Source organism: Dendropsophus ebraccatus, chromosome 5 (genome assembly GCF_027789765.1).
Source record: "Dendropsophus ebraccatus isolate aDenEbr1 chromosome 5, aDenEbr1.pat, whole genome shotgun sequence".
Classification (NCBI taxonomy): Eukaryota; Metazoa; Chordata; class Amphibia; order Anura; family Hylidae; genus Dendropsophus; species Dendropsophus ebraccatus.
Genome location: NC_091458.1, coordinates 48642679 through 48764574, shown reverse-complemented (window position 1 = coordinate 48764574; position 121896 = coordinate 48642679). Strand labels below are relative to the sequence as shown.

The 121896-nt window shown below is 43.4% G+C and overlaps 3 protein-coding genes and 1 long non-coding RNA gene across 6 annotated transcripts; 1 reads left to right on the top strand and 3 right to left on the bottom strand.

The window, feature by feature from the left end:
• Positions 1 to 6560: 6560 nt before the first annotated feature.
• RND1 (Rho family GTPase 1) lies at positions 6561 to 15503 on the bottom strand. Its single transcript, XM_069972147.1, has 5 exons — positions 15346 to 15503; positions 14032 to 14119; positions 8542 to 8651; positions 7796 to 7930; positions 6561 to 7410 (listed from the first exon to the last, which is right to left on the bottom strand). Exons 1-5 carry the CDS (start codon positions 15463 to 15465, stop codon positions 7165 to 7167), a joined length of 699 nt encoding a protein of 232 aa, XP_069828248.1. The 5' UTR covers positions 15466 to 15503; the 3' UTR covers positions 6561 to 7164.
• Positions 15504 to 22125: 6622 nt separating this feature from the next.
• LOC138793535 (uncharacterized) lies at positions 22126 to 61971 on the bottom strand. Its single transcript, XR_011363292.1, has 3 exons — positions 61909 to 61971; positions 47032 to 47107; positions 22126 to 22712 (listed from the first exon to the last, which is right to left on the bottom strand). It is a non-coding gene; the product is annotated as an uncharacterized lncRNA (long non-coding RNA).
• On the top strand, positions 22646 to 80379 carry CCDC65 (coiled-coil domain containing 65). 3 transcript variants are annotated; one of them, XM_069972144.1, is made up of 9 exons: positions 22646 to 22720; positions 63252 to 63417; positions 64321 to 64488; positions 66443 to 66612; positions 73979 to 74117; positions 75569 to 75766; positions 78155 to 78373; positions 79061 to 79213; positions 79918 to 80379. In XM_069972144.1, exons 2-9 carry the CDS (start codon positions 63277 to 63279, stop codon positions 80233 to 80235), a joined length of 1506 nt encoding a protein of 501 aa, XP_069828245.1. In that variant the 5' UTR covers positions 22646 to 22720; positions 63252 to 63276; the 3' UTR covers positions 80236 to 80379. The 3 variants fall into 3 exon arrangements, with proteins under 3 accessions (XP_069828245.1, XP_069828244.1, XP_069828246.1); XM_069972143.1 differs by lacking the exon at positions 22646 to 22720 and adding an exon at positions 61961 to 62130; XM_069972145.1 differs by lacking the exon at positions 22646 to 22720 and adding an exon at positions 62448 to 62520.
• Positions 80380 to 87172: 6793 nt separating this feature from the next.
• FKBP11 (FKBP prolyl isomerase 11) lies at positions 87173 to 104782 on the bottom strand. The gene is made up of 6 exons (XM_069970100.1): positions 104590 to 104782; positions 104203 to 104265; positions 95661 to 95748; positions 93235 to 93268; positions 89492 to 89562; positions 87173 to 87410 (listed from the first exon to the last, which is right to left on the bottom strand). Exons 1-6 carry the CDS (start codon positions 104701 to 104703, stop codon positions 87193 to 87195), a joined length of 588 nt encoding a protein of 195 aa, XP_069826201.1. The 5' UTR covers positions 104704 to 104782; the 3' UTR covers positions 87173 to 87192.
• Positions 104783 to 121896: the final 17114 nt, after the last annotated feature.

Here is a 121896-nt window from a genome sequence, read left to right as displayed (position 1 = left end):
GATCCATATTACAAATCCTTGTCGATACACATGGACTTGTATCTTTTCCTGCTGGCATGAGAAATATCAGTAGATTACAAGCGGCATTCACCTGATAAATTGCCTGTTTTGTTCTGCATTCCAGACGAAGATTTATTAAATCCATCTGCAGAGCTCCTCTACCTTCTGATATAAAGATGGGCTTTGTTAGAGCCTTATGAATTACTGGGCAGACTTCTACAGCCAAATAAACTCTGTCTAATGTTACAATTGTAACACAATGTGAGCTGTGCTTTGACATCAGGCAGGAATCCATTCATTGTTTTATGTCTTTTGATACATTGCTGTCTGCCTCTAGTATCAAAAAAGGAGTCCGCTTTTTTTCTTTATTCCAGCCCTGGCAACAAGCTTGTGCGTATACTATGCTTATTTCATTGATCTCCCTGAGCTCAGTGATTGATGTGTCTTGTGCGTATACTGACCTGTGTTCCTGCAGAACGGCCTTATTCCTGTGCTCCGACGCCGTTCAGGTCTCACTGGTGTCCATGTGACTTCTCCTCTGACTGTCCGGACTCTACAGCACTTCTGAAGAGCTGGAAGTCACTGTCTTCTAGGCATCTCTATGAGAGTACTTATTTATTTCTGGCCTCTATAAACTTGGATCACCCAGTGGAGGGTGTCAGCGGGACCTGAACGGCGTCAGAGCGCAAAAAAAAGGCCACACTATAGCCTGGGTGAGAATACACACCAGCTTGGCACCAAGCCTGGCCTGGCAAATAACGACCGTTATTTTAAAATAACAGCAATGATTCACCATTAAACAACGACCATCCACTAAATTTCAACAGTGTGTGAACATAGCCTTTCTGTGTTTTCAATCCACTTCTGGTTTTGGTTGAAAAATACTGACCAAACACTAAGCAAAAATACTGTGTGGGAACATAGCCTTAGGGCGCGTTCACACACAGCAGATTTGATGCTGTATTCAATAATTTAGATCAAATCTGCTGCTGATCTGCACCATGAAATCTGTTGCAATACAGTACGTGTGAAGCTACCCTTAGGTTAGAAACCCACTTGCCGGATCTGCAGCGAGTCTCCTTGCTGCGTTTTTGCAGCGAGACTCGCTGCAGATCCCGGCCCTATACTTTCAATAGCAGAGAAACTCGCAGCAGGGATGTACATCCCTGCTGCGATTTTGTCTGCAGCCCGCCCCATTAACCCCCTGGCCGCCAGACATTATACATTACCCGGTCCCCATTCCTGCTTGCTTCGGGGCTCCCGGTGTCTTCACGGCCCGCCCGGGCCAATCAGTGCGCTGCGGCGGGGCAGCGCACTGATTGGCCGGGCGGAACGTGGCGGGAGCCGACGAAGCAAGCAGGAGCCGGGATCAGGTAATGTATATCCTGCCCGCCCCCCTGCAGCCCCGATCGCCCCCAGCCCCCGGCCGCATGATCGCCCCCAGCCCCCGGCCGCACGATCGCCCCCAGCCCCGCAGCCCCCGGCCGCATGATCGCCCGCAGCCCCCAGCCCCGCAGCCCCCGGCCGCACGATCGCCTCCAGCCCCGCAGCCCCCGGCCGCATGATCGCCCGCAGCCCCGCAGCCCCCGGCTGCACGATCGCCCCCTGGGGGCGATCGTGCGGCCGGGGGCTACGATGCTGGGGGCGATCGTGCAGCCCGGGGGCTGCGATGCTGGGGGCGATCGTGCGGCCGGGGGCGATATACATTACCTGATCCCGGCTCCTGCTTGCTTCAGCGGCTCCCGGCACGTTCCGCCCGGCCAATCAGTGCGCTGCCCCGCCGCAGCGCACTGATTGGCCGGGCGGGCCGTGAAGACACCAGGAGCCCCGAAGCAAGCAGGAACGGGGACCCGGTAATGTATAATGTCCGGCGGCCGGGGGGTTAATGGGGCGGGCTGCAGACAAAATCGCAGCAGGGATGTACATCCCTGCTGTGAGTTTCTCTGCTATTGAAAGTATAGGGCCGGGATCTGCAGCGAGTCTCCCTGCAAAAACGCAGCAAGGAGACTCGCTGCAGTTCCGGCAAGTGGGTTTGTAACCTTAACATGTATTGGCCTAACTGAGGCTAGAGAGTGTCCTGTCCAAAGTGAGAGACTGCGAATTAAAGAGGGGCCAAGCCTGTTTCTGCTGTAAACGTTAAACATAGAAGAATAATGTGACATTTGTATATGCATTGTGGAAAAGTCTAAAGTACATGTTGTAAATCTTCACTGTAACACAGGTCTGAAGTTATTACATTATTAAAAAAAAAGTTGTGAAATTTCAAGGTTGCTATGGCAACAAAATTCCTAAGATTCTTTTCCCGAAGACATAATGGCCTAATTTTAAGAATAACTTGTTGGAAACAAGGTCACAAGTCATAGAAAATCCTTTGACTTCGAGGCCGGATCTTACAGCTAGGAAAAAAACTTTCATACAAATCTAATGTATTTTGAAGCAAGTTCTTTGCCATGATAGAACTTTTTAAAATTTACAATAGGAATAAATAACATTATATATTCTATGTCATGTATGAGAATGCACTCAGCAGAACATTAGGTGAAGCATAGGGAGGTAGAGTTGGTGGGTAAAAAACACAAGTTATTCTGTAAACACAATTATCTCAATGCTTAGGGCCCTATTACACGGGACGATTATCGAGCGAAAAATCGTTATAGTGTTTCGAATTTAAACTATCGTTCTGTGTAATTGCAGGCTACGATTGAAAAACTGTTCGTGTGCCGTTGATTTAGATCTGAACCTAAAATCATTGTTAATCGTTTGTAATTCCACATTCGTTCGCTCAAATTCCGCATTAGTTCACTAATCGTTCAGTGTAATTGCACATTGTTCATTGTTTTGCTGGGAACAGATGGAGTAAACGATCATAGTAACGATCGCAATAACGACAATAGTAACGATCGTAACTAAGGACTATCGTTCTGTGTAATATGATGAACGATTTCAGGTTAACGATAAACAATCTCGTTTGCAATCGTTTGTCCTTAATTGTTAAAAATCGCTTCGTCTAATAGGACCCTTAGACTGTTGGTAATGTAGCAAAAGGTCCCAAAGTTTGGCCTGTAAATAAACAGAGCAGCGGTGTGGCACCAGGGGCACAATATAAAAACAAAAGGAACTTGGGCGAATAGTTATTATGGCAGACATCTACTCATGCACATTTTTATCTTTGATTGGGTCTTGAATAACCGCAAGAGATGGAGGCTGCGGAGGAAAAGACTAGAGGAACCTGCCACACACGTTATATAATGGTCGGTAATGTTGCTACTCCTCAGATACACACAGCAGCTGATCCTTAAGAGTCACCTGGAAGAGTAGATCCGCTTTAAGCAAACATAAAGCCGCAGGGATTAGCTATTTTTCCTTTTCAGGAGACTATTGTGTCGACGTTTGACTCGAAGCCAAAGAAATTTCAATCCTTAGTGTTATGATGTGTTACAGTATAATGTTATAAATACAGAGGCAAGATTTTCATCATACTGAAGTTGTGAATCATAGATTCTGGGACATGGCTGCCCAACGTCTGTCCATGATGTTACATACTGGGGGTGAAGGTCAAAATTTCCGACAGGGCACAGGAGTACGTATGCAGTATAGCTAGCCTTGGGGTATAACCAATCAAACTATCACACATGGAGTTCAATGATTCTAACTGCTTGGCACATAAATGAATAGGAGCCTTCTTTTATTACAAGTGTGTGAGGAGGTGGGATACAGGTAGTCTGTAATCTTACATATGCTATGCTTTCTTCCACAACCAACAATATAAGCATGGCCTCTCATCAATGCTCACAGCTTTCCCTCTTCCTGTGCTGGAGACTGGTCTGGCAGAGATGACTTGTAAATCCTGCAGCACAGTATATAGTCACTTTGATATATATACAGTACACCATGTGTTAAACACTGCCCTATGTGTATTGTATGAAAGTTAAAAGCAGAGGAGACACAAACACTATGATTACCTTAATTGACTTTGCATCTCCTTTCCGCCATAGCTGCGGGTGTTATTGCACTACGTAAAGGATATGCAATAAATACCAACCAGATTATTACAAGCTTAGTGTATTTATTGCCATCAATCAAGCACTAATGGAGGCTTCTCACTATCCAGCCTGTCTTCACGGAAGTCTATTAGGATGTGTTCTCATCCACAGGTTTCTAGATCCAAAACCAAGACTTGATTTAAAGAGACCGCTCAGTCTGTTCTTTTTATATGTCCTTCATTTATGATCCCTTCTGGCTTAACCTTCAAAAACTGAATTAAAAACCTGAACGTGAGAAACAAGCCTTAGAGAAACAGACACAGACTTTGGTTATTGCCTGCGGGCACAGAGGGTCAGACCGAGTGGCAGACAACCCCTAAAAGTTGCTACTGGTCATGTCTGCAAAGAATACACAAAGGCAAGGATTAAATTAAGGTCCCCTTCTGTTACTGGTTAACACACCATGGGGGACATTTACTATGGAGTCTAAAATGCGTGATTTTTCTACAGAGTTTTTTTTTTTGCCCAGTCAAATAGGACTGATTTAACAAATATTCATGAACTCGCTGAATAATCACCTGCTACTTACCAGATGTAGGCCTGCACTTGTCTGTGCAATTTTTTTGGAATTTGTGCAAATGAATTGGGTGCCATATTCCTCCTAAGGGCCCTTTTACACAGAAAGATTATCTGACAGATTATCAGCCAAAGATTTGAAGCCAAGGCCAGGACTGGATTTGAAAAGAGGAGAAATCTCAGGCTTTGCTGTATGACCTGATCTCTGTTTATAGTCTGTTCCTGGTTTTGGCTTCAAATCTTTGGCAAATAATCTTTCTGTGTAAAAGGGCCCTTACCCCTAACCATCTGGGACTATTCTAGAACATGTTCTTACCAACCATGAAGATAAAAGATGAGACTCCACCATGCTCGAGTCCCATTGTTCGGCATTTGTAGTTTGATGCAGCCCGAGAAAACCTGGATACAGCTTCACGGACTCCCTAAGGCTGCATCCAACTTCAGCCACCAGTAATCAAATGCCAAACGATCAGACTCTAGCATGCTCGAGTTGCACTCATCTCTATAAAAGATCTCTCGACTGTACAACTGATGTTGGTGGTGGCTATGGTGTATTGGCTGCTCTACCATTACACCAGACCTATACATTTATAGAACCTCACATGCAGGAACTGAGCCAACTTATTTGGATGGAGAAAAGGATTTACTTGAAATGAGGTGAAGTTGAGGGACAAAATGCCTTATTGTGGACAGCAAGACTTCATGTCTCTGATGTAATAGGATGATGTTGCATATCTATACTTTTGGGGGGGCATTTATTAAGTCCAGCGTTTTTTGCGCCGGGCTGGCGTAGGTTTCCTTATCATTTTTCAGTAAGAAAAATGATAAAATGAGTGGACCCATTCCGCCCCCTCCAAAAGGGAGGCAGGGGGCGGAAAATGTATTCGCAAAACAGACGTTTGCAAATCGCCCCAAAAAAATTTTGGATAATAAATCCCCCCCTTAATGTTTACATGTGTTAGTTCTATGGCGTCCCACCATATACCTGGAGTCCTATTGGTGCTCTTTACTGTATTAAACCTTTGACTTGACGGATGTATTTGACAGTATTATTGGTGTATAATACCGTACAGGATACATTGCTGTGTTTGAAAGTATACTGTACCAGAGGATCGTTCATCGGATGGTTAACCATTAACCGTTTTCTAGCCAATATTTATGGTCACCTTTAATCAGGTCAACATAAGCTTATCTTGCTTCCAGACACCCAACTAAGTTCTTAATCATTTGACATGGAAAGGTAAGGTTTTACATAAGACCATTTTGTTTCATTACTACCGAACTTCGTGGAACAGCCTAACTCCACCTAAAATGGAGATGCTCTTTTTTTAGTCTCTGTGTTACTACACTAGGGCCAAAGCAGAAGACCTCTGCCCCCTCCAACCCTATATGTTCTAATGTTCTTCTAAGAGTGCGTTTGCACCTTGTGGCTGCTTTAAGCAGTGGCTAATGGCTGCCCAATTTATGAGAAACTTCATTGCTGGTGATGCTGCTCTTTAATTTCTGCTCACATTGCATCTCGCAAAACAAGTGCAACAATAACCTCTTCTCCACCCATTCCATTTATAGTAGTATACTGTAAGTAATACCTGAGTGCAGTGCCAGCCTGTTCAGTCCAGTGCACTTTCATCAGTACTATGCTACGGCATAGCAGTAACAGTAGGTGCTGTAACTGGCGAGACAACTATTGAAAAGGAACTGTACTACTGGCAAATGGCCCAGGACCCATGTGCACCATACTGGGGTCTCACAGAAGCTCTTTAAACACACAGATAATGTGACAAGTCTGAGAAAACTATCCCTTTGATTGTAAAGTGGCCTCCATGGAATACAATGAAAAGACGTTGCTTTTCTTAACCACAGCCCTTGATGTTTCACACATTTTCAGTGGAAAAAAATAAATAAAATTGAGCACATGCATAGTACTGTATGTACTGTACAGTATGCACGTGTACAGGGAGTGATGTAATCTTGCAAATCCAACATGAGATTGCAGCAATATTTCCATAAAAAAGGGTTTTATTATGCCACGCCAAGGTGTTCTGAAATGAACAAGTCCAGATTTGTTTCTCCCATATATTTTCAATAAATAAATTTAGTGTCACAGATCAAGCACATACAGATTTACAGTTGATTAAAATAAAAAATAATTTATACAGTCCTCACAGCGAAGAAAACCACTTTAGCCAGCAGTTTCGCCAACAGCTGCTACCTATACAATAATGTACAGGCACAAGTACCACAGGGTTAACACTGTAATGAGAATTTTCTGGCAAGTCCAGGGAGTTGGCCAAGGTATGGGAAGGGGTAATTCTATTGAGAGTAGTTTCTCTTTTATTTTTAAATTTTATTTTAGGGGTCTCCAGACATCTCCACCACACAGCTCCGGTTTCAACTCCACCTTTCATGTGCAATCAGTCTTTGTGCAAATTTTCTCAGCCCTTCTTCTCCAAGCCTCTGTGCCAGCTCAATCCCTGGGGGTGAGGCTACTGCTCTCAGGATCTTCACCCCCGGGCCCGGCGTTCTCCGTCAGTGATGATAAAGAACGCTGGGGAATGTCCAAAATCTAATAAAAGAGTCCATGTTTCATGCCTGTCATGCAGCCCTACATCAGGCAACAGCTCTTGGCCTTCTCTTTCTTGAAGGTGGAAGAAATTAATTCAGAACGGCTGGGCAGATTTAAGAGTCTCTTTGATAGGCTCCGGACAGGGCTCCTACGGTTGGGGGGTACAGGTTTGGACAGACACAGTGAAGACGCAGAACGAAATATGCTGTGCACACTTTTTTCTGATGTGAAGGCTGAACACTCTAGATAGCTCTCGGCTCCTAGTTGCTTGGCTGCAGCACAACCCTGGAATTAAAGAGAAAGAAGAAATATGACATTATTATAGGTACATAAATGGTATGAACGCTGCACCAACTTCGCATATCCAGTCCAAGTGCACACAGTCATGAACAATAAAACATTGTTTCCACGAAACATGGGAATCCGGCCACAACACAAAATGCCTTTAATTGAGATTTATAACAAAGGACGCGTTGTCATCTTGGCACTAATCCCAGCTGGCAGCAGATCAGGTACAGTCTGTGCATCATTTACATATATAGAGATGAACAATGTTATTGCAGTTTATTTAATAGTTCATAAGGTTTTCTGGCCAGCCCAGATCAGCACTTTGTGGCGGATACTACCGTATGTACGGATCATGTATTTCTTATTAAAAATTGATACCAACCTGTTCGTATGACACTGGAGTCTGTTTCTGGTTGGACAGCTCCATTATTGTGCTAAGGTCAGTTCTTAAGTCTGTTTTGCAGCCTATCAGAAGTATTCTTGTGTTGGGGCAGTAGTCCATAATTTCAGTCTTCCACTGAAAGTGAAAAAGATTACGAGTCAATACAAATACCTCATTGCCGTCAGTTCATACCATCCGCAATGTGTCGCTATAGTATCAGAACAAGCTGTTGTGTGTGGAATGACAATGTTTATGACCCCACACACTCTTGTAATATCAGTTTTTCCTGGAATTTTACTCCACAATAGGTAGAGACTAGCTGCTCTGAGGTCTTCCATATACTGCACACAAGATGGTAACCCAGTCCCCCCCCCCCCCCCCCCCCCCCGAATTATATAGCAATGCTAAACACTCTTGATGTGAATTCTGAAACCAGCAGAGACAGAACACTTCCTAAAAGCAGATCCCTGTGCAGCAGCTCCCTCCTCCCACTCTCCTTTCCATATACTTCTATGGGGAGAAGCTGCTGTAAACCGATCTGTCAGTGACATCAATAATCGGTCAATTTCCTGGTAAGGTGACCCTTTAGAAATTATTACAGCAGTAATGGGGGGGGGGGGGTCTATTAAGTGGAGAGAAGGTTTTTTCAGTAAAATACATCACAAAGATTTTAGTACTATGGATTTATAGGGTGTGGGTATGCGCCAAATGTATTTGCTGAAAATCTCTGCAGATAGTGCACACACCTTCTTTAACGCACTATCAAGGCTTTCTGGTCGGCTTATATCAAAGCAGAGCAGCACAGCATCGGAGTCACTGTAGCAGAGGGGACGTACGTTATCGTAATACGGAGAACCTGTCAGAGGAAGAGATAAATTGTCATCAGATGTAAAGGTCAGATACACATGCACATTTCTGATAGTCACACTGAATACAGAAAGATATCACTAAAGAAATGACTGGGTTTTCTCTTTTAAAGCATCTGAATTTCATCTAAACAATTTAAAAAAAACAAACAAACACTATAGCAAAAAGAAAGCCCCTGCTACATGGGTCTTAGAGGAATCTGGGTTATTTGGTTTAGGGTCTTTTTATAGCCAAGCATGTAACGTGCACCCTCTTCATGTACTGGAAAGATATGCAAGTTATGCACCAGAATACACTACAAAAGACAGTTTTGTTTAACAGATAGATTACACAAAGAAAGTTTCCTGCCATCTCCATTTATGGTTGCATCCATTTTGCTGAGGTTACTACCTCCAGGCTCTATTCGCCACATCCAAAAGCTGATCCTTGTAGAAGCGATCAACATGTTATAGCAAATGTGTTGGGTCGTTGTAATAAATAAAAGCAAAAAATGAAATCTATACATTTTAATTTTAATTTTTAAATTTTTAATTTGTACAAGAAAAGCTGGTGTGGTCAGCGCCCAGTCTTAGGAGTTCATGCTTTCTCAAATAGATTGCGTTTGTTTTGGGCACAAAAAGGTTAAAGCCCCTGGATTCCAGGGTATCCATAACAAAGAACAGGATTCCTTCAGCTCAGGTAAAAACATTCAACATTTATTGTGGAAATTCAAAACACCAGGCACGTTTCGAGCCAACTCTGCTCTTAATCATGGCATCAAGAGCAGAGTTGTCTCGAAACGCGTCGGATGTTTCTTTTAAGAATTTCTACAATAAATCTTAAATGTTTTACCTGAGCTGAAGGAATCCTGTTCTCTCAATTAATTTGTAGCCAACAAATGAAAGCACCTAAATAGTATAATGACTGAAAAGGTTTTGGTGGTCGTACATTGCCGATTTACAAAACTGCCCATGGAACCAAATGGTGGAGATACGCTTTCTAACCTGGAGTCTAGTTACGATCACATGGGCGGCAAGGTAATCAAATGGTTAACAACGTTTCCTTGCAGAGTTTAGGGTTTAAAGGGGTTATCCAGCACTACAAAAAAAAAACATGGCCACTTTCTTCCAGAAACAGCCCTACTCTTGTCTCCAGCTTGGGTGGGGTTTTTCTGCTCAGTTCCATTGAAGTGAATAGAGATTAATTGCAAACTGCACCTGAACTGGAGACCTGAAGAGTCGTGTTGTCTCTGATAGAAAGTGGCCATGTTTTTGTAGCACTGGATAACCCCTTTAAACCCATTGAGAGCAACATCTACAAAGAGCTTGTATGTTCTGCCTATGTTTGCATGGGTTTCCTTCTAATATTCCCCCACAATCCTAAACATACTATTTATTATATGGGTCCTACCCTGAAGCTTAGTAATGTTATAACATCCTGCAGACGACAATACCTAAAAAGCCAAGCAGATCAAAGCCAATTCCCTTTCTTTATGCAGTGCTCGAGAATATAAAATATGGTGCATATGGATCTATTCCATTATCTTTCCATCACACTGGGTGAATAAATATACCATACCACACTGGAATGGCGTGTATACAGAGTTGGCGGATCACTCCCTTTGGTCTTGAGCAGGGCCTTAACCTTTTAATGTGAACTTCCATACATACAGACTGATCCAGAGGGTGCTGGAGAAAGAAGAACTTGGGAACAAGTTGGCCACACTGAAGAAACCTTTCCCCGGGGAGGTTATTATCGGCTACACCCTCATAAGTAACAATGGCCTCTCTGTGCTACAAGAGGTTAGGGACACCACATTGGATTAATGACTGAGAAGTCCGGACTGCTCCTTGGCCGAGCATGCCAACAGTCATCCGCCATGCACAAGTGCCCGAGACGGCAGGTAGCTTAGGAATAAAAGTAATAGAGTTTATTTGTGGGTACGAGGCTCGGGCAGCACCCCTCAGGCATGCATAGGGCAAGAGAGCTGCAAGCCATAAGCTTTCCCCACTTCACCCTCCCTTTCAGGTTTCAGCTCAGCAGCTTCGTGCTTAGAATAGCAAATACCCCCTCCCTGACTAGGAGAACAGTTTCCATAGCAACAAGCCCAGACCAATCCTGTTAGGGGACAGGAGGCTGCAGACTATCAAGACATTCAATATAAAAATATGTACGATAAGGACATAACTATTATAGGTGCTCCGATTCAGCGCCGCACTCCACCCGTAGTGTGAGAACGGAGCTGCACGTCTAGTAATAGAATTAGTGCCAAGCACCTCCAAATTACTCCGAACGCTGCAAATCCCAATTGTATCCGGAAACTGTCCCGGATGCACAGGATAAGAGCTCCGGACACACGTATATAAGGTTCTATATACTAGGGAGAGTGCAATACTATAGCCATATTATTAGGTATAGAGGTAACTTCCTAATTAGTTGCACCAAGTGGTACCATCCCATGCCCTGGCTGGCGACCTGGCATCGCCTGTGTGCTGTACGAGGACTGGCTGGTGCCTGCTGCATCCCTTCCCCTGGGGCTCTTAGGAAACTGCGTAGCTGAATGTACAATTCTGAGCCATACACTGGCTAGAAGAATCCTGCCACTGATCTGCAGCATTGACTAGACTGGCTGTGCATAGCAAATAGCCAGCAAATCACCAGCACCACATCCCCGGAAAGGTAACCCAAAACCAGTGGCGCCCAGTCCTGTATTAAAGGAAACACTCAGGAAAGCCATTAGGCTGGTTAGTTTTTTCCAGTTCAGTGTAAGAAAGTATAACTCTAATTGTCAAGGAGAACAAACATACCACTATATGCGAGACCCCAATCCTGATATTCCCATAATTGTAAATACGATCAAGACTTACAAATATACATAGGAACATCTATAGAGTACACATGCTATGAACACAATACAATGGCCTGAGAGGACAAAGAAAAGGAGCATGTGACATTAGACAAGGCTTCTTTGGCTCTGCTACAATTATAATTCCTTACTGTTCCTATAGGGGGCACTGAAGGGTAAGTGGGCAGCAGCATGGTGCAGCTTGTATGGATAGTTTATCCAAGATTGGGCTCAAAATTATGGCTTCAAATATTTACACACAGTTCACTCTCCTGCAATACCACATACAAACTCATGCCAAGAGTGGCGCTGTTTTTGAATGTAGCAATGTTATTCAAACACTGGATAACCCCCTTATAAGCTGTTAAAAAAAGTGTAGATTTAGTATTGCAAATACACATGAATTCTGGTTTAAGCTACCCCTTCAAAAAGTGGCTTATGAGACTTTTGCCACATTTATCATGGGTTTAACACTTTGGGGGAGATTTATCAAACATGGTGTAAAGTAAAACTGGCTCAGTTGCCCCTAGCAACCAGATTCCACCTTTCATTCCTCACAGACTTTGGAAAATGAAAGGTGGAATCTGATTGGTTGCTAGGGGCAACTGAGCCAGTGTTACTTTACATCATGTTTGATAAATCTCCCCCATTGTCTTTCCTAATAAAAGGGGCATGGATTAGCAGAAAGGGGACGTGGCCAAAAATAGTGGAGTAAAGGAAGCCAACTAATAGTTTAAAGATGTGCCAAAGAGCCTGATCCACTGTGATAAGGCTAGTACCCTTCTAGACTGTCTAGTCTAGGTTTGCACAGTCTAAGTACAAAATAGTATTAGTAAGCCAGGGCCTATGCTGAAAGACAAAGGAAAGTGGGAACGATTTTATTGCAGATTACAGAGTGTGTGTACAATAATCTCACAATGTGTATTGTAAACTAAAGTGATAATAATGGAAACAATAACATCCCAATGCCCTAACAGGAAATAGCCGCAGAACCAGACTGGTGTTTTGGGAGCAACGTTCATGAGGCAATGAGCTATTCCACCTCATTAACAGTTACAAGCATGGAGATACCCATAGGTGTGGGCCACTGGTGGATTCCATTCAGGGTTGCCCTGGGGGCACTTTCAGGCTTGAAAGACCAGCTAAGCAGCCCCCAGCAGGAAGCGCCATAAACCTTTCATTACAGCCTTTTTGTTAGTACAATTGAAAAGGAATGTTAAATACCCTACAGTCCATTCCCACCTACAATTGTTCCTTCTCTAACAATATGGAAAGTTTTTCACATGAACAGGGAATGGGATATGGTAACGTAGAAACATGTCTGGGCCTAACCCCTATGAAGCTTGACCAGGACACTGGATCACTGCTTGTCATACAAGGGACTGAATCTGAACATGGCTTTCTAGGAAAAGAGTTATAAAGAGCGGATATTGATGCTTTGCCCATAATAACTACATTCTGGGGACGCTAACAGCTTCTCTTTAGGGTGGTTTCTGATATTGTAATATGGCCACAAGTCCTGGTCTGACCAAGTGTCTAGAGACCTGACCTTAAAGTGAATTTATACTGCTTTCTCATATGTATTATGGAAACAAAAATGCAATTATATTACAATAAAGGGGTTATCCAATGCTACAAAAACATGGCCGCTTTCCTCCAGAGACAGCTCCACTCTTGTCTCCAGTTCAGGTGTAGTTTGCAATTCACTTCAATAGAACCAAGTTACAAAACCTAAACTGGAGACAAGAGTGGTGCTGTCTCTAGAAGAAAGTGGCCATGTTTTTGTAGCACTGGATAACCCCCTTGAACTAGTCATCACTTGCATCCAATAAGCCCAAACAGAGAACCTATTGTCCAACTGACCTATGGATAGACACTACCAGCACCTGTCCTGAAGACCATTTGGCCACCCATTCTATAATACGCCATCAGTAACACCTGGATCTGTTGGTCAACAGCAGGATACAAAACATTTACACCTGGTACCGCACTGGTGTTAATCTAAACAGAGATGGCACCTACACCGCTTCCTTCCTGTAAATTCAAGCAGGCGAACATTTGCTGTTGCAGCATCAGGATGGGTCACAACAGGAAGATGGAGATTCTTCACAGCAAGAACAATCTCTGTGATTGAGATCTCTAAATAGCCTAAGTTCACAATTTTCAGGTTGATATTCATTACCTACAGTAACAAACCAAATCTTCTAAGACCAATGTAATCTAAATTAAAAAAAAAAAAAAAAAAAAATTTATATATATATATATATATATATATATATATATATATATATATATATATATATATATATATATATATATATATATATATATATATATATATATATATATATATATATATATATATATATACCCCCCCCCCCCCAATACGCAGAACGCCCCATGACACTGGAGGATCGGGCAAGGGTCAATTTTTTGTCTCATTTTAGACAGACGGGGCAAAACACATAATATAAACCGTCACAATAAAAACATTTGACTTGTGATCTATAGTGTATGTACTATAGGATCCTTGCTGTATACATACCTGATGTGTCCCATAAGCTGAGCTCCACGCGATTCTCCTCCGTCTCCAAGCTAGCTGTGTAGTTTTCAAACACTGTGGGTACATAGGTCTAGAAACAAGAGACACACATATAGCTTACTGACAACACTGCAGCAAACAGATATACTTCAGTGCAACAGAGCAGTGCTAGGACATTATCGTAGCCAACACAAGCACAGGGAGTTGACACCTACGCAACACAATGGAACTGCGGGCAATAGAGCTCACTGACACCACTGCAGCCAACGCAAGCACACGTGTCTCGATGGCACCACTGCAAAATACAGATATTGATACGCAAGGCAAGTGCACCACACAATGAGACAATCCAGACAAGCAAGACAAAGGAGAAAAACCAGGAGTCAGACTTCAGAACTCAGGAGCGAAGATCTCAGCAAACATTGCGGATTCTGCAAATTCCTGCCAATTGAAACACATATTCCAGCAATTGTTTTGCCCAATTTAGATAAGAAAATTATTGCCCATTGTTTAAGTGAAGGGCAGGCAGACAATGCACTGTTATGTATCACAGGTAAATTATACAATGCACTGCAATTTATTATAGATAACATATAATGACAAATAATTGACCTTTATCACCCCCTTCTCCATTATTAATACTTGCTGCCTACATTTGGCATCTAGATATGTCACAATTCTCAATATGAGATATAGATCATAGGGGGATCACAAAATATTCCATAGGTCTGGAGTAGATGAAGACACCCAGATATTCCACCACGCATCCTTTGTTACAATGAACATAACTTCACACAAGTACCCGTCCTGGGTAACAAACCAACCCTGCGCTGCCCACAATTGGCATAAACCTTATCACAAGCAATAAAGGGTATAACCAAGGGGCACATTAGAACTTGCACTGTGTGCCACCCCAATACCATTACCACTGTGTGCCACCCCAATACCATTACCACCATGTGCCACCCCAATACCATTACCACCCCAATACCATTACCACTGTGTGCCACCCCAATACCATACCCATAAGCACTTGTGCCACCCCAATAAACCATCACCAGTGACCGGGGACTGAAAGTCACAAATAATTCTATTTAACCAAATGTGAACTCCCCATCAGATTGGTAATTACTGGTCACATGATGTACCTGTCTGGGCACCCACATTAGAGGGCTGATTGTGCCCCATGTGCCAGGTGGCTGCCATCCTGCAGTCACAGTCCAGTGCCCCGGCTCCCCAGCACTGTCCCGGGGATACATGGCAGCCTGGACACAGGAGGATCGCGCGCGGCCATAGTGCCCCCATAATGTCACTCACCTCCGGGTAACAGTCCTTGGCCAGCACCTGCAGCATGGCCGTCTTGCCACAGTGCACGTCCCCCACCAGCACCAGCTTGCACCGGACCACTGCGGGCTGAGGATTCCTTCTCTCCTTCATTGTATTGCGATAAGATGACACTTTACGTTTCCCAGGTAACAGGAGAGACACACACGAGAAGCCAGCGGAGCGACTGAACCTTCCAGGCACAACCTGCTTTATATATAGGCAACTCCGGGCCAATCATAAGGCGAGGACTCAGCCACCCCGGGCCAATCGGCGGCCCGCTCTGCAGGACGCCCCGCCCCCTTTGGTGTGATAACCCGCAGTCCGGTTTCCTAATGAAAGCCACGTGGTATAATTTGCATTGTCATGGAATGTCTGCTGTAGCCGGCCAGTGAGGTGCACGCACCGGGACATGGACGCTCACGGCTGTCACTGACACCCAGGACGGGGCAGCATCCACACTGCTGGGGAGTGGGTTATGTCACAGGAAGGATATGGGGCTGGGAAAGGCAAACACAGCTGTGACAGGTAATAGAGGCGACATGGCAGCCTCAGGAATGCTTCTTATCCAGCTTTCCTAGACTCCTGAATGGCTACTGTGCCCATTCAGGGTGACAACCCCCAGGGTATGAATATCCCTCTGATACCATAGTGGTGAGGGAAAGCCGCTTGTATGGAAGTGTTGGGAGCCCAAACCCTGATAGCAATGGGATTTAGCAGTTTTTACTATGTGATATTGCAATAAAAAGGGTAAGGGTCAGTTCACACTGCGTTTTCTCTGTTACAGGTATGCATCCATAATACAGAATGCTGACATATACTGTGGTGGACTGCAGTGAGTCCCATTTATGTCAATGGCTGTATACAATAAGGGCCCTATTACACGGGCCGATTATCGTGCGAAAAATCGTTATATCGTTCAAATTTAAACGATAATCGTTCTGTGTAATTGCAGGCAACAATCAAAAAATCGTTTGTATATCGTTGATTTAGATCTGAACCTAAAATATCGCTAATCGTGCGCTGTAATTCCACGTTCGTTCGCTCAAGTTCTGCATTTGGTCACTAATCGTTCAGTGTAATTGCACATTGCTCATTGTTTTGCTGGGATCAGAAGGAATAAATGATCATAGTAACAATCGCAATAACGATCATAGTAACAATCGTATCTAACGATTATCGTTCTGTGTAATAAGGTAAACGATTTCAAGTTAACGCTAAACAATCTTGTTTGCAACCGTTTATCGTTAGTCGTTAAAAATCTCAGTCTCAATAGCACAGCACTCCGCGCCAGCGAGTCCCATTAAACTAGTGTATGCGGCTCAAATGGCGTCAGTATGTGAATCAGTTTGGGTCATTGAACTGTATAGGGCCCTCCACTGCATCCTCGTCTGAGGGGGACACGGGGTGAAGATACAGAGAAAACGCAGAAGCTACCCTAAGCTGCTGCATGCCCTGTTTACATTCGAAACATAAAGCACCCTGGAACATTTCCAGGGATTTCCACATAGACTTGGACTGGTCCACAGAGAATCAGGGGAATCCCCCAGTGGGCCCCCTCTGGCTATGCAAGGGGCAAGATGTCAAATCGTCTTTCCATTTGTCCTGTGTCAGGCACTGGCTTACTATTTAAAGTGTATGGGGGCCTCCCGACTCCCCACCAACAGAAGATGTTGATTGAGAGAAGGATCGGACATGTTGGATTTCAATTTCCCAATCCTTTTGTTTTCATGGAGATAAGCCGCCTCCAGGAGTCTGGCAGCAGCTCTCTGTGCCTTAAGCTGAGCCGAGCATTCATGTAAACAGGAGAGAGAGAGCTGTTGGCCAAATGAATGTTCAACCAAGAGCTATTAAATGTGTATATAGATGTACAAAGAAACACACAGCGCCTAAAGATCCATAATACAAAGCCCTAGGCACATGTATGTATGTTCCCTTAAAGGGATGTTCCCTCATAAAAGCATTTCTACCTTCATAATATGAGATCTAACGGGGCATGCCGCAAAAGAAACATCCACACGAGCAGATGTATATGAGCAGGGTTATAGTATATACCAGCTGTGTCCTATGTGTCCATCACATGGCCAGGCCAGATTTCTATCCACTAGAAGGAAAACAACAAAGGTTCCTATTGAGTGACTGCAACAAGCGATCTTATAATATGAGGAATTGATACAGAATGCACAAAGTAGGATATATAACTTTTCATTGTATAATAAATAACTATTATTTTCTCAAACCATAAGCGTTTCCCTCTATAGTGATGGTATATAGCTAGGACCCATCCTCTCTTACTGATCAGTGAGGGTCTGAGGGCCAAGAACTGCACAAATTCTTAAAGGAGTTAAACTATTCTAAATTTATTGGAAGCATGTCTTATGCACAAACAAATATAAACCATTATTGTTTTGTAGCTTTTTTGTGGCACCTAAAGATGTAACAAGTAAGTATGGAGCCCCATAACCAGCACCATTATCACCTTCAGCAATATGAGAGTTTATAAGTACATTATAGGGAGCATGATATCATAGCACAGGCATAAATACATCACACATAAAGTTGTCATGTACGCTATGACATCACAGCACAAAAAAGAAAAGTGACGTCACCATGCATCTATAGTGAACAAGTGATGTCATAGTACAGGGATAAGGAAGTGACATCATAGCACAAGAAACAAATGATGTCACCATGCAACTATAGTAAACATGTGATGTTACAGTAGAGGGATAAGGAAGTGATATCACAGCGTACGAATAATGAGGGACACACTTTTACATTGTCCACAATAATGTCTGAGGGAAGATGGGCCCCATAAGTTGTCAGGCCACATAGCAGCTGCCATGTCTGCTACGCTGGTAGTTATGCCCATGCACCCAAAGCTTTAGGTGATTGTTGTAGTCTTTGAATTATGGCATTGGGGCATGAGAGATGGCGCTCTGATACATTATGTTATGTCCGACTGCATCTTGACTTGTGTACATGACGTCAGTGACAACATGCACACTGGCCGGCAAAGATGGCATGCAAGAGGTTTGGCACATAATCTACAGTGTGAATGGAAGAGGGGAGATGGTGCCACATGATCAGAGTTTGTAAGTCCAGTAATACCTCTGTTCTCGAACACAATCAATTCTAGAAGGGTCTTCTCTGGACTTGCAATAAGTAGTGATGCATCTTGCACAACAACTTACCATAAAGGAGTGGGGATTCCCATCATAATGATGGGAATCCCCGCTCTAAATGAATAATAATATTTATTTGTATAGCGCCAACAGATTCAGAAGAGTTTTTCTGCCTCTGCAGAATATTAACAGCGGCCAGTATGCTGCAGGCAATGCATAACGGTCGCCGGCGGCCTAGAGAAGAGTGCCCGGAGCCGGGGCAGGCCGGCTAGGGTGTTCCTTTCTGCAGGGTGAAGCAGTGGCAGTAGGTGAATGTTTGGGCCGGCGGCTGCCTGGTGACCAGTGGGGAGCTGCACCAGCTGCAGCCACCCATCTCTGACCACAGAATTCACCCGCTGCCGGGAATACCTCTGCCGCCCTGCCCCAGCTGCAGGCCTCCCTCTCCAGGCCGCCAGCGCTGAAGCATGAAGCCTGTGGTATAACATGAAGCACTTGTTGACCATCAGGGTTCATTCTATACAGCAGTATCAGTGAGAATGTGGCACACAGATCAGATCGCTGCCAAGAGCAAAACGATTTCTGCAGATGACTCAGTAGTGCCGGGGGCACAACACGGCGGAACATTGGGCACCAGGTTTCGCACTCAGGAATCAGTTACAGCGGGGGAGAGTCGGTTCTCCTGCTCCTTACACAATTGAATCCTTCACAGCAGAAAAGAACCATCCTAATGTTTATTAGAATGTTCTTACTCTACCATGATGGCAGAGGGAGAAAGGAGGACTAGGCATGTTTGTTCACCCCTCTCCCCAATGAGAGCACATGCTTGGGACATGTATACGATGAAGTTGGGAGGAATAGCTGCCAGCAGAATGAACTTTTGGCCAACAGCTATAAGGTTTATGGCCACCTTTAGAGCTAGTTATGCACTGTGGATCTGTCACTGATTATCCCTTTGTTCTTCAGATCAGTGGAGTCCCAGAGGCCAGACCCATCCTATTAGATTAGAAAATGGGGTGGGTCACTCCTAAAGGAATGAAGTCTTTCTAATCAATGACTATTGAAAAGCTTGTTCTTTCCACAACCTCATGATTGCTACGTCCCAAACTGATGGCGCCAAATATGGGAAAAGGGCGGCAAAACTGCACTGTGTGAACATAGCCTAAAGGTTCCCATGTATATTAGATCAAAGTGAATAAAAATGGATGACTTTAACCAAAACAATTGCTCATCAGGTGAAATTTAAGCTTACCGATACTTATCTCATCTGAAATGAAGGTCAGCTGTGTTTTCAGCCAATAGTCGGACAAAAGATCTTCCATTCGGGAAAAATTTTTTTTGTCCTCAATTGATCTTCCAAGAAAGAATGTTTTCAAAATGTTCCCAGAATATTCTCAGAAGATTGTTTGTTCTTCACCCTGCGTCACTGATCATGTATGACCAATGTGATCAACTGTGACGGCCAGTATGGACTCAAACTTGTACGGCTTCGTCTGTGAAATGATTGTTTATCAGAGATCATTAACCCACTTTTTCCAATATATATGGCCACCTTATGTAATATCTAAGCTTCCAGCCTTCACTTAGTTTGTTTAGTCCCCCAAATCCTGGACAACGCTGTGTCAGTACAGCAGCGGGAAGATTTAAGCTGTTTCTGCGCTCTCGCCATCATAATGAATTATGATGCCGATAGTTCCACATTGCAGTCCGTAGGACATCTTCCTTGCCTGGACCATAATCACGGAACATGTGATTGCCCCCTAAGGCCATGATTTTTGGTCATTTTACCGCTGTCATTTTGGATGGCCGTCATTTGGGCGCATTATGCAAATTATGGCTATAATTTGCATAATATGTCCATATATCGGCGCAGAAGTGACGTCCGTCCAAAAAGGTGGCCGTAAAATGGCCAAAACAAAGAAAGCTGCAGTGTGAACATAGCCTCAAAGTGTTTCTAAGCTGCAGATTTACAACACCGCTTGTTTGTTTTCCCTATTCCATTGACCCTGTTGTAATGGCTTTTATTGGGCATCAGTGACCGGCCTTGATGCCATTGTTGCCTGCGCCCTGCAGAGTTCGAGGTCATTAATCTGAGAAGTAAAAGTGTCTTCTATCAATTGTGCCATTTAAGGACAAGTTTACTGCATCGATCAGCGACTTTACGATGATGGCGTTGTAACTGCTGTACACCCACTGTTAATAGATCACTAACACAGACCTTTTTTCTTACTTTGTATGTATGAGCCCTAAGGCCCAGAAAAAGATGTTTCCCCCATACAATTACATATCTGCATTACAAATAGTATAATGTGGCTCAATTATAATACTGAAACCTAGATTACACCACATCACAAGACACAAAGTAACGTTCTGCAGAGTGGAGGGTTTATGTAGATGGACAATGTTGTCAGTACAACCCAGCAGCCATCTGCAAACAATGTGTCTCTCTTCTATGGCCTTGTTGTCAAACAATGTCCACTAGAACAATGCAATGAATAACTAGAGCAAGTACTTCTAAACTGAGCACTACAGGTACAAGACATAACGTGAGATTATATAACATAATAATAAGGGGAAACCTGAGGTTTCAGCTGCAACAAAATATAAAGGGGTTTTCTTAGGCTCTAATAGCCTATAACAATCCTTGCAGCTATGTATTTTTTAATCCTGGACAGCCCCTTTAGGGTAGTCTAGTGGAGACCAGAGTGGTCATATTGAGATATGTTCATATATGGCAGGGTTCACACTGTGTTTTGCGTTTACATTTCACTGGTATCCATTTCATTATAGGTTGTTTTTCTTAAGCCTGCGCTATTGTGTCCTGGAAATACTAAACAAAACATAAACATTACAATGGATTTATTTTAAAAAATGTAAGTCAATGGGAAACAGGTTGTGCTGTATGGCATATAACAGAATCTGGTTTAGCATCTTTAAGAGTATAAAACGTATACAATAAAAGTTAATACAAACAGTGTGAAGCCAGAATACCACAAATATGTCAGATTTACACAGCAGGTAAAGTACAAACTGGTAACTAACAGTTTATTTCCCTGTAGCAATCTGCTGTGAGTAAGGGTGGTATTACACGAAGCGATTTTTTTCAATTAACGATAAACGATCTCCAACGATCGCAATAGCGGTTGCCTAATAATCGTTCGTTTTACTACACGGAAAGATTATCGGTTGAATTGGAGCAACAAAGTTCAAGAACACTCCCCTTTCAATTTGCGAATGAACAGGGAACGGCTAACGACATCTTATTCAAACGAACGATGTGCGAACGATGTGTAAAAGACAAACGATAAAAATAGATCCAAAACCTATTAAACGACCAACGACCAATCGCTCGTCGTTTAATCGTTGTCTACTATTACACTTAAAGATAATCGTTCAAATACGACCGATTGAACGATTATTCGAACGATAATCGCTTCGTGTAATACCACCCTAAGGCATAAGAAGATAGAGGTTTTGCTGTATATCTAATTTTTCCCCCCAAAAGAGATGATACTGAAAAAAATAAATAAATAAATATATATTACAGTACAGTATATATACACAACGGTGGACATTTATTAATGAGCGCATCAGTGTACAACAAGGAAAAAAAGGCAGGACTGATAAGGTGTTCTTTATTTATTTTGGGTCTTGGAACAAATCATTTGCATTTCAATTATTTCTAATGGAAAAATTTGCTTTGATAAACGAGTGATTTGGATAACAAGCACGTTCCCGGAACAAATTATGTTGGCAATCCAAGGTGTCACTGTGTACACAGCACTGCTAGAGCAAGCGACGAGCTGTCAACAATGGGAGGGAAAGAGCAGAATATCAGAAGAAGAATACAGGTTCGCTAAATGAATGTATTTTGAAAAAAATGTAACTTGATGAGTCGTACAAATATAACTATATATGTTGAGATGGGAATACCCCTTTAAAAACAATGAACTGTTAAGATTGTGCTAAATGACAACCTCAGTTCCTTCATAGCTATATATAGAAATAGATAGATATATATATAGATATACACACACAAGACAATAGTAGAAGTGCATAAATTCTTCCCGACATCAGGCAGCATTCCAGCTTATGTTAACAGTCACAACTTTCCTGTATAACTTGGCACCGAGTCCTTGATGTTGCTTCTGGAACATTCTGGGCATTTGGGACTTTCACAAGGATGGAAATTAAGAGTGGATTGAAAACAGCTCCTCTGAGAGTTTCCCTTTCCAGTTCCTGTAAAGGTGAGAGACGGCGGTGTAATTCTTGTATATATTCCAGGAACACATCTTAGCGATTAACGCATTTTGTCTTTGATTCATCACGTTTGCTAGAAGAGATCTAACAAGTGTGGAGACGACGCACTTATCTCCACTACATTGTTTGTCTGTCATTGGAGATCCAGCCACAAAGTCTGGAACTAGCAGCAGATTTAGTTTTGGTCACTGTTCCACCATAATACTTGGCTTGTTAATGTTTTGTTCTTAAAACGACATATAATACAGTATATAATTAAATATAATGTATACATTATGATATCTAGTTATAAAATGCAAATATTATTCCCCCTTGAGGGTCAAAGAGAAACTCAAGAGAAATTTTTTTTAACGTTGTATCAAAGTTATACAGAATTTTTAATTACTCCTATGAAAAAATCCTTTTTAAAATCCTTCAAATACTTAGCTGCTGTATGTCCTGCTGGAAGTGGATATACTTTCCAGTCTGACACAGTGCTCTCTGCTGCCACCTCTGTTCATGTCAGGAACTGTCCTGAACAGCAGAGGTTTTCTATGGGGGTTTGCTACTGCTCTGGACTGTTCCTGACATGGACAGAGGTGGCAGCAGAGAGTACTGTGAGAAAAATACGCCACTTCCTGCAGGGCATACAGCAGCTGATAAGTACGTGAAGGCTTGAGTGATTAAAAAAATTCTGTATAACTTTCTGAAACCAGTTGATTCAATGTTTTTCTCTAGAGTACCCCTTTAAACTTCTCATCTTCTTTATAAAGTGACAGGACGGGAGGATGAATAAGCACTAGACCATACATGGTACTGTAATACAGCAGTGTCCTGGTACTGGTATTCCAGTCTAATGTTGTTGTGTGGCTGAGAAATGACTTACTGAATAAATTGTGTTTGGGTATATTTGTTATATTAGCTATATTGTACGCATTAGATATGTTGTACTGTCACTTTCCTTGTCACACTCCTGAACACTGCCTAACAGCAGTCATTGTACTCATGTGTATTGATCACTCCCTGTGGTCACATGTCAGACTAATTATTCAGCTATTAAGCTGAAGAGGAATCTTATTGCACCAGCATACTAAGACATTTTTTTCAGTTGTAGGCTTCCTCCCTTTTCTGTCTAAAGCATGACTGTGTCCCAGTGCTCAAAGCAAGGTCCAAAAAAGCAAAATTGGAGGAGTCTGGTGTAGAAGAACTCGACAGGCTGTGCAAAGCCTTGACCTAAACCTCATCTAATATCTTTAGGATAGACTAGAGATTACAAGTACGGCCCTCTGATCCAGCATGAGTGTCTGATATCACAAATGCCCCTTCTGGATAATTAGGCCAAAATTCCCACAGACACCTCCAAAGGAGGCCATACTGTTCATCCATATACTTAGGACTCATCATTGTTTACATCTACTAATATGACCCTGTAAAAAAACATTACTATAGCTGACTATAGCTGGATGGCGGCGCGGCTGTGGATATCGTGTACCTGGATTTTGCAAAAGCGTTTGACACAGTTCCTCATGGACGTCTGATGGGTAAGTTAAAGTCTATCGGTTTGGAAAATTTAATGTGTAACTGGATTGAAAACTGGCTTAATAATCGTACCCAGAGAGTGGTGGTCAATGATTCCTACTCCGAATGGTCCCCGGTAATAAGTGGTGTACCCCAAGGGTCAGTACTGGGCCCTCTTCTGTTTAACTTGTTTATTAATGATATTGAGAATGGAATTAACAGCAATGTTTCTATTTTGCAGATGACACCAAGCTTTGTAGTACAGTACAGTCTATGGAGGATGTGCAGATGTTACAGGATGACTTAGACACACTGAGTGTTTGGGCGTCCACTTGGCAAATGAGGTTCAATGTGGATAAATGTAAAGTTATGCACCTGGGTACTAATAACCCACATGCATCATATGTCCTGGGGGGAGTTATTCTGGGAGAGTCACTGATAGAGAAGGATCTGGGTGTACTTGTAGATAATAGACTACAGAACAGCACACAATGTCAGTCAGCTGCTTCTAAAGCCAGCAGGATATTGTCATGCATTAAAACAGGCATGGACTCACGGGACAGGGATATAATATTACCGCTTTATAAAGCTTTGGTGCGGCCTCATCTGGAGTATGCCGTCCAGTTTTGGAACCCGATTCATAAAAAGGATGTTCTAGAGCTGGAGAGGGTACAAAGACGGGCAACTAAACTAATAAGGGGAATGGAGCATCTTAGTTATGAGGAGAGATTAAAAGAATTACGTTTGTTTAGTCTGGAGAAGAGACGTTTAAGGGGAGATATGATTAACTTATTTAAATATATAAATGGCCCCTACAAGAAATATGGGGAAAAGATGTTCCAGGTAAAACCCCCTCAAAGGACAAGAGGGCACTGCCTCCGCCTGGAGAAAAAAAGGTTCAAACTCCGGAGGCGACAAGTCTTCTTTACCATGAGAACTGTGAATCTGTGGAACAGTCTACCACAGGATCTGGTCACAGCAAAAACAGTAGAGGGCTTCAAAACAGGGCTAGACAAGTTCTTAGAGCAAAATAATATAGATGCATATGTATAGAACCTATCACCCCTCCCCCTTCCCTGTATCCATCCCCTCCTTGGTTGAACTTGATGGACATGTGTCTTTTTTCAACCGTATTAACTATGTAACTATGTAACTATGACCAAGCTGTAACAAACAATACATATGTATTACAGTGAATGATCAAACTCTCAATTTCTTATTACGGCCTGTCTATGGCAGTCTCAAATAGGGACAAGACAGAATCAACATCTACCATCTAAACTTCTAGATACTGCAATTGCTACTGACTATGCCATCTAATTCCTACCCCAGCCATCGTTCTCTAGCTATGGCCTCTGAAAAACACAAAGCTGAGCTCTTCTCTCTTCCACTTGCTGCACAGGTTGAGCTGCACCGACTGATCAAAACTTTTAGGGTACGTTCACACTTATCGGATCCGCAGCTGATTTTCTGCTGCAGATCAGCAGCAGATTTTATTCAAATAACTGAACACAGCATCAAATCTGCTGCAGATCTGCTGCGGATCCTGTAGGTGTGAACGCACCCTTACGCCCCATCGTTCCCACTGAGCAAAGGTAGCGGAATTCCGCGACGGAATTGTCCGGCGCGGAATGCCGTTAGCCTCCCGCTCATATTGGGAGTCTATGGGAGGCACGCGCGCTCCTGCTCTGTACGCGCTGAAGAATGAACATGTTCATTCTTCAGCGCGTACAGAGCAGGAGCGCGCGCCTCCCATAGACTCCCATTATGAGCGCGAGGCTAACGGCATTCCGCGGCGGACAATTCCTTCGCGGAATTCCGCTACCTTTGCTCAGTGGGAACGGGGCCTTAGGGTAGCTTCACACGTACCGTATCGCAGTGTATTTTCTGTTGAAGATCCGCAGCAGACTTGACTAAATGAATGAACAAAACTTTAAAGTGTCACTGTCGTGAAATTTATTTTTGCAGAAATCAATAGTACAGGCGATTTTAAGAAACTTTGTAATTGGGTTTATTAGCCGAAAAATGCATTTTTATCATGAAAAAGCAGTTTGAAGCTCTCCCCCCTGTCTTCATTGTTCTCCTATGGAGAGAGCTAAATAAAAGACCAAAACAGGACAACAAAGAGTTCATCTAAAAATACCTCACCCTTTATCTCCTCTGACAGTCACCACTGACCTCTCTGAACTCTGATTACAGCTGTCACCCAGCTCAGTGCCTGTAATCCTCTGTTATCTGCTTTCTGCTGTTGGCTAACTCCCTCCTCCCCTCTCTATAGACCAGACTGGGTTGTGTCTGATACAACAAGTCACAATTTCCTGATTTTTTGCAGTGGATGGAAAAGAGGAGGGAGGGGGGGGGACCTGGGAAAATGATTTTTAAATGCAGATAATGGCATATTTGGCTAATAAACCCAATTACAAAGTTTCTTAAAATTGCCTGGACTATTGATTTCTGCAAAAAAAAAACAAAAAAAAATACGACAGTGACACTTTAAATCCGCACTGTAAAATTCGCAGCGGATTTTAAAATGTGGATTTAATGCTGTGTTCATTCATTTAGACAAATCTGCTGCGGATCCGCAACAGAAAATCAGCTGCAATACGATACGTGTGAAGCTACTAGAGATGAGCGAACCAGACGGATTTCTGGTTTGTATGAATCAGAAATCTTGGCGGCTGACTCCCGCTGTCTGCCGGCTCCGTGCAGCGGGTGGATACATTGTAAGGGACGCCTAGAAAACTGGCAATGGCTGTATCCCAGTTTTCCAGGCGTTCCTTACGATGTATCCACCCGCTGCACGGAGGGAACAGACAGCGGGATTCAGCCGCCGAGATTTCTGATTCATAAGAACCAGAAATCCTGGTCCTGGTTTCTCCTGGTCCCCATATACACATGTATGTTTGGCTTAACCAAGCAAGGTATTCTGAATGGGGAGATGGATGGCTTATCTCTAGAGATGAGTGAATTTTGAACATGCTGGAGTTTGCCCAAACAGCTGAAGAAGTTGGATGCGGTCCTAAAGAGTCCTGGAAAACATGGATAATCCTATGGCTGTATGCATTTTTTTAGGCAGCCTTAGCACTGCCTGGAGTCGGGAGGACCCCATACACACTAGTCACCTGACCCAACTCTAAAGACTAACAAGCTTTAGGGTACAAACACACACACCGTATACGCAGTGTATTTACTGCTGCGATACGCAGCAGATTAGATCTAAATAACTGAACACAGCATCAAATCTGCACCATCAAATCTGCTGCAGATCTGCTGTGTATACGGTGTGTGTGTTTGTACCCTAAGGGTACAAACACACACAGCAGATACGCAGCAGATTTGATGCTGTGTTCAGTTATATAGATCTAATCTGCTGCGTATTGCAGCAGTAAATATGCAGCGTATATGCCGTGTGTGTTTGTACCCTAAAGCTTCTTAGTCCTTAGAGTTGGGTCAGGTGTATTTTAAAGTATGTTTTGTTAAACAATGTAAGGTTTGGTTTCTAAGTAACATAAATGTTATCAATTAAATTTTTAACAAATCATAAAGGTAATAATGGCTGGTAGTTACCACACCCCATTTCATTTTCTGTAAGGAGGGGGGTGTAGGTGGCACTGGCAACTCTATTGACGCTCATTTAAAAAAAAAAAATCCCAAAAATTCCAACATGAGCAATTCTCTCTCCAAAGCAAACATCTGTGTTGTGGTATGTGGGTTCTCACGTGAATTTGAGTATTTGCTGATCCCACTAAGATGAACAGGATCAGCTCACAAAAAGTAAAGGCTTCAGAAGATTACAGAGAGACTCCGACGTCACTGCACTGGTCAAAAATGGAAGTGCACTGTGCCCAGGCAGCAGTCTCCACTTGTGTTTGCTGGCAGGGTCAGTGACACTTCTGCGGATCAGACACAGGCTCACACAGCTGTTTAGAAGCTTATTCACTACAGGCCATTATAGCTGAAACCGTCCATCTGACTGTAGGTTCCCACATGTAGGAAGGTGTTAGAAAGGGGACGGGTTTCTCACTGAGCACCTGTCTCCCACAGAGACTTGTCTGGCTCACACATTAGCTCACCCATCAGGCTGTTGACACAGGCTGTTTAGGCCTCACTATCTCTGCTGGACTCAATACCCCCTCTGGCTTTAGCAAACAGTATAATGAGTCCTGTGTTTCTACTGCCTGAGACCACATGGGGGTCTGGCTGGGGAGGTGGAGAGAAACAGGGGGCAATGGTAAGATATATAATGCTGGCTTTTTAAATGATTTGCTGATATTCAGGTTATCCGCATATACAGGTGCTGCCACCGCTGTTCTCAGCCGCAGGCTGCCATCAAAGAAGTGTTTTTGGAGTATGTAGAAGGTGATACTCACTAATGAAGATAAGTGACTGCAGAGACTGTAGTCTGTGCTTGATGGATGATAGTAAGCGTCTACAGAGACGACGGGCAGACAGCCAGGATGATGACAACAGTGAGAGCAACTCTTATGTATAAGAGCATAAACCAAAATCTTATACCCCCGTTTAAAAGCAAAATAGCCACACAAAAGTTTTAGCTTCACTTAAAGATAAAGCGAATGTACCATCAGGTACATCGCTTAGGTTTTTTTTACCTGAATAGTCTGGCGCTGGTGCGGGCACGCTGGTGGCGTGGTCCTTTTTGACCCACCGCCTGGTTCCCGTGCACAGTGCCAGTCTATTCCTGAGCACCGTCCCAGCATGAAGCACTGTAGCCAGGCATGCCAGCCACCAGTGTGACGATCTCCCCTTCCTCTTTGTGACGCCGCCCCATGGAGCGGCGTCACAGAGGGAAAGGGGTTTCGTCACACTGGGGGCTGGCATGCCCGGCCACAGTGCTTCATGCTGGGACGGTGCTCAGGTCAATTCTTTGAGCGGAGGAGAGCAAAGGCGCACAAGCCCTCCCATAGAGACACCGACTGCCACTGGAGCAGGCGGGATTCCACAGCGGAATTCCCCCCCCATTTGCTCAGTGTGAACATACTCTTAGCAATGTACCTGATGGTACATTTGTTTTAAAGACTTCAGTCTCTTCTAACTAGGTGGTGAGGGGACTTTACATGCTACAGTTTTCTCAGTAGAGATGCATACTACTCATTGTCTAGAGCAGTGATTTTCAACCAGTGTGCCGCGACACATGGTCGGGTGTGCCACGGGGAAAGTTCCCCAAACTATGGTGCCCCAGTGTTTTGTTCCCTGGCAATGCGCAGCGACCAGTGGCGGATTATAATGTGGGCTGCTGTCCGCCTCACCTACTGGCCGCCTGTAGCGCCCGGATGTGCTCCTCCTATCCAATCAGCGGAGATCGGGAGCGTGGTGCGCTGCGGCAGGCCGTGATGCACGCATCCAATGAACGTGTGCGCTCTGGCCCGCCGCAGCGCACCACGCTCCTGGTCTCCGCTGATTGGAGGAGCACGGCCAGTAGGTGAGGCGGACAGCAGCGGCGACCATCTCGGAGGAGGTGAGGAGGAAGGGGGGAGAGAAACAGGAGAAAACAATGGGGGAGAGAAACATGGGGGAGAAACAGGAGAAAACAATGGGGGAGAGAAACCTGGGGATGGGGGAGAGAAACATGGGGATGGGGGAGAGACAGGGAGAGAAGCATGGGGGAGAGAAACCTGGGGATGGGGGAGAGAAACATGGGAGAGACAAACAGGGGAGAGAAGCAGGGGGAGAGAAACATGGGGATGGGGGAGAGAAACCTGGGGATGGGGGAGAGACAGGGAGAGAAGCATGGGGGAGAGAAACCTGGGGATGGGGGAGAGAAACATGGGAGAGAGAAACAGGGGAGAGAAGCAGGGGGAGAGAAACATGGGGATGGGGGAGAGAAACAGCGGAGAAGCAGGGGGAGAGAAGTTTGGTGGAGAGAAGCAGGGGGGCGAGAAGTATGGTGGAGAGAAGCACAGGAGAAAAGCATGGGGGAGAGAAGCACAGGAGAGAAGCAGGGTGGAGAAGTATGGTGGAGAGAAGCACAGGAGAGAAGTAGGGGGGAGAAGTATGGTGGAAAGAAACACAGGAGAGAAGCACAGGGAGGAGAAGAAAACAGGCTCAGGATTCAGGAGTATAAATACATTTAAAATCTATATTATTAAGTATATGTATAATATGTATTGTTTTAGTGTCATTTTGTGCCATTTTGGTTGGTGGTGTTCCCCGGGGATTTTTTAAGTATAAAAAGTGTGCCGCGGCTCAAAAAAAGGTTAAAAATCACTGTTCTAGGTTATCTACCACTGCTCTGCTCTAAAAGCAGTGGCCTGGCTGGCTGGTGTATATAAGGAGGCAAGTTTTCTTGCACTTTAAGAGCCCTACAGGTATAACTACAGTATATTAGTTCAGATCAGAGGGGTACTCCGGCAATTTTTTTTCCTTTTAAATCAACTGGTGTCAGAAAGGTATTAGTTATATCGATGTTATTTGCTTCCAGTACTTCTTTTTATTTATATTAGATCACATAAGTAACCTGCAATAGCATATAGAGGCCTCCAATAATTCTCACTGCTCTAGTAGCATGTGAGTATCCAGTAATACTCACTATAAGTAGTAATTTATTGTTCAGAACTTTCCGGGTTAAAGTAATTGCAGCCTCCAAAAAATTCCAGAATCTACAAACGTGTAATTAGGTCTACATATTCTTACATAATCCTAATGGAAATCTGTATTGTGTCCAGATATTTCACAACCCACATAGGTGCAATAAATGTGAGAAGTTGTGAAACGCCCTGCATGGCATCAGCACATAGCAATACTCCTGTAACAATGCTAACCACTTTCACTGAATAATGCCCTATGTAATCCACCGCAGAGCATACACAATGGATCCAGGGCACAAAACTTTTGAAAGTTTTGATATAGGTGAGTGACCTCATCCGCATAATATCTGAATTTGTGAGGTTACTTCTATATATATAACATCACTTCATTAGTTCCTGAAAGGGATTCTATGGAGAACTACAAATAGGATATAGACTTACAAATCATAAATGTAACCCCTGGTGTAAATATAATAAACACACAATTGTTTATTAGTATTAAAAGTATTATGCCAAATCCACCTGAAAATGGCCTCCAGCTTTGTTCACATGGGAAAAGTCTCCTCTAATTTTAAAGCAGAATCTGCATCAACAACCACCTCCCATTGTCTTCAGTGGGAAATTCCACTTTATGATGAAAAACACATGACACTGTTTTTTTGGCATGTAAAAAAATTCACACAGAAGCTTCTTTAGAAATCAGTGGGAGTTTTATACATCCCCCTGAAAAGCCCGGCTAAGAATCTGCATGGTGGATTTGGAGGTGGAATTTTCAGGGCAGATTTTATCAGTGTGAACACTGCCTTAAGACTTTGAATCACCTTAGGGGTCAGATTGGAAACAATACAAAATATGTAAGAGAGCCCCTACCTTATATGTGCCATACTAATGTTTTTCAGCATCTTCCATCACAGCTGTTAAAGGGGTACTTTGGAGGAATAAAATTTCCTCAAATAAACCGGTGTCAGAAAGTTATATAGATTCGTAAATTACCTTTATTAAAAAAAAAAAAAAAAGTCTTCCTGCACTTAGCTGCTGTATGCCCTCCAGAAAGTGGTATATTCTTTTTTTCTGGCACACTGCTCTCTGCTGACACTTGTGTTCATGTCAGGAACTGTTCAAAGCAATAGCAAATCCCCATAGAAAACCACTACCCCTTATAAAAGGCATTTTATATACTTTCAGCCTTCAACTGTTAGGAACCGGACAGCAGGACAAGACAAGACAGTGAGCCCTAAGCTCAGCCCCGCCCACTGTCCTCTACCTATTTGCCACAATCCGCCCTAAGATGGCGGCGAGCAACTGGGCGGCAGTCCCTGCACTGGCTAGGTGGGACACAAAGACAAGACAGACAGTCAAAACACAATAAAGAATGGTCAGCAATCCGGGTCACAACAGTCTGGCAGCAAAGGTACAAAATCAGGATCCAAAAGAGTAGTCAAATAACAGGCATTATGGTCAGGGGCAGGCAGCAAGCAAGCGGGGTCAAAAGATACAAAGCAGGAATCAGGAGAAGCAAAGAAACAGAACCACAAGCAGGCAGAGACTAAGTCAATAACCAGCAATGATATCAAAGACTGAGGTAGTTATATAGGAGGGCAGAGTTCTGATCCAGAACATAATTGGACCATCCCCTGATCTCCAAGCACAGACACCTGAGAACAAAACAGATCCACTGGCAGGAAGACCTGTCAGTCACAGCAGAACCAAAACACAGATTAACCATGACATGGCCAGACAGAACTCAGCAGGTGAAGTCGGGTGTGTCTCCCAACCCAGGTGAGCAATAAACCAGAGTTCACACACAGCAAAACAAAACACAGAAACAGGATACAAGAAAATCAGTGCCTTCTCGGCCGAACAGCACGAGCAGAGGGACGCATAATGCTCTCCAGAGATACCATCCTGACATCAACAACTACAATAAAGTTATGGATAGTCTCTCACTCCATATAGATTTGGATATCTCTTCCAGCTGTCATTTTCCCTTTAAGATGCCTATAGTTGTCAGGATTTAATGATTTTCTGTACATTCAAACTAAAGCTGAAACCATGAAATGGACAGAAAAACGCATTGTGAACCCAGCCTCCTCATTCACACGTCCATAGGGCTGTCTGCAGCCATGGACCCGTAGCTACAGACAGCACTACGAATCTGCATCCGTAGTCTTCCACAGTCTTTCATTGGTGAATGGCGGTCCATAATGTCAGTTATTTTGCAGCATGAATCACAGCCCCATAATACTTACGGACATGTGAATGAATGTGTTCCTGTAGTTGTCTGTAATTGCTGATCCGCCATTATGGACATGTGAATGCGGCCTTACTGTCCCTTATAGCACTTTATCCATCATGGCAGGAGGAATGTGTAACCTTACACATCAGTGTAATAGTGCTTTCTCCTTGTGTACCAGGTAAACAAAGCAAAGAAGACATAGGAGCAGCTTATGGGGAATACAAGCACCAGACTGAAGGACATAGAATAGAGAAGCGTGGGAAGAAGCCTCCAAAATAGTAATGTTTTTTAACTGGTTTTTTAAAGGTTTTTTTTCAAGTTTGTGGAGGCTTGGTAAGGACAAAACAGTGCATTATGCTCTATTACGCTATTTTGTCCAGAAGAATGCTGGGCACCATGGCGAAAACCTGATGAACCACATTAAAGCCAATTGGGTCTTTCAGAAACAGTAAGAGTCTAGCACGTAATGGATCCACGAACGCCACCCTTTCAGTTGTACAATGTATGAAACGGCAGATGTGAACCCAACCTCCACTCTTAGGGCGCATGCACACTACGAAATTCTCGGGGATAACATGCCATGCATTCTGCCACGTGCTCGAGAATTCCGTAGTGTGAATGCACCCTTATTTATGAATATTAAGAGTATTTTTCAATGTTTTTTAAAAACATCCCCTCCAGGGTCCTGAAGTGAGTGTCTGTGTTGCCCTTGGGTGAAATCAAACCCAGGACCACAAAGCAACAGAACTGTAATATTAATTTAATACAGGAGGCAGCTAATAAGTAGAAGATCCAGTATTTGTTATTCCTGCTCATCACGTGAATTCTGCCTTCCAAATCTCTTAATATAGGAGGTGCTGACTATATGCAAAGGAATGGGCAGAGGCACGGGAAAGTCCAGAATGAGCACATGTGTAGCCTGCTATTTGTTAACCAAAGTGTCTCAGGCAACACTGGATTTGCTGAGCAACAGAAAATAGTTAAAAAATTAGGAACTGTACCTCAAAGCCAGCTATGCAAAATGACATGAACCATGTTTACAGATCGGGAGGTGAACTTTGAGCAGACAGATTAACAAACGCAAACAGAACTTAAAAAAAAATCAAGCAAACATGCATCCCGTTCTGCATAGAGAGGATATACTTATCATCAAATCAAATCAATCAAACTAACCTAACATAAAAGGGGGAATACAAGGCACAACCTGTGTGTATGACAGAGGCCTGGCATCTAAAGTCTATCAGGCTTGGGGCACTATAGGACACCATAATGCGACTAAAGGCCCTATTCCACCAACAGATCTGACGACAGATTATCTGCCAAAGATTTAAAGCCAAAACCAGGAGTGGATTTGAAAAGAGGAGAAATCCAGTCTTTCCTTTATGACCTGTTCTCAGATTATAGTCTGTTCCTGGGTTTGGCTTCAAATCTTTGGCAGATAATCTGTCGTCAGATCTGTTGGTGGAATAGGGCCTTAAGGCTGCATTCCCACGTTCCGTGATCCTGACGGATCACGGACGTGGAATGCATGTACCAGAGTCCCCCCGCGCCCGGACAGCATCTGCTATTAGATGCTGGGAGCGGGGGAGACTGTATTCATAAGTGCCACGCTGTAATGAATCAGCCGCGCGGTGCTGTTAGTACAGCGCGGCGCTTATGTATACAGTCTCCCCCGCTCCCAGCATCTAATAGCAGATGCTGTCCGGGCGCGGGGGGACTCCGGTACATGCATTCCGCGTCCGTGATCCGTCAGGATCACGGAACGTGGGAAAGCAGCCTAAACCCTGTATTTTAGAACTTCTCTTTCTAGTTGATAGGATAGAAAAAAATCTTCATTGTTAGTGGCTGATCAGAACATTATTCACGAAGGGTCTATTCACACGTCAGTATATTTTCCAATCCGCAAATTTGAGTCTGCTATTTTTCATTAGCAATCTGCAAATTTCCATCTGTATTGCATCTGTATTTTTTGCTGATCGGCAAAAATGAAAAATTATGGTTAATAATAATCTAGTCACTATTTGTGGATCGCATCCGCAAAAATAGGGATCCCATAGGGTTCTATTGGTGTGTCCGTGGAGGAATTCCAGTCCGCACTAGGGCCTGTTCTTTTTTTTTTTGCGGTACGGATCACACACAACTATAGAAGTGTGAATGGGGCCATTGAAGTACATTGATTCTATTTTCTATCCGCAATCGCGGACGTGTGAATAGGGCCTAAGTGGCCTTTAGCTCTATGGACAAGAAACCACTAAGGGCCAGTATTACACGGCCCGAATAATACAGTAAGTGAGCACTGATCTGCTAGATCGCTCACTTACAGAGCCTATTATACTCAGGGCCGTTTTAATACATTGGTGGGCCCAGTGCACAGGCCTCAAGAGTGCCCCCCCCCCCAACCCAGCGTTATCAGAATCGGAGCTCTACACACAGTATAATCCCCTGAAAATGCCCCACACTGTATTAAGAGCTCCAATACATGCGGTAGTTACCTCATAACGATATCACCATTGATACCATTATACCCTATAACAGTTACATCCATTTACTCATAGGGGGTGTCTTCTCTCATCAGAGTCTTTCACCTTTTCTTTTTCTCTCCATCCAGCCTGGGCCACCTTGAAGTCTTCCCCGGCTGTGAATCTCCTCTCAAGAATCTGCCAGAGAAATATTTTAGGCTCCAACACATTCAGCAGTAAGGTCCCCTGTACCCCTATACAGTAGTTACCCCCCTCTTTCCCCCTATATAGTAGTTACACCCCTATGTGCTCCCCCACAGCTGTGTGCTGCCCTCAGTAGTATATAGACACCTGTGTGCTGCCCCCAGTACTATAGACCACTAGGTGCTGCTCCCAGTAGTATACAGCCTCCTCTGTGCTCCCCCAGTTATATATACCCCCCCATGTGCACCCCCCAGTAGTATATAGACCCCCTGTGTGCTGCTCCCAGTACTATAGACCACTAGGTGCTGCCCCTAGTAGTATATAGCCTCCTCTGTGCTCCCCCAGTTATATATACCCCCCCCCGTGCATCCCCCAGTAGTATATATATCCCCCGTGCAGCCCCCAGTAGTATATATATCCCCTGTGCTCCCACAGTAGTATATACTCCCCCTGTGCACCCACAGTAGTATGTATATCCACTGTGCTCCCCCAGTAGTATATAGTCCCCCTGTGCATTCTCCAGTAGTATACATACCCCCCTGTGCACCATACAGTAGTATATATATACCCTGTCTTCCCCCTAGTAGTATATAGTCCCCCTGTGCACCCTCCAGTAGTATATATATCCCCTGTCTTCCCCCCAGTAGTATATATATTCCCTGTGCTCCCCCCAGTACGCTTTCCCAGTTATATATAACCCCTGTGCACCCCCCTATTTATATATATATATACCCTGTGCATCCCCGTTATATATATATATATATATATCCCCTGTGCGCCCCCGAGTAGTATATAGCCCCCATGTGCGCTCCCTGTTATATATACCCCCCTGGGCACTCCCCCAGTTATATATACCCCCCGTGCGCTCCCCCAGTTGTATATATACCCCCTGTGCACTCCCCCAGTTATATATATCCCCCTGTGCACTCCCCCAGTTATATATACCCCACTGTGCACCCCCGAGTAGTATATAGCCCCCCTGTGAACTCCCCAAGTTATATATACCCCCTGTGCACCCTCAGTAGTATATAGCCCCCCTGTGCCCTCCCCGAGTTATATATACCCCCTGTGCGCTCCTCCAGTTATATATACCCCCTGCATGCCCCCCCGTAGACCCCCGCTGTTTGCTCCCCCCTCCCATATAGCAAATTTAAAAAAAAAAAATACTCACCTGGGTCCGCGCGTTTCTCTTCACTACGATACCACTACGGAAGAGCGGCCTCTTGTGACCGCAGGCAAAGCACTGCCTGCGGCCACAAGGATGACCGACAGGGAGGGAGCCAATGGCTCCCGACTTGTCAGTGCCGCTGCTGCTGCCTGTACCTATGAGCGCTCGTTACGAGCGCTCATAGCTAGAGTACAGAGCGCAACAGCAGGCGGGGGCCCTGCAGGGGGCGCAATGGATGGGTAACTTACCCCCTGGCAGGCTGGTGGCCGGAGCCCTGTGCGACCGCAATGGTCGCACAGAGCAAAGGCCGGCCCTGCGCAGGGTGGGCCCCTTTAACCAGTGAGCCCGGTGCACGTGCACCATGTGCCCTCTGGTTAAAGCAGCCCTGATTATACTGCTCGATTATGGTGCAGCAAGGGCTGTATAGATATCATTAGTGATGTCCATGCAGCCCTTGTTTTACATAGAAAGTAATAAAAATGTAATTTACCTTTCCTGAACCAATCTTCAAAGTGACCTAAATGATTTAGTTCACTTTCCTGGCAAAGAATAGTTCAAAATGAACCAAAGCCAGGGGGCGACAGAGAGTCCAGCCCTATTACTGTCACACTGCCATCTGCTTTTCATTCCTCCATCCTGGAAAATGAAAGTAATAAAACACAGCACATGCCAGAATATACTAATCTGATAAAGAAAATAAAAACTATGAAACAGCACTGCCTATACACAGCCCATGTGTGAGAGTCTGTGAGTGAGTGAGTGTGTGTGTGAGAGAATGTTCCTCCAGCTCACCTGTAGTGTAGCCATCTTGTTAGCCCACAGCTCCAGCCTTGTTGCCAGCACTGGCTCCTGTATCCTCACTCTGTGCAGCTTCACTGCTTTTCTGCTGCCTCACACATTCACCATAGTCAATGCCTCTAACTTCCATAGGTGTCAGTGCGGAGCACAGTCATATACCTGCAATTGAACTAGACTCCTGATCGGTTCTCCTGGTTCATATAGTTCGTAGCTCACTGAGTACCTGTAACCACCACAGGTGTCACTGGTGGGCACAGTCATATACATGCGATTGAACTACACTCTTCTCATTGGTTCTCCTGGTTCATAGCTCACTGAGTGAACTAGACTTCTCCCAATTCGTTCTCATAAAGCTTAGTACTAGTTCACAGGTCCCATGACGATACCTTTGAGGGGCCTCAGAACACAGAGCTGTAAGCTGCAACCATGTTGGAGCCTGTACTGTTCTTCTCCATACTCCGCCATGTATCTCCATCACTTATGAGCCTCCTCAGGCCTAGAGTTGTAAGCTGCAGCCATGATGAAGCCTATACTGTACTTCTCTATACTCTACCAGGTATCTTGATCTTATTACAATTTTTTAGCAATGTTTTTTCTGGCATTTTGCCACCTATAGAGGATCTTGAAAAAAAAATGTCATAGCCAGAGCAGGGAATTATTCTGGAAAAACTATTACTGAGCTGAAAGACGCCAAAAATAAAAATGCCTTGCGGGTATGAATGTGGGTATGACAGCTCATATTACTCTACTGACTCCCAGAGAATGTATAGCTGCAGGGTTATTGGATAAAAAAAAAATGCAGTAAAGTTTTAAAAGTAGAAAAAAACATTGAAGTCATTTGTATATTACATAGTACATAAAATGATAATTTTGACAGTATGAGGTTGTTATATAGGTGATTGCATTGAAGAGGACCTGTCACCCCCCATTACAGCCCCCTATACTCACCTGATCCCGCCGGGTCCCGCTTCCTGATCCGGTCGGGTCACGGAGATATGAGTGCCCGAAGCCCGGCGAGCACTCACAGGAGAGTCCGATGCCGATAGAGAATGACGGAGCATCGGACTCCCCATTCATTCTCTATGAGCATCGGACTCCGTTGTAAGCGCGTGCGTCGGGCGCTCATACTGTATCTCTGTATTGAAATATTGGCAGTTACTTACTGTTATATGACGGCCATCCACTCAATTTCAACATTGTGTGAACAGATCCTTTCTGTGTTTTCAATCCACTCCTGGTTTTGGTTGCTATGAGGACCACAATACTGCCTGAAATATACTGTGTGTGAACCCAGCCTTAAAATGAACTAGATCATAGTGAACTATTCCCCAAAATGAACTAGATTTCCCATCACTACTTCTTCCGTCTCTGAAGTGACAGGTGACTTAGCCAATCACTGACCGAAAAGGGACAGCGCTGCAGCCAGTAATTGGCTGAGGACATCGGGGAGTGGACAGGTAAGTATACATGTTTATTATTTTCTTTAGACTGTCTCCAGCCGTCGGCTGTGCATCACTATTACATATAGTGACGTTCAGTCGGAGGCCGATAATTTTTAAACTTTTTTACTACCTTTCCATGCAGTCTCCTCCCAGATGTGGCTGACACTGAGAGCCTTATAGTTCCCACAATGTCTTTTTAGGTGAAATAACGGCCATTGTTTTTAAAATAACGACTGTTATTTTATAATGTAGGCGATAAATAATGATTATGATTATTTATGGCCGTCATGGTAAAAAAAAAAACAACAGTTTTTTGGTCTAAAAAATATGTTGCAGAAACAAAGCCTTAACTTGTACAACTGTGAGTAATACAATAAATATACAGTAGAGAAACCTCTTTTCTTTGGCTAAGATGTTATGAAATTTTAAAATTTCTTCCTGAAGGAAAGCTGAATCACAATATCTCTTCCTTTCTGGAAAAATGCATAGAACATTGTTGAGGCAGTTTCAGAGAGGGAAACTTTCTTGTGAAATCTAAGTATCATGTCTATTAGGTTGTAGATGTAAAGGTGTAAAGAGTGTAATGTAATGCAATATTTTATGTGAAAAATTTTTGTTTTATCATTAAAGGGGTTGTTCATTCAAGTTTTATTTTCTTTCAAATCAACTGGTGCCAGAAATGTGTAATTTACTTTCATCAGCTGCTGTATGTCCTGCAGGAAGTGGTGTATTCTCTCCAGTCTGACACAGTGCTCTCTGCTGCCACCTCTGTCCATGTCAGGAACTGTCCAGAACAGTAGCAAATCCCTGTAGAAAACCTCTCCTGCTCTCCAGACTGGAAAGAATCCCATTTCCTGCAGGACATACAGCAGATTATAAGTACTGGAAGAGACTTGAGATTTTTTAACAGAAGTAAATTAGAAATCTCCGGCACTTTCTGGCACCAGTTGATTTGAAAGAGCAAGAACCTTTTTTTTTTTTTTTTTTTTTTTTTTTGTGAACTACCCTTTAACTAAAGTGGACAAATCCATGAACAGGAGTGCTTTCCTGCGGCTTCCCTTTAGCCACTGGTCAAATCCACATCGGGCATTAATGGAATATTACATAAATATGCAATGTCATTAGCAAGACAACTTATTTAACCCTTTCCTAGACTATGCTGTAAATTAGGGATGGTCCGAACCTGGTTCAGGTCGGGTTCATATGAACCCGAACCCTCGAAAATGATTCCCTCTGTCTGCCCTCTCCGTGGAGAGGGTGAATACAGCGGGAGGACCGCCTGGAAAACTCGGATACAGCCATAACCATAGGCTGTATCCCAGTTTTCCAGACGGTCCTCCCGATGTATCCACCCGCTGCACGGAGCGGGCAGACAGTGGGAATCTGATGGCGAGCGTTCGGGTTCGTACGAACCCGAACCTCGGCAGATTCGGACCATCCCTACTGTAAATGTATGTCAAAGTGGAGTGTAACATATTGCATCAATAAGCATTTCAGCCCCAGGCTGTAACACTGCAACCAATTGTATGAACTAGAAATTACCATGTTACCAAACAATACCAGCTGCTCTTTGTTCTGAAACTACACCTCCCAGCAACAACTAGACCATTGAAACATGAATTAATAATACTGATAGACAACTGCTATTATTATTATTTTTATAGCCCCCTTGATTCCAGAGTAGACAACCCTGGCAGCCGCTACGGCTGTGTTCACACTGCATTTTTGAAATCCATTTAACATATGTGTTTTATAAATAAAAAAAAAAAACAGATGCAACTGCGTGTCATCAGTTTGGATCCGTTTTTCCCATTGATTTCCATTATAAAAAAAACGGTCAAAACGGATGCATTTTTTTTTTTTTAACAGAAGCAAAAGTAGTGTTGACTATGTTTTTCTGTCTGTTAAAAGTAACCAATTAAAAACGTTCTTTTGTTGGAATCTGATGTCAGGGAACAATCAGGAGGTCCACGTATACACTTGATAGTCAACTGATGCCTAATTTGTATGGGTACTATAATAGAGATACAGTACACAGAAAGTGATGGCAAATTGTTAGGCTATGCCGTCATTTTCCAATCAGTAGGGGTCCAGCTACCAGGACCCCCACTGATCCTGAGAATGAAAGGACAGCAGCACTCCTTTAGCATAGCGTCCCCTTCAAAGTCCATCACACTGATATGCCAGCAGTCTGTTACAATTTACATATTAAATAAGGCAACAGAAGAAGGATAACTCACAAGGGGGTAGGTTTCACTCAGTTGTAAGGCGTGGTAGAGACGGGAAGATGGGACTCTTCAGGAGTGTTAATTAAATAAGAATGTGTGGAGCCATTGTTTGCACATGGAACTTTTTTTTGTTAACAAACATATTTCTAATGACTGCATAAAATATGCAGAAGTTGGATGCAGCCCTAGGAAGTCCTAGAAAACATGGATACATCCTTTGAAGAACGTTGTAGAACATGAACAGTTCAACCTCTCTGTTCAACACTATGGGGGAGATTTATGAAAGGGTGTAAATATACACCTGGTGTAAACTGCCCACAGCAACCAATCACAGCTCCTCTTATATTTTACCAGAGCTGAAAGCTGAGCTGTGATTGGCTGCTGTGGGCAGTTTACACCAGATGTATATTTACACCCTTTCATAAATCTCTCCCCTATATGTAAATAATATATCATGGTAATAATACTAACAACCACTATATACACACACTGTGTTACAGGTAGGGAAAACAAATGTACTGCTAATTTTTATGGGCTGCCTTGACGATCTAGCGATTACCTGCGCCCCCCCCTCCCCCTGGGCTCTCACCCGCTCGCTGCCGACGTGTGTAATAGCACCGTCAGCGAGCAGGGAACAAACGCTGACAGCGCTCGTTTGCTCCTCAATATCGCCCCGTGTAACAGGGCTTAAAGAGGATGTACCACCTGGTACATCCTCTTTAACCTGAACCCACTGATCAAACAAGGAGTTTTTACATGCCTACAATCCTTCCCCATACAAAGAGCAAGGTCTGGAAAAGATCATTGATGTCAATGCAATAGTTTAGACAGGATGGCTGCCCCTATAATAATGCATTAAAAAAATACAATTGGGAAATAGAAACAGATTATAAAAATTAACCATGTCTCAGTTTCTCTCTGTAAAAGATGAATGTTAAAGAAAAAGACATAAAAAAATGACTGGATATGTGAGATAAATGGCTATTTAGACACAACTATTATGGCTATGAGCGGATATTCCTGGGTGAATCACAGAGATAATTGTACTGGCAATCAAGCCCAGACAACATTCTACTGTTGGATTGTCAAATTCTAGGGATTTTCTGTATACTATTGTATAGTACAGAGTTATACAACCTTACAATAATTGTAATTTATTTCCTCCTCTACTGACTTTAGATGCCAACAGAATTTGGGTATTACAGAGCTATGAGGGCCTGGGATTTTATGACCATTGGATCCCCACATCATTATGTGTTGCTTAGCAAGCTATAGGGCGCACACATGGAGCCTCCAATACGATTGAACAGTGTACAGTGGTACCTTGGTTTAAGAGTAACTTGGTTTAAGAGCTCACAGTTTTTCAAAATTGTGACTTGGTGTAAGAGCATTGCTTTGGTGTAAGAGCTCCCTGTACTGGGTGGGAGGGGAAGGGACATGGTCTGCATAGCGTGGTCTACAGTCCTGTACTCTGACCCAGGAAGTCTCCCTTACCCTCCAAATCATAGCAGATCCACTTCAGGCTGGGGCTTGCATCAGGGGACAGGACTGTGGAGGTAATCTCTCCATAGCTGTAACCCCTCTCTCCCCGGACAGAGAGCACTGCACTATGTTCCCACATCTGCTCTGCTCATTCCTTCATGCTCCCTGCAGTCTCTGTCCGCCCTTGTGTTTCCCATACTCATCATTACTGTACAGTAACTTATAATATCACATTCTGCTGTTTCTGGATGTTTGTTTCATTAGTTTTAAATGTTATTCAGAATAATAAATCATTTTTTGGGGGGGTGTGGAGCCAATTGTCTGCATATCAGTGATTTCTTATGGGAAAATTTGCTTTGGTTTAAAAATTGGATTTGGATTACAAGCGCGGTCTCGGAATGAATTATGCTCATAATCCAAGGCACCACTGTAAATTCAAGGCAGGTTATTTGCTACAATTACTACAATTAATAAGAGAAAAATACTGAAAATAATAAAGTACCATTTTTTTACGCTTTATAAGACACTTTGGGGGACATGTATAAAAAATGGCGAAAATGCCCTTTTTAGGCGCAGATGGGGCTGATTGGCGTGAAAATATTTGCAAAGGGTAATTTTGTGAATATTTTTTTCTCATCGGCACCATCTGCGCCACCTTCGCAGTGGGGCGGAGAGGGGACGTTACAGCAGAGGGGGCGCAGCCTCTGCGTGCACTGCATTTATCATTTTCCCAGCAGAAAAATGACACTGAAACCTACGCCAGCTCTGAGCATCTGCAGGCAACGTGATCACCGACCACGCATCTGCAGGCAACGTGCGCCAGCCAGGGGTGATGGGTAACCAGCACAGTCCTCACTAAATGACAGGAGCTCCCATGCCAGGAGCCAGCAGGAGGCAAGGGCCACGCAAAGCAGGATGGCTACAGCTGGCGGCATGTGCTGAAGACACCAGTCTGTGCCCACACACCACGAGGCCTAGTGTCCATAACGCTACCCTGTACATTGGGTGTCTAGCGGATGTGGTCACGTGTGTAAATGTGCATGTTAGGGACTTGTTTAGTGGCAGCTGTGCACGCTTGCTTCATCTAGGCAGAGTCAACATGAAGCCGGGTGAGTGAGCTGTAAGGCTTCATGGTATGTGAGAACGGACTGGTGTCTTCAGAACACGCTGCCAGCTGTAGCTATCCTGCCATGTGTGGCCCTTGCCTCCCGCTGGCTGTATGAGGGAAAAGGAGTGTTATCACCCTCATTGCACAGGAGCTCCTGTCATAGAGTGAGGACAGTGCTGGTTACCCGTCGCCCTTGGCTGGCGCATGTTGCGTGGTTGCTGGTAGGACAATCTCCCAAACCCTGACACTGATCTGACGAAGAGGCCACGCCTCGAAACGCGTTCTCTGTAATAAAAGTTAAATTATTATCTTCACTACGACTCCCATCAGTGCAGTAGGGACTAAAAATATACTCATCACCTTGTTACTACTTTGCTGTTCAGCGCCAGAAATTCTGGGATCTTCGAGACAGCTGTGCCTCAAGCCTGCTTCCTTGTTTGGATCTCCCCAACTCTAAACTACACAGCCTGTACATGACATGTAAAATAGGTGAACTCTGCAGTGTGAACAGAGGCCAGGGCTAGACAGTGGCTGTACACGTGAATTATAGAGATGGTACAGTTGGTAAAACTGCCCAGTACAGAGCATTGGTAGTCCCCATCTTTTCTGGCTTTGGCTATTTCCTTAATGTCTGATAAATCTGGCAGACTCACATATCAAGAGATCAAAGACCCTGTGCCACCACTAGAACATCCAAAGCCTTCAAGAAGTTGTCGTCTACAAGGAAATGCCGGCCTTGCCAATCACTGCTTGAGGTGGGGGTCAGGGTTGGCACCCTCTCTTACAGTTCTGCAAGCTCCTGTAACCCTGTCATCAGTGGACAATTTTCCAGTGTATTAATATAAAGCAGGACAACCAACTCTCAGTTGCAAAAAACATGATACCCTGTATTTAGAAAATAATTCACACGAATATAGCAAAAACAATATATATAAAGCAAGTCACCACAGTGAAGAGGACGTCAGGAATCCAATCTTCGCACCAAAGTTGGCGTCTTGGTTTCAGGACTCAGTCACACAGTGTGTATAGGCACTATTGGAGACATGTTTTTTTGTGAATCAATTATCCAGTGTAAAATAAAGTTTCCAGGAGCAACCAGCAGAATTCTATAACAACTGTTGTACCTCAAGATCAGCAGAAGATGGACACTGGACAGATAATAGTAATGGGGTTGTCTAACAGCTATAAGTGATTAGTGTACCTAATTGCAGTCCCTGTTACCGTACATCAAATTTAAAAAAATTGCTGCCCACTTTCTGGTTAAAATCCCCCCCTCTATTTTCCCCTCTAAAACCTGGGTGTGTCTTATCATCAGGTGCATCTTATAATGAGAAAAGTACAGTATATTAGCTTGTTTCATAACATTTCATTATAAAATCAGCTGTGTGAAAAGAGGGATTATGAGGCATGTCAGAAACTTATTTTAACCCCTAATGATGCATGACGGGTATACCCGTCATGCGGCAGTTAAGGGGGATCAGAGAGGGCTCCCGGCGTGAACCCTCTTTGCAGCCCGCGGTCCCTGGTTTCTATGCGCAGCCAGGGACCGCAGGTCATCGCCGCGCCTGGCTAATTAACTATTCAAATGCAGCTGTCAAAGCTGACAGTGTGCCTAGTAGTGAAAAGTACGGCTGTTGTTGCCGATGGCAACAATGGCCGTACTTTTATGCTGTGTGAACATAGCCTTAGGTGTTAACAAGCCTGTAGCAACCAGCAGCACTGTGGCTAGATTTTGCCTATATATAAACTGGGTAAGGGTGTGTAGAGCTGGACACATTGTACATTACATGACTTATACTCTTGATGACAGGTTTTTAAGGTAGCACACAAGTATGGCAGTGTGTCAAAGGAAAAAGGGAGAGAGCAGCACAGTAAATGATAGGTAAAAGCTCCTACTTCAAAATCTTTGACAGGAAAGGGTTAACTGAGGTGGAAGGGGATGTTTCTTTAAGACCTCTAGGAGTAAACAAACAGCAAGTCCCCTACTCCACAGGACTGTGCTCTGCAGCCCACGAACTTCCCCTCATCCAAATTTCCATAAGGATTTATGACCCACGGAAACCCTCACATGTCAGAGGGCTGCAGAGAGTACCTGGGAGGTTATCAGATGAAGATATGCTTCCTGGAGGGCAGTGCAGAGGCACAGAAGTCTGTGCAGATGAGACAAAAGCCCGGCTGCTCCAATCAGCGCTCACTTCTCCCTTCCTCCGACAGTAAGGAGAGGAGTGGACTTAGATCCCCCGCTCTTACTGTCTAACTGCACTGCCCAGCGCTGCCTGTACTGTAAGTCTCCTGCCCCCTGGCTTGCAGCACACTGATGGTTTTCACCGGGTGGGACTGGGACTGGGCCCCTAGATGTGCTGTGGGCCCCAGCAGTTGCCCTAGTCAGCCGGGTGCTGACGCCGGCCCTGCGTACTGTATATGGACATGTGAACACCGATAATTATAAAAGCCTCCTCATAGTAGAGGATAAGCACCCACACACTCCCCTAGAAAACTGGGTACAGGATTAGATATCATTAAGTAAACATATATACATCATAGGGAAATGGAAAATAAATAAAGTACTGTCCAAAAGTGTATATAACCTGAGACCACCGTGCCTGGAATAACAGTGGGATAAGTCACCCAACACGTTACACTACTGCTTTGAAGCTTCGTCATTAGCCAAGATTATCATCTATAAAATGATGGTAGTCTCACATTCAAAGCTGTAGTGGACGGAGGGATATGGAGCCTAAGTGCCCTATAACACTAAATGATTATCAGCTGTCGCAGCCGATAATCGTCTTGTGTAATAGAAGGCAACGATCAGCCGACATGAACGATGTTGGCTGATACTTGCAGTCGTTTGTCTTTCAACATGTTGAAAGACAAACGACTAATATAATAACAATCTACTGCCGTTGCTCTGTGGAATAGAAGCAGCGTCAGGAGACCACTGCTATGGGCTGTCCGGACGATCAAGCGAGCAAACGAGTGCTAACGGCTCCTCTCCGTCGCTTAAGCTTGCGATGGACACTGCAGCCAATCTGAACACTGCAGTGGGGAGGACATGGCAGAAACCTAAGCCTATGAGGAGACAGGGGGTGTGTCTCAGACTACCTCAGACTCCTCAAAAATCCTTTTACCTGCAGAGAGATGCAACAGATCCTTCTTCCTGTTCCTAACACCTTATGTGGTTTCACTCATCTGTGGGTTGACAACCTGATAAAAATATTATAACATATGTAATCAATGTACTATATGTTTCACTCCTACCTACATACATTGCAGCACAATGCTTAAGATAAGAGGTTAAAAAAACAAAACTAATGCTAGAACATGCATTTTCCTGCATACAATAAGAAATCATGCACATACAGCATCACATAACAGCAGTTGTTCGGATCACATTGTATAAATGCTTGAGCGGTATAAATGAATAATAGATGCAGAAAGCAGTCTCGCTGTGCCACACTGGTCTTTGAGATGAGAAATCAATTATCATTATTATTCAGAAGTTTGTAAAGCACCAACATCTTATACAGCTCTGCACTTTTTGAAAAGCCAACAACAAATTGATTGTGAGATGTGAAAGGGCTCTGATTGTTGGGGCTTATTAACGTACGAAGGCTCCAGTTTGTATCCATTAGGGAAATACTTGATCAGAAATCCTCTGATATCCTGACTTGACTCATTCTGTGTGCAGCATATGATCTTACTATATACATTAGTGGACATCAGTAAATCAATTATATGTTATCAGAGTAACTCTCTTAAAGGAACACTTTTATCAAATATATATATTATATAATTTTATATTTTTATTCATTATTAGAGATGGGCAGACCTCGAGCACACTCGGGTTCGTCCGAAACTGAGCATAAGGTATTTGATTACCGATGGCTATATCCATGTTTTCCAGGCATCTAACTACCATTCTGACTTGCTGATAGTCACAACAGTCCCCCTGGTGAACCGAATGGGGAATCATGTAGGAGAGAACTTTAACTGAGTGACACCATACCCCTATGGCTTAAAAGTAAATGGCATTAATCTAAAGATTGCGAAAAAATTTGTTTCTAATGTACCAATTTTCTTATGATGAAAGATAAAGTAACCCAGGGGAACACCTTATCTGCAGTGAGACCTTCTACCTGAGTAGATCCTATAAGTAGACTGTATTTCTTACAAAAGAACCTTTCAGTTTAGCACCATTTAAATCATGTTTTAACTAAGCATATGACCTTTTCATCATCTGTTTTAGTGCCTTTGCACAGCACAATTAGCGTGTGTGTGTGTGTGGGGGGGGGGGGGGGCACACAAACGATCCTTATATCGTTCGTGCGGCCATGGAAACTGACAGTACAGATGCATATATCTGTTCCCAGTTTCCCTTTGCTATGGGCTGCACCTCTCCAGTTTACACAGGGAGATGTGCGGCCGATATCAATAAATTTTAAAGCCAACTCAAAAGATAGGGATCAACCAAGGATGAGTAGAGACGAGCATGCTCGAGTCGATCCGAACCCAAACTTTCGGCATTTGATCAGCGGTGGCTGCTGAACTTGGATAAAGCCCTAAGGCTATCTGGAAAACATGGATATAGTCATTGACTATATCCATGTTTTCCAGACAAACCTTGAGCTTTATCCAAGTTCAGCAGCCCCCGCTAATCAAATACCGAACGTTCGGGTTCGGATCGTTTCGAACCCGAACCCGGTTCGCTCATCTCTAAGGATGAGCGCTTTCCCACTCCTCCGCTGATCGATGTCCCTTTTACACAGGCAAATTATTTCTAGGAACGATCTTGGCTGATAACCTGCTCGTGTAAAAGGCCCTTAAAGAGTCACTGTCGTGTTTTTTGTCTTTTTTTGCAGAAATCAATAGTACAGGCGATTTTAAGAAACTTTGTGGTTTATTAGGCAAATATGCCTTTATCTGCATTCAAAAAGCCTTTTCCCAGGTCCCCCACCCCCTCCTATCTCTTTTCCATTCACTGCAAAATATCAGGAAATTGTGACTTGTTGCATCAGACACAACCCTGTCTGTTCTATAGAGAGGGGAGGGGAGAGGAGGGAGTTAGTCAGCAGCAGAGAGCAGAGAACAAAGGATTACACAACACAAAGGTGGGTGACAGCAGTATTCAGAGGTCTGAGAGGTCGAGATAGCCCCAAGGGGGGCTTCTAGTATAAAAAAGTGTTATTATAAGTAAAAAGCACCCTTCCCTAATAAAAGTCAGAATCACCCCCTTTTTCCCATGCTTTTAATAAAAGTAAATAAATAAACATGTTTGATATCGCAGCGTGCGTAATCGCCCAAACTAGTAATCACATTCCTGATTTCGCACGGTAAATGGTGCCAGCGCAAAAAAATCCCAAAATGCAAAACTGTGCATTCTTGGTCGCATCAAATCCAGAAAAAATGTAATAAAAAGCGATCAAAAAGTCGTATATGCGCAATCAAGGTACCGATAGAAAGAACACATCATGGCGCAAAAAATGACACCTCACACAGCACCATAGACCAAAGGATAAAAGCGCTATAAGCCTGGGAATAGAGCGATTTTAAGGAACGTATATTTGTTAAGAATGGTTTGAATTTTTTACAGGCCATCAGATACAATATAAGTTATACGTTATATATCGTTTTAATCGTAACAACTTGAGGAACATGCATAACAAGTCAGTTTTACCCCAGGGCGAATGGCGTACAAACAAATACCCCCCAAATAAAAGAATTTTTTCCTGGTTTCGCAGTGTACTTTATGCAAAAATTCAGCCTGTCATTGCAAAGTACAATTAGTGACGCAAAAAATAAGGGCTCATGTGGGTTTCTAGGTGGAAAAATGCAAGCGCTATGGCCTTTTAAACACAAGGAGGAAAAAACTAAAACGCAAAAACGAAAAGTGGCTCTGTCCTTAAGGGGTTAAAAGGTGAAGTCTGGGCAGGACGATTATTTGTAAAAGATCCGGGAAGGGGGAGGCTCTCACCTTCCCGGCTCCAATGCTGATGCAGCGTACCACCACTCCAGTCCCCCGACCGCTTCCTGGTCTGGGTTGGGACCAGGGTCGTGACGTGTCAGACCAACTCAGCCAGTCAGCAGCCGAGGCATGAATCAGTTGCAGACACTGACTGGCTGAGCGGACCTGAGACATCACGACCTGGGTCCCAACTCAGCCCAGGAAGTGGCCGGGGACCAGTAGCATAAGCATTGGAGCCGGGGAGGTGAAAGCAAGTTATTTCTTTCAGCCTCCCCCTCTCTGGCACTTTTACTCCTTCAACTTTAAACTGTTGAAGAATTAGACAGTTTTAGCAAATCTGGGCCATTGTTTTTTGTTTTTAAATTTGTAGTAAAATAAATAAATAAATAAAAGATAAAAATTATTTAGTCAAATGTCAAGACAAGCATGTTTTTCATTGTGTGCATTATACACAATGGGGGCAAGTATGAAAATGCCTTTTTTCAGCGTAAAAATATTTGCAAATGGTATTTTTGCGAATATCTTTTTCGCATCTGCCCCACCTTCGCTAGTGGGGCGAAGAGAGAGCGTTATGGGGGGGGGGGGTGCAGCTGCACGCAGAGGGGGCATAGGTTTCAAAATTTTCGCACGGACAGGCTGTGCGATCAGGATTTATGTAGAGGCAATGCGCCTCTACATAAATGCCTGAGCTCCGGAGCTGCGGGGACATTTGTAAGCCTTGCGTAAAAAACGCTGGCCTTTCCTAAATCTCCTCCTTTGATCATCTGGTTATAGAACCTATTGGTCTATGTGTAAAGGAGCTTTCTAAATATCCCCCCTACAGTAAACCTCCTTCCTGCCAAAAACATTCTGAGTTTGCATTTCCTAAATTTACCGACACGTAATCTGTGTTTTTATAAGCAACATGATTGCTACAAATTAGCGCACAGCCACATAATTGCATATCAGATATGAATCATCAGTTCGCTGTCTGCAGATTCACGTTTTGTAATATCTAAATGGCTTTTCAAAAGCTTCTAGCCGTGGAACAGACAATTAAATAGTAATTAGTTTTAATTAGAACATTTTTCACGGTGGTGTCTGAGCGGCCGATATTACGCGTCACACGGCCTCCCTGGATGTGTGAGGTCCGCGCTTCTATGCTGAATCCACAGATTTGCTTTCATACGTGAAGCCTACTGTTATGTGTGGCAGCATAAGGACACTGTACGACTGGCAGGAAAACATAGCACAGAGGCCAAGCAATGGGAACTGAAGGGGGTGTGAGTGGGAGACCTAAGGGGGTGGGAGATGGGAGAAGATACAGCCTTTTGTCTTTTGTAATCAAATACACATCTGTTCCCATGGCAACAGCAATGAATATCACATACACTAAAAATCAGGAGAGATATCCCTGTCTTTATTAACCATTAGATGACGAGGGAATTTGGGGCACCCTATGAAAAAAGATTAAATGCGAGTCATAGGTCGCTTGCGAGGAGATGCAGTAAGCAATATATAATACAATGCTGCAAGCGCTCAACCGTAAACCACATTTTCTGCCATGTTAAGCATTGTTATGTTGATTTAATATAATGACCGCGTTCCATATTCAAGGCTTGTCGCCGTATTGGATCGGGGAAATTGCACAAAAGCAATGATGATGTTACAGCTAAAAAAAAAAAAAAAAAAAAAGTTCATCCTTAAAAGTAAAAACAGAAAATAGGCAAGAATACAGGTCATCTGCATCACTGTTATCATTACATGTTCTTGGTGTTTTCCACATACACTGGCAATACTTGGTGTCATGCTGCTAAGGGCTGAGCAATGTTTTAGCAACATATGTCCGGACAGATCTGCATAAAACGAACAGACAGCAAGTTCAATTAAACAGAAGATAATTACGAGGGCATACACAGACTTGTTTATGCGGTGCGTCCCCTAAGAGGAGGGCTCCTGTCTGCTGGAGTCCAGCAATCTACCTGGTCAGCATCACTAATGATGGCGCTCATGTTTGCTACGCCATTATAAATACCCCTGTGACTCATCTAAGCTAAATTGTCCTAAAGTGACTCAGAAAACCAGAACTCAGATAACATCAATTAATCTACGGGAATGAATATGAATGCACTGTGCAGCAGGTAAAGCGGTGGGGACAGTTTTATATAGAGACAAATGGATTTTCGAATTATGTCACGTATACACACACACTATAGTATATTCACTCACCGCAGATGCATAAAATGTGCAGTGTTTCTGCACCAAAACAAATCAACGTATACACAATCACTAAGCAACAATTTCTAAACATACCCTTAAAGGGGTACTCCAGGGAAAGAAAGAAACAATACTGTTTTTAATCAACTGGTGTCAGAAAGTTAAACCGATTTGTAAATTATAATTTATATAAATAAATATAATTTTTTATTTAAAAAACTCAAGTCTTCCGGCACTTATGGTAGGGTCTGCCTCCATCTTACACAGTAGGTGCCCCCTCCCCCTAAGGGTAGCACCCAGGGCAGATACCCCCATGCCCCCCTACTATCTAGAGCTGGGTAGAGGATTAAAGGTGTATGTAGGAGACAAGTAACATGCTGTTAGGGTATCAATCACTGATACCTCGTCTACTTCTGTCAACATAGAGATACATAGAGATCCTTAGGATCATAACATTGTCTAGCGAAACCGATACAATCAATGCTCACATTGTCAATATAGTTCCATCACACACGATTATTAACACCACATCTCTACAATTAATGACCTAGTCAAACTGATCTGGATTCAGTTGCCGCTTCTACATTTAATTGTATCTGTTCAGTTACGGCAAACAAACAAATTAAAATCCGTTGAAATGTGGTATAATTGGCAAAGAAATCTGTAGCCAGCTGGCAATTCAATATGTGACTAGTGTACAAATACTGCTCTATCTGATATATTGGCCATCTGAACAAGTGGCATGCACATATTTTCATATAGAGTACATGTTGAAAGAAGCTTTACATATGGCAGAGTCGTAGGGCATGTTAACATCTAGTTGTCATCCATTCCGTTAATAAAGGAAGGAATAAAAGGAATGAAAAAAAAAAACTGATGAAGCTGATGACAAAGGACTTAAAGTATAGATCTACTGTGCAGCTCCCCGAGGCTACCAGCCGCGTCTGCAGCAATAGCTTTACATCAGGAAAAAAAAGAGTTTTATTCCAGTCCGCGAGGTCGGGAGAGGGGCGGCAACTAGTCATCTGGGCGGGGAGCTGCTCATGACTAGTCACGGATTTAAGAAAAGATGTCCTGGGGGGTGGATCTGTCACATCGTTTATACCCTGTCTGCACATGTTGATGGAGGCATATGGCCAATATCATGCCTCCATACATTCAACAATGGTCCGCGATGTTGTTTTTATTATCAGCAATATTGGTGAATACATAAGGGCATGGTTTTGGCCAACAGCATTTATTGCCATATGCCAAAGCGGCCTTACAGGTTGTTATGCCATGAGAAATTATTCTTACAGCATCTTTATAAATCAAGATAAATGACAGTTTTACCAAATTTCTTGCTTTCTTCACATTTGCTAATTATCATTGTCACTCAGAAACATAAATGGTGATGGTAGTTCCCCAGCATCAGCCATTTTTAGAACGATAACAACATAGATTTGCTTAGGAAACCGTCAAATAATGCTGAAGTCTTGCAGAAAATAAGTGTCTGTTTTTGTTACAGCGAGACCCTTAAGACCTTCCTGATTTTGTAATGTCTTCATTAGCGGTTTCAATGTTAAGCATGTGTAAAGTGGCAGCCAATGTGTGAAATTAGAAGGCACTGAGGAGTGCAAGTGAGATTTACACATGGAAGCAATTACTCGGCTTCCTACTGACACGTACACTTCCACAGTTTAGATCTTTACAAACACAACAAAACTGAGAACTGAGAATGAGCAGCTACAGGGAATCTGAGAAACCCCCTTGATAGAAACTCCATTTTTCAAACACATAAAAAATTAATACATCGTCTACTGGAAATAAATTAAAGTAAATGTTTTTTTTTTTTCAACTTGGATCAGTATTTCCCATTTATTAACAAGGCGAAATTCTTCTCCTAAAGCAGGGATGTCAAACTCAAATACACAGTGGGCCAAAATTAAAAAATTGGACAAAGTCGCAGGCCAACTTTGATAATTATTGAAGTGCGAATGTGGTGGTCCTGGCACTGTCAGTGGTGTAAGTCTCTCAGCACTGTGCATGATAAATTGCTATGATATGATTAAACCCAAACCCATGTAGTAGCCAACCCCCTCCAATATTGCCCCATGTTGTAGCCAACCCAACCAAAATTCACCTACATATTAGCCAGCCCTCCCAGTAGTGCCCAAATAGTAGTCAGCTCCCCAAGTGTCCCATATAGAAGCCAGCCCTCCCTGAAGTCTCATATAGTAGCCAGCCCTCCCCCATAGTCTCTTATATAGTAGCCAGCCCTCCCTTAGTCTCTTATATAGTAGCCAGCCCTCCCCAATAGTCTAATATAGAAGTCAACCCTCCCCCAAAGTCTCATATAGAAGCCAGCCCTCCCTCATAGTCTCATATAGTAGCCAGCCCTCCCCAATAGTCTAATATAGTAGTCAACCCTCCCCCATAGTCTCTTATATAGCAGCCAGCTCTCCCTAATACTCTTTTATAGTAGCAAGCCCCTAGAACAGTTGATAAAGGGAACCTCTCACCCATGGACGGCCCCCCCGAACCCACCCTACCCCTGGATACAGCCCCCCCCCCCATACTTACCCCTTCCTGCCAGCCCCGCTCCTGATGCTGGGCCTGCCATGAAGATACGGCCACCCACTCATCTTCTCATGTAAGCATGGGGGGGCTTCCAGAGGCGACAGGTTGTCTCATCAGCAGGACGTGTGTGATGACGTAACTGTGCTGCCGGCGTTGGAACACTGCTCACATACTCCTAGCCCACAGGCTAAAAACTGACTGTGGCCTACAAGATTATAATATGGGTGGGCTGACCGGCTGTCCGGACCACCAATATTATAATCTAATACGATGGCGGGCCAGATGTAATTCAAACTCTAAATTGCCTGGTGGGCCAAATTTGGTCCGCGGGCCAGAGTTTGACATGACTGATATAGACGGACGGGTATAAAGATCATGATCATTATTGGCGGCCATATATACAATGGGCAATAAGTTCCTGAAGTGGTATAAGTTCCTAAAGAGGTATTTCCATCTTAAACCTGATCCATAGGATAGGAGATAACTGGCTGTTCATAGGGGTCTGATCAGCGAGACCCCCACCAATTCTGAGAACAGGGACAAAACTGTTTCCAGAATGAATGGAGCCACCAGCACCCCAATGACTCTCTATAGGGGCCCCCACTGATCACGCTAAAAGAGTTACTCTGGGCAAAGGTAAAAAAACGGACGGCTTGGGGTGGTGGCAACATAATAATGAGGTGATACTTACCGGTTCTAGTGCCCCACCCCAGCACCAATGCTCACAGTCACCTGGTCTATCTCTAGGTCCTGTGACACCATGGCCCCGTCCAGATGGTCAGTTACTGAGCAGGTAGTTCCTGTGGTCTTGTGATGTCACAGGACTGGGAGATTCAAGAGACCAGAGAGTGACAGTAAGGGGTGGCAGTGCTGCTGTGGGCCTAGAGTTCCCCTGTAAGAGACATTTATTGTTATTATCTTGTACATACACTGTAAATATGATTTATGTACCTGCATTGTATCGTACCAGCAGACATTGTGCTCTACCCTGTCTGTGCACTTTGAAGCATGAGGTTTCATGGTACGTGGCGGTGACACCATGTAGCTGAAATGAGAATGCTGTTTCCTGACTAAACCTCTCAAAAAAAGCCAATTCCTTGACATAGGCCATCCACAACCTGTCCCCTCCACACATCTCTGACCTGATCTCCACCCCTCAAGACCTTTTCTCACGCAAAAATTTCCAGGACTTTTCCTGTGCTACCCCCATACACTGGAACTCACTACTCAGACACTTCCAGATCTCACCCACCATCAAGACCTTCAAAAGCAACTTGAAAACCTCTCTCTTTAGAAAAGCCTACAACCTATAGTAACCCTGTTGCCACAGTATTGCACTGTGAATGGCTGCTGACCAGCTGTCTTCCTCACCTACTGTTACCCTCCCCCTGTAAGTTGTCAGCCCCCACAGACAGGGCCTCCTCTCCCTTCATATTAGTCCTCATTTACTCTTGTTTTTTTATTTCCTGCATTTGTGTTATGCCATCGTTTAATCCATTATCATATGTACAGCACCCTGGAACGGAACCAATACCAATACCAAGTAATAAAAATCTAACCTGCTGATATGTTCCTATTGTGAACAGATCACTGAGGATAAAGAAAAGTTTCTTACCTTCATCCTCAGGGCCGTTTCCGTGCTATTAGAAGTTTAATCTCTATGCTAAATGGGCGTTGTGGTGCACTGGGGGTGGTAGTTTCCCTTTAATAACAATAATAATGTAAATATATATTACAATTTAAAGGGGTTAGTCAAGATATAAAAATCAATCACAAGCTGGTTAGGTTCTAAAATAACATAACACACTATACTCACCTGTGCTCAAATACAATGTTTGTCCCGTGGGTACTTTGTTCCTCCCTAGCAGGGCCAAGCTGTGGACGGAGTTTTCCTCTTTAGGGGGTTTGCCTTGTACAGGTACTAGAAGGTGTGATTTTAAGTTTTGCTGTCTCTACCTATATATTAAAGGACAGCAGAAGGGTACATCCCCAGGGCCGATCCTGCCTTCAGGCCTAGGAGATCTAAATCAGCTGTAAGGGCCCTATTCCACAGTAACGATAATCGGCCGGATCGGCCCCATTTGGCCCAATTCGGACGATTATCGTTTGGTAAAATAGAGAGAACGATCAGCCGATGATCGTGTCATCGGCTGATCGTTCATTTAGGGCCAGACCTAAAATCATCGTTCCCCCACCGCGCATCGCTACGGTTGAATAGCGGTGCGTGGTGGGCGACCCGACGATTTGACAGGCTTCAGCATCATACATTACCTGTCAGGTCTTCTCGGCGCTGTCTTCATCCCTGGGTCCCGCGCGCTCTATCTTCAGAATGGCCGGTCAGCTGACGGAGTGCTCAGCCAATCACAGGCCGGGACCGCCGCTATATACACTCCGGCCAGGATTTTATGTGGCCGCACAGAAAACTCACATGTCTATTTTGTAAGCTTGCTGTTCATTGAACAGCGTCCGCATGAAAGACTGTGCAGACAACGTAAAGTACTACGGCTAACTGGAGTGCGGTCACACCTGAATGTGCCCAATTTAAAAGAAGTGATGTTAACCTGGCTGGTACTGCAGTACCGGCCAGGTTAAACATCTCAGACAGCGGCTGTTCTGTGACAGGGCCGTGTCACAGAATGGCAGCTGCTTTGCCATGTGTGAACATGGCCTTATAGCGTAACTCCTCTCCTACAAAGGCAATAACTACATTTTAATATAAAAAACTTAACAGTAAAAAGGGACCATAGGCCACAATTCAGCCGACAGAGACATCTATGAACACACACTTCTATGCTCACAAACACATGTGCTGGAAACACACACTATCTATAACCACAGATTTACTCAAACAGCGGCATCTAAATAAACAAACACAAGCAGCGAAAGCAGGTGTGTAACACAAATAATGCACGTACCATACGGCCACCACCACCTGTCATGGGTTTATAGCCTCTTGTGAATAAAGCTTTTGACCCGGCACAAGAGGGGTCAGTCATTTTCTCTTGTTGCAACTACCATACAAGCCATTGGTCTTCAATCACTTATTCTGTCAGTGTTCTGTGAGACCCGTGTAGTATTACTGAAAAAATAGTGAATGTAGGGACCAAAGCGGTGGCACACTTGAAAATAATCCCCCCACGCACACAACTGGTAAAGCCGTAAACATTGGTGCTTACTACATTGTGCTCTATAGAAAAAAACAAAACAAAACACCAGTTTTAAAAATTGTAACAAATGGTTAAGTGTCCACGACCAATTCACAAAGAATAATTTTACTGTTTTGCCCCTTTAAGCGTGACTTCTTTAGACCGACAGACTGAGGATGAATAAGAAATGATTTTTCAATCTAGCATTTGCGGTGAAATAGGAGTTATAAGTCTGCAACCACAAGTACTTTACCTGGCACCAACTTTCCATCACATGACTACAGGCACTGGATTTTCAGAAAATCACATAAAAATTGTCTAAATTTCCCCAGAGGGGCAAACACAAGGGTGGGGGACAATGTTACCAGGTCACAGCTCCAACCTTACATGGCTTTGCTGAACTCTCTTTCATACAGCATGTCCTCAGGCAGCTGCGAATAGGGGAACTGATGGCATGTGAATTTATACAGCTCCATGGACTTCAGTAAGGCTCTATGAATCTATATGCAGAGAGCGCCATCTAGCAGTGACTGTCAGAGGAAATGCTGCATAAAGCAGGGCTCCACTATATCACATGCAGGTCATGTTATTGGAATTACCCCCACTCACACCTAAGCCTCAGTATTTCTCTATTTTCCCAACTGATTTAAGCAACTTTCCTTTATCTCCTTAGGAACTACGAACTTTACTTGTGTGGTGGCGTAAAGGGGGAAAAGCTCTACCCCATATCTCATGAAGTTAGTACAGAATGGATCAATATAAAATGACCGTGGCACTATTTTATTACCCGAGACCACTAGGTATGTTAATCCTTTTGGTGCCTTTATGTTCACTCAGTAAAACTTGGGTGAAACGAATGCCAACATGCATATAGACATGGTGTTTTTTTACCATCTATAGAAGTCTATAGGAGAAAAAAAAAACCTCTAAAAAAACAAACAAAAACATACAACAAACACAAGATCCTGTGATGTAGCAAAACTCTCAAAGAGCGGAAAAAAAAAACACCAAAGTGCCCTAAAAATACTTAAAATGTGGATATGACTTTTTATATTTCCCTATTGACTGTCAGCCAATGTCTAGTTTTCTTTCTCCTCGCATGTGGCCGAAACCAGGCTCCCATTTCATCCCCAGTAGTCATGTGCTGTTACCAGGATTATTGGCCATACGCCTATTGGTTACCGCATGAGGGTCTGGCATCTGCTGCATGTGGTGTCGTAGAGTAAATGTGGGAACGCGGCCTAAAACTGATCAGATATCAATATGATGTTCAGAAACTAGAAAATCCTGATGCAAATAGGTGAGTGAAGATGGAGCATCTGCAGGTTTAGTGCCTAGGGCAGCAGCAAATGGTAATATGGCCCTGCATGGGCAGGTAATGGATTCGCTTGTTTAAAGCCAGCAGCTGATTTAAGTAGGCCATGGCTAAATTCTTGCAGCGGAATAAAAAAACACGGCGACATTGCAGAGATATAGGCCGTCACTGTACAGAGCATCGCAGTAGAACTCACAGCATCAAATCCACCATGGATACCTGAACTTCCAGGGGAGAGTGGAATTCACAGACTATCAGGTCAGCGGACCAGCACTACACTTTGAATGAAGTTTTAATGTTAAACTTACATATTTTTTTTTATTTTACTTTTTATGTTTTAAAATAATCCTGAAATCTTGAAGTTTTTATTTTGACCACTGGTCCTAAAACAAAGCCGAGACTTCCTATTCTATAGAGATCACTTTTCGGCAGTGTCCTCCTCACAGAAAAAAAAATCTAGGGACACTCACATTAAAGGGCAACACACAAGCTGAAATTAGAATAGAGAAAAATACACTTTTCTTAAAGTGACTGTACCACCAGGCCCAGGCTGAAGCACTGGAGGCGGGCCGACCCACCCTTAGTGGGAGGTGTGGAGTTGAGAGTCCATTATATATGTTATATTCTTAAAATGTAAATTGTTTTGTATTACGCTCTATAGGAAGATGCAGGGAAAGGCCCCTCCCGCTCTGTTACTGTATTGGAATATGTTGTTTTAGATTTTCTGCTATAATTCAAGGTCTCGGCTTGTTAGTGTTTGCCAACAGATAACAGCTAAGGAGGATGGAGGCTAATCCTTATGTAGATTGTGGGATGTGTGAACATACCTGCGTCCTCCTCCTCCTACACTTTGAAACTTTCTAGCTAAAGGGAATCTGTCACCCCCCCGTGCCGGGTTGACAGGCTCCCGACCCCCCGCTACAGCCCCCTATACTCACCTGATCTCGGCGGGTCTTGCTTCTGGATCCGGTCAAGTCACGGAGATATCAGCCGCGCGTGCTGAGAGATGAGTCCAACGCTCATAGAGAATGAAGGAGAGTCCGTGCGCTGGGCTGCAGTGGCTGATATCTCCGTGACCCGACGTGATCAGGTGAGTATATGGGGCTGTAGCGGGGGTCGGGAGCCTGTCACCCCGGCACGGGGGGGTGACAGGTCCCCTTTAAGATATTAACTAAGGGTTGTGCCCATAATAAACAGAATCAGCTTGAACACTGGCACAGTCTCATGTGTTTGGTTGATACTCGCGGCAGCTGCCACACTTTACCAATTTGGCAAGGCCCAGGTATATCTGAGAGACTTTTATTCTAAGTCTCACCCTAACAGAGGAAACCCCAGCCCCTCTATAATAGGGCTCCATCGATTCTAATGGAGTCACATCATGGAGGGGCTGGGGTTTCTTCCCACTGGGGGTGGGTCAGTCCGCCTCCAGTGCTTCAGCCTGGGCCTGGTGGTACAGTCACTTTAATCACCCAGTAATGGAGCATTTACATGGAGAGATTTAGCTGAAAGATTGTTGCAGCCAAAGCCAGGATCAGACTATAAACAGAGAACAGGTCATAAAAGAAAGACTGAGATTGCTCCTCTTTTCAAATTCATTCCTGGCTCTGGCTTCAAAAATCTGTCAGATGTCTGTGTGTGCAAATACACAATAAATAGAATACATTCAGTTTTCCATGCTGATTCCATCAGCCACTTCTCCTCATCTTACTGGCGGTGGGGACTGTAGTAGCTGCATGTTGCACATATGGCCCAAATGCTGTTGTCCACTGATTAGCTGAGCAGGACCGGAGCCGGGAGCCTGACATGCAGCCGCGTCGCAGAGCAGGTAATGTATGCTCTCGGCAGCGGGCTGCGGGTCAAAGCAATTACTCACAGCGGGATGTCAATCCCGCTGCAAGTATGTGCTCTATAGGGATGAATGCAGTGGATCTCGCTGCAAATCTGCAGCGGATTGGGCAGGTGTGAAAGCACCCTTAAAGAAGCTTTTATAGTGCAGCATAGGGTACAGTCACTTTTGAAATTACATATATGCCAAATATTTTCAGGGGTTGGGGTCAGGGTGCTGAGGTCCCTGCTGATCGGGCTGGGAGAAGCTCTTACCCCTCTCCCCATCAATCCACTTGTTGCCGCAGACATACTCTATAGGCTTTATATAAAATCCGCACAGGATGTGGAGAGAAGCACTTGTCAGAGTGCTTCTCCCAACCCATTCTAGTGACTGGTGACAATCTGAGGGTTCTGTTACACACACAGATTATCTGACAGATTTTTGAAGCCGAAGCCCGGAATGGATTTTAAAAGAAGAGAAATCTCAGTCTTTCCTTTGTGGCCTGTTCTCTGTTTATAGTCTGTTCCTGGCTTTGGCTTCAATAATCTGTCAGATATCTGTATGTGTAATAGGAACCTTAGAACCCAGACCCTGACATGGCTGTATGACATATGAAAATTGATCGCCTACTGGAACCAGAAGAAACTCTCAGCAGCGGCACTGGAGGAGTAAGCATGGGGCACAGGTAATACCCCTGTAGTAGTAAATCTAAATATCACCATCTTAGCTTATAGGTATGCCTGGGTTATCTGCCATGCTGATTCCTATTTATCCTCTTCTACTGCACCTCACAACAAGCATTGCTTTCCCACCCATTTTAGGAGTCTGGATGACCCCTTTAAGTTTTCTCTACTCGCTTATTTAATAATTTATAACAGCCCTTTAAGTGCCCGTTTAATGTTACTTTTCCGTTTGATCTTTGTCTAAATATACCCAGAAAACGCTTCTAAAAATAAGTATCTGCGTAAATATCTGCCGCTCTGAGACCAAAGAATCCACCTGAGAAACCTCCCCGCCGCCTCACTGTGTCAGCGCTACTGCACCCGGCGTCACCAGCTTTACGTCACCGCTGTGCGTACACCACGTGATCAACACTATGCAGCGAACCTGGAATACCACGTGACACATGTAGCGGCGTCTCCGTGGACTCCCCGCCCCTCCCTGGTTAAATGCCTTGTTGCTAGGAGACGGAGGAAACTTCTCAGAAAGCGCTGTGGACAGGTATGAGGGGAGAATGGACGGAGCTCGGTGTCAGGGGGGGGGATTCGGGTCAGACCATTCCGAATGTAGGGAGGCTGATAACATGAAACCGCTCGTCTATGGAGATGCTGAGCCATAGCTGGGAGTCTCTATGTGACGGGTGGTCCTAGTGTTATATTGCTAGCCTATGGTTTCCTAACCTGTTGCTCTGCAGCTGTTAAGGAACTACAACTCCCAGCATGCACGGCTGCCCATACATGCTGGAACTTGTAGTTCTGCCCCAGCTGCACAGCCACTGGTTGGGGATCACCTATGCAGGCTGTCATTGTGAATAAGACCTGTCATTACAAGGGGGCGCCACAGCTGAGCCGATGATGTCCCCGCTGTCCCTTGTCTCTCCTCATGACGATGGTTAGGAAAATGGTGACTCAGGACCACCGTGTGAGCGATCAGTGGGGGTCAGAGCTGTGAGGCTCCTAAGAGATCAAACCTCACCATATATTATTGCTGAAATGCATTTCTAATGAAAAGGAAAAAAAAGTCCATATGGTCTTGATTACGAATATCAATTTGTATCTATCATTTTATGTACACTGTACCTGTGCGTCTCCATGGTTACAGACTACAAGCAAAATCTGTGTAGTCAGATGATGATCCAGCAGTCATGTGCTGCTCCGTTCTATATTCCCACTTTGATACGTCCTAGGGACCAGTTAATAGAGCGAATGGGTAGAAGAGCACGCTGCTGCCCACCCCTCTCCACTCTGTGTCTACAAGACCAGGATGGCCCCATAGACTTGCACTGGGACTCCATCCAGCCAACAGAGGGTGCCGCTCTGTTCCAGACATTGTATACTTGATAGGAGATAACTAGATAACTAGATAACTTTGCAATGAACACTTCTCATTCTGCTCTCTGTATATGTGAGTACTGCGGCTCTGGCAGACAGCTGATCGGCGAGGGTATTCCTCGACATTGCACCTTGATAGTCTCATGGACCTGCCATAGATAGAGATAGCACTCTGTTTTTTCTGTCACTTATCTCAATGGATAGCGACCATACATGGACAGCCTCTAGTGGGTTACAGGAGTAAAACTGTCTTGTTTTTCAGCTTGTATTTCATTTTTTTTCTCTATAAAGGACGAGCTTTTAGTTAAACGCCACCATGCCGAAGAAAGGTGGAAAAAAATCTGGCAGGCTAAGCCGTATGACCGAAGAGGAACGCTTACTCTACATGCAGCAAAAGATGATGGCAGAGGAGGAACAGAATAAAAAGAAAGAAGACATGCTGATGCAGTTCCTGAAGGTATAGCGTTTCTGTTGGCCTATATCAGGACATGGCTCACGCCTCTGTCAGAGCCAAGCAGCCGAACAGAAACCAATGGGCAGGGTGCTCAGCCGAGTACTGCTTCCCATTCATTTTAGCAGTCAGGTCTCAAGACTTCTGACATGTAGCTATGACATGTCGGAAGTTTTTTTTATAGAGACATGTACCATTTAATATGTAAATGAGGTTTCATTCATTGCCTGAAAATTGGAAACAAGCTCAGATAGGAATACACCTTTAGGCTATGTTCACACTACGTAAAAGTATGGCCGTTGTTGCCATCTGCGGGTCATGGAACAGCCGGTCTCTTCCGATGTGTGAACATGGCCCTAGGGTGCATTCACACGTACAGGATCTGCAGCAGATTTGATGGTGCTGATTTGAATCTGCGGCAGATCCGCAGCAGATTTGATGGCCCAGAGTTGCTTTGCATTGAATCTGCAACTTCAAATCTGCGCCATCAAATCTGCTGCAGATCTTGCACGTGTGAACGCACCCTAAAGGCATTGTTACCACTGGATGATTTTCCCCACAATAAGGTTGATAATCAGATGACTGATGTGTGATGTTGAGCTCTACAACATGAATCCATTATTCCTGCCATCTGTTATTGCTGAGAAAATCACTTAGCTCCATGCTGCCTGTAGACTATTTCGGCTATAATGTAAGAGTCTGTCTGACTGCGAAATGGGACATAGTGGTAACTGCCTGGTCATTTGATCAATGTCATCAATTGACATTTGCTTTTTGCTCCATATTGTTTAGCTGTAATAAGGGGTATTAAAGAGGAAGTCCTAAATTACTTACTGTATATTGGGAGATCATCAATATGAATGCTGCTGAATGCTCTAATGTATTTGTACAATGGCTTTCTCTGTATAGGACAAACTTACAAAAGAAGAACACAGCAGCAAAATTAATATGAATAAGCTGAACGTACAGTGGCGTAATGTGCTGCGAGAGGTGAAAGCCAAAGAGCTGCGCAAGGATATCGAGATTCTACATCAGACGTTTGAAAGAGTTGTGGACTGCAAGGACAATGTCATCAAGGTGGGAATCACATATAACTATCATCATGACTGTATGTACATGTAGCACCATCATACTAGAACTCTATATACCCATATAGCAGAGCATAGGGGACACCAATTCACAGAAGATGCAGGAAAGGTCCCTTCCTTGATGCACCTGGTGGTAATACAAACTATACATACTGTACTAAAATACATACTAACCTAGTAATCCAAAATCCACCATTGTGTGACCATAAGGTCTGCTGGTGTTAAGTTTTAGTTTACCCTTGGCAGTGATACATTTGAAGTTGAGGGTATTATTATATATCACAGGTGGCAGTGAAAGGTCTGCTGGTGTGTATGAATTTTCATAACCAGCATTTCTTCTCTTCGTGACTGAAAGAGCTTCCAGGCTGGGCAGCATTATGTTACCAAGCGGCAGCACTGACATACTTGTGCTGCTGATCTGTAAACGGCACGGCTTAGAAATAATTTATTAGGTTGTCAGAATGACCATTTAATGAATAATTACAAAGGAAAACTCGGTTTACATTTATTTGTTTGCAGGACACATGGTATGCCTTATATTTTTTTCCTTTTAGTTTATGTTAGGATGCTTAGGGGTTTTCCTGAATTGTAATATAGAGGGCCTTTGGATAGGCCATTAATATCAGATTGGTGGGTGTCCAACTCCAGCAATTTAAAAGATTTGTGGTGTGGGTGTGCATGCTATGGCCTCATCATTGCTCACCAGGAACAGTGCTCACTAGGAACATTCAGATACTTAAAGGGGTACTCCGGCTGGAACCCCTTTTTTTTTTTTTACAATTGCTGGGGAAGGGGTGGGTGAAAACAACTACATCGCCTTACCTCCCCGGACCCAACACTGCCGTCCACATCCCACTTTTCTGGTGTAAGTCTGCTTCCTGATCTGAGACAGGAGACATGACAGGCCCGCTCAGCCATTCACTGGTAGATGTGGGACACCACTACAGCTGCTGAATGGCCTGCACACGTCATGTTACAAATTCCATCTCAGACCAGGAAGCCGCCAAAGATCGGGATGCAAGGGCAGTGCTGGAGCTGGGGAGGTCAGATGTAATTGTTTTTACCAACCTCCTCACTGGCAATTGTGAAAAAGGGTCCCGGACAGAGTAACACTTTAAGAGGGTATTCCACTGAAATTAAACTTTTGCTGTGTAGTGTTGAACAAACTTGCCAAAAAGGGAACCTGTCAAATTGAAAATACAGTCCATCCTATGGCTGTACCCATGGCAGCATCCAACTTTAAATGTGTTCGGGTTTGTAACAACTTGATTGACAGCTCTTTTGTATGCTTATTTATACACTGAACTGTGGGACAACATGACTAAACTACTGGTTACCCTGGAACTTTTCCTGAAAAACTATATTATTGAACTGTTCAGCACCTCTTCTTCTGTAACATGATGCCTTCAGACTGGACTGTAGTTTCAATTTGACAGGTTCCCTCTAAAGATGTTGAAGGGATATTCTACATGTAAATGTGCCAGGGGTGGTGGAAAAAAAAACCTGTACTCACCTGCCACCCAGCCCTAAGTGTTGCCATTCTGATGATGCCAGTCCTTGCTGTCAGCACTTGAAGTTTTCCATTCCAACACACTGAAATACCCGCTCAGCCATTCACAAGCCACAACAGTGACCTGCCTCAGAAACAGTTTAACCTAATGGATGTTCCCTGCATTTTGGGAGAGGAAACAGGAACAGTGGGGACTGCTTCTATTGGGCAGTCGGTGGTAGGTGAATACAAGCTAAAGCTTTGGTTTTGTGGGCATGATGGGAGTTGTAGTTTTACAACAGCTAGAGGGCCAAGGTTCCCTACCCCTGTTGTATGGACTGACTCCACTTAGACCAGGGGCCGATGTAAGTGCAATCGCTGTATAGCACTGGGGAATATATCAGTCTATATATAAAATATATGGAGTATAATAAGTTATTATCTGTGTTTCCAGTCTCTAATAAAAGACGTAGATGAAGCAGAGGGGCAGTACACACACGCCCTGCGCAGCCATCTCCAGAACATTGACCAGTTATTGGAGCTGCAGAGAGAGCGCCTTGACCTGCTGCAGGAGGAGTATCAGCAGGAGCTGAGTACTATACAGAAAGAGCTTGATACTGAAAGGTTAGTTTATAGACTGCTATATGTTTGGAAAATTAGAAATCATACTGGAAAACTGTATTCCCTGTATCAGCTTATAAAATCTATGGGGGAGTTTTATCAAAGGGTGTAAAATTTTGACTGGTGAAAACTGATCACAGCAACCAATAACAGCTCAGCTTTAGGCAGTGCTGAAAGGAAAGCTGAGCTGTGATTGGTTGCTGTGGGCAGTTTGCACCAGTCTAAATGTTACACCCTTTGATAAATCTCCCCCTATATGTCTATGCTTAGTGAAGGTAGGCTGCCACATGGCTATTACATCCCCGGTGGCAGGGGCATAGCTAGGATTCACAGGGCCCTATAGCGAAAAACTATAAGGGCCCCCCCTCCCCTATGCACAACACAAAGCACTATATTTGTGGCAAGAGGCAGAATCCTGCCTGGAACCACAAGAGTGACTGGCAGAGCAGAGAGCCAATGGCTGCTTGCTCTGTCAGTACACTGTTTTTAACTATGAGGGCCCATTTGGAGCCCTTATGGTTAAATACTGTACATGGGTACAAGAGCGAATTACCTTTTGCTTAACCCTTTATGTTCTGCAGTGTGTAAGTGACCCTAAGTTAAAAAGACAAGGAAATATCTTTTTTACAGCTGGTGCACTGATAACCCCAGACCTCTGCATGGAGCTCTGCACATTTTCCTACTTGATAGGTCAGGGGTTATCAGTGCAGTGAAGCAGAGATCTCTTTGTCTTCTGCTTATTAACCCTTTTTTGTGTTGCAGCATGTAGGTAAACATTAGGTCACTTACACACTGCGGTACATAAGGGGTTCAGCAGAAAGACAGGATGGGTCTTATCTTCTGCCCCGGGCCCCTCTCCTGCACGGGCCCCATAGCAGCTTCCTACCCTGCCTCTATGGTAGCTACGCCACTGCTCGGAGGCTTGTAGTCTGTTGTTGCACTTCAGTCATGGTTCAGCCTTCTCCAGTTTCTCCTATGAAAAAGAGTCTTTCTACATGTTTGCCTGGCCCTGGACAGCTTTTCTTTCAAGGCAAAAGTGGTTGTGTTCACATTAGAGTCATCACGTCCTTCCTCATTTTTAACAAAGCAGTGACAATTGCGACTGATCTCTTTTTTGATGGATCCACTGACATGGGTTGGGTATGTTTGATGTCAAGAATAACATCAAAATACTAAAATGCTTGATGGGAAACCTTGATGGAGACCCTAAATAAAAGTGTGAACAAACAAGCCTGAAATAATCATGTTTTCCCCACCTTATACTAGTACCACCCCTGTTCTCAGGTTGTCCACAGGTGTGTGGTATTACAGTTTAGCTCCATTCACTTCAAGGGAACTAAGACACAAAAACCACACCCAAACTGTTTCTGGAAGAAGTTGGACATATTTTTGTAAGCCTGAAAAAACCACTGTACAAACCCACACACCGTATACACAGCAGATACGCAACAAATACGCAGCAAATACGCAGCAGATTTGATGGTTTAGATTTGATGCTGTGTTCAGTTATTTATGGGCCTATTACACGGGTCGTTAGAGGAGCAAACGAGCGCTCTCAGCGCTCGTTTGCTCATCGTTCGCCGCTCGCTGCCGCCGCTACCCAGCGCGGCAGCAGCGAGCGGGTGAGTGCGGGAGGGGCGGCGGGGAGCTGCAAGGGGGCTGCCCGGGTGATCGCTGATCGTCCGGGCAGCCCATATGATATAGCAGCGTCTGCTGCCGACGCTCCTATTCAATGGAGCGACGACGGCAGCAGATCGCTGCTATATCAGTCGCTTGTTTTTCAACATGTTGAAAAACAAGCGACTGCACCGATCAGCCGACATGAACGATGTCGGCTGATCGTTGCACTCTATTCCACGGGATGATTATCGTCCGTAGCGGCCGATATCGTCCGAATACGAACGATAATCATTCCGTGGAATAGGGCCTTTAGATCTAATCTGCTGCGTATTTGCTGCATATTTGCTGCGTATTTGCTGCGTATCGCAGCAGTAAATACGCTGCGTATACGGTGTGTGGGTTTATACCCTGAGGGTATAAACCCACACACCGTATACACAGCGTATTTACTGCTGCAATACGCAGCAGATTAGATCTAAATAACTGAACACAGCATCAAATCTAAACCATCAAATCTGCTGCGTATTTGTTGCGTATCTGCTGCGTATACGGTGTGTGTTTGTACCCTGAAGGACATGGTATTATTTTCAGATTTTTTTTTTCTTTGATGAGTTGTATTTTAAGTGGCACAATTCTGAGGTACATATAATGTGCTGAATATGGTGGGAAATAACAAACTTATCTAGATTTAAATAAGTACAAGAGTGGTCAGAATAGAAACAACTATCAGATCTGAAAAAAGTAGTAGCCTAATTTATCAAATTGGTTGCCTTGTGGCCCATAGCAGTCAATCAATGTACAGTATTTATTGTTCCAGAGTAGCTCAGAAATATACTCTGAGCTCCAATTGGCTACGGTGGGGACAAGACCCATGACTCTTTCTAAGGAATCATTTAGTCTGTGTCACATGATTCTTCTCAGAGAAGCTCCCTAGCTGAGGGGGATTATGTGGTACACCATGTGACGTAACAGAACCAGCTACAGTAGTACCTTGGTTTAAGAGTAATTTGGATTGACAGCGTTTTGCAAGAAGAGCTCACAGTTTTTCAAAATTGAGACTTGGTTTAAGAGCATTGCTTTGGTTTAAGAGCTACCTGTACTGGGTGGGAGGGGAATGGTCTGCATAGCGTGGCCTACAGCACTGTACTCTAACCCAGGAAGTCTCCCTCACCTTCCAAATCATAGCAGCTCCACTTCAGGCTGGGGCTTGCATCAGAGGACAGGACTGTGGAGGTAATTCTAGCCTGTTGTACTACGCTACTGCATTATGGGGATCTGCAGCTCCATCCTGTATCTACAAACTTCTGCTGTTTTTCAGGTTTATGTACTTACTATACATTATATACCACATGCTGATTGCTGTACTCTACTGTACTGTAACTTATAATATGACACATTCAGCTGTTTCTCATTGTTTGTTTCATTAGTTTTACATAGAAACATAGAAGATTGTCGGCAGAAAAAGACCACTGGGTCCATCTAGTCTGCCCTTTTAGTATTTTCTTTCTTATTATCTTAGGATAGATATATGTCTATCCCAGGCGTGTTTAAATTCTGTTATTGTAGATTTACCAACCACCTCTGCTGGAAGTTTGTTCCAGGTATCTACTACTCTTTCAGTAAAATAATATTTTCCCCCAACTAACCTCTCACTGTGTCCTCTTGTTCTTCAGCTCAGTTTTCTACTAAAAACACTCCCCTCTTGAACCTTATTTAGTCCCTTAACATACTTAAAGGTTTCAATCATGTCCCCCCTTTCCCGTCTTTCCTCCAGACTATACAGATTCAAATATTTAAGTCTTTCCTGATATGGTTTATGCCTCACACCCTCCACCATTTTTGTAGCCCGTCTTTGGACCCGTTCTATTTTATCAATGTCCTTTTTTAGGTGAGGTCTCCAGAACTGGACACAGTATTCCAGATGTGGCCTGAATGTTATTCAGAATAAAAAATGATTATTTTTGTGGCATGGAACCAATTGTCTGCATTTCTATGATTTCTTATGGGAAAATTTGCTTTGGTTTAAGAGTGGATTTGGATTACAAGCACGGTCCCGGAACAAATTATGCTCGTAATCCAAGGTACCGCTGTATATCCTGTATGCCCCCTGTTTGTTACTTTGGGGAGGCTGCAGAGGAATAAAATGACACTTAGTAGTGTAGCTGTATTAGGGAATAACATTGATTTCCCAATACCAAGAGGTCTGTCATAGTGCTGGGTTAGTAAGCAGTTAGACAGCAAATGCCCATTAGGAATGCTATTGTGAATTAAAGGGCTTTCCCAAGAATTAAAGTTATTCCCTATCCACAGGATAGAGGATTACTTGCTGATCATTGGGGGATCTGATCAATGGGATTACCACTGTTTACAAGAAAAGAGATCATATGTCTTCTGAGTGAATGGAGTAGTAGCGTTCTACCGTAACTGCATTAATTCAGGGAACATTTCACTTCTGTTCAAGTGGCCATTAAGGGTCCCAATGATTGGACCCCCATAGATCAACCAGTTATCCCCTATTCTGTGGTGACAATATAGCTAACCATTGTAGTGTGTTTAGCACCCCTCTATTCATACACTGAAATCTGATGATATGGCTTCCAGGATTTTAGGGAGTATACATAAAGATGTGCTGAAGACTGCTCCGCAATATTGATTACCCTAGTTCAGGAAGGAGGTATCTATAAATATTGTACTGCCTATGCATTTCCTGCTACAGTCATTTTTGATCTCTGAGTCATAATGGTTTCCTAAAGCATTTACATTCATAGGCATTATATATTGATTTTTGTTTAAGTGCAAAATTGCCTTCATATATTTTTTTTGATAGTAGTAATTTTACTTGGTAAGCCAGTACCAAAGTATGGGTATGTGCTGACACCTAGTGGAAACGCGGTGTTCTACTATAGCAGGATTCATGATCTGAAGCCATAAAGTGCATTATACCATTATAACCACCTACTTAATACCTTGAGAGTCCCTCTGCTTTCTCTGTTGTGCTATGGACCACATCATATACAGTAGTACCTTGGTTTTCGAACTTAATTGGTTTAAGAACCGAGCAGTTTAAGAACCGAGCAGTGTCTTTCCATAGAAAATAATGTAATCGTGTTTAATTGGTTCCAGTACCAACCAATAATTACCTACAGTACCCATATATTACATTGAAAAGTGCCAGTTTAATCTATACAGCACAGGACAGCACTATATTGTACAGGACATTACAGAACAGCACTATACTGTACAGGACATTACAGAACAGCACTATACTGTACAGGACATTACAGTACATTACAGAACAGCACTATATTATACAGGACATTACAGAACAGCACTATACTGTACAGGACATTGCAGAACAGCACTATATACTGTACAGTACATTACAGAACAGCACTATACTGTACAGTACATTACAGAACAGCACTATATTGTACAGGACATTACAGAGCAGCACTATATACTGTACAGTACATTACAGAACAGCACTATACTGTACAGGACATTACAGAACAGCACTATACTGTACAGGACATTACAGTACATTACAGAACAGCACTATATTATACAGGACATTACAGAACAGCACTATACTGTACAGGACATTGCAGAACAGCACTATACTGTACAGGACATTACAGTACATTACAGAACAGCACTATATTATACAGGACATTACAGAACAGCACTATATTATACAGGACATTACAGAACAGCACTATATTGTACAGGACATTACAGAACAGTACTATATTGTACAGTACATTACAGAACAGCACTATACTGTACAGGACATTACAGTACATTACAGAACAGCACTATATTATACAGGACATTACAGAACAGCACTATACTGTACAGGACATTACAGAACAGCACTATATACTGTACAGTACATTACAGAACAGCACTATACTGTACAGTACATTACAGAACAGCACTATATTGTACAGTACATTACAGAACAGCACTAAATACTGTACAGTACATTACAGTACATTACAGAACAGCACTATACTGTACAGGACATTACAGTACATTACAGAACAGCACTATATTATACAGGACATTACAGAACAGCACTATACTGTACAGGACATTACAGAACAGCACTATATACTGTACAGTACATTACAGAACAGCACTATACTGTACAGTACATTACAGAACAGCACTATATTGTACAGTACATTACAGAACAGCACTAAATACTGTACAGTACATTACAGTACATTACAGAACAGCACTATACTGTACAGTACATTACAGAACAGCACTATACTGTACAGTACATTACAGAACAGTACTATATTGTACAGTACATTACAGAACAGCACTATACTGTACAGTACATTACAGAACAGCACTATATTGTACAGTACATTACAGAACAGCACTAAATACTGTACAGTACATTACAGTACATTACAGAACAGCACTATACTGTACAGTACATTACAGAACAGCACTATACTGTACAGTACATTACAGAACAGTACTATATTGTACAGTACATTACAGAACAGCACTATACTGTACAGGACATTACAGAACAGCACTAAATACTGTACAGTACATTACAGTACATTACAGAACAGCACTATACTGTACAGGACATTACAGTACATTACAGAACAGCACTATATTATACAGGACATTACAGAACAGCACTATACTGTACAGGACATTACAGAACAGCACTATATACTGTACAGTACATTACAGAACAGCACTATACTGTACAGTACATTACAGAACAGCACTATATTGTACAGTACATTACAGAACAGCACTAAATACTGTACAGTACATTACAGTACATTACAGAACAGCACTATACTGTACAGTACATTACAGAACAGCACTATACTGTACAGTACATTACAGAACAGTACTATATTGTACAGTACATTACAGAACAGCACTATACTGTACAGTACATTACAGAACAGCACTATATTGTACAGTACATTACAGAACAGCACTAAATACTGTACAGTACATTACAGTACATTACAGAACAGCACTATACTGTACAGTACATTACAGAACAGCACTATACTGTACAGTACATTACAGAACAGTACTATATTGTACAGTACATTACAGAACAGCACTATACTGTACAGGACATTACAGAACAGCACTATACTGTACAGGACATTACAGAACAGCACTATATTGTACAGTACATTTTACACAAAAACTATTCAACACAACCAGCACTTATAGCACAGTAGTCACCAACTCCTCACTCATCCTTTACTGTATAGTGCCTCCCCACCCAAGCACTGTAACAGATGGGAGATAGTGGTGCACTGACTGTACTACTACCATACTGTATATACACTTCAGCAGTCTTATACAGTGCTGTACTGTATGTAAAGCCTCACCAGTGCTAAACTCACGAGGTACAACCCACCATCCACACTCCCAAAAACGTTCAGATACCGAGTACTTCAAGACCTGGTGCCCGAAAAGTGAGAACCGAGCACGGTTTGAGAACCAAAGCAACCTTTTCTTGAGAGTTTGAGTTCCAAGCAGTTTGAGAACCAAGGTACCACTGTACTTGGTGCAAGACCAGGCAGATCACCGGGTTTTGTCAACTGTCGACAGTTTGTAGGTTTTTACATCCATCATAGTAGTAGCACATTAGGCTTCCTGGGAAGAAAGCTTTATTACTTTTTCATAGTGCTAAGTCTGAAATGTCTCTACTTTTCTCCTCTTGACTACAAACAATTGTCTTACACAGAAATATGATCATTGAGCAGTCCGAGAAGGAAATGTCTTATCTACAGAATGTGATGCTAGCGATGGAACAGAATACTCTTGAAAGTGAAAATGAAGCCAAACAAGAATTTCAAAGTATGAGGGATGACATAAAAAACAAGGTAAGTGCAGTGATTCAGGGTATTACCTGGACTATAATGATTTACAGGTAGTAAGTAGCAGCTGAAGGAAAAAAAAGTTGACAAATAAAGAGGCTTCAGGTGTGAGTTTACATGTGACGGTTTTATCATTGTCTTTTTTTTTAATCACAGTAAAATATATTTGACATAATTTACACAAACAAGTTACCACAGTCTGCGGCAATGACGGTATGTGTAACCCTTCCTTAATAATTCTGTGGTCACAGAGAGAAAGGGAAAGCAATAGATTTAGACAAAAAAGATCCAAAATCCAGCCTGCCTACATTTCCCATAGATATAAAATAGTGATGGTAAATCACCAGACTCTGGTCCAGTATATCTTCCCAGTTTACCCATACTGTCTAATTCTGAGACAGAGCAAGCTGGGACATACAGACTTCAAATATGCCAGATTTATCACAGTCCTTCTGATTGATAGATCTGAAACATCTGTAGACTGTCTAGTCTAATGGCCTCCATCAGCCATGGTGTTTAGACACGATGTAATTTACAGTACGTTCAGGTTTGTGAAACCTCAAACATTTGGCATTTGACTCCCGGTGACTGGGGAAGATAGATGCAGCCCTGGGAAAACTCAGATACAGCCTATGTATCCATGTTTTCCAGGCAGCCCTATAGCTGCAGCCATCTTTTCCAGCCACTGGGAGTCATATGCAGAGTGTTCGGGGTTTTGCAAGCTTACTGTAAATTTGCTCAACTCTAATGATGATCACCACTTGTTTACTGAGCCTTCACAAGACCTAAGAAGATAGGAGTTGGGCTTGATGGAAAATCCTGCCAGACACCTTTGTTCTCAGAGAGATAAGCCACAGCCATTGCTCCGTGGCTGCAGTTTAAACCTTCTCATAGAGAACACAGAAACTCTCAGCTATGTTTATGTGGAGGACGGTGGGCAGACAGAAACGATAACTGATTGTTCGCCCGTCAGTTATTGAAGGCGTAATGCCACTATAAAGGTTACACTTAATATCTAAGATCCATATTTAGACCCCTTTTAAAGTTGCATTATAGACTTTTGCTTGTGGTACATTCAAAACCAAAATTGTGGCACAACAAACTTAGTAAATGTGGGCCACGGTGTACTGTCTTGTCTGAGCTTCTGTAGACTAAGCACTCCCATCTCCAATTCTTGTTTCATGGGATTTTATTGCAACCACCTGCACAAATGGTACAATGGTACTTTGCAAAATATTGGGTTTGGGACCATTCCTCTCTTAGCATCACACATCGAAGATAAGACAAACTTCTTGTTACTTCTTTGCTTGTTTTGTTGTTTTGTTTCTGTATACAAAATCTAAAAACATAAAAAAGAAAAAAATAAATTCTTATCCCAAGTGTGAACCCCTTTGCCCGCCAACCTTCAATAAAGTTCATTGTATAATTAAAACTTCTTTTCCTTTTGGGTTTGACAGAGTTTAGAGGAGAAACATTCCCTTCGAGTAATTCTGGAGGGAACGGTGGAGGACCTGTGGAAACAGTTCCAGCAAGCCTTGAAGAACTACACAAATGCCACAGAGGACCGCAAAATTGCATTTGAAACCTTAAAAGCAAAAGATGAAAAAAGCGCTGAGGAAATTGCTTATCAGATGAAAAAGCTTCAGAAGATTCAGGTAACTTATTATTACCTATTATAATTTAGAACACATTAACAGTATATTACACAGGTTTCTAAAACTTACTAAGGACATAGAGTCCTAAAATGATACTGCATCAGAGTTAAAGGGCTCTACCTGCTTTCTTCTAGAAATAGCGCCACTCTTGTGGCTTACCCTGGATTTGCAGCTCAGCTTCATTTCTGTGAATGGAACTGAGCTACATTACTACAGACAGCCCATGGACAAAGGTGGAGATGTTTCTTTATTTAACAAACCCTTTTCAACTCAATTCCCTTTCAAATCTGACACAGTGATAGGAAAGTGTTTATTAAAGGGGTTGTCTAGGCGAAATGTTTTTTTTTTTCTAATTAATTTCAAGTTGGTGGTACAGTTACTCTTCATGCCCCCTTACTATTATCAATATCATGGAGCTTTTGTCCCTGCTGCACAACGTTTCACATGTATCAATGTGATGTCATAGGCCTGCTTATCCAACCTGTGGCTGCAGTGATGTCTCATCATAACATATTTGTTTGTATAATAGAATATCATACATATACTTATACCCTTTGGATTAGTGCTATGTACTGCACTAATCTTTATCGGCTGCAGGAACGTTCTTTTTTTAACATTGACTTGCAGGCACCGTCAGGTATACCTGCAAATCAATTAACCATTCAGTCCAATGTAAAGTGCGGATGCCGCTACATTTTGCATTGTGTGAACAGCTATTATTTCCGGACGCTGCTCATTGAACAGCGTCCTAAAATAATAGGCATGTACATTTTAACGCCTGTTCTAAAGAACCGCCTTAAAATAGCGATGTGTGAACACAGCAGGCGGCACTGCATTGACTTCAATGCAATGCCGCTCCTGCTGTAAAGAACGGACACTGATTCCATTGCAGTCTTTACTAAAAAAAACTACTGTTAACATAGCCTTACAGTGAATTAAAAGAATAAGTAGGATGTTTTGCCGATGGGGAATGAAGTGCAATGTCACTCACTCCCCCGGAAGTATCTCTGGATTGCAGTGGGTCTCAGGAGTAAGACCTGGTGCCAGTAACTTAGAACATGTCTGAAGACATGCTTTTATTCTTTTTCAGTAGAAATTGACAAATCACAGACTTTATAATATATGCACCACTTGTCAATTTCCATTAGAAGAATTTCTGCAGCATGCAGATGAGATTTGCTCAAATCTCATGCACTTGCTGCTACTGTTTTCTGCTGCAGATCTGGATTTGACCTATCTGGACAGTGAAATGCCAGTAAGGATCACATGATTGATGCCATGTTTAGCCCTATTCAGTTAGTCCATAAATGCATTACAAAAGACTGATTCAGAGACTAAACTATTCTGCTGTGCAGACAGGAGTCAACTGTGCCAATATAAGAGCATAATTTTAAATACTTGTATATTTGAAAATTGTTTGATCGCCTATTCTATAAACTTATGGATAAAAACTGTAATACCACACAGTTGAGAGATACTTTTTTATGGTTGCGAATAAGCTGCCGTTTCCTGTGGAAAATGAGATACCAACATATGCCTGCCTAGGCCAGGACTACAAAGCATGACCAGAATCATGTGACTCCACCACTCACGCAGTTGGCCATAACCATGACCCTGCAGTCGCAGGAAATCCTTAGTGCCGGTTTCCTGAAAACCTGTGTTTTATTAATCTGTTAATAATTGGTCAGTTTGGTCACTGGGGGGCGGAACTACAGCCTTCATTGCACCGATATCCCCTCCGTCCAACCCTCTTATGAATATTCATTCAGCACTCTGCAGTGATGAGCAGACAGAGTGACATCACTGCAAAGCAACACCTTAGTATTCAGGAGGAGGGCATGGCTGGACGGGGCAGATCAATGAGGCTGTGACTTAACCACCCAATTAACATATTAATAAAACACAGTATTTCATGGCTCTGAGGATGAAGGTAAGAAACCGACCTATGAATGCCTAACTGCAGGTTAGAGTCTTCTTTTAGCCTTTTTCAGGCACCTAGTGGTCTCTGTGTCAGTGAGGTCTTATACATCTTACACCATTATAAAAATTTGACAGATCCTTTGACAGTTTCTTTCACTCTCTAGTTTGTGCCCTTTTGAATTGAAGCCAACTTTGCATGGTTGTATTACTGTGGCCATTACTGAAAGTGGAGGTAAGTTATAAAAAGATATCATAGGACATTTTGGCAAACTGAATATATAGACTTTGAGAAAGTTCTGCGAACAGAGATAAGTGAAGTATCCCATAAAACTTGTAGTAATAAACCTTTCATTTAGGGGATGAAAAACTATTAAATGTATTTACACAATTTTGCTGGAACAAGAGAATCTTTCATAACTGGGATATAGATGAGCAATTAAAGTGCCGACCACTCCTTCTTTTATATAGGAAACCATAACAACCTTGAGGAATAAGATTGCAACTCATGCTCGTGAAGGTGATGAGCAGAACCGGCAACTACGGGAGGATAAGGAAGTGGTGCACAAACAGTTCCAGAAGCTGAAAAACCAGATGAACCAAGCAAGAGCTGCAGAGCACGGCCGCCTCACCACCCTGACTGTGCAGAGCAATGCTTCGCTCAAGCAACTGAACAGAGTTATAGAGAAGGTATTGCCACATTTGCAGACGCACATAAACTGGTGTCAGATAAAATTAGCTACAGGTAAAACTTACAAAGTGTATTTCCCTGTTTTGAATAATGGAGCTTTATAAGCATAAACATTATTAGCAGTAAAGAAGCAATGATCATTGCCAATATAAAACAACATGATCAGACCCAGATACTGACTGTGTTTCTCTAAAAATAAGAGTCAGTCTTAATTTTTTTCCTCATGGCCTTATTTTTGGAGAAATATGGTATGCCCTGTAATAGTTCCCCCCACACTGTATATATCCCCCTAGGCAGTCCCCACACTTTTTATCACCCTCCCCCTCTGTAGTTGCCCCATGTACCCTCCATCCCCCATATTTAATGTCCCCTACTGTGCACCTGCTTATCACTCCTGTTGATCAGGTTGGGGTGTGGTATAACAAGTCTGGCACTGATTTGCTGCCACTCTTCGGTCCTAAAGCACAAAATGACAGGTGAGTGGGGTTTCAGGGATTTTTGTAGCGCACCGCATTAGTAAATGTGGGGAAGCAAGAAAAAAAACTGAAAATGACTGGCAGCGGCCATTGGCTCTTGTTTTCTGACCTGTTTTTTGTACCATGTTTTTACCATGAAAAAGTATTTTAAAGAAATGTTTGCCTGTTGAATTCTTCTAAATAAGATGTCATTGCTTGTCCTATGAGCAGGGAGAGCAGATTCTGCGCTTGGCTGAAATGTGTCGGAAACTGGAAACTGAGGAAGAGAAAGTCCTGCCATTCTACCCATCCTCCTTAAGTGATGCAGAGAGGGAGGAGGCTGAGAGAGCCAGCATGGAGAAGCCTTCTGAGCAGCTGGCACAGGTCAGTAACAGTGTACGCTACTGGCTACAAAGCTTACAACTTTTACACTGATTAGATTATAGTACATGCAACACCTTAAACATCATACAGACTAAGTACAGCTTGTCATGGAGCCAAGAAAACAGCTAAACATAGTCCGATAACAAGATGGGAAAACCCCCAGATCTCAAACTGGTTGATCATCTGTAGAATGAGCTATAAAAGCAAGCCCAAGGATTTATAGGATCTGCTGCTACCATGTAGGTGGCAGAGACCACAGGACTATATGCATCTATATATGTAATAAAGCGCTCAGTCTGAAAGAAGCCTCCCTGAGAAGGAGCATTTTCACAGCAATTTTATAACCCAGTGTGATCAGCAGGACAGACCATCAGATGTAACAATACCTTATTGTTTTTTTGTACTCAACACATAATCCAGTTGGAATCTCATTAAGAAGACCACCTTGAGTATAGACTTGAACAACACCGGAATAATGTGTTCACTTTGTGGTATACAACTACATAAACAACAGCACATGAGGCATAAAGCTGACGTTTTCTTATACTGTTGTATGATATTATTAATATATAAAAACGTATACAGCAGATATTGGGGGGGGGGGTAGAAAATTAAATTATTTTACTGTATATTTACTGGACCTATCGAGTTATGTCTCAACTATAATTCTACAAAAAAGCTTTGATTCCTTCTTTCTCCTTCAGCTGATGTTGGACTACACCGCCTTAGATCAGTTTTGGAAACGGTACAACAAAGTTCTTCTTGAACGCTGGGCACTTGAACGGGAGAAAAACGTTCTTTCTCAAGATAACCAAAAACTCCGCGTTTTGCTGAAGCAGTATCTAGATGGCATCTCTGTAAGTGATGAGGTTCTTACCCAGCACAACCCACTACTAATTCTCAACAACCGCAGCAACTTACCCCAGAAACTTGCCCCACAAGTTCCTGTTACTGACAAGAGGGTTCAGCGTCCTGTCCATAACGTCATTGAAGCTGCTCACGTGGTCAGCCGTACACTGTGACCAGGTTTGTTCTCTACAATTGACTTTGTATTGGGGGCGCGGACTTAACTATATAAGAACTTCTTCACTTTTGGGATTGTGTGATTCATCTTAGATTTGCGAAGCTGTACAATCCCAGTTATTTTCCAGAAAACAGCAGAAAATAAAAACAATTAAAATCTCTCCTTTATTTGGTTGTTTCTCTGTTTACATAAACCTTGCACAACCAGAATAGCAAGTTCGGGTCTATTTACACAGAAAGATTATCTGACAGATTATCTGCCAAAGATTTGAAGCCAAAGCCAGAAACAGACTATAAACGGGGATCAGGTCATAAGGGAAAGACTGAGATTTCTCCTTTTCAGATGCATTCCTGGCTTTGGCTTCAAATCGTTGGCAGATAATTTGTCAGATAATCTTTCCGTGTAAATGGACCCTTAAGTGCTCATTACCTATGGTGGGTTTGGTTGTATATGGCTGTTCATGTCAGTCACTGGTCAGACATGGAGATTTTCTTTTCACTTTACAAAGAAGTTCTAAAGCAGCTGCAGTATGTATTTTACAGCACTTAAACCCATCACCTCCTTCTGAACAAGTAGGGCTTCATTATATGAAATTGAAAACTGAACTCAGTAATAAAACAGAGCACCTACAAAAATCCTCATATATACATTAAAATGAATCAGTTGCAATTCACATTCCAAACTGCTGACACTGTTAGACAGCTGTTAGGTGAAGACACATGATACCCTTTATATAGCCATCTGTGTTTCCATAACTGGCCCAGGCTCACACTAATCATCCATTTTTCAGCACTATTTAATACTAACATCAGACGTTAGTTACAATTTGATAAAAGTGTATAAGCCCACACACCGCTTCAAGGTTCCCAAATCGTGTGGGTCCCTAACCTATAATGACGCAGTGCAGCATGGCGACAATCATTGCTACTTTAGGTTAGAGACCCATGGGAATCAGGAACCCTGAAGCGGTGTTTGGGTTTATACACTCTGATCAAATTGTGACTAACTCCTGATGTTAGTATTAAATAGTGCTGAGAAGCGGATGATCACTGTGAGCCATGTGGATGTGCAGCCGTGTCTGTTCTTTTTCTCCATGGAATTACGTTTTGTATTCTGTCTAGAGATGAGCGAACCTGGAGCATGCTCGAGTCCATCCGAACCCGAACTTTCGGCATTTGATTAGCGGTGGCTGCTGAACTTGGATAAAGCCCTAAGGCTATGTGGAAAACTTGAATATAGTCATTGGCTGTATCCATGTTTTCCAGACAACCTTAGAGCTTTATCCAAGTTCAGCAGCCCCCGCTAATCAAATGCTGAATGTTCGGGTTCGGATGGACTCGAACCAGAACCCGGTTCGCTCATCTCTAATTCTGTCCCTTTCACCCTTTTTGTACCTTGGCCAGCACTCCCCCTACACCCAGGTGTTTTTAATCTGAAATTCTATATAGGGTCTGTACCTAGCTCTCTCCAGTCCTTTGGCTGAGAGAACATGGTGAGCAATTCCACCTGCGTCTGTGTGGCGGCCATCTTTTGCCGCAGTGCAGTGACTGTGGGGTGGTGAGGCCCAGAGGGTTGTCTGGCTGTATTGGGGCTGCTAGATTGCTGGGTTGCTCCCTCCTCCGTGCTGTTTTTGTGGCAATGGCGGTCACCGTGCGCCACTTTAGGATAGGGACTTGGGGTTACTTGGGGTTATACACGCTGATCAAATTGTAACAAACTCCTGATGTTAGTGCTGAGAAGTGGATGGATGATCAGTGTGAGCCATGTGGATGTGCGGCCATGTCTGTTTTTTTTCTCCATGGAATTACAGGCTGATATATGAATGTGTCTCATTGATCTAACAGTGCAGCTGACAAATACACTTTTAACAATTATTATGGTCATGCCAAAATAAAGATGAAGAATAAACTGATCAGCCACAACATTAAAGGGGTTATATCTTGGAATTATTCCTATTGTGGAGCTGTGGGACCATTTTGTCTGCGTTATATTCTTAAAATGTATACTTGCTTTGTGTCACGCTCTGCAAGCAGCTGCGGGGGAAAGGCCCCTCCCGCTCTGTTACTGACTATGCTCTATGGCTATGGGAATCTTGTTATTTTATGCTCTTTGCTTTAATTCAAGGTCTGGACTGGGAGTCTTCGCCAATAGGTAACAGCTAGGAAGATTGGAGACTGATACTATGACTTCTTATGTAGAATGTGTGAACACACCTGTGTCCTCCTTCTTCTCCTACCTTTTCTTCTACATATGTATTGCCATTAGCATCACTGCCCTACTCTATCATTAGAATCAGTCCTCACAGGAGGGAGAAAGTGTAAGGCTGAGTTTTCATATATATCCGGTGGTCCTGCATCCTTCTTTTGTGACAACTGGTGCCAGTGATGGCAGAAATGCATCAGTTGTCCTATCCTTCAAGGCCGGACGGCAGAACGCTGCAAGCAAAGGCCGGACGGCACAACGCTGCAAGTGAAGGCTGGACGGCAGAATGCTTCAAGCGAAGGCCGGACGGCAGCGTTCTGATATACGGCATGTTCGTTAGCACTATTACCACGCTGGTTGCTTTAAACTGCCCCATTAAAATAAATAGAATCAGTTCAAAGATCTGTTTACCTCCCGATCTTTGGGTAAGTGTAAACCTGGCCTAATAAAGTATTAGGAACGGGCTGAACATGTCATTTTCTATTATACACTTTAATTTCGAAAGTCACATAATTGTGCTCAACCTGCGTAAAACCTGCATAGAAAGAGTGTTGACATTTCTTTTTTTGAAAATTAAGTGCTCTTCTTCCTGAGGCCTTTCCAAATGAAAAGATTAAAGTAAAGATGAAGAAGCCTTTCCGATAAGCCAGTAATAAGATGACAAGAGACAAAAATCTTAATACAGTACAGGCTTATCCAAAACGACTCTGAACTCTTATAACGTGCCACATTTTCCTATTAAACGCAGACTAAAGAAGCAGCAAACTTATTAAATCATATTTGTTTGAGCAAGTTCCCCTGTAATATAGAGCACATAACATGCACTATGAGGATTCATTTCAGTGATTTCTATGCAACAAAAACCAGTTTATACTGAAACAGTGCCGAAATCATTTGAAAATAATGGGTATTCAGGTAGCTTTATTAATAATTAATAATATTTAATTTAATATGCAGATGGAGCCGCCTTCAATAAGAGTGTGGCGGTGTGACCTCAAGGTACCACATTCTAGACAAGGTGTGAGTAGGGATGTCCTGCTGTACATTTGCAGGGCTGGGTACATGGCTAAGTAAGGAATAAACCACTGTGCACTTCACCACTACAGACAGAAGTCTGGCATTTGACAGGCGTTTCAGCTCCTGTACATACTTTGCTTGGCACGCTTTCCCAGTTTAGGCTATGTTTACACTTGGTAAGAGACCAGCCAGTCTCAGAAAAAATCTTCCGCCGGATGATCTTTAGCGCCACTGAGTTCTGATGCAGGTGTATCCTCGCACACCCACATCAGAACTCCCCACTGCACACAATAGAGCGTGCGGCCGATGCTGCACGCTCCATAGTGTGAACTGATAGGGTTTTTCTGCGGCTGCCATTCAGTGAATAGCGGTCTCAGAAAACTGACATGTCAGCTTCTCGCTGTGCCGCTAGGGAGACACATGGTACACTCCGGCCGGGATTCCCTCAGCCTGCAGCACTACGTAAGTATCGCGGAAATCACGGCTGTTGTAACAACGGCTGTGATTTCTGCGGAACTTACATAGTGTGAATATAGCCTTAGGCTATGTTCACACTACGTAAAAGTACGGCGGTTGTTGCCATCGGCAACAACGGACGTACTTTGCACGTTGTGGAACAATGCCTATCGTTCTATGGGATCCTGGCCGGAGCGTATACACATCGTGTACGCTCCGTCCGGGATCCCGTGCAGCGCCGCAAAAAACTGACATGTCAGTTTTCTGCGGCCGCAATTCATTGATTGCTCCGGCTGCTTACTTCACTGTGTGCTATGGGAGGTTCTGATGCGCCCGCATCAGAACCCTGTGGCCAAAAGAACGTCCGGTCTCATACGTAGTGTGAACATAGCCTTATAGTGCATCTTGACTTCCCTATTGACTAAATAAATCTTGAGCATTTCTGGCACAAAACGTATGTTGTGCATATGTAATCCACACCGTGTGTGCTGATATTTTCTGCTGCTACAGTAAATGATGCAGCTTTCCTATGGGGAAATTCCATATACTCCACATGACCCTACCCTAACAGTGATGTGAAACCACAGAAAATTATGTTGGATGCAACTACTGGTGGTGCTACATGGACAGACAACTTTGCTTCTTAAAGGGGTTGTCCAGGCTTATAGAAACATGGCTACCTCTTTCCAGAAACAAAGTGAATGGAGCAAAATTGTAATACCACACACAACCTAGGGGGTGGCACTGTTTTTGAAAGAAAGTATCTCTATTTGTGTTCAGCTAAAAATTGTAAAGTGAACACTTGTAGGTGATGCATACCAGGTACAGTATTTTTTCAGTGCTAGATGCTTTCTAGCTGACCTACATTAGGGTTGAACATTGATCTGTGCTTTTAGCTTAGCCACAACACCTACAAGGAGGCTGATCACCAGCGCCTATCAGGTCAGTTAACCGACTGCACACTGATACTTTATGATCTAGCCAGTTATCTGCTTGCAGTGTAGCAGAGTGTGTAAACATACGTGCATTGATACATACAGTGTTACCATTAGCGCGGAACAGTACCTTAATATACAATGTATCACTATCTCCCTCTTTGGCTGGCAGATAGCTAAAAAAACTTAGTATGTTGCTGCACTCATCTTTCCAGGGATTCTGATGAGCAGCGAATGTATAATTCTGTTATGATTTCATCAACAATTTGACCTCTGATTAACCCTCTTAGCATTAGAAAGAAGCTACAAAGTTGCAGATAAAGCCTGCCAGGGACTTGTTTACATCAGCTGTCTCAAAAAGGAGGGAGATACGAAAAGAACAGCTCACACACAGTTTTTTGTGTCTTCACCAGAAAGTAGCAGCTCAGAACTGGGGAAAGGAGACAGACAAGGAAAAAGTTGTGGGGAAAAAGGGACCTTACTAAATGGTTGGGGCACGTAAAGAGTGCTACAGTGTAAGGCTGGGTTCACACTACGTATATTTCAGTCAGTATATTTCAGTCAGTATTGCAACCAAAACCAGGAGTGGATTAAAAACACAGAAAGGATCTGTTCCCACAATGTTGAAATTGAGTGGATGGCTGCCATATAACAGTAAATAACGGCCATTATTTCAATATAACAGCCGTTGTTCTAAAATAACAGCAAATATTTGCCATTAAATGGCGGCCATCAACATTGTGTGAACAGATGCTTTCTGTGTTTTTAATCCATTCCTGGTTTTGGTTGCAATACTGACTGAAATATACGTAGTGTGAACCCAGCCTCAATGGAGAAGTTGTATACAACTGGCTAGTGAGCAATATTGAAGAAAGATACAGCAACCGAGCCTAAAGCTACAGACTACTAAGTGGGGTTCTCGCCTCAAAGATTTTTCTTATTGGCCCTGATGGATTTTCAGGGTCTGGGCCAGGGGAAAAGACCACCCCAAATAGACTTTTCAGCCTGTCTCACGAAAACCGCTGTGTTTGTAATTTTGTGATGGTATGTACTTTTTTTTTCTTTCCCTGTATACCTTTGGTTTGAGGTTTGGTTGCTATATCTTGCTTCTATTTTGCTTGATGGCTAGTTATATAGTTCTATAGATCATAATAGAACACTGCAGGGCTGAATAAGAAGCCTTACAGTCAATTGTCTTCAGTCCTTCCTCAGACGTTCTGAGGAAGGCTTAGGGTAGAGGGGGATACAGTCTCGCCCCACCTGCCATTTAGATAGAGGGGGGTGCTACACTCAGTCCCCCAAAAAACATGTATCCCCCCTCTGCCCTCAGCCTCCCTGGTGCACACTTGTGTGTCTGAAGGCAGGTGGCTGTAAGGCTGCTTATATAGCCCTTTAGTGTTCTATTATGATGTCACACCTATTATGATGTCATAGACAAGTGGACAGTTGCATGGAGCTTTAGCCACACAGTTTAAAAAGAGAAGTTGCATATAACTAGTTAGCGAGCAACATTAAAGCAAAATACAGCAACCATGCGTGAAGCCACAGACTAAGGGGAAGATTTTGAGTGTCTGGGCCAGGGGAAAAGCCCACCATAAATTGAATTATCAGCCTTTCTGAAGACAGCTGCTGTGTTTGCTATTTTGTAATGGTATGTACTTTTTTAATTTCTTCACATACCGTTGGGTTGGTTTGGCCGTTACTAATATTGGGACACTATGGATGGGTAGTTTGTATACAGGTAGGGAAGGTGCTAGAAAAGTAAGGCAAATAAGACATTAGTCTAGCAATTCTGTGAAGACAAGTAGTAGTGGAGGTCGTCATCTAAAGAAGAGTCATAGAGCTCCTGTGTAGAACTGCTAGTTACCATTATACCGTACAGTGACTGTACTGTGGAGGTAATAGTCAGAGTGAGGCAGTATTATATGTTCCCTGTATAGTGGTAATATTGGTCGTGGATCAGTAACAGTATAGTTAGATTTGCTCCAGCAAATAAGCCAATTATAAATATGTTTGTTGTGTTCAGATTTACCATTATATGTGATACAGCTGATGTATGGTAATGGGATAACAGGGAAGTGAGAACTGAATTTCCCCTTTTATACCCAGCAAAGAAATCTCCAAAGTGGAGAGGAAGTATACCAGCTGTACGTGTACTTCCCAAATGTAAAAGGGGAGGTTCGCCAAGTATCATAACCCTACACAATAACCGTAAATATCAGGAATACCGACGCGTAATGTTCTCCAAATAAAAGATGTGAAGTGGCCGGGTCTCCAGTACCCATAAGACCGTCCTTCAGATCATTAAATAATGAGACTCGTGAGTCTGAGAAAATGCGAGTTCTTTATTTCCTTTTTGCTTTGTTCTTTTTTTCTTCCTTCAGTTTCTTCTTTGATACAGTCGGAGACTTGGACTTGGAGTAGAGGTGATAACCAATGAGCCCTAGAAGAGTGGGCACTAAAGCAATGCACAGCATGGGCAGCACATCATTTACTAGCGTCTGCCACTGGGTGGGCTTAGACAATGATATGACTTCAGTCTCAAACTGCAGCACTGCATCAGCTGTAGGGAAAAGAACATGCGTCTGATGGTTAGGTATCCATATGCACGTGTAATAAGTGAAAATACTGCTTTATTGATGCAAACAAAGAAGCTAAAAATATTAGTTACTGTATGTCATTTGGTCATTATGAAAATAAAGTTTGTGTGAATAGCCAAATCTACATATAGGAGAAGTCTTGGGGAGTCTCTATAATCACCACAAATCAGTTCATGAGCCCCAGTGATGTCAAAAAGTCATGTTTTGTCTGTAGCCATCAGATTCCTAATAAACATTGATGCCCCACAGAGAAGCCATCAGTATTTAATTGGTGTGAGGGTGTGACCCCTCATGAATGGCCCATCATGCTCCAGGGTGAAAAGGACAGAGGAACTTACTGGTTCTTCAGTATGCTGATCCAAAAGAGTACTGTGGGTTGGACCCACACTAATAAATCACTGAATCAGTGTTTAAAGGGGGACTCTGGGAAAAATGTTTTTAAATCAACTGGTGCAAAAAAGTTTTACAGATTTGGGCCATGTGCACGCATCGTATGAGACCGGCCGTTCCGTGACCTGTCCGGGTCACGGAACGTCCGGTCTCTTAAAAGATCATCCCTGCAGTACTGGCCAGATGATCTTTCGGGCCGCAGTGTTCTGATGCGGGCACATCCAGAACTTTACACTGCATGCTATGGAGCACACGGCCATAGTGTGCACTGACATGGGTTTCTGCAGCCGCTATTCAATGAATAGCGGCCGCAGAAAACTAACATGTCAGTTGTTTGCAGTGCCGCGAGGGATCCAGGCCGGAGCATACACTATGGGCCACATGTATCATCCGGCGAATGGATGATTTTTTGCGGAAAGTGCCGATTTGCGTATTATTTTATACGCAAATGGCCGATTTGCGAATAAAATAATCGCAAATCGGCACTTTCCGCCGAGTACGCCAGGGGGCGGAAAGGGGGCGGAAAGTAGGCAGGAAGTGGGCGGAACGGAGGGCGCGGACTCAGAGTCCGCGCGATTTATCATCCGTTCCGCCCAAATGTACGCCGAAAACCTACTCCAGTCCTCAGCTGGCGTAGGTTTTCGGCGGTGCGCACCGGCGCGCACAGGATTTATGTACAGGCAGTCCGCCTCTACATAAATCCCCGTACCGCCGGAGCTGCGGGGGCATTTTTAAGTCCGGCGTAAAAAACGCCGGACTTAATAAATGCCTCCCTATGTGTATACGCTCCGGCCAGGATCCCATAGGAAGCTATGTAACATATATTCTCGTAATAATCACGGCCTTTGTACAACGGCCGTGATTTTACAAAAATACACGTTGTGTGAACATAGCCCTGTACATTACTTCTATTAAAAAATAAAAAAATCAAGTCTTTTTAGTACTTTACAACTGTTGTATGCTCCGGACAAAGTGATGTATTCTTTGCAGTCAGACACTGTGCTCTCTGCTGCCACCTCTGTCAAGAGCTGTAGAAATTCCCCATAGAAAACCTCCGCCACCCTAGACAGTTCCTGTTGTAGACAGAGGTGGCAGCAGAGAGCACTGTGTCAGACTGGAAAAAATACAACACTTCCTGCAGGACATTCAGCAGCTGAACTACTGGACTTGAGATTTTTTAACGGAAGTATTTTACAAATCTGTATAACTTTCTGAAGCCAGCTGATTTAAAAATTTTTTTCCTCTGGAGTATCCCCTTTATGAACTCCTTTTAGGGTACATTGACAAGTACCATGTTTTCTGCTGATTTGAGGCTACAGATTTGATGCATGGACTGTGCAGCATCACATCTGTAGCAAACCCATTATGTGTTTACAGTATGTACCTCAAGTATAAGAGGCGTGATAATAAAGTCTCTGACATTATAAAAAATATTGTAAAAAAAAACCAAGTCAAACGTTTCCATTAGTCGCGGTATGAGTGGTGCCAGATGTGCTGTAACCCTTTCATTGGTGTTGTCTAGCTTTGTCTTCTTCTCACACGTATACTTATCCTTCTATCCCCTAATTGTAATGCTATTTCCTTACTGGTGGGGAACATTCTGGACTCACTAACAATTTTACTTTCGCAGTAAACAATAAATCATGTATTTTACCTGGTATGGAAGGTGGGAATCCTCTCTTTCCATAAGCCAGATGAGGGGGGATGACAACTTTACGCTTCTCTCTGATGATAAAGCAATCATAGGATTATCAAGGTGGCATATACAAGTAACTGCTTAGAAACACAGCATGATAGCTATTGCCGCCCTGGTCCTACTGTGATACTGATAGAAAATGAGTTCAATTAGAACACCAGTGCTAAATAGGAAGCTATCCTGCTGTAAGAGCGGGGTGTGGTGGCCTCAGCCGTAGATTGCTGGGGGTTCCATATACAAGCTGTCCCCAGGAGCGACCAGTGGGAGGTGGGACGTGTCACTGTTTTGAAGTCTAATTATGTTTCTTCTCAAGTTATTCCGAAAAAAAGGAACTTTATTGCAAATAATAACACTTCAGTTTTATGGCTTTGCCATTTAAATCTATTGTTATTGTCCGCACGTCTCCTATTTACATAAGGAGATGTGCAGTTGGTAAATAGCGCTTTTTAGGCCTGCTGAAAAGATGCCATCAGCCCTTAGTTTCTGCTTTCTTGCCTTTATTTCTGGGTCCTGGTGCCTGATTGCTGTTTCTGCTAGGGGGAGTCAGTGTAGGGTTTCTATAGGGACGTTTGCAGGGACACATAGGTTTAGTTATCTGGTGTTAAGTTAGAGTTTAGACAAGATCTAAAGAAAGATTAATGACAGTAAGAATTGGTTCTTATGTTAGTTCCTGTTTATCATCTTGTGCTTCATTCCGTCATCATAATCATCATTTGTCTGTACAATAATCTACTCCATCATCTCCTGGTCCTCTCATCTATTGTAAAGTTCTTATTCTCGACACATAGCTGTATTAATACATGCTTTGTATGTTTTTCTCACATATGTTATACTATTTAGCTTTAAGTCTGGTGGGTATCTGAGTAAGAACAGAATCACAGAATGGACCCAGTAAAGATTACCCCGCTACGGCCATTGACACGTCATGACCCGGGTCCCCACTTAAATCAGGAAGTGGCAGGGATGTTCATGATGAACGGAGACCTATACCTAATAACTTTTGGCATTTGTGGATTATAGGTGGAGTGTGTAAGGGCTAGGAGCCTTTTACCCATATACACCAGGTGAGTGTTAATGCTTTTTTTTTGCTAATGACAGGTGCACTTTAAACCAGAAAGGTGAGTTTTCCAATTAGTTGTTGATGATCCCTGGCAGAATGGATTTTGTGCTTGTGCATAAAGTGGTATTGAAATTTTCTATAATAATGTTATAACATTAAAATGACAAATTTGCATACCATCCATAGAGTGTGAAAGAAATTTAATAACGCAAGATTTAGCAAGACGAGAGCAATTATTTCATCTAATTGCAATCTGACTAATTCCACAAGAGACATCGGTGATTGTATTTACTATGGCTTGGTCCGATGCTCTGTAGCTTGCCTTGGCATGGAAAGTGATTCACCTCTACAAATGTGATGTGTTTTATAGACCAGCGACCTTCTGAGTCCTGCCAGGTCTGTCTAAGTGAATCAGTCATTTGCTGTGGACGCAGCGTGGTAAGAACAAACACCCCAGGTTGGGCTTTATACTAGACACATGACAGCTTTGTATCTACATGTAAAATGTCATTTACTGTGACTTTGAAAGTGTTGGGTAAGAAGTTATGAGGAAAAGATGAGACAAGAGACTATTTTAGAAAACAGTACCCCGTGCAAATACATATAAATGTGTGTTTTTTTTTGCCATAGAAGTCCATGGTGGTCACCTATTGCCCTGCCGCAGTCCCTGGTGATCTTCCCCTCCAGGTCTTATCCAGACACACAGGAAATGCCTGCTCAGCCAATCAGTGAGTGGCTAAGGAGGTGCTTAGCCAATAACACAGCACTTCCTGTGTGTAAAGAGGGGACCAGGAAGTAGAAATCAGGTAAGCGTCAGAACAGCAGCAGTGGGGAATCAGTGAGGTGAGCAACTTTTATGTAATTTAAATGGCCACTGTCTTTTCCAAAAGACATGTCAAGGAGACATCAAATGTTTGGACTGGTCAAGGCCTGAGTGTTCAGACCCCGACTGATCAGGAGAAATAGCCAGGACACGTGAGTCTTTGGCTCATTCTCTCCCAGCTTCATGTCATGTGATTAAGAGGGCAGGCAAATGTAAGTGTATGGAGATGTCTCACTCACATAGACACGGAGTGGAGTGCTCCACACGGTAACACTTGTCTGCGTGATCACATTCTACTGGTTGGCCACATTCTGAACAATCAGACCTCAACCAATTCAAACTCTTGACCTGTCCATAGGACAAGTCAAAGGTTTCCAAAGTACGCTTAAAAGTCTTCTCCCTTTTAAAAATGTTTTGCATCCCCAGACTGTTTAGGAGTAATATATAGGGGGTGCTACAGTGCAAGAAACTGCTGGAAGACAGTATTTTGATATAGAAAATCTCCAATAAAATCCACAGCCGTATCATAGTTTATGTGGCCAGCTCAGCATTACAACTAAGAAAATCCTCAGATAATGCAAGTCAGCAACATCACTCATCTTGAGCAGGTCTGAGGGGGTCACTGCAGATCCCAACTAGCTCTATCATTAAAATACCTTCCTTTACGACAAGATCCTGTATATATCAATCCCTCTATTATTCATTTCAAGGCAAGCTAGCTATGTTGTTCAAAGATATGTGGCTTAAATCTCCAGGATTACAGAACAAAGAGAAGACTGGGAGAAGGAGATGTAAGAGCTGACATTGGTGTTTCTGGAGGAGAATCTCATCAAGTGCTTTTATCCACATGATACCTTCTGTAGATGAGAATATAATATACTAAAACTTCACCAAAGCCGAGACTGTGACAGCTCAACAAAGGGAGATAGACAGCGGAATTGCAATAGTTGTTGGAGCAACAAGCAGAATGGAAGGCTTTTCAGGTTGTTGCAAATCACGTAACAGGTTTATATGGGATGAAGTATTTATTTTACATGTACTTAAATAAGCCAATCTGTCTACATTAGAGATGAGTGAATCTTGAGCATGCTCTGGTCCATCCGAATAAGAGTGTGCAGCATTTGATTACCGGTGGCTGCAGAAGTTGGATGCAGCCCTAAACCTGCCTGGATAACATAGATACAGCCATAGGCTATAAGATGTATCTAGATTTTCCAGGAATCCCAAGGGCTGCATCCAAATTCTGCAGCCACAGCTTCACGCTCATGTTTGGATGGACCCGAGCACGCTAGAGATTTCCTCATGTCTAGTCTACATTAAGGCTGCGTTCACACTACGTATATTTCAGTCAGTATTGTGGTCCTCATATTGCAACCAAAACCAGTAGTGGATTAAAAACACAGAAAGGCTCTGTCCATACAATGTTGAAATTGAGTGGATGGCCGTCATTTAATGGCAAATATTTGCTGTTATTTTAAAACAACGGCTGTTATATTGAAATAATGGAAGTTATTTACCGTTATATGGCGGCCATTCACTCAATTTCATCATTGTGTGAACAGATCCTTTCTGTGTTTTTAATCCACTCTTGGTTTTGGTTGCAATATGAGGACCACAATACTGACTAAAATATACGTAGTGTGAACCCAGCCTTTTACTGTATGATGGAGTAGTAGGTTAGTGAAAAGTATCACAGCATTATGGTATAATGAGTCTTTTGGTGTATCCGCTAAATTAACAGACCTGGTGCATTAAAATCAACTAAAACAAGAGACCTGGTATATTAGTATATGCCTGGCCTGGTTTAGGGATACTCACCCAACACACATTCCTAGAAGACTCTTTTCTAGACCTGTGAATATAGAAAAAAGTATCTCATTTCAATGGCTGTACAATCACTGATCTATACACACATTCATTTTCTTTTAATATATGTATTAACTTATATGTCAAGAAACAAGTCCCATTACTGTGTTTTTTTTATCACCAGTGTGTGAAATGCCTTAATTCCCTCTTTATGTTTTTATGCCGATGATAGAAATAAGGGAATAAGTTCATTTTGAAATAATTTTGCTCTAAATTTACCCCAAAAAACTGATTTGTCTAAGACAGGAACTGCCTGCTCAGCCAATCAGTGACTGCAGAGATGTCCCGCCTCAGTCACTGATTTCTGAGTGGGACCATGACATCACAAGAATGGGAGCTTCAGGAGCCTGGTGAGTGACTGTGAGTGGTGGCACTGCACTGTGAGCAACAAGGACTGGCAAGTATAGCTTTTCCCCATCACCTCCTGCCCGTCCTCATATTGCAACCAAAACCAGGAGTGGATTAATAACACAGAAAGGATCTGTTCACACAATGTTGAAATTGAGTGGATGGCCGCCATATAACAGTAAATAACTGGCATTATTTCAATATAACAGCCGTTGTTCTACAATAACAGCAAATATTTGCCATTAAATGGCGGCCATCCACTCAATTTCACCATTGTGAGAACAGATCCTTTCTGTGTTTTTAATCCACTCCTGGTTTTGGTTGCAATATGAGGACCACAATACTGACTGAAATATACGTAGTGTGAACCCAGCCTAAGGCTGGACATTCACTTTAGGAGTTAATTCACTTATGCTACTCCACCACTATCACATTGAAAACTACAATGAAACCACACATTTGTACATGCATTATTAGCTTTTTCTTTTTTGCAGGAAATGTTCCCAGAATTACTATTCTATTAAGAAACCACAGGTTGATGGGCTATGCCTTCTTGGCTCCCATGCTCTGCTGCAAAGCTCTTATTCATTATTACAGGATTCACATAGCACTGTCCCCTACTGCACATAGGACACGTCTTCTTCATTATATAACTTATAATAATAACTATAAGAATGAACTGTCTAAGGAAGTAAGAATTAAATATGCACTTGTGACTGTTCTGTTTAGAGGTGGGCAACAAAGTAATAAATGCAATGGGTGGACTACAGTAACCAGAAAGATGATCAAAATCAGGGATAGTTATTGCAGACACTGATGTGGCACTCTAATAACTATGTATAAATATAAAGGAGTGATACTGAGATCTCCTTTATCATTTTCACCTGGGACTATGCTGTAATTATACAGACGGGAATCTACTACTACTACAGAAAGGTTATACACCAACATAGAAGGTAAGAGCAGTAAGACTATGGTGAACACACCAATTCACAAGGAACCTGGATACATTTGAAGAATGGGGACTCTTCTTTCTTCCAGATTTTGGAGTCAGGAATGAATGTTTTTTTTTCTATTATAAGGAAAACTGGCTTTCGCCTTCTTCTGGATAAACACTGCAGGATAGTAGGCTGAACGGGATGAATGTACAGTATGTATTTTTTCATTACATAAAGAAAGCTTCACAAACAAAACAATCATTCTCATTTTGCATGTCTTCATTGTGCTACTTTAAGACCAGTATGAATAGTGTGAAGCTAAAAGAAGCCCCCGACTCCCTAATGCATAATACGACTTCTTGAAGATGTTTCAACAGCTCAGACCAGCGAGCTCTATAACCAATAAAGACGTTCTGGTTTCCTTACTGCTTGTCACTCTTGATACTCTAAATAAATGGGTTTTCAGCACTGCTGCTCTGCAGAGATAGGGATATCAGGCATGAAATGTAAAATGTTTGATGTTCATTTGCTGTGGAAACTCCAGTAATAAAATATTTTCCCCTTTCCAGCAACTTATATCCTCTTACTAATCCAGCAGCAGTTAAGCTGTAATAACTTTAGGTGTGAAGTGATGCACAACAGTCAAGATGTGCCGCCATATAGACCAGTGCCCTGAAACAATAACATAACTGTTTTTATACATTAGGTTAGAGACGTCTTTATCTACATAGAAGATTTCCCTTTTTGGCCCTTTCTTCCTTCTACCTGGTTCTCCTTCTTTCTTTACTGGTCTTGATCTCTCATTTCTCCAACTCTCCTGGTTCATTCTAATTCTTTTGTATTCTTTATAAACTGTTATCATTGGACAGTTTTCCTTGGAAGCTGTCATTGTCTATTACTATAACAATATAGAGTAGTGGTGGGCAGAGCAAATAATATAACTATTATTGCAGCAGGGGTGCAAACAGCTAGTCAAAAACAATTAGTCCAAAAGAAGAAAGAAGGCAATTAAAACTATAGACAAGTTGCACACAGGTGTGGCACAGTGTTTGGAAGAAAGTAGCTGTGTTTTATATTTTCATCTTGGATTACCTGATATGACTTGTTTCTTTCCAAGTATCACCACAAGTGGATCCCGAGACAAAGAACTATCAATCACACGGCCATCGTCAAGTCTTCCCTAGGGACAGAGAGGAATATTTTCATTGGTAAACCTAATAAAACACAGGAAGTGTCATGAACAGTTTGTGCCAATACTATTAGGTGAACACCAAAACACAACAGATTGAAGGATCAAAAGAAGAGATATAGTATAATTCAGATTGGATTTTCTGCAGCTGATCTGCAACCACAACAGTTCGGCTTTGCCCGCAAGATTCCCCTCAATGGTGCACAGCTATTTTTCAGTCTTTCCATGTCAGGGGGTAGGTTAAGAGCTAGGCTGTTTGTCAGTAGCACGCACACAGGGACTTCCTTTATCTTACTTGTCTGGCCAATCACAGCACAGCGTCTACTCCTCACTGCTTTACCATGACATAATGTTGGTAAAAGTGCACTGGACTGAATAGGCTGGCACTGTGCTAGGGGGATGATTTACTGTACACAACTACAGATGGCCAAAAGAGAAGAAACTGCAGTAGGTAGTACTGAAGTGCTGCTACAGGAGATAAGCTAAAAGGAGTGAGAAGAGATTACATTCAGGAGGCAGCCCTGTGTACAAACAGTAGTAAGAACACAATTGATATCTACCCCCAACTTTATGGGCGGTCGGAGATGAAAAGGAAGGTCTGATTTACCAGTTTGACAGTGTGGATCTTCTGGAGCAGACAGAGGATGAATATAGAGTCGGCACACAGCATTGACATCACTTATTGACAGCACTCATCACTGCAGAGCACTAGGTGAATATTCATGAAGAAGACAGAGCAGTCAGAGGACCAGCCCCCAGTGCATCAAAACACCTAATTTACATAATGATTTAAGTCATGATTTTGCAAAAACAGTGCTGAGGATGAAGGTAAGAAAACTACCCCCATTCTCAGTCTCCTGTGCACTATGGGAGGATAACCGCAGTTTAATCTTCTAACCTGCTGTTACTTTCCCTTTGAGAAGATTTATATATACTGTATTTATTACATTTTCCCACGTGAATCCCTGTCTATAATTTTTTAAATATTGTAAAGTATCTTTGTTTTATTTTTATTGCAAAAAATAAAAGGACAAAAATAAACAAACTAGAAAAATACTTCTTCCAGCTCTGGGGTTCTGGGTTCACATCTAACCAAAGTCAACATCTGCATGGAGTCTTAATGCTCTCCCTGTGCTGTGTGGGTTTCCTCTGGTTACTCTGGTTTCCTCCAGAAACTCCAAAAATACACTGATAGGTTAACAGGCTTGCTATAGAGCCTGTGTCTGTGTGAGATAGGGAATCTAGATAGTGAGCCTCACTGGGGGAAAGACTGGTGATAATCTCTGTACAGTGCTATGGAATAGGGTGCCGCCATATAAGCAACGAGAGTGGTGACAGCTATCCCCCCTTTCAGAAATAAGTAAAACTAAGATTTCTGTTCTGTAAATTTATTGCTGAATTTCATGCGCCCGTCACTGCCAGGTTGTCCAAACACTGCACAATAATTACCCGACGTGAAGCCGTTGCTGCAGTGAAATACAATGGCCTCGCACTTTAAAGGAGATTTTATCCCCTGTTTACTGCAGCAATTACGATATTTATGGCGTATAATAAGAGCCAAGGAGAAATCGTCTTTCCTCCGGTTATCATAAAACAGGTTGTTACTGCAATTACCTGCTTTTTATTGGAAGCGGGAAGGCTGGCTAATGAGAGGACGCTATTATGAGACAGAGATAGATGTCTTATCTTATACAAGATGGAGCTCTCATCCCAAGTTCTTCGTTTTCAAACGGAGAGTTCTGTAACACGGCCATGAAATCTTTATTCTAAGCAGAGTATATACTTTACAAAGGTTAGGTAGTTATCCCTTGGCATCAGTATGGTGTGGGTTAACGGCCACCCTGCTCCTCTTCTTTATTTTCCCCATACGACGGTGGGGTGCTTAAAGTGATACTGTATCCACCAACCCACGTTCCTATACTGCTGGTACCATCTGTTTGATAAGAGTAAGTCCTTCCCATTCGTCTTTTTGAAACTGCCTGGTGCCTTGGTTAGGGTAACAAAAAAAAAAAGATCTTTTAATCTGCAGCAGAGTCAATGTGGGGTGGCCTAGAGTGTCTGTGCCCCAGGTCTGCGACACCTCTCCTTTCTTCCTTCCCTCCCTCCTCATCATTAGGAACGCCCCTGGCAGGATTTCTCCTATTGTTACTCTCATCAAACGGATGGTACCAGTGGTTTGGGGAAGTGGGTTGTGGATACAGAGTCGCTTTAAAGCTTAGCAGTCTTTTCAGAGGACTTTTTTTTGGATAAGCTGTGCTGTTTATGTATATGAGGAGCAGCACTATATCTGCCCATTCTATCACTAGTATATGCCCCTGGTTGTCCCCCTGCAAACTCCATGTCTCTATCTGCTTTCCCCTATGCCAGGCAGCAGTTTTTTCTGTGGCCACAGAACCTGCACATTGCACAGGCTGGTTCTCCCCTCTTCCTGCTCACCTATCCCCCTCATCCCCTTTCCCCTCCATATGTTACAATGGGCCAGTGTTGGACTGGCCCACCAAAGGATCGGAGGGCCCCCCAGCTTTAGAACCTGCCCTAACACTGACTGACATGTCGTTTCTCACTGGTTCTTCATTGGTGGGCCCTTAGGATCATATCCTCTGGCGGGCCCCAGATATCCCAGTTCGACACTCTAATGGGCTGTGCAAAACCATCTTCACTTTGATTCTCCGTAATGCAGACAAACAGATAAAAAGTGTGTGTGTGTGTGAGGTGTGGTGTGAATAGAGAAAGAAGCCTAACAAAACCTATTACAGAAGTCTTTTATAATCGAAGATTTTTGAAATGATAGTTACACTTTAAGTCATAGTGAGTCATGTACAGTCACACCAAAACATGCACCCCAATACACCTGATACAACAGGTTACCATTGACACTAATGATGATGATCTATGTATAAAAACTGCTTTTATGTTATTTTGTTAATGTCGATCACCCAATAAAGCAAAATACAGCTACCACTAGTATAATGAACCCAACTGTGCTAAGGCTGTATGGTGTAACCTATAATAATATTTATACAGTCATCTGACAACAGACAGAAACATTACAGAAAGATACAATATTGATGATTGAAAAGATGACAAGTCGTAAAGAGAACGTCCAGATTGGAAGCGCTCCACAGTATCACTGTAAGGTCCATTGCCTGTCACGTTTCGAATGATATGCTACTCTTTTTTACATCAAAAGAAGGATTGGATATCGGCACAACGGAGACACAGACATTCCCTCTGTTTGATCAAAAAGTACGTGCTGAAGAACGTTCACATGTGTGAAATATAGATAACAACATCAAGACGCTCAACCTTTCACACAGATGTGACCTTCATGAGGTGGATGCATCGCATCCTGACATAATATATATTACATACCGTAATACAGGCCAGATCCAAGCCACCAGGGACTGTACGTCAAATCCTTGTTCTTTATTCGAGATCAAAAAGATAAAAAAAATTACATGCATAGCGGCAATGTATTGGTCTAGTATGACCTTTATAGAGCCATATGAAACAAAGATATTCATTTTTGATGGTTTGATAGAGGCCGCATGAGGCTGAAATGCTGCCGCTATGGATGTCTGGGTTGTTATATATAATAAAGAGCAGGGATTTTAACTACATTCCCGGAGCTTTGGAACCTGTCTGTGGAAGTCATGCAGTGGGTTATTATAATTGGGTGCTCACATGGAGATCACTAGAGGTGTTGTAGACTACCACTTACTTCTATATTGACAAACCTCTTACTAAATAATATGCTCCATAAGTAAGCTGTTATATGGCTTACTGTCCAGTTGGATAGGAATGATGGGCACAAATATGGATGATCTCCACCCATGGGTCCACTGCATCCATGTGAACATAATGACATCATGGGTCACATGTGGCACCTAGGTGGCATTAAAGGGGTTGTCCAGAGAAAGTATTTTTCTTTCAAATCAACTTGTGGCAGAAAGTTAAATAGATTTGTAATGGACTTCTATTTAAAAATCTTAAAGGGGTTATCCAGTGTGGGGGCACTTTTGGGGGGGGGACCGGGGGGGAGGTGGCTGAAATAAAAGACGTCCACTCACATCCCTGGTTCCAGCGGTGGGTCACTCATTGCTGCGCTCCGGTCCCCGGCCGCTTCCTGGTGTCTGACGCCGCCCGAGACGCTACAACTCAGGGCCGCTCAACCACTCAGTGATAGAGGCGGAATCCGAGCGGACTTCAAACGGATCCCGCCTCCTTCACTGAGTGGCTGAGCAGCCCTGATACGTAGCGTCTCGGGCCCGTGTCAGACACCAGGAAGCGGCCGGGAACCGGGACCGGAGCGCCGTGATGAGTGACCCGCCGCTGGAACCGGGGAGGTGAGTGGACGTCTTTTATTTCAGCCACCTCCTCCCCGGTCCCCCCCAAAAAGTGCCCCCACACTGGATAACCCCTTTAAGTCTTCTCATACTTATCAGCTGCTGTATGTCCTGCAGGAAAGGTTGTTTTATTTTCAGTCTGCTTTTTGCTGACGTCTCTGGCCGAGACAGGAACTGTCCAGAGCAGGAGAGGTTTTCTATGGGGATTCACAAAAAAAACAAGACAGTTCCTGTCTTGGCCAGAGATGTCAGCAGAGAGCACTGTGTCAGACTGAAAATAAAACAACATTTCCTGCATGCCATAGAGTAGCTAATAAGTATTGGAAGACTGGAGATTTTTTAATAGAAGTAAATAACAAATCTATATAACATTCTGATATCAGTTGATTTGAAAGAAAAAGAGTTTCACTTTCACCCTTTAAAGTCTGACACACTGCTCTTTGCTGACATCTCTGGCCAAGACAGGACAGGTTTTTTATGGGGATTCCCATAGAAAACCTCTCCTGCTCTGGACAGTTCCTGTCTCAGCCTCAGATGTCAGCAGAGAGCACTGTGTCAGACTTTAAAATAAAACATTTCCTGCAGGACATATAGTAGCTGATAAGTATGGGAAGACTTTCGCTGGATAACCCCTTTACGTGCATTAAGAAAATAACAGGGTATTCCCATATTACAGAGTAATGGCATATTGCTATGACAGGCCATCACTGTATGACTGGCAACGTTCCCACATCTGACACTAACACCAAAAGTGTGTTTCTCCTTGCAAAGTGGAGCTCTCAGCCATCCAGATGTGAAGGAAACAGTAGCTGGCACCATTTACTTGAATGTCCCTGTGCTGCCATGGATGCCACCTTAGTGTTAGCGATATGCATCACTTTATAACATACATAGGAATACTCCTTTAAGTTTGTATTGGAAGTAGAAATAACCTGATTTCTTGGCTGGTGATGGCATCTGGGCCTATTATATATGAACAGAAGAATTTTCAGCAGCGAGCATAAAGAAGAAAAACCTTCTTTTCAAGCCCAGCCATAATATATATTAGTATGTCAGAATGGCAGCAGCGCAGCAATCTAGATAAAAGCAGAAGAACTTTCATGTGTTTCTCTGTGTTCATTCCATCTTCTATTGTCACTTCCAGCAAGTCAGCACAACTGAAGGCTGGCATGAATCATCCGGAGATTGCTTGACGGCAATTTGTGGTGTGTCAATATTAGGTTTTATGGAGGGGTGACTAGACACACAGATATAATACACACAATATGACAGCAGATAATTATCGCTCACTTCACACTGTCTGAAACATCAGACTCCAAGTTATTCTTTCATATTCATGTTGCTCGAGTTATAGCCTATTTTTTGGGGAAATAGAAAATGATGTGCCATCAATTCCTGACATCTTATCCAGACTGTCATATTCTGAGACTGATTGTGGCGTTATCACACATCAACCTCGATTAATAATTCCCCTTCAGGTCAGCCAACCTGAGCTATACATCAAGGTGTATACAATACTGCTGAATATTTTTAAGGGACCAGCTGTGCTCCCAGATATATTCTGTTATATACACTGTACCCGATTAGTGACCCATGACTGTGCCCAGAACAAAAAAAAAGATCTTTACCACTTAAAGGGGTACTCCAAAAAAATTACTTTTAAATCAACCTAACCTGCGACATCCACGCGTCACCCAACACATGACCCCGCTGCATGCCCCGTGGTACGCCCTCGCCGCACGCTTCTTTGTACGCCCCTGATGCCTGCTCTGCTGTATGTCCCCGCTGCACACTCCTGGTCCTCTCCTAGGTTGGTGAGAGAGCCAGGGGGAGAGCTGGAGGGAGATGCGGGGGCAGAGCTAGGGTGAGAGCCGGGGGCAGAGCTGGGGTGAGAGCCTGGGCAAAGCCAGGGGGAGATCTAGGGTGCTGAGACGGAGGGAGAGCCGGGGGCAGAGCCAGGGCGCTGAGCCAGAGGGAGAGCCGGGGGGAGAAATAAGACATCCCCCGAAAATAAGACATAGTGTCTCTTTAGGAGGAAAAAAATAATATAAGGCACTGTCTTATTTTCAGGGAAACACAGTAGTAATTTCCTAATATTCATCCATTATTGGATTCACGGCCATTACGAGCAATCCAATAATTCTGCAGGGCCGTGCCCCCCACTGTGTGTTATCTCAGAGGAGCAGAGGATATAAAATGCTGTAAGACGGCCCCAGTGTGATGACCGGCTGACATGGAAGCCGCTGGAGAGGAAATTGTGTTCTCTAATGATTTGAAAGTATATTAGAGCATCAAATGTGATCTGAGGCTTGTGTCTCCCCTGGTGGCACTCTGACCCCCTACGCGTGCGCTGCCTGTGTACATAAAGAGCTCAATTTCTGTTTTCCGCAGCATCTGTCATCTACCTTTCCAGGCTCTCTCACCGCGCAGAGCGCTTATGTCAAAGAAACCTACAATCTGCATGAATTATAATACAGCGCCAAATGCAGGGATTAAGTGCTCTACTTTGTTGCTATAAAACAAGCATTTGCCTGAAATCCGCCCGGCGAGTGTAATGTGGCCCGCAATGCCGGCTCCGGTAATCCCTAGCAGTATTCAATAGAAAATCCTTTCAGGTGTCATAAGCTGATATTGATATTTGTGGGGTGAACACATGGCGAATGTTACACTAACAAGCGGTTAGTCAGCCAATAAAGTACAGTATGGTTATCATTAAGCTCCTATCATGTGTCCTGTAACAACATATGGTGGGGAATGGAGCACAAGGAGGCTCATGTGTAAAACTGCTATTAATGTATATAGTGGTGACACCTATAGCGGACTATCAGATTCCAGCATTCTGAAGATGAAGGTAAGAAAGTTACCTTCATTCTCAGCAGGGTGCTATGGGAACATGACAGCATCTTAGAGTCTACTAACCTGCTATTAGTTTCCATTTAAAAAGAAACTATCAGGGGTTTAGATCAGGGTTAGGGAACCTTGGCTCTCCAGCTGTTGCAAAACTTCAACTCCCATCATGTCTGGACAGCCAAAGCTAAAGCTTTGGCTGCCCATGCATGATGGGAGTTGTAGTTTTGCAACAGCTGGAAAGCCAAGGTTCCTTACCTCTGGTTTAGACAAATCTAACCTGCTCATAGCTCCCTTATGTGCACAGGGCGCTGAGGATGAAGGTATATCTCTTACCTTCATCCTCTGCGCTCTTCCCATGCAGATCCACCCCCAGCCAGCCCTTTCTAATGATTATCAGTGGAGCCCAGAGGCCAGATCTGGGGGCTGGGCAGTGCTCCAAACAGCCTCACTGGACACAGTATTTCATTAAAACAGCACAGAAATTGCTCAGAGGATGAAGGTAAGAGACATACCGTCATCCTCTGCGCCCTGTGCACAATAGGGAGCTATAAGCAGGTTAGATTCGTCTAACCTGCTGATGGTTCCCCTTAGTTTTAACATGTCAACAGAGAAAAGCCAAAAGTTTTCACCAGTAGGGTCTGAGTACTTAGTCCCCCACTGATCGATGGAACCAGCTGGGTGAAGCTCTTGCCTGATGGTTCCTTCCAGCAGCAATGAGTGTAGCAGAGAGAGAGAAGAGCTTAGCTAAGTGCTTCTCTCTGCTTGATTTAGGGATCTATGGAAGTCTCAGTACCCAAACCCCTCTAATAAAAAAATTTGACATGTCAGAAGTTTTTTTAACCTCTAAATTCTAGGGATTGATCGGGGTCCCAGCAGTCAAAGCCCACCAATCAGAAGTTAGGGGGCACATCCTATAGTCTAAACCTCTTATGTTCTTTTCAGTGAGGCAAGCTGTGACATTTTGCACATTACCGCACCAGCCAATCACATCACATCACGGATGTGAATGTTGGCAAAATAAAGCTGCCCTCTGATTGGTTCTCTTAGCCCGTTTTATGACCCATTGCGGTCCACGCGCCAGACACAGGTGATGACGTAGCTGTGAGATCACTGCAGTAGCAGCAGCGGCCCCCGTGACGTGGATGAGCGCGGCCCCGCCCCCGGGCCGGAGTGCTGACGTGTGATTGTTGTTACAGATGTTAGCGCTCGGGCCCAGATGTGGCCTCGGGAGAAGCGGCCGTGTACTCACCGTGTAGTGCAGCTGGATGGTGTCTCCCCACTCCACGGTGTCCACACACGTCTCCGGCTTCACCTGTGGGAGAGAAGAGACAAGGAGGGGGGTGACTGAGAGCAACAGGAGAGACCGGGGCACCGGGGGCTGCAGGGGGTCGGCCGGGAGCAGGTGGCAGATGTCCGGTGCCGCCCGCACACACCTCTCCTGGGGGACACCGGGGGGCACAGAGCGGGGACGGACGGCTCATACAGCTGCAGCGGATGGAGAACGGTCCGTTATGGCAGCAGGCACCGTGCACACAGGGATGCGGTACCCGGGGGGTGCACAGGTGTGTGAGGGGGCTGCACGGCATCTGCCACCTGTGGGCGCACATCACACGTGGACCGGGACCCCCGCACTCACCACTGTCTCAATGAGCAGATCGGTGGTGTTGTCAGTGTCGTCCTCCTCGGCGTCCGCCCAGATCAGTGCAGAGGAGGAGAAGAGGAGCAGCAGCAGCAGCGGCGCCCGGAACATGGTGCACACGGGATGGAGGGAAGGTGACAGCTGCCGGGGACAGAGCGAGAGAGAGAGAGGACCGGGAGAGCTAGGAGCGTGGCAAAGAGCGAGCGGGGAGGAGCTACTGGCCCCGCCCACACACCGGACCGCCCCAGCTGCCTCCATGGCCCCGCCCACTACACCTTCACTCACCGACCGCGCCACCTGCAGCCTGCCCGACTGTGAGGTGCCAGCAGCTGGGACATGTATCTATAATGGGGGCACATGGAGTGGGGTATAGTGACACAACAGGAGTGTGTGTGTGTATATATATAACATCTGGAAGGGGGGCACATGGAGTGGGGTATAGTGACACAACAGGAGTGTGTGTGTATATATATAACATCTGGAAGGGGGGGCACATGGAGTGGGGTATAGTGACACAACAGGAGTGTGTGTGTATGTGTATATAACATCTGGAAGGGGGGGCACATGGAGTGGGGTATAGTGACACAACAGGAGTGTGTGTGTATGTATATATATATATATATATATATATATATATATATATATATATATAACATCTGGAAGGGGGGGCACATGGAGTGTGGTATAGTGACACAACAGGAGTGTGGGTATATATATATATATATATATATATATATATGACATCTGGAAGGGGGGCACATGGAGTGGGGTATAGTGACACAACAGGATTGTGTGTATATATATAACATCTGGAAGGGGGGGCACATGGAGTGGGGTATAGTGACACATCAGGGAGGGGACTATATATATATATATATATATATATAACATCTGGAAGGGGGACACATGGAGTGGGGTATAGTGACACAACAGGGAGGGAACGTCATATATATGTAACATCTGGAAGGGGGACAGTGTATAGTGTAGTGTCACATCAGGAAGGAGACACGTAGAGGGGAATAGTGACACATCAGGGTGGGGATATATGTGTGTATATATATATATATTTATTTATGTATTGCACATAGATAATTAATTGGTTTTCATATAGTTCATAGTAAAGAAAAAATGTGGTAGATGAAAACTTATGCTTGAACAGGTGAATTTATTTACAGTGTGAGGTACTGCGTTAGATAGATAGGCACCACAGGGTGTTGTACTGTACCAAGTAGTAGTTAGTAACAAGTCCAACAGGTATGGTATACGTTCAGTATTGATAGTAGAAGGACTACAGGTTTCTCTATGCACAGTCCTAAGTAGATAGTGATGCGTCCATATCACATAGGTATGTAATGCAGGGTTTACCGTGATTCAGTAGTGCTTCAATCGTTTATACCAGTTCTGTGGACAGTCCTAGACTCCTTACCCTCAATATAAGGGTTTCACTTTTTAAATCAAATTACTAAAAAAATAAAATAACTTTTTGATATTATTCTAATTTATTAAGATGCATAATATTGTATACATTTATATACAATACACATACCCCACTAGGTGTGTGTGGTGTCCAACTGTTAGTGTTTCTTTTATGCACCTGTCAAAAGTTCTCATGTTAAAACAAGTGGTGGATAAAGCATGCAGTTTCCCCACTAGGTGTCAGTATTTCTTTTGTGTCTATATGTTGCACAGGTGAAGGAGGTAATGGGCTCATTGTTTATCTGTACCATGTGTTATGTGCTGACCACTAGGAGGTGCTATCTCTTTTCTACCTATCCTCTCCAGCCTCTCTTGCACACACTCATCCCCACCACTAACAGGCAGGTACACAAAGTCCCCTGTAGGAGGAGTTACATGGTGGAGGAAGTGCAAGGCAGTCTTAGTCCAGTTTTCAAATAGAGCGGACACAAACAAGACAGCCCCTACTGACATTAAGCCAGGGCCTGGCTTTTGCCAGGACTCTGTAAGGGAAAGCGGGTCAATTCTGACCACCAAGGAACACCCTAGCCCATGCCAGGGACACGTCTACAAAGTGCAGGACAGATTCCTGAAGAAATAGGAGCTGATCCCTGTAGGACAAAGCTACCGTAAAGAACAGGTCTACGTATCCTACTGCACAGTGCAGGTAACTGGGACACCTCGGACACCTAGCAACATCCAGATAACAACAGCTGGGACTTGTGCTACCCTTCTGGAATGGGTTCTACGATACCAGGGGGCAGAAGGCGGTCAGATATAGTCTAAACGTGAGTCTGAGTATCACTTCACTAAGATATCACTAGATATCTACTAAGGTTCTGGCAGGTTTCAAGGCTACATTGAGTATAGAGAAACTTTTCCACTCCAGTAGCCAGTCCGGTAGCCAGGAATAGATAGGGAACATTAAAATAATTTACTCAAATGTCAATAGTATTAACATGATAAAACAACACCTATATAATGCAACTCTAAAATGTAGGAGGGGCGTGCTGACAACAGATCAGCTGGGTGGGGTATCAGGAATGTTAACCCTCTAAGGTATATATATATATTAAAAAAAACCAGTATGGGCTATTAAATGTATAAAACTGCAATAAAACATTTTCAAGTATAGAAGTGCAAAAAAATTAAATAAATTGGAAAAAAAATTCTCTCTCTCTATATATATCTTATAATAAAAAAATTTAAGATGTATATATGACAAATGGTAATATGCTTAATAGACATTCCTATTAAAAAGGCTACCAAGAAAAGAAAGATGCCTAAAAAACACCCATAGGTATTCAAACAATGTCAGAAGTAGAGAAAAGGTGTCTACTTTTGCTATTAAAAAAAAGGTCCGTTATTGACGCGATTTAACTGACTGCAATACAAGGCATTGAAGTCAATGGAAAGATGGACGTTCAATGTATACAATGTATTGAATTACGGACTTTATAACCGCGGACGTCAAAATGATCATGACAATTATTTTCGGACGTCTTTTGCAAACAGTGGATGTTTTTATTAGTTGTTCACGCAGTTTTTCTTTTGTCACCTTTCTTTTTCCGTTTTTACTATTAAATTCAGTAGAGTTTTCAATTAAACCACATCCAAAGGCCAATTAGTAACCCAAACTAGAATAATGTACCAACAGCCGTCATTGCACTAAGGGGAGGCCAGGCTGCTAAATGATGTCCTGCAGATGCAATGTAAACTAGAATTACTTAGGGCCCTATTCCACCGGACGATTATCGTTCAGATTATCGTTAAATCGTTCGAATCTAAACGATAATCGTTTGTTTGAATAGTAGTTAACGTCTAACGACCGAACGAGAAATCGTTGATCGTTTATTAAGACCTGGATCTATTTTTATCATTGCTCGTTCGCAAATCGTTCACATTGAATAAGACGTCGTTTGGTCGTTCGCAGTAGTGACGAATGCAATAGCGACGACAAGACAACCGCAAAACGATCATAAGTAACTATTATCATTCCATGTAAATGGGCGAACGATTTCAGGTCTTTCGTAATAGCTGTCGTTTGGATCATTTATCGTTAACGATTATGCGGACGACAATCGTCCGGTGGAATAGGGCCCTTGGGGTGTGTTTACACAGAAAGATTATCTGACAGATTATCTGCCAAAGATTTAAAGCCAAGCCTAAGCCTTGCTTAAGCCTATCTCACACATTGGTTAAATCGACGAACGACTGTTTACACGGAACGATCTGCAAATTTTTTACGAACGATGATTTGAGAACATGTTGTAAGATCAAAATGAACGATTTCTCGTTCGTCGTTTGATCATTCGTTGCGTTTACACGTACGATTATCGTTCGAAATCGATCGTTATCGCGCAAATTCGCACCATAATCGTTACGTGTAAACGCAGCATTATGGTTTTCTATAGTCTCATTCAGACCATGCGGATTCAGTGTGGAAAGTCTGAAGATCCAGAAGGACTCGCGGTTCACTTCTCTTTACAGGAACATTCTCTAAAATAGTCAGTCTGTAGAGTTGAGGGTCACATTCATGTTTCAGAAAAAATTGTTTAGATATGCTATACAAGAGGAACACCACGTTTTATATTTGAGCGACCTGCGCCCTGCATCCTGTTCTTGGAGTGGAGAAGTTTGTCTATTGTGCTAATCCCAGAGAGGATTAAATGGGAGTGGCTGCGGTTCTTATATGTGCTTTTTGTAAGAGTTGTGCCTTATACTTGCACAACTCACTAAGGTGAGAGTTCCATATACAGTATACCGTCACCTTATTTCTTTTGTCTAGATTACGCTATGGAGCGCTGTCTCATTCTATTTATTAGTATAGGGCTCCTTTGACAAACTCCTCTCCTCTTCTCTTTACCTTCTACAAGCACAACTACTACTTCTACTCTTCTCAAGCACCTACCACAAGCACTAAGTCAAGCACTCAAGCGCGTATCAAGATTATTATTGTCTGTGAAATGTGTACTGTTATCCTGCTAGAGTTATACAGTAAAGTTGTTCTAATTTTATACCAAACGCACGGCACTCTCATCTCTGTTTGCACCTATACACCCCACCTTCTGTGGGTGGCGGTACCGACAACCCGGGTGGGTTGGTTGCCACTCCAGGTTGCAGTGACAAGAGCCCAAGGGACCCACAAAAAACCCGGAAGGTTACTGACCATTTTGGGGAATACAGCCGGCCATATACAAAAGCAGGTACCAACATAACACCTGTGTGCTGGACTAGCACTGGCGTCACGACAAACATCACTGGCCAGGCTCACAACAGACCATACCATCCTCTGAACCTCACCACATGTGTCCTCTCCCTGATGTTGCACTATACCCCGCTACATGTGTGTCCTCTCCCTGATGTTACACTATACTCCGCTACATGTGTGTCCTCTCCCTGATGTTACACTATACCCCGCTACATGTGTGTCCTCTCCCTGATGTTACACTATACCCCGCTACATGTGTGTCCTCTCCCTGATGTTACACTATACCCCGCTACATGTGTGTCCTCTCCCTGATGTTACACTATACTCCGCTACATGTGTGTCCTCTCCCTGATGTTACACTATACCCCGCTACATGTGTGTCCTCTCCCTGATGTTACACTATACCCCGCTACATGTGTGTCCTCTCCCTGATGTTACACTATACCCCGCTACATGTGTGTCCTCTCCCTGATGTTACACTATACCCCGCTACATGTGTGTCCTCTCCCTGATGTTACACTATACTCCGCTACATGTGTGTCCTCTCCCTGATATTACACTATACTCCGCTACATGTGTGCCCCCTCTCTGATATTACCCTATACTCCGCTACATGTGTGTCCTCTCCCTGATGTTACACTATACCCCGCTACATGTGTGTCCTCTCCCTGATGTTACACTATACCCCGCTACATGTGTGTCCTCTTCCTGATGTTACACTATACCCCCATACATGTGTCTTCTCCCTGATGTTACACTATACCCCCATACATGTGTCTTCTCCCTGATGTTACACTATACTCCGCTACATGTGTGTCCTCTCCCTGATGTTACACTATGTCCCGCTACATGTGTGTCCTCTCCCTGATGTTACACTATACCCCGCTACATGTGTCTTCTCCCTGATGTTACACTATACCCTGCTACATGTGTGTCCTCTCCCTGATGTTACACTATACCCCGCTACATGTGTGTCCTCTCCCTGATGTTACACTATACTCCGCTACATGTGTGTCCTCTCCCTGATGTTACACTATACCCCGCTACATGTGTGTCCTCTCCCTGATGTTACACTATACCCCGCTACATGTGTGTCCTCTCCCTGATGTTACACTATACCCTGCTACATGTGTGTCCTCTCCCTGATGTTACACTATACCCCCATACATGTGTGTCTTCTCCCTGATGTTACACTATACCCCGCTACATGTGTGTCCTCTCCCTGATGTTACACTATACCCTGCTACATGTGTGTCCTCTCCCTGATGTTACACTATACCCCCATACATGTGTGTCCTCTCCCTGATGTTACACTATACCCCCATACATGTGTGTCCTCTCCCTGATGTTACACTATACCCCCATACATGTGTGTCCTCTCCCTGATGTTACACTATACCCCGATACATGTGTGTCCCCTCCCTGATATTACACTATACCCCGATACATGTGTGTCCTCTCCCTGATGTTACACTATACCCCCATACATGTGTGTCCCCTCCCTGATGTTACACTATACCCGCTACATGTGTGTCCTCTCCCTGATGTTACACTATACCCCGCTACATGTGTGTCCCCTCCCTGATGTTACACTATACCCCGCTACATGTGTGTCCTCTCCCTGATGTTACACTATACCCCGCTACATGTGTGTCCTCTCCCTGATGTTACACTATACCCCGCTACATGTGTGTCCCCTCCCTGATGTTACACTATACCCCCCTACATGTCTGCCCTCTCCCTGATGTTACACTATACCCCGCTACATGTGTGTCCCCTCCCTGATGTTACACTATACCCCGCTACATGTGTGTCCTCTCCCTGATGTTACACTATACCCCGCTACACGTGTGTCCTCTCCCTGATGTTACACTATACCCCGCTACATGTGTGTCTTCTCCCTGATGTTACACTATACCCCGCTACATGTGTGTCCTCTCCCTGATGTTACACTATACCCCCCTACATGTGTGTCCTCTCCCTGATGTTACACTATACCCCGCTACATGTGTGTCCCCTCCCTGAGGTGAGATATATGGGGACTAAATATATAGAAATAATGTGCCTTTCTGCTACAATTACTTGATATATAAAATTTGGGATAGCAGCACACATTGTTATCAAATTATATCACCCATTTACAGCACAAATGTTTCTAATCCTAACAGATTACTCACCTGTCCTGGGTCACCTCTGTGCTGATGGATGGGTGACGCTATTTGAATGAAAAGTGCATCAAGAGACTGAATTTTATACATAAAAGTAGGTAATGCTGTGCCAAATATTCCATATGTATATGTTAAAGCAAATGTACTAGTTTAATTTGCATAATAAGCTTCTCAAACAACTTTATAGGCACCACTGCACTGATTCCGCTGGTGTGGTCCTTTCTCAAATTGCCTGCCTGGTTCCTGAGATCTTTGCTGTTTTAAAGACTTGGAAATGAGGTGCACTGGAGACGGGCCCAGTGCTCCCAGTGCACCGATATGTTCTCCCCCCAGGTGATGCAAGCCATCTCTGTTATCTCAGTCCCTTTTCATATGCGGCCTGGTCTGATCTCGAGCAACGTTGTCATAGCGGGGTATGAGTCCTACTGCGCATGCTCATACCCTGCTCTATGCACCACCGAAGAGACAGACTGTGGATGTTTGAGAAGAACCCCTAGCTGTATCAAGATCAGACCACAGAACCAGGCTGGGCTGGAAAACAGAGCCAGAGCCAGTGCACCAACAACCTAATTTCCATATTTATAAAACTGCAAAGGTATTGCCACCCGGGTGGTCAATTCAAAAAAGGACCACACCAACGGAGTCAGCACAGTGGCGCCCATAAGGTCATATGTAAAGCTTATTATGTAGATTGAACTGGTACATTCGCTTTAATGTTTGTCAAGTATGCACAGTACATTGTACTGATACCAATAATTCAATCTCCGTTCTCCATTCTATTTAATCCAAAAAAAGTGTTCTATAGACCAGCACTTCTCAAACTTTTTCTACTGTAACCTCATCCAACAGACCAAAGCAAAGACCGAGCCTCACCAGACAGACCACAGGGAAGCCTGGGCTTCACCATCTGTGATAGAAGTCTATTTAAAAGCTAAAAATAATACTCTTCACCTGTTTCCTAAGCTCTATATACCAATAAAGTACAAAATAACTTAGTAATGTTGCTAAAATGGAGATTGTTGCAAACAGTGAAAGGACTGTACAGATCATAGGTCACTTTGTTTTTTAAACTGCCTCCCCAGCTGGGCCTCAGCAACAACTAGGGGGCACCTGACTGGCGAGGCCCACCTTACAGTTTGAGAAGCACTGCACTAGAGTATCTAAAATATATATGAACAAAAACAATGATGTGACAATGAGAAGGGAAGGATAAGCAGCCAGAACCACTCCATGCTGTTATCGCCTTAGGGTACACTCACATGTACACCTTTTCAGCTGCATGATTTTGTCTTTTCTCCTGCTTGGTTTTCAGCTTAACAAAACAAAACGCACAAACATGAAGCTGAAAAAGCTCTACATAACAGTGTATGAATGAGGCTCACCTGAATGTATAATGTGATGGGTGCAACCCCACTGTCAGCATATGTAGGTGGCTGCCTGCACCAAACTATAGCACCGTGCTATGATTGTTACGTTTCAACTAGAGATGAGTGAATCGCTCATTTAAACCAAGTAAAATTCTTCGTTGGATCAGTGCTCTGCTTATCAAGTCTCTGGCTTTTCTGCACTGCTCCGCTCCCCGTTGCTCCACCCCAGGTGCAAGGGAAAAGTTTGATCAAAACCTGGGAAATTGGGAAAGGTTTCCCTGGATTGGATCCAGCTTTTCCCGGTATCCTGGGAGAAGTGGCAGGGAGCGGAGCAGTGCTAAAAGGCCGGCGGCTGGATGAATGGAGCGCTGATCAAACAAAGCACTTCGCTTTGCTTGGATGAGCAATTTGCACACCATGGTCTTATTATCGTTTGGTGAGATTTGCTCATGTAACAAGTTATGTTGAAATTACTATCTATAAAGAATGTTTATGAACTACTCCTTAACACCCCCAATGAGATTTCACGCATGTGATAACTACATCATTAGGGTTGAAATGCCTAAGAGACACACCTAGCAATGAATGACATGTCAATTACAATAATGTAGAAGAAAAGATAAAATCTGTGAATAACCATGAAAACGTGAAACTGGACTAACTAAATCAGATACACAATATTATATAATATATTGTGTGTCTTTAAATACTTATTGGCTAGCAGAAGGCAAAGGAAATTAGGGGGAAAACATGAATAATGAGAATTGTTTCCCTAAGTTTTAAAGGGGTTGGCCACTAAACTTTATGAAAGTGCTATATCTGTAATCAGGCCCGGACTGGTAATCTGGCAAGGCGGGCAAATGCCCGCTGGGCTGGCCAGATCACCGGTCCGTGGGCCGCCCGGGCTGCATAATAGGGGAAAAAAAAAAATCACTGCTGCGGCCCGGTCCTGGCAGGACCGGGCCGCAGCAGTGATTTTTTTTTTTCCCTATTATGCAGCCCGGGCGGCCCACGGACTGGTGATCTGGCCAGCCCAGCGGGCATTTGCCCGCCTTGCCAGATTACCAGTCCGGGCCTGATTACAGATATAGCCTGCCCGCTCCTGACATGCTCATCCAATCCAGTGGCCCCTCGTTGATTGGAGAAGCACGTCAAGAGCGGGACAGCCGGGCCGAGGTGAGCGGGCTGTGGTGTCGAGAGGGGGCTGCGGTGGCGTGTCTCCGCCCCGCCTGATCCCCCCCCAAGTGCCGATGGCCGCAGACGTGCCGCACGCAGGCACGTCTGCAGGCACCTACACCAGGTCCCCAGGGGTGACGTCACTTCCCTGACGCGCCGCTGAGGACCTGGAGGAGAGAGAGGAGAGGGGCCGCCGCCGCCACGCTGCTGCAGCAGGAAGAAGATGCTGTGCATCGAAGATCCGGAGGAGGAAGCTGCTGGGAGCGAGGTGAGGTGTTTTTTTTTTTTTTTAACCCCTTCACATGTGGCCACACAGGGAGGGCAAGCAGGGGGGGGCTATTGTATATTGGAGGGGGATGCAGGGGGGCTATTCTATATGGGGGGGGGTGCAGGGGGGCTGTTCTATGTGGGGGGGATGCAGGGGGGCTGTTATATATGGGGGGGGGTGCAGGGGGGGGCTATTCTATATTGGAGGGGGATGCAGGGGGCTATTCTATATTGGAGGGGGATGCAGGGGGCTATTCTATATAGGAGGGGATGCAGGGGGCTATTCTATATGGGAGGGGGATGCAGGGGGGGCTATTCTATATGGGGGGGTGCAGGGGGAGCTATTCTATATGGGGGGTGCAGGGGGGGCTATTCTATATGGGGGGTGCAGGGGGGGCTATTCTATATGGGAGGGGGATGCAGGGGGGCTATTCTATATGGGGGGGTGCAGGGGGGCTATTCTATATGGGGGGGATGCAGGGGGTCTGTTCTATATGGGAGGGTGCAGGGGGGGCTATTCTATATGGGAGGGGGATGCAGGGGGGCTATTCTATATGGGGGGTGCAGGGGGGCTATTCTATATGGGAGGGGGATGCAGGGGGGAAATTCTATATGGGAGGGGGGTGCAGGGGGCTATTCTATATAGGAGGGGGATGCAGGGGGGCTATTCTATATGGGGGGGGGTGCAGGGGGGCTATTCTATATGGGGGGATGCAGGGGGGCTGTTCTATATGGGAGGGGGATGCAGGGGGGCATTTCTATATGGGGGAATGTACAGGGGGGGTTATATGGGGGGATGTACAGCAGGGGGGCTATTCTATTTGGGGGGATGTATAGATGAGGATGTTGCTGGAGCATGAAGCCTAAAATGTTTGTCTGACAGATCCCGTGGAGAGGAGTCATGGCCAGAGAAGCCTTCATGATGGCCGGAGCCAGATGGAGAAGAAAAGGAAAAGTGGACGTCTCTTCATGCAGAGAAGACGCCTACTGTGAGTGACAGGATGTAACTGCACTATAATCACTTATAAGGTCTGCAGAACCTTTATACAGCTGGGATCTACCTCTGTATCAGGGGCGTCAAACCCGTCCCTCCAGGTGTTGCAAAACTACAATTCTCATCATGCTTTAGCTGTCTAGGCATGATGGGATTTGTAGTTTTGTAAGGCCTTATTCACATTTCCCGTAATTTACGGATCCGTAATTACGGATCCGAGTTAGTGCACATTGATGTCCATTGTCCTATTCACACTATCAGTAGCAGAAATGGATGAGAATCAATCCTGAAAAAAAAAGGACATGTCCTAGTACGGACCCGGTGCGGACCCTGATTTATTTACGGATGCTCTCATTGACATCAATTGTCTACGGATTGTTTGCGGATTGCAACATGTTTGGCATCCGTATTTCCGTAAAAAAATATGGATAACTCATGCTCCTATTTGCACAGCAGTTTATAGAAGTGCTGGGATCTTTAGTTCTCCGGATCTCTGTTGCTGCACATCGTGTGCCGATTGTAGCAGAATCCTAGTTACAGTATGGTGTGCCGATTGTAGCAGAATCCTAGGCAGTGTTGGTGATTATATAATCAGAGAGCTGGGATCTGTAGTACTCCACAAGGTGAAGACCAGGGTGCCTGCTCTAAGATCTGGGGAGAGATAGTTGGAAAAAACACTGCCGGTGCCATCTCTCACCCTCTCAATGATGACACAGTTCCAGGAACGATCTTCTTGATAGTGAGCTGCACCTCCCTAACTTTTGTAACTTCTGCCATAAACTACTCCACTGTATTGCCACATTCTTGCTGTCACCTGCAGTCCTATGTAACACCACAGTGACACAGTGATATCAGACAATGTAGTAGATGTCAGTCCCATATGCAGACCTGACATTTCCCCAACCACCAGTACTGCATGAAAGCTGTTCCCAGCACCTTAGACAACGCCCCGTGCCTGAAATCATGTAAAACGTCTGTGAATATTTTTGGAGAAAACTAGGTGTTTATTGTGTGTGGGAATATGTAAATCTGTTCTCAAAGAAAAAAAAACTTAATTTTTCTCCAAAACTATTGTCTTATCTTACCACAGAGCCTTGTCCTAACATTGTGTAGGAAAAGATGCAGAGATTTGCTACTTACACAGCCCTATGGCTCTCTGATGCGATCTCCTTCTTGTCCTGTGCCGATCTCTCTCTCTCTCTGCCATTCCTTCACTGCTCACTAACTCTTAATTGATTCATTCATACTTTTCCTTACCACATTGTAAACACCAATTTATTGTGCTAATTGGTAATGATGAGTGACAGCTGGGCTGCTCTATCTGTCCTAATGGTTTTCTATGGGGTTCAGTCTTTAATGTTAATGCTGCCCTGCCATAGTTGTCTACACTGACAGGACAGCTATTGTACGTTTGTAGCCCAGCTGTCATTCATCATTACCAATAAGCATAATAAATTGGTGTTTACAATGTGGTTAGGAAAAGTATGAATGAATCAATTAAGAGTTACTGAGCAGTGAAGGAATGGCAGAGAGAGAGAGATCGGCACAGGACAAGAAGGAGATCGCAGCAGAGAGCCATAGGGCTGTGTAAGTAGCAAATCTCTGCATCTTTTCCTACACACGCTGTAGTTCTCTGTGCTGTGAGATCGGCGATTTCCACAGGGATTCACTAAGCAGCATGCATATTAGATACCTCTCACCCTTCTGAAGTCTGGTCCAGCAACGGATGGAATACGGATGTCCAATCCGCAATTTCTCACGGGTTGTTTCAGGACCAGAAAAAAATACTGAACGTGTGCATGAGGCCTAATAGCTGGAGGGACGGAGTGTGACACCCGTGTTCTATGGTCACTGTTCTGGGAGAATATTGGTCTTTATATAGTGGCTGTTATTTGGTGCCAGCATAGTGGTATTATCCAGTCACCGTATGCTGAGGGTAGTGGGCATGGTGTGATGGTATTACTTGTATTATTGGTAATATTAGTGTTGTATATAGTGGATTGTATTCAGTCACAGTATAGCGGTATTAGTCATTATGTGGTGATAATGGCCGTGCTCAAGGTGGGGTGATATTATTTGTTACTTATATACTGGTAGTATTGGCAATATTGGTGGGTGTGCTTAGTGACAGTATGGCAGTAACGTGTACAGTATGGTGATAATATTTGCTTCCTGGTGTTATTAACTATGACTGTATTATCATGCACAGAAAATTCTAGATAGATAGATAGATAGGAGACAGATAGATAGATAGATAGATAGATAGATAAATAGGAGACAGATAGATAGATAGATAGGAGATAGATAGATGCTAGGAGATAGATAGATAGATAGATAGATAGATAGATAGATATATAGATAGATAGATAGGAGATAGATAGATAGATAGATAGATAGATAGATAGGAGATAGATAGATAGATAGATAGGAGATAGATAGATAGATAGATAGATAGATAGATAGATAGATAGATAGGAGATATATAGATACTGTAGATAGATAGATAGATAGATAGATAGATAGATAGATAGATGGATAGATAGGGAGGGAGATAGATAGATAGATAGGAGATAGATAGGTAGATAGATAGATAGATAGATAGATAGATGATAGATAGATACTGTAGAGAGATAGATACCCAGTAGGAAATAGCTATCTAGTAGCTTATTATGTATCTTTGATTACACATGAGATCATAACCAGACACATTTTAATAATTAAAACCTTACTACTTTTACCGCCATTATATGGAGTGCAGACATAGTCAGGATAAAAGGGATTTAAAACATATAGTAACTTTTGTCCAAAAATAGCACCACCCCTTTCTTCAGACTGTGTGTGGTATTACAACTTGGCTCCAAATTACTTCAATGGAACTGAGCTGCAATACCTCACACAAACTGAAGAAGAGTGTGGCGCTGTTTCTGGAAGAAGGTGGCCATGTTTTTCTCCTATAAAGGGAATCTGTGAGGTCCATTCCAGGTCTAGGGCTGTAGATCTCAACAGACAGGTGTGAGGGAGATATCACTGACAGAACCTTTAATCCAGTGTAAACTTTTATAATTGTCCTTTTCATTACCAACTAAAGTTTCACAACAGCAGCCGCAGCAGCAGCACCACCCTATACGTCCATCAGTCAGAGCAGGAAGGGGCGGGGGCAGAAGGTGCTGCTGTGGCTCCACCTCTGTGACACTTCAGCTGGTCATAAAAATAATGATTACAAGGGTTTACACTGGACTAAAGGTCCAGTCCCTGACCTGTACGCTGGGATCTACAGCTGTGTACCTGGTATAGACCTCACAGGTTCCCTTTAAGGGCACGTTCATACCTAATCCAATGCGGATTTGATGCTTCAGATTTAATCAATTGAAATGAATGCATAAATATGCCACATCAAATCTACAGCAGATCATGTTATAGCACTATTTTTAGGTGCTGATGGGGGGGTTCACATGCTTAAGGGAGTAGTGGGGACATGGCTAAATGAAGCAGAATTTGCTACAGCGTGTATTTTACACCGCTATCCATGATATGGTATGTGGGCTGCTGGGGTCTGACTGCCTGGCCATATTATGGAAGGGATCACTGTTTTCATGGCTGAGCAGAATAGGGCAGCACAGAGGAGGAAGTGTATATACACATTACAGATACAGCTCTTTCATAAAATGGCCAACCCCCTTTAAACCCCTTGGAAAATTGTTTTTTAAATTACAGACTCAGAAAACTTTTCTGTCAGTGAGGCGACATTTCAAATCACCTCCTGCTGGTAACCTGCGTACTTCTCTATATCAAACACTGTAAAAGAATTAACATGACCAGCATGACATGACATGCTTAGCCACAACTGATACATTGTAAAAACAGCGGCACAAAGTATATGGTACACACAACTACACAAACCATGTGCTCACCTTCCTTCACACTCACTGACAAGGTTCATACACTTTTTTTGGCCATTTGACACCACTCTTTATAAATCATTTTGAAGTCAAATAACGTCCGTTATTTTGCAATGATGTCTGTGATTTCAAAGTTATGACATCATTTAGCCTTAAAATGATGGAAGTCCCAAAAAAATGGACGTCAAATGGACAAAAAAGACAGCGTGTGGCCCTAGCCACTGTCTGAAAAGCATTTTTTTGGCTTGATAAAAATGTAAAAAAAAGTTTGTCTTCTATGATGTATTCCCCCCCCCCACCCAAAAAAAAACACCAAATGTGCAGCAGAATATGCTTTTTTTGTGGCTTAGCTTATGACATATCACTTAGCTTATGACATATCATTTGTTTCTATGATAATGCAATCCAACAGTTTCTAATGGGAAAAAAAACTCCATGCATCACCCATTTCGATTTTTAAAAGAAAAATGCCCTGTGTGAAATCACTCTATAGAGAGTGTTAGGCCGCATTCACAAGTTCCATGTTTCGCACGGAACTCGAACATGAAATGCCTGTAACTATTACAATAACTATAGTCTAATGAGATGCATTTTTCAGGGTAGTGAGTATAGGGAAAGCTCAATCCCCTTACACTGCATCTCAGAATGATGATATATGGTAATAATTGGGGGGGGGGGGGGGGGAACGACTAAACTCTTAATGCACCTTGGGGAGAGCACGTAAAATAGTGTTGACTGGATTTTCCATGCAGTAGTAAGCTAGTTGTTTTTGCATTAGAAAGTGTGCAAAGTGTGTCCTTCAGATCTGTCATTTTCTGTTGGATAAAGAATAGATGGGATAATGGGCGGTTTACAGTAAGTGTCCATGTCTGATAACATTGACAGGATTTGAGAACAATCCTTTTGTCCTTAACACTACAGTCCCCACCTTGTCTGACATTCTGGTGATACATCATGGGAGCTCTGAAGTTCCCTTGATGCAGAATATGAGGTGACATCTGTAATGTCTGGGATTTGTCTCCTCATCTAACCTTCCTAAATTCTGTTCCCACATCTTATGAAACCTGTCCGTAGCCTTTTCTGTAGATAAAGATAAAAGTGGGAAACTGTAACATTCATAGATGAATAGATTGTCCCTCGTGGATGGAGCCCAAGTCCAAATCTGAAAACAATCCAAGGTTAATTGCTCGGGAAAATCAATACTCTTGAATGCATCGGTTGTCTTGCCAATTGTTTTTGAATATAAAGATTGATCATCTGATACTCAATCCCCTGACAATTTATCAATGTCCATGACAGTCAAAAATAAGTTGACAATGGTGGTATACAGAAAGGGGGATTGATTTACTAAATCCAGTGTATCTTACATCAGTGAAAGTAAACTTCCTTCCACCGATCATTTTGGGAGATAAGGGGCCGGCGCCCCCTAATGAAATCTTCCCCTGAGATCTTCGTAAGCTCCGAGCTGTCATAGTTTTTCGCTTTGGCTTATCACTGGTCACTTATGGAAATCATTGTAAAGCTAACAGGCTGCTGCGGCCACGACCCTTTTACATTTTTTCAGCAGTTGGAAAATAATTTGCACATTGCTCGATCTTGATAAATTTCCCCCTCAAATGTAGGCCCTAAGGGTATGTTCACACTAAGTAAAACAGGCGGAACTTTCCGCCGCGGAATCCCACCTGTCTCAGTGTCCCATAGCCCGTCTATGGGAGAGCACACGCTCCTCCGCAGCCGCCACTCTCCGCACAAAGAAGTGACATGTCACTTCTTTGATCGGAGAGCGGCAGCAACAGAGAAGCGCCCCCGCTCATTCACTCACAGCGGGACACTGAGCATGGCGGGATGGCGCAGTGGAGAGGTCCGCCGTTGTATTCCGCTGTATTTGCTCAGTGTGATCATATCCTTAGATAGGGCTTTAACATGGTGAGCTGTGAGGGTCTAGGTCTAGGAGTAAAGAATCAGTCCACAGTTAGCTATCTCTGTGACACTACTGGTCCCAGGCGTTTGTGCTCAGTCAGGTGTACAGTCACATCTCATCAGTGCTGTAGGTGGTGCTTAGCTTAACACATAGGTCCATATAAGTATATACAGTGATTCCTCAACTTACAATGGCCTCAAGATACAATGTTTTCAACATACAATGTTCCTTTCTTGACCATCGTAACTTGAGACCAGACTCAACATACAATGCTACAGACAGTCAGGATCTGCAGTACATGTGCAATACTACATACATGATCAACCAATGAAACTGGCAATTTTACTGGTAAAACCCCAGTATTACTGAAATGCCTGTACAGGTTGGCTGTCTAGTAGTGATTCTCCAGAGTATAGTGTGATACTACATGTGCTGCTCTTTACTTGTGCTAGGATGAGTTGCTCCTTTGGGCACCAGGTGAGGGCAGCTTCATTTTCTTTTACTGGGACCCTGAGTGTTCTGTACAGGACCCTGAAAATGCTCCTATCTTCTACTTAGAAAGTAATTTACAGCTTCCAGTAGCTCTTTCGGACTGTTGTATGTAAGGATGTGCTTTATCCATATATCCATAGTTTTTTGCTTATTTTTCTTTAAATCTTAATTTTTTGAGGGATTTAGAACCAATTACCAGTTTTCCATAGAATTTTAGTCTCAACATACAATATTTTCAACATACAATGGTTGTCCTGGAATCAATTAATATTGTATGTTGAGGGACGACTGTACAGGAAGATTACATACTGCAGCACTTTACCTTAAAAGCTTAATCTTTATTGTATCCAAAAG

Bases quoted from the DNA above. Each gene is read 5' to 3' on its own strand.
- RND1 (XM_069972147.1), bottom strand. From the start codon at position 15,465: ATGAAGGAGAGAAGGAATCCTCAGCCCGCAGTGGTCCGGTGCAAGCTG. The intron at 14,120-15,345 runs GTGAGTGACATT...TCTTGTTTCTAG, and splicing joins CCAAGGACTGTTACCCGGAG to ACCTATGTACCCACAGTGTT. The intron at 7,411-7,795 runs GTTGGTATCAAT...CTTTAATTCCAG, and splicing joins CTCCAGTGTCATACGAACAG to GGTTGTGCTGCAGCCAAGCA.
- CCDC65 (XM_069972144.1), top strand. From the start codon at position 63,277: ATGCCGAAGAAAGGTGGAAAAAAATCTGGCAGGCTAAGCCGTATGACC. The intron at 64,489-66,442 runs GTGGGAATCACA...CTGTGTTTCCAG, and splicing joins GCAAGGACAATGTCATCAAG to TCTCTAATAAAAGACGTAGA. The intron at 66,613-73,978 runs GTTAGTTTATAG...TGTCTTACACAG, and splicing joins AAAGAGCTTGATACTGAAAG to AAATATGATCATTGAGCAGT.
- FKBP11 (XM_069970100.1), bottom strand. From the start codon at position 104,703: ATGTTCCGGGCGCCGCTGCTGCTGCTGCTCCTCTTCTCCTCCTCTGCA. The intron at 104,266-104,589 runs GTGAGTGCGGGG...TCTCTCCCACAG, and splicing joins ATCTGCTCATTGAGACAGTG to GTGAAGCCGGAGACGTGTGT. The intron at 93,269-95,660 runs GTAATCCAAGAT...CTATATTCACAG, and splicing joins AAAGAAACAAGTCATATCAG to GTCTAGAAAAGAGTCTTCTA.